This window comes from Oncorhynchus clarkii, chromosome 31 (assembly GCF_045791955.1).
Source record: "Oncorhynchus clarkii lewisi isolate Uvic-CL-2024 chromosome 31, UVic_Ocla_1.0, whole genome shotgun sequence".
Classification (NCBI taxonomy): Eukaryota; Metazoa; Chordata; class Actinopteri; order Salmoniformes; family Salmonidae; genus Oncorhynchus; species Oncorhynchus clarkii.
In genome coordinates, this window is record NC_092177.1 from 27,911,133 (window position 1) to 28,012,488 (window position 101,356).

General features: G+C 41.1%; 5 protein-coding genes across 8 annotated transcripts; 1 reads left to right on the forward strand and 4 right to left on the reverse strand.

Annotated features, from left to right (window-relative positions):
* The first annotated feature begins 928 nt into the window (after positions 1 to 928).
* Positions 929 to 9,235, forward strand: LOC139391084 (ubiquitin-conjugating enzyme E2 D2-like). Of its 2 annotated transcripts, XM_071138594.1 has the most exons (8): positions 929 to 1,248; positions 6,814 to 6,877; positions 7,043 to 7,074; positions 7,172 to 7,249; positions 7,378 to 7,483; positions 7,602 to 7,695; positions 7,848 to 7,897; positions 8,254 to 9,235. In XM_071138594.1, the coding sequence occupies exons 1-7, from the start codon at positions 1,225 to 1,227 to the stop codon at positions 7,894 to 7,896; spliced, it is 447 nt and encodes a 148-aa protein (XP_070994695.1). In that variant the 5' UTR covers positions 929 to 1,224; the 3' UTR covers position 7,897; positions 8,254 to 9,235. The 2 variants fall into 2 exon arrangements, with proteins under 2 accessions (XP_070994695.1, XP_070994696.1); XM_071138595.1 differs by lacking the exon at positions 7,848 to 7,897.
* Positions 9,236 to 9,653: 418 nt separating this feature from the next.
* LOC139391083 (nuclear factor NF-kappa-B p105 subunit-like) lies at positions 9,654 to 40,950 on the reverse strand. Of its 2 annotated transcripts, XM_071138592.1 has the most exons (25): positions 40,781 to 40,950; positions 34,180 to 34,303; positions 33,544 to 33,584; positions 33,182 to 33,257; positions 31,812 to 31,858; positions 31,562 to 31,660; positions 24,647 to 24,795; positions 21,822 to 21,985; positions 20,104 to 20,262; positions 19,157 to 19,261; positions 17,974 to 18,065; positions 17,732 to 17,870; positions 17,442 to 17,570; positions 16,668 to 16,766; positions 16,405 to 16,572; positions 16,114 to 16,255; positions 15,797 to 15,911; positions 15,462 to 15,663; positions 15,191 to 15,360; positions 14,872 to 14,974; positions 14,592 to 14,725; positions 14,293 to 14,356; positions 13,996 to 14,162; positions 11,207 to 11,345; positions 9,654 to 11,088 (listed from the first exon to the last, which is right to left on the reverse strand). In XM_071138592.1, exons 3-25 carry the CDS (start codon positions 33,577 to 33,579, stop codon positions 11,009 to 11,011), a joined length of 2,778 nt encoding a protein of 925 aa, XP_070994693.1. In that variant the 5' UTR covers positions 33,580 to 33,584; positions 34,180 to 34,303; positions 40,781 to 40,950; the 3' UTR covers positions 9,654 to 11,008. The 2 variants fall into 2 exon arrangements, with proteins under 2 accessions (XP_070994693.1, XP_070994692.1); XM_071138591.1 differs by lacking the exon at positions 40,781 to 40,950 and having other exon boundaries at positions 34,180 to 34,511.
* A 1,710-nt stretch (positions 40,951 to 42,660) lies between these two features.
* Positions 42,661 to 74,453, reverse strand: LOC139390783 (diacylglycerol kinase theta-like). Its single transcript, XM_071138158.1, has 23 exons — positions 73,612 to 74,453; positions 71,925 to 72,004; positions 71,607 to 71,706; positions 67,303 to 67,388; positions 62,809 to 62,934; positions 62,575 to 62,728; positions 58,266 to 58,340; positions 55,235 to 55,335; positions 54,225 to 54,439; positions 53,954 to 54,044; positions 53,698 to 53,752; positions 53,484 to 53,545; positions 53,162 to 53,312; positions 52,933 to 52,971; positions 52,253 to 52,368; positions 51,969 to 52,120; positions 49,662 to 49,810; positions 49,355 to 49,533; positions 48,783 to 48,883; positions 48,335 to 48,481; positions 48,019 to 48,130; positions 46,047 to 46,199; positions 42,661 to 45,908 (listed from the first exon to the last, which is right to left on the reverse strand). The coding sequence occupies exons 1-23, from the start codon at positions 73,826 to 73,828 to the stop codon at positions 45,807 to 45,809; spliced, it is 2,763 nt and encodes a 920-aa protein (XP_070994259.1). The 5' UTR covers positions 73,829 to 74,453; the 3' UTR covers positions 42,661 to 45,806.
* A 4,084-nt stretch (positions 74,454 to 78,537) lies between these two features.
* Positions 78,538 to 81,526, reverse strand: LOC139390568 (tubulin beta-4B chain-like). Its single transcript, XM_071137773.1, has 4 exons — positions 81,356 to 81,526; positions 80,501 to 80,609; positions 80,225 to 80,335; positions 78,538 to 79,954 (listed from the first exon to the last, which is right to left on the reverse strand). Exons 1-4 carry the CDS (start codon positions 81,410 to 81,412, stop codon positions 78,891 to 78,893), a joined length of 1,341 nt encoding a protein of 446 aa, XP_070993874.1. The 5' UTR covers positions 81,413 to 81,526; the 3' UTR covers positions 78,538 to 78,890.
* Positions 81,527 to 83,871: 2,345 nt separating this feature from the next.
* On the reverse strand, positions 83,872 to 99,282 carry LOC139390637 (lipid droplet-regulating VLDL assembly factor AUP1-like). Of its 2 annotated transcripts, XM_071137893.1 has the most exons (13): positions 99,244 to 99,265; positions 99,061 to 99,114; positions 98,490 to 98,627; positions 97,863 to 98,013; positions 97,490 to 97,674; positions 93,875 to 93,947; positions 93,322 to 93,395; positions 89,030 to 89,096; positions 88,678 to 88,783; positions 88,426 to 88,563; positions 85,594 to 85,742; positions 84,830 to 84,918; positions 83,872 to 84,685 (listed from the first exon to the last, which is right to left on the reverse strand). In XM_071137893.1, the coding sequence occupies exons 2-13, from the start codon at positions 99,099 to 99,101 to the stop codon at positions 84,640 to 84,642; spliced, it is 1,257 nt and encodes a 418-aa protein (XP_070993994.1). In that variant the 5' UTR covers positions 99,102 to 99,114; positions 99,244 to 99,265; the 3' UTR covers positions 83,872 to 84,639. The 2 variants fall into 2 exon arrangements, with proteins under 2 accessions (XP_070993994.1, XP_070993993.1); XM_071137892.1 differs by having other exon boundaries at positions 84,203 to 84,685; positions 99,061 to 99,282.
* Positions 99,283 to 101,356: the final 2,074 nt, after the last annotated feature.

Consider the following 101,356-nt stretch of genomic DNA (forward strand, 5'->3'; position numbering starts at 1 on the left):
ATCCTCAGTGGTCTAGTAGTCAAAGAGCCTCAGTGGTCTAGGGCACTGCATTGCAGTGCTAGCTGTGCCACCAGAGACTCTGGGTTCGCACCCAGGCTCTGTCGCAGTCGACCGGGAGGTCCGTGGGGCAACACATAATTTGCCAAGCGTCGTCCGGGTTGGGGAGGGTTTGGCCGGTAGGGATATCCTTGTCTCATCGCGCACCAGCGACTCCTGTGGCGGGCCGGGCGCAGTGCACGCTAACCAGGTCGCCAGGTGCACGGTGTTTCTTCCGATACATTGGTGCGGCTGTCTTCCGGGTTGAATGCGCGCTTTGTTAAAGAAGCTGTGCGGCTTGGTTGGGTTGTGTTTCGGAGGATGCATGGCTTTCGACCTTCGTCTCTCCCGAGCCCATACGGGAGTTGTTGGATACCACGAAATTGGGGAGAAATAAGGGGTAAAATAAAAATTAAATAAAAAGTTAGGAAAGTAATGCCCTCAACCCTTGTTTCCCCCTGTTGTTTGAGTATTCTCTATAGTAGACATGCCATCTCTGATACCCAACAAAACGCACACAGCAATCTTAATTTTAAACTCACTACATGGCATAGGATTGAACAGAAAATGCAGTCTGAATTGGGTTTATCATATCTGGTCACAGGGAAAAATTTAGTGAAACCACTCTCCTTCAGATTTTATACATTTATCAACTTTCTCTTTGCGTTCTCTTCTCTCGACTAATGCTGGTGGTCATATATATGTTCTAGCAATTTATTATATCATTTGTATGCACACAAATAACACCAGTGCATAATTTATTATTTGACTTCTGTATATACTTCTGTGATTTGTTTTGTTTGGGTTTAGTCCAATTGTGGCATGATTAGACTATTTGTATACAGTTTCAATGCATAACTTTTATTATGAAGGCGAACCGCTGATTCAACTCATCGGTAATATCGCTCACTTCATAGTCGTGACCAGAAGAACGAGCCGAGCTAACGTATCGGAAACGTTATAATACCAGTGCAGTCAAAGCAGCCAACGGCTGTCGACCAAGGAAAAGCGAAAATACCAGTATATCTATTGATACCCGTTTATCAACTATAAAAGTAATATTGTGAGTTGATGTAAAGCTAGCCAGGGTAGATCGCCGTACACTACAGCTAATTGCTATATGCTAGTTAGCATCACGTAGCTAGCCTTTGCTCTATCTTCGACAACCGGTCCCTACGCACTAGCAGAATGGCCTTAAAACGAATTCACAAGGTAAATTGATTGTTGTTTGAGTCTTTGCCGTAAACACAGCTAAATAAGTTAGTGATGTTATAGGTCATGTGGTAGAATGTATATATGTTTTTGTCGTTTTAGTTAGCTATGTAACGCGTCGTACAGTGAGCAGTTCCAAGTTCGCTATAACAAGCGTGCTTATTTGGTTGTTAGCCAGCTTGGCTTGCAGTAGCATGGCCTAGTAGCTTAGCTAGCTAAGTAGTTAAGCTAACGTTGGCTAGTTTAAAGTGAGTGAGCTAAATATTAGTTCAGAATCTAGCTAGCAGTAACGTTAGCTCAGAATCCGAATTATATTAATCGTCTCACGTTAGCTTAGTCGGTGTCATTGTTAGCTAGTAACGTTATCCCCTAAACTTTCTGGTGCTTGTTAACTAATTAACAAGTCATGGTGAAACCTGATGAGATTGAGGATATGGTTGTTATTACATACCACTACCACCAACTCGTGGCAGGTTTCGGTTTGGTGTATCTTGCTGGAAATATAAACCTTGTCATTCAAGCTGGCCAAGTCTAGTGTCATCCTCGTGTTGGTATTTTCTGGTATCTATTCCGAAACTCTAGCATAAAAATATACATAGCTGCTGTGGTAATTATTACTAAAGTAAAATAGTGTAATTGCTGTGTCCCCAAACAAAGTAATGCATTCAACACTTCTCCTAATATTGGTTTAAAGCGATGTCATGATTGCACTGACACTTGACTGTGACGCCCGAAGTCGAGATAGAAATGCAAGAGAAGGTAGTCAGTCACTCGTTAAGAAAACACCCTATTACAGTGCCTTGCAAAACTATTAAATCCCTCTTGGCGTTTTTCCTATTTTGTTGCATTACACCCTGTAATTTAAATGGATTTCATGTAATGGACATACAGAAAATAGTACAAATTGGTGAAATGAAAAAACGGAAAAGTGGTGGGTGCATATGTATTTGCTATGAAGCCCCTAAATAAGCTCTGGTGCAACCAATTACCTTTTAGAAGTCACATAATTGGTTAAATAAAGTCCACTTATGTGCAATCTAAGTGTCACATGATCCGTCACCTGATCTCAGTATATATACACCTGTTCTGAAAGGCCCCAGAGTCTGCAACACCACTAAGCAAGGGGCACCACCAAGCAAGCAGCACCATGAAGACCAAGGAGCTCTCCAAACAGGTCAGGGACAAAGTAGTGGAGAAGTACAGATCAGGGTTGAGTTATAAAAAAATATCCGAAACTTTGAACATCCCACGGCGCACCATTAAATCCATTATTAAAAAATGGAAAGAATATGGAACCACAACAAACCTGCCAAGAGAGGGCCTCCCACCAAAACTCACGTACCAGGCAAGGAGGGCATTAATCAGATAGGCAGCAAAGAGACCCTGAAGGAGCTCCACAGCGGAGATTGGAGTGTCTGTCCATAAGACCACTTTAAGCTGTACACCCCACAGGGCTGGGCTTTACGGAAGAGTGGCCAGAAAAAAATAAGCAAACACGTATTGGTGTTCACCAAAAGGCATGTGGGAGACTCCCCAAACATATGGAAGAAGGTGCTCTGGTCAGATGAGACTAAAATGTAGCTTTTTGGCCATCAAGGAAAACGCTATGTCTGGCGCAAACCCAACACCTCATCATCCGAGAACAACATCTCCATGGTGGTGGCAGCATCATGCTGTGGGTATGTTTTTCATCGGCAGAGACTGGGTAACTGGTCACAATTGAAGGAATGGTGGATGGCGCTAAATACAGGGAAATTCTTGAGGGAAATCTGTTTCAGTCTTCCAGAGATTTGAGACTGGGAAGGAGGTTCACCTTCCAGCAGGACAATGACACTAAGCATACTGCTAAAGCAACACTCGAGTGGTTTAAGGGGAAACATTTAAATGTCTTGGAATGGCCTAGTCAAGTCCCAGACCTCAATCCAATTGAGAATCTGTGGTATGACTTAAAGATTGCTGTACACCAGCAGAACCCATCCAACCTGAAGGCGCTGGAGCAGTTTTGCCTTGAAGAATAGGCAAAAATCACAGCGGCTAGATGTGCCAAGCTTATAGAGACATACCCCAAGAGACTTGCAGCTGTAATTGCTGCAAAAGGTGCCTCTACAAAGTATTGACTTTGGGGGGGTGATGAGTTATGCACACTCAAGCTGTCTGTTTTTTGTCTTATTTCTTGTTTGTTTCACAATAAAAAAATATTTAGCATTTTCTAAGTGGTAGGCACGTTGTGTAAATCAAATGACACAAACCCCCCCCCCCCCCCAAAGATCAATTTGAATTCCAGGTTGTAAGGCAACAAAATAGGAAAAATACCAAGGGGGGTGAATACTTTCGCAAACCACTGTAGCTACTCTGCTTTTAATGTTACAGGGCCATGGCATTACTCTAAAATAATGCATATTCGATTGTAATTGGCAAACATTCAAACTAAAACATCATGGATGAAGTCCCCAACATTACATTGCTGTAGTAGCCTGTACCCTTGAAACATGAGCAAATTGGGCGTCATTGTTGATTTTACATTATGCCTAGCTTACAAACATTCAGTTTGAATAGGTGTAAACAAATGTAGGCCTATGCTTCCAGATAGCTTTATATTCACATTGAGTGGGACAGGCCCTGTGCCTAAAAATAAGTTGTTAGTAGCCCTGGATGTTGCTTCAAAGCCCTTTGAGGCCTGCCTGAAAAATAAAGTGGAAACATTGGTTGTTACTGTACAAATAAGGTATAGCCTAATAACCAACCTATTAGAATGGGATGTTCCTGTTTTAAACTTACTGACACAATTGAACTGAATTGAACCCAACAGTTTATTAAACCAGCAACAAAATGTAGGCCTAAACATGCAGGACGATGCATGTAAACTCTGGGCGATATGGGCAAAATATTATATCACAGTATTTAAAAAGAAAAGAAGAAGACAGTATTTAGTTTTTTAATAGTAAAAGTTATACATTTGCTTAATGAGTAGTGCATGACCCTAGGGTGGCAACACAATTAAAAAAAATGTGATTTCAATGGGTCTTTCTCCATTCTGATTGTTTTATACTGTTCAATTCAACTTCAACACCAAAATAAGTCATAATTTTCATCAATGTTGATGTAAATTTACAGTTATGCGATGCTATGTTGTGTGGTCCTCCCATTGCGACTTGAAAAGCATGCACAGGGTGGTGAAAGTGGACAGTGATGAGCATGAGGCTCCTTTCCAATAAATATCGAGGGTCTTAATTTTACCCCAAGCTGTGTCCTGGGAGCATGTGTAAACCTGGGATGTAAAACAGCTCTTTGCTGTTTTTGTTGTCTCTCTAGTCATGGTTTTGAAATCTCACAATATCAACTTTGCTGTGTGTTCAAGGTTTTTTATAGTCTATGGTTTGATTCCTGTGCATACACAGTGATTTGAGCTATCTGATTGGCCAGCGGTAGGCCTATGGGTGCACTTGATTTGCTCGCTGGGCCTGCCGTGTAGGTGTAGATCTACCTTTTTAGACCCATGAAATGGTTCAAATGGGAACACTTTTACCTTCCCGGTGCTATGGCTACTGAATCAAGTGCATCTACCAACAGCAGCGCGAAACAAATTGGAACTCGACGCTTTATCGTTGGTTGTTTTTACAGAAATGTTTTATTGACTGGGAATGCTTTGGAGATCAACCAGTCGATCACAATCCAAGCTCATCGCTACGGTTTACTGAGAATGGTGTGGCAAACAAAACATCCAGTCAGCGGTAGTCCTGTGGGCGTAAACAGCTTTGACGAGAGGTCGAAGGAGAATGGCAAGAATCATGCAAGCTAACAGGCGGGCCACAAACAGACATGCTAACCTCTAACCATCACAATAACAGGAGGTTTGCGTTTTTGGGGGTATGATATTTGTGCGTCTAACTTCCTCGCTGATCATTATTCACGATTCATTCAGGACTATCTCTAATAGTGGTAGTGTTTTGGGAACATTTTATTCTGATTTACAATGACAGGGACTGCCTCTCATGACACAATACATTATTTACCATTCATTTATATTGGGCACAAAATCATCTGAAACACGGCAAATGCACCCCCCAAAAATTGCAGTCACAAGCTTGATGTAGTCATTGCGTGCTATGAATATGGGACCAAATGCTAAACTTTTGACTACTTTAACACACAATTGAATTGTCCCAATACCCTTGGTTCCCTAAAATGGAGGCACTATGTACAAAAAGTGCTGTCATTTTTCTTAGTGGTTCACCTGATTTTATAGATGGAGAATTACCTCATGTTTACGACAAATAAATGCTGATTAAATTTGCATGCTAGTGACACGATGATCGATGCTTAGCTGCCAATTAACAAGTAAAAAAGATCTTGCTCTTATCCATGTCATAACCTACCCTGTCAAGTATCCACTTTTGGAGCAAATTGTTGTCTTGAGAACGTGCGTGAAAACCAGATTGGCCAAGTTTGCCATTTATTGCCACAGTTTGTGACAACACTATCGGTGGTGTAAAATGGAATGGATACACAAACAAGTTATTTAATTGTTTTTTTCAGTACACAAAAACTTAAGCACAAACGTGTTTTTATGTACCCTGTCATCACACACAGCCTTTTAATCCGCAACAAAGTCAGTCTGATGGAAACAACTCTGGTGGGAAATGTGCATATAAAAAAAAATGCTTATTATATAATTTTTAGCATAAATCTGTTTCAGATTTTATGGAAACCTAGCTACTGTCAGCAATGCTGCTGTCATCTTTCCCTCCAGTGTAGCACTGGTCAGGCCAATCCACATTCTGACTTGGGTGTTTGAGACATTGCCACAAGTTGTCAGGGATAGGCCTCATCCATTGTGAAAAGTTGGGACTATCACTACACTCGAGTTTAATTATTTTCCTGGACTCGCATACGCATCATTCAAGTCTATGCAGACCTATGTTTATTACTGAGATATAGCAGGTCTGTATTTACATAATAGTACAATTTTGACCTTTTCTAACCCATGTCAACACAGGCTGTTACAGGTTGAGTGACGGCTGTGCGTGTCTGTACTTTAGCTCAGCTTCGCACTGACACCAACTTTGCCTGACAGCAACACAGCCCACAGCTTCCTGCCTGCTCAAGGCGTGCACCTATTTTACTGATCTATTCGATGACTAACATTCTCACCCTCATGTCACTCGGACCCACATGCAATATAGACAGTATCACTATTGGCCCAAGAAGTTCTTACCTGATCTGTTGTCCTGAAGTGCTTGCTCTGACGGGGCTCTGCAAGATACCATATGCTCAATCACTGCAATACAAGAAACTGTTTAGTCACTGCCCACTTTCATTATGGCCAAGACTAATCATTAAGCTACAGTCGTTATAAAATGGATTCCTCTTTTCATCAGTCTCTAATTCAACTTTAAAAGTACTTCCTGTGCAGTGCACATTGCAACGCCAGCAATGTAAATGCAAAGCAAATGCTCTTCCAAGTACGGCTGTGAGGTCTGCAGTAGCAATGATGAGTTAACAGTGTTGGTACATGGAAGGGGAACCGTGGGCTGATGGTGTCCTGGTTTGGTTTCTCTGTTTCAGGAGCTGAACGACCTGGGCAGGGACCCTCCTGCACAGTGTTCCGCTGGCCCGGTTGGAGACGACAGTAAGGCCAAACTGAGCACTTGTATTAAACCTAACATTATAATAATTCTTAATTTATTACATTTGTTAAGCGCTTTTCATTATACAGAATAATATGTGCATAAATAAATGATCAACAGCAAGGCATCTGAAACATTCCTCAACTGTCTCCCTTTCTGTTTGGCAGTGTTTCATTGGCAAGCTACAATTATGGGGCCTGTGAGTATCATTATAAAGTGTTTCTCCATTTGATGAATTTGAAGTTGCTTTGGCTGCTCAGTGTGACCGTTGAGATGTAATTCTGTTTTCCTTTCAGAATGACAGCCCATACCAAGGTGGTGTTTTTTTCCTGACTATTCACTTCCCCACAGACTATCCCTTCAAACCACCTAAGGTAATTATTTCCGCTCTTGTTCCTCTGTTCTTTTACAATTGAAGTTGTCTTGATGCATGTGGAAGATTGAGGAATGAGGTTTCCGTGGATCAATGTGTTTGATTGCTCCTCCAACCTTTTCATTGCAGCTTGCGTTCACCACAAGAATTTATCACCCAAATATTAACAGTAACGGCAGCATCTGCCTGGATATTTTGAGATCACAGTGGTCTCCAGCATTAACTATCTCTAAAGGTAGGGTGTCGTTTTTCCATTCTTTGTGCCCTTCGTGTTACTCATTTTTACCTTGACTTCATTTCGATTCACATGCCTAAGATCCACTCCTAATCCTTCTTTTTAATCTCCCTTTCAGTACTTTTGTCCATTTGTTCACTCTTATGTGACCCCAACCCTGACGACCCGTTAGTGCCAGAGATCGCCCGTATCTACAAAACAGATACGGAAAAGTTAGTATATTGTACTCTAATCATTTTGTGAAAAATATTATTATTATTAACTTTTTGATCCAAAGGCTTGAACAAGATCGGTGCAAAGTGAGTTATACCCTATAATATTAGATCTAGATACTTATAATATAGGACTTTTCCTTCTGCATCAGGTATAATAGACTAGCGAGAGAATGGACAGAAAAGTACGCTATGCTTTAGGGTAAGACTGCCCTGCATCGTCGAGGGAGAGGACATTGTTGTGGGTTCTGACATTTATACTGTTGACAGCACTTCAACTAACTCAATGAGGCTGACATATTTTGCCACTAAGTAAATTTGCCTTGGTGGATGGTGGCTTTGCTCTGACCTGTATTCCCACTGTCTGATTGTCTGTCTTGGACTGTTTGACATGAATGCCATTTTGGTGGGACTATGGGATGAGAGTATTCTATGTGTGAACATCATGCATCTCAGGTTTATCTTGGGTAGTTGCTGTGTTGTAAGGCATGGCGTTGTTCTTGAAGCTCCACCCCTAGTCTATTGTGGATTGATTTATGTTCTGTTACTTTTTCACAGGTACAACAGAATAGCCCGGGAATGGACTCAGAAGTACGCCATGTGATAATCGGTCATGGTCGTATCAACTTGCATTATAGCTGGGAAAAAAAACTTTAAATTACTGTTGTTTTTTTTTGCCCATTCGGCCGCAACCCCTTACCATCAGCAAATAACAGTAATTGATTCTTTGTTTTGCCCCCTAAATGTATTCACATCCTCTTAACAAGGACAAATGTCTCCAATACCCCTTTTTTCCCTTTACAAAATATGCCAATTGCTCTGAACTCTCAGTGAAGCATGTCTGTATAAAGCCAACCACAGCCGCTTTGTGAAGAGCTCTTGATTGCTCTGAATTCACGCAGGAGGTGCCAACTAAAAATAAAGATTCTCAATGCCACCATTTCTGTATTGAGAGAATCAACATGGTTCAATCACACTTTTCCAATAGCATTAGAGAACTGATGTCTGTGAATATCATACACTTTAATCTTAAAGTTAAGATTCACCTATTTTGAATGTTCTAATGATTCCCGGGTCATTCCATGTGTATCTGAGCTACCGTTCCATCAGGCAGAAATACAGCCGGTGCAAAACTTGTCATACCGGCCTGATTGAACAGCAAAAGCTCAGATACACATGGAATGACGCAGGAATCGATAGATCAGAGATGCACAAAAACTTAAACATTCAAAATGGGTGAATCTTAACTGTTTTGAATGGAGAATTGCTGAAGTAAATAAGAAATATTTTATGCATGTTAATAAGATAAATAATTGGTTTGTGCTGCTGAGAATGGATTGAGAGCAAATGTGTTCACTTTGATATTTTGTTACTTTTTGTTCTTAGAATGTGGAGCCATTAGTTAATCATCATCCATAACACTGTTCTCTTTTGCACTGAATACGTTATTCAAAGTTCTCAATGGCTGATCGATCAACTAATAGCTCTGCTATTTAATGGTTACTTTTTTTTTCTCAATAAAGTTGAACAAATAACTCTTGTTTTGTAGCAGGACTACTTTTAAATATATGGAGATGCATTGGGGCTGTTGATCGCATTACAAGTAGCAAACGATATGCCTCTGGGAATGCTGAGAAGCCCACAACTGTGGGGTTATTTATAGGCCCCCCATGACTGACTAGAGCAGCTATGGACCTTACGATGTAGTAGCCATGTATTTTCCTAGACTCCAGAATCTTCAGACTAAGACGGGTCAAGTCCACTTCGGTAGTGATGCACCTGGGATGCTGAATACCTGCATTTGAATCAGAAATGGTTGACATTTACATTAAGTACACTTTATCCAGATACTTGCCGTGTTGTGCAAGTGTGGATATGTTTTTTCAGGCCTGTGTCCCAACTAGATAACATTAACCTCACCCAATATGTAGCTTCTAAAATATGGGACATAAATTGCACACCATTAACAATTTTATTAAAAAAGTATTACAATAAAACCCATTAAAAAGCAAACATTGACTGTACAAAGCTGTTTCACATGGTACAGGTATAAATATTGAAGCCCCACACAGTGATGCAGTGCCAATCCAAACTTTTGCTTGGGACAGATACACATTTTAATGTCTAAAAATGCCAGTGTTGTCAGGAAGATGTTGGAATGGCTTCAAACTTGTATGAAACAAATGTCTTTCAATCTGCTGTTGATAACATGAAATATCAATAGGGACGCTGAATACTTCATTACAAAATTGGGAAGAAAATAAGGCACCGTTCTCCAAAATCTTCACGCAGAACTCAACATGTGATTTTAAAAAATGGACCTGCAAATTACACACAACCAGAAACAAATGGCTTTAAACTGAGTTTACCCCCCAACTCAATACAGATACATGGAGAAAAGCATGTCTACACAGGAATTAACTAAAGGATATCCAAAAGTGGTTTCTGTACTGTAGTCCAGGATGAGGATTGTGCTCTAACAGACATGCATAGTGGAGGATAATCCATTATACTTATAAATGACTGGTAGCACCACTTCCATAGGAAATTCAATTTGACTTTGTACACGATACAAAAAAATTGCAGGAGGGAGGTGTTAATGGTTGCTTGGTTCCAATACAAACCATTTTATCCATGTTTAGCATTTCCACAGGTACGGAATCACTTTTTATGAGTGGGAGATTCATAACAATGAGCTATCCCTTTGGCAGCATACTACTGCTGTATAGGGGCAATTTTAATTTCATATAATTAATCCAAAGCGGTTTACAGTTAAAATCCATTCTGTATGGGGTCCCTGCCCTATAAATCAGGTGTTGGAAATCATTTTGCCCCGGGGCCAGATGGACTTTGCAAAGTCCGGAGGGCCATACAAAAAATGTGTTATTAGAATTGGCTGCTTGTTTGACTATGACTAAATTAACTAGTGGGAGGAGAAAATATCAGATCATATTTTGTTTCTAATTGTCAATTAATCTTTCATAAATTATTAGTTTCAAGGATTTATACTACATGCTGTTACCTTGGAAACACCTTTTCCCCCGAATAAAACCCATTCATGATGTTTATACAAACATCACATTTCAAATAGATTACTTATTATGCAAACTTTTTCCAAACATAACCTGCATATTATATTTACGTATACAAAACCACTTTCAAAATGTTACTGGGCCAAATAGAAAAGTGAGGATATTTAGCGTGAGGTGTGCTTGTAGAATTCATCCCTTTCAGAGGGAAATAGTCTATAGCCTGCTTTTAGGAAGCAGAAGCTTCATGACATGGGCAGGGCCGTGATGGACCAATCTGGCGGTCACGCTGTGGAGAGCTCCACCCCACTGTCACACACTCCGCTGTCCTCCCATCCGTCCAGCTTCAGATCACACACACGTTCTGAGACACCCAGCAACACAAAGAGAGCGATAAGGGGGATTAAGAGCAGGGGACTTCTTATCCAAGATGATTCTATTGAAATCACATAAGGTATAATGGCTGTTGTTTTTGAGCTTACCTAAGAGTTTTGTGGTGCTTTGGGGGGCTGGTGGAGCCTGTTCTGTTTCACGCAGTGCCCCCTCCAGTACTGTCAAAGCAGAGCAGTTCCCTACAGTCCTGAGTCCCTCCAAAAGGTCCTTGACCTTTCCTCCAGACACCTACAGACGGTGGCATAGAAGTGTAACATATCAAGTTGTCACGTGCACAACTACAGTTAAATGCCTTTCTTGCAAGAGCTTATCCCAACAATGGAGTAATCAATATCAGTAGTACTAAAAAATAAAGTACAACAAACGAGAAATAGAGAGCAAGAAAGTAAGTAAGGTATATACAGGGCCAGTTCCAACACCAATTAAATACATATACACATATACATATATATACACACACACACATATATATATATATATATATATATATATATATATATAGGTAGATATGTATAGGGGTAAGGTGACTAGGCATCAGGATATATGACAGACAGATTAACAGCAGTGTAAGTTATGATTGTGAGTGTGTAGAGTCAGTATAAATGTGTGTGTGAGAAAATGGATAGTGTGCGTGTGTTGGTGTGTCAGTGCGTGAGTGTGTAAAAATTGTAATAAAAGGATTAACTCAGATAGTTAAAAGTGGCTACATGGACTATGTAGCAATTTTATGGCTTGGGGATAGAAGCTGTTCAGAAGCCTGTTAGTGTCAGACTTCATGCACCGGTACCGCTTGCCGTGTAGAAGCAGAGAGAACATTATGGCTTGGGTGGCTGGATTCTAACGATTTTCTGGGCCTTCCTTTCACACTGCCTGATACCGAGGTCCTGTACGGCAGGGAGCTGAGCCCCAGTGATGTACTGGGCTGTCCGCTGTATCACAACAGGCCGAGATTGAGAGTCCCATAGGGCGGCGCACAATTAGCCCAGCGTTGTTAGGGTTTGGCCGGGGTAGGCCGTCATTGTAAGTAGGAATTTGTTCTTAACTGACTTGCGTAATTAAATAAAAGGTTAAATAAATACAAAAGATTTTTCAAAGATTTGGACACCGAGGAACTTGAAGCTCTCGACCGGCTCAACTGCAGCCATGTGGATGGGGGGATGCTCACAGCGTGGCAGAGGTGATGTTGCCTACCCTCACCACCCACAAGGGTGGTGGTTTAAAATGCTAGTAAAACTAAGTGCATGCTCTTCAACCGATTGCTGCCCGCACCCTCCCGACTAGCATCACTACTCTGGACGGTTCTGACTTAGAATATGTGGACAATTACAAATACCTAGGTGTCCGGTTAGACTGTAAACTCTCCTTCCAGACTCACATTAAGCATCGCCAATTCAAAATTAAATCTAGAATCGGCTTCCTATTTCGCAACAAAGCATCCTTCACTCACGCTGCCAAACATACCCTCGTAAAACGGACTATACTACCGATCCTCGACTTCGGCGATGTCATTTACAAAATAGCCTCCAACACTCTACTCAGCAAACTGGATGTAGCCTATCACAGTGCCATCCGTTTTGTCACCAAAGCCCCATTTACTACCCACCACTGCAACCTATATGCTCTCGTTGGCTGGCCCTCACTACATATTTGTCGCCAAACCCACTGGCTCCAGGTCATCTATAAGTCTCTGCTAGGTAAAGCCCCGTCTTATCTCAGCTCACTGGTCACCATTGCAACACCCACCCGTAGCACGCGCTCCAGCAGGTATATTTCACTGGTCTTCTTTTGGCTGCCTTTCCTTCCAGTTCTCTGCTGCCAATGACTGGAACGAATTGCAAAAATCACTGAAGCTGGAGTCTTATATCTCCCCCTCTAACTAAGCATCAGCTGTCAGAGCAGCTTACCGATCACTGTACCTGTACACAGCCAATCTGTAAATAGCACACCCAACTACCTCATCCCCAAATTATTACTTACCCTCTTGTTATTTTGCACCCCAGTATCTCTACTTGCACATCATCTGCACATCCATCACTCCAGTGTTAATGCTAGATTGTAATTATTTCAATTTATTGCCTTACCTCTTTATTCTTCTACATTTCCACACACTGTGCATAGATTTTATATTGTGTTATTGACTGTATGTTTGTTTGTGTGTAACTCAGTGTTATTGTTTTTGTCGCACTGCTTTGCTTTTTCTTGGCCAGGTTGCAGTTGTAAATGGGAACTTGTTCTCAACTGGCCTACCTGCTTAAATAACGGTGAAATAAATCTAAATAAAAGGGAGTCCAGGATCCAGCTGCAGAGGAAGGTGCTCAGTCCCAGGGTTCTATGCTTGGTGATGAGCTTGGATGGGACTATGGTGTTGAATGCTGAACTGTAGTGTATGAAAAGCATTTCCACATTTCCACACATCTTATTTAGGTGGGTGAGGGCAGTGTGGAATGGAATTGAGGTCTCCTGAGACGTGGGGAATAAAGGCGGGGTCAAGGAGAGGTAGGACATGACCGTGAATATGCCTGCCAGCTGCTGGAATAACGTCCGGCCCCGCGACCTTAAGTGTTGACCGGATTAAAGATCACGTCGGCCCCGGAGAGCGAGATCACCTAGTTCCCTGGCTCGGTGGGGGCCCTGACGCACGTCATCATTCAGCAATTGAGTCAAAATTCAATTGAAGTGTTGAAAAAAGTCCCCAAGATTCCATGAGAACATATTCATTCACTCTCTGTTCTGATTTTAATTTAAGGTGGGAGAAATCTGACCAAGAAAGAGGACAGACTATGAAAGTGAAATTTCAATCTTACAATGGCTGTGTGACTCACAAGCCCTATATTTCCCCCTCATGTCTTTGCTTTAGGTTGGGATAGTGGGTGTGTACCTCGTAGCTGTCCAGCAGCGTGCTTGCGGGGGAGGAGCTGAGTCTGAAGGCACTGTTGAGGATGCCCAGGCCCAGTATGTGTGCCAGCATCTCCCAGCCATCCTCCGGGCACTCCAGAGCCTGGCATAGTGCCCTCTTTGTGTCTGAGCCCAGGCTCTGCATGTCACCTACAGAAATATGACATCGTTGTACTTCACAATGGACAAGAACCAAGATGAGACAGCAGGAGAACCCCATGGCTTAAGCTGTAGAGATTACAATGAAGGGGCTTGTTTAAACTGAAGTGCGTGAGCCAACCTTGAGGGGGGACGAAGACGAAGGTCTCGGGCTTGTACTCTTTTCCATTCAAGATTTCCAACACCTAGAAGCACAAGGAAGAGAGAGAATATTTAGCGAATGTTCCAGTTGATCAAAGGTCAATTCTCAGAAATGCTTTCAACTCTTGAATTCACACACCAGTAGTTTCAAACAGTCATAAAATTACTTTCATAGTAAAAAAAAGTAAGTGTGAGAAAGGACTGTAGCAATATTAGTCAGCTGAGTGACATGTGACCATAGAAGAACATTGAGGTTAATGACAAACACACGGAACCCACCTCAGGAGTGGCAGCCATGTTGAGAGGAGTTGTCCCTGGGATGTAGCCTTCGTCCTCCTCCTCTTCCTCATCCATACAGCAGTCATGCTCTCTGAAGAACAGGGGCTCAAAGTTTTCTTTGTGAGGATCGGCACCTAGACATGAAAAGATTGATAAAGTCCTTTCTGTCTTTGAGCTAGGACTATATTATAAAAAGGGGCAGTTACAGAGCAAACATCAAGACGGTCATCAAATTGAGACATTTGCACAAAGGGGACAGTTTGAAGAAACGTAGTCCCACCTGCAGCCATGAGGAGAGCGGTCAGCTTGACAGAGCCCCGCCCTGTGGCTGTATGGAGAGGGCTGGAACCGTTGTAGGTGCAGCAGTCCACATCAGCATTTCCCTAGGGAGAAAGAGAACACTGTCAACACACACATCTTACGCCCACGACCATCACAAGGAAAGGGCTACTTGGGTTGTGTTAGTTTGACTATACTAAACATACTCTAGGTCTCCCATCCAGGTATTGACCAGCCCCAACTCTGCTTAGTCTCAAGATGCCAGCAGAAAGATGCAGGGTGGTAGGTATGGATGTAAGCAAGGACTCTACAATATATACCTCCAGTAGCAGGCAGCCTGCCAGGGAGACGTTGTCCAGCTCAGTGGCCAGATGGAGCGCCGTGCGGCCGCAGCTCCTCTCCTGGACCTCCACACTGCCCCCGTTCACCAGGAGGTCCCTGAGGGAACACAGGCTGTTGGCAAGCACAGCCAGGTGGAGGGAGCACAGTCCTGGAGGATAAAATCAATGTCATACTCCAGTGGACTCTTCAAAATGTACTGTGTGTGTGTGTGTGTGTGTGTGTGTGTGTGTGTGTGTGTCTGTGTTGTACCTGCTGTGTTGGGGAGGTCCACTAGTTCCACTATCTCTCTGTGTCTCAGTAGAAATCCCACCATACCTCCCTCCTTCTGCTGGGCGGCCAGGTGAAGAGCTGTGTTTCCGTGGCGATCACACAGAGTGACATCAGCCCCAGCCAATAAGAGGGCCTCAGCTTCCGCCTTCTGCTGTGTTATCACCGCTATGTGCAAAGGAGTCTGGTATAGAGGGATAAATATGGGGTTCTGATTTTACTACCTCACATCACCACAGAATATTTTATTTTATTTGACCTTTATTTAACTAGGCAAGTCAGTTAAGAACCAATTCTTGTCCGTGTGTGTTTGTTACCTGGTAGAGGTTGTTTCTCATGTTAAGGACCTCCTCTCCAGGCAGGGCAGAGAGGACCTGGGCTAGACTCCTGACTGCGTCTGTCTGGCTGTGGATCACCCCCAGATGGAGACCACTGGAGAAACAGAGGACAGGCACAGATTGGCATGTGCTACTGGAGAAATTATGCCACATTTCAGGGCTATATATCCTATTGGCATCAATGCAGATGGACACAAAATGGAGGCAAATGAATGCAGATAGAAAAGTTTTAAAAATGCAGGGACGGTTATATTTCCATTAAAATTAGGTCTGAAGTGATGGGAGAGGGGACGTACGTGTCACCGTTCTCGTCCTGAGCAGTCATGAGCTGGCGCTGTGGAGCCAGCAGGTAGCTGACGTCACCAGTGACGGCGTACTGGAAGAGGGCTTCAGCCTGCCTCTCAGCAACATCCACCAGCCTGGCCACCAGCACACACTCTGTACACAAATATAAAAACACTGTCATTGACTGGATACACAACACCCTGGCTTCCAACACACACGGTCACACACCCTGCAGTGGTCTGCACCCTGAGGCACTGACTCACTCTGGCTAATCACTTTACAAATGTCTCGGTTGACCTCACCTCCAGTCCTGTCCCCTGGTCCTAGCTCCACACCGGCCCCGCTCTCCTCACTCGTCTCCCCAGCAGAGGCATCCTCTGACTTGGCTCGGACCCCCACCACTGCCCCTGAGGCCGGGTCATCATTCATGTCACTGTCATCACCACTGTCCTCCGCTCTGCCTTGTGGAGCTGTGTTGAGAGGGAACATGGGTTGAGCTTCATTCCTATCCTGAACTGAAACAGAATTGATCTCTAAACCCTGGAAAACAGACAGACACACTCACCATGTTTAATTCCTGCCCCGCCACCACTCATGCCAGGGGAAAAGCCAGAGTTGTAGCTGGTGCCATAATTATTGTAGGTGGAATAGCCCTGGAAGAAACCTAAAATATAATCAAAAGTTGTTAAAGCTTTTGAAATGCTTTTGAAATGGTACTTCATCTTGTGTTTAGGACTTTAAATTATTTTTTTTTGTTGAATTTTACCCCTTTTTCTCCCCAATTTTGTGGTGTCCAATTGTTGTAGTAGCTACTGTCTTGTCTCATTGCTACAACTCCCGTACGGGCTCGGGAGAGACGAAGGCTGAATGTCATGCGTCCTCCGATACACAACCCAACCAGCCGTACTGCTTCTTAACTCAGCGCGTATCCAACCCGGAAGCCAGCCGCACCAATGTGTCGGAGGAAACACCGTGCACCTGGCAACCTTGGTTAGCGCGCACTGCGCCCGGCCCGCCACAGGAGTCGCTGGTGCGCGATGAGACAAGGACATCCCTAACCCGGACGACGCTAGGCCAATTGTGCGTCGCCCCACGGACCTCCCGGTCGCGGCCGGTTACGACAGAGCCTGGGCGCGAACCCAGGGACTCTGATGGCACAGCTGGCGCTGCAGTACAGCGCCCTTAACCACTGCGCCACCCGGGAGGCCGTGTTTAGGACTTTTATGAGACATTACCCATTTGAAGTTGACATGGCTTGTCTCGTTCACCTTAAATCACATTTCACTACATTTATTCATTTTTGTAAAAATTAATGACATAAGAAAGATGTTTGTTGTACCTCCTCCTCCCCCTGTAGCGGGACCCCCCCCCCCTGGTCCCCGGTACAGGCCCCCTGCTCCACCGTGGCCGCTGTAGTCCTGGAAGTTAGGCAGGGTCTTCTGTCTCTTCCTCTGCACTTCTTCCTTATCTGAGGATGAAGACCAGGGGCAAGACGAGCGGATTGACTTGACAGAATAATGGGTTATGTTCAATTTGAAGAATGGCACAAACTACAGTGGGTTGGGATGGAGGCCAGCATGCACAAGGGCTCTCCAGAAAGTGGTCTGGGGGTGTTTCAGACTGGCTCACCTATGATCTGCGGATGGTAGGTGAAGGGCTTGGGCTCGCTCGTCTCATTGTCCGATTTACGCTTCAGCTGCACAAACACCGAGGTGGGTTTCTGGAGGTTCAGGTCTCTGTATTTGGGGGTCTTGAAAACAATGGCAAACTGTGGAGGGGGAAGAGGGTGGAGATTTTACTCATGGTTAGGTTATAGTACTGTTGTTACAGGGGAGGAAATGGACTTCATCGGCAACTTCTGTGTCACTGACCTGTCGGTGGACATCGGTGGGGGAGAAGTCCCCAAAGGCCTCCCATGTCAGCCCTGTCTCGTCATCCTCATAGAAGCGCACCTGGATGTCATCTGTCGCGACAGAGGGAAGATACACGGTCACAACTCCACCTTCAAACTAGGAGTAAAGTAATAAACTGGCGATGTGAAAGATATTGGAGGATAATACAAGTTCACTAGGGAAAAAAAACACTTCTTCATTATCCAAACCAACAAGTATGTGCATAAAGCCTTCAAGTGTTGCAAGGTATCTTTCATGTGTCATCGGTCATGGAACAAAAAGGAAATGTCAACATCTTTCCAAGGAAACGGTGCCCCACATCTCCAGACAGGAGTATTTGAATATCTCAGAGAAATGTTTTGACTGCACTGTACACTTCCTCGACAAGGAAACTCCGGTCTTAGGAAAGCTACTGTGTGCGCAGGCATCTGTTCCAACCCAACACTAATACACCTATTTCAAAGAATAATTGAAAATCGTGGTCTTCAGTATGGATTGTTTGAATCAAGTGTGTTAGTGCTGGGCTGGAAGAAAGGCCTGTAGGACAGGGATAGGAGATCACTGATACTCAGTGAGGTAGAATTACTGGAGACTGGAGATGAGGCTCTTTGTTTGGAAGTCAAACAGCAGAGCCAAACAGAGACTTGAACTTCTGTCCCAAGAGAGGATCTTTCATTCCAGGGTTGTTGATGTTCTGCCAACCGACCAATGCAGATTTTTTAAAATGAAAACATAGCGAGAAGGACAATAGGCCACTACAACTCTCTTCCTCTTCCCACATTTGCATAACAGATGGGGAATTCCCTGAGGTTGGAAAAGCAGGCCGAAGTACTTCCTTCATGAGTAGTACAGTGTGATAAATGATGATGTCACAGAGACATGTCCTGGGTTGATTTTAAGAGCCAGCTAGATAACGCTTCAGACAACACGTTGACAGATCTTCATGATAAAGTTGTCTTGATAAATCACACTTGGGAGAATAGATGGTACAACCATGGCGCCTGCATCTTACACCGGTTTCACACTATCGTGATGACCCAAATGGTACCGGCTCTGATATTTTCCTTTCCAGCAACTATGGTGGATGCGTAACCATGCCAGCGCAGTACAGCTCAGCTCAAGGTTGACTCAGCTGTGGAGTGTGAAAAAGTAACTAGTGTACCTTTCTGAACCTTGTCACAGAGCAGGTAGACCTCCTCTCCTCCCGTCACACAGCCAGCTGTTCGGTCCATCCGCACTATCTTCAGGTTAGATGCATTTGGAGCTTCTGCAGACAAGACAAGGGAATAGAGAGATGGTCAAAAGGGTCAACTCAGATCTTCTGTTTAGTGCAAGCAGAATGACATTTATATTTATTGACAGCTAATATGTTAGAAAAAAAGGTATTCTTTGTGGTGCATCATCCCTATTGGATGCCTTGCAAATCCTTGAAATTGCCCTTTGTTATCAAATTTCAAACCACCATATTGTTTGTTTCTCTTCAAAATCTTTTCTAATTTCAAGAAACCCCAGACACCCCAAATGTGAAGAAGAAAGGAAGTGACATCCACAAACTGTGTGGATGCTTTCACGCAGTAAAGGGCTGGCATCATGAAATGAAAAGTGGATGCCTAGTTTCAGCATTGGAGAGGAAGCCGAGTGACAAATGTGATGTAGAGGAAGATAAACGCACAGAGCTACGCAAATGAAACCGGGGCACACAGATATGGTTTAATTTCAATACATCTGTATAACTCTGAATAAAAACGTGAATTCAGTGATACACTGCATAAAGGCACGAGAGCGGTTCTATTCATTTGTTCAAACAATAGTCCCTTCCGGAGTTTCATTAAGCTGAGGCACTTGGTCTTATAGCTACTGGGTTGCATGTAGCCTGATATGGTGTGTTTCTATGGTGAGGTGAGGGACCTTTGTCATAAGATGGACTTAGAGAAGGGTAATAGACCACCCTTCACTGGTAATGTAAAGAATAAACAACGGTGGACAACAGAGACTTCTTATTGGGTCATGGCTAGCTAGTTAGCTAGCTAGTCATTATTCTGTTGGGGTCAGAGTGCACTGGAAAGCGCAGCACAAACGGCCGAGTGGCTGTGGCTGTTAGTGACTTACTGCTGTCGAAGATGGGGTCTGATATGACGGGGTCCAGTCTACGGGTGAAGCCCCCGTCACTGTCTGGGAGGAAGGCTGTGAACATGAGGCGCACCACGCTCAGGTCCATCTCTTTAGCCTGGTAGGACGCTGCGCTGCTGATCAGATTTCTCTGGTGATCTGAAAACACACACACTCACAAAGGTGGAATGAAGCAGGCAACGCATAAGTTCACATACAGTTCCTTCAGTAAGTATTCACACCCCTTGACTTTTTCTACATTTTTTTTTGTTACAAAGTAGGGTTGAAATGGATGCCAACAATGTACACAAAATACTCTGTAATGTCAAAGTGGAAGGATTTATTTATTTTTTAAACAAATAAAAAATAAGACACTAAGATATCTTGATTAGATAAGTATTCACACCACTGGGTCAATACAGGTTAGAAACACCTTTGGAAGTGATTACAGCAGAGTGTATTTTTGGGTAAGTCTCGAAAAGCTTTCCACACCTGGATTGTGCAACATTTGCCCATTATTCTTTTTAAAATTCTTCAAGCTCTGTCAAGTTGTTTGTTGATCATTGCTAGACAGACATCTTCAGGTATTGCCATAGATTTTCAAGCAGATAAGTCAAAACTGTAACTTGGCCACTCAGGAACATTCAATGTCGTCTTGGTAAGTAACTGTAGATTTGGCTTTGTGTTTTAGGTTAGTGAAAAACTCCCCAGTCCTTGCCGACGACAAGCATATCCATAACATTATGCAGCCACCACCATGTTTGGAAATATGAAGAGTGGTATTCATAGATGTGTTGTGTTGGATTTGCCCAAAATATAACACTTTGTATTCAGGACAAAAAGTTTAATTCCTTTGCCACATTTTTTACAGTATTACTTTAGTGCCGTGTTGCAAACAGGATGCATGTTTTGGAATATTTGTTTTATTCTGTATAGGCTTCCTTCTTTTCACTGTAATTTAGGTTAGTATTTTGGAGTAACTACAATGTTGGTGATTGATCCTCAGTTTTCTCCTATCACAGCCTCTAACTGTTTTAAAGTCACCATTGGCCTCAGTGAAATCCCTGAACGGTTTCCTTGCTCTCCGGCAACTGAGTTAGGAAGGGAGCCTGTATCTTTGTAGTGACTAGATGTATTGATACACCATCCAAAGCCTAATTAACAGCTTCACCGTGCGCAAAGGGATATTCAGTGTCAGCTTTCTTATTTATTTATTTATTATTATTTTATTTTTTACCAATGCCCATCTTTGTGATAACTTCCCTGGTCTTTGTGGTTGAATCTGTGCTTGAAATTCACTACTCGACTGAGAGACCTTACAGATAATGATATGTGTGGGGTACAGATATGGGGTAGTCACAAAAAAAAAGATTGCACACAGAGTCCATGCAACTTATTATGTGATTTGTTAAGCAACTATTTTAGGCTTGCCATAACAAAGAGGTTATATACGTTTAACTCAAGACATTACAGCTTTTCATTTTGAATTAATTTGTAAACATTTCTAAAATCACAATTCCAATGACATTATAGGGTGTGGATCAGTGACACAAAAATCACAATTTAATGAATTTTCTATTCAGGCTGTCACACAACTAAATGTGTAAGAAGTCAGGGGGTGTGAATACTTTCTGAAAGCACTGTATGCAAAACAAAAAATATTCTTTGTGCTCTGCAGAAATATAGTCATTCAGTCCATCGTCTTAAAGGTGACTGACCAGTGAGCTCTCGGGGGATGCGGAACTCTCCCTGGAAGGCGTCCATCTCGGGATGGATGACGATACCGCAGTTGTAGCCCATCCTGTAGGCTTCAGACATACGGTCCTCCAGTGTCTTACTCACGTTCTTCTTGGTCACGTGGAGGATGCCCAAGTTGGGGAAACTGTCACATGGAGATATTGATTTATATGTGGTACGTTTTTAACCCTGTACGCTTGTGGAAATAGGCCTATATGGATACCACCAAATGGAAATGTTTCAAATAGAAGAACTATGAAAAAGCATATTCATGACCGTGGAAGCAATTGAAAGAGAACAATTTGGAGATTATGGGGAAAATATTAGACCAAAGGTGAGGACACAACAATTTACCTGACAAGACAAAATCAACAGTGTAATGTTTGGATTCAATGTGCATTTTACATTTACTCTACTTTTCACAGCATTTGTCAATGATTACAAGGATTTGAGTGAGAGGTCTAACTGGTGTCTCTAAGCTGTTCACAGTTCCCAAGTCATTTCAAAGCACTTTTATGACTCAAGGAAAGAGCCTTCAACTATAAGGTGCTTTTTCCCCTTCTTTTTTTGCTCTCCTAGCGTTGCCATTGAGGAACTGAAGCGAGCACACTTGTAGTTTTTTATTTGGAACACAGTCGTGTCCCCACCATCACAAAATTACTGTTGTTGTTTACGCAATCCAAAAACATTCCAATATAAAAATCACAATTTGGGTCAGGTGGCCATCTTTTGAAAGCGTATTATATTGCCAACATGGCTAGCTAAATTATAAAATAGGATCTTACAGTGTTAGGCTTTCAAAAGGCATTTCAAGAACATTGCAACTTTGGTGCGCATAGAAAGGACAAGACAAACATAGGCTCGTTCTCTTCAGGACAACCGAGGCTATACGGCATGTCATCTTTCTAAATGTGGATGAAACATCATTATAAACCTTGATACTGTAAATGGCATGACTTTTCTTGATTTAAAGCATTTCCCTCAGTCAGAACACAAATGTGCAAAAGTTGCCCAATTTGCGGGAGGGACGGGGGCATCTTCTTGTCACGCGCGGTGTTCAAGTTTATAATGGCTGTCAGTCAAAAGCTCTGACATCATGTATAGCATGTTACTGTACAGCCACTGCATTCTAATTTAGGCGCTTACCAATGACAAAATCTGCCATTTCAACTAGAGGTCGACCGATTATGATTTTTCACCGCCGATACCGATTATAGGAGGACCTAAAAAGTCGAAACCGATTAATCGGACGATTTTTAATTTGTATTTTATTTGTAATAATGACAATTACAACAATAGTGAATGAACACTTATTTTAACTTAATATAATACATCATTAAATTCAATTTAGCCTCAAATAAATAATGAAACGTTCAATTTGGTTTAAATAATGCAAAAACAAAGTGTTGGAGAAGAAAGTAAAAGTGCAATATGTGCTATGTAAGAAAGCTAATGTTTAAGTTCCTTGCTCAGAACATGAGAACATATGAAAGTTGGTGGTTCCTTCTAACATGAGTCTTCAATATTCCCAGGTAAGAAGTTTTAGGTTGTCGTTATTATTGTAATTATAGGACTATTTTCCTTCTATACCATTTGTATTTCATTAACCTTTGACTATTGGATGTTCTTATAGGCACTTTAGTATTGCCAGTGTAACAGTATAGCTTCCGTCCCTCTCCTCGCTCCTCCCTGGGCTCGAACCAGGAACACAACGTCAACTGCAACCTTCGAAGCAGCGTTACCCATGCAGAGCAAGGGAAACAACCACAGGCTTAGAGAGAGTGACGCTTGAAACGCTATTAGCGCGCGCTAACTAGCTGGCCATTTCACTTTGGTTACACCAGCCTCATCTCGGGAGTTGATAGGCTTGAAGTCATAAACAGCGCAATGCTTGACGCACAACAAAGAGCTGCTGGCAAAACGCCCGAAAGTGCTGTTTGAATGAATGTTTACGCGCCTGCTTCTGCCTACCACCGCTCAGTCAGATACTTAGATACTTGTATGCTCAGTCAGATACTTAGATACTTGTATGCTCAGTCAGATTATATGCAACGCCGGACACGCTAGATAATATCTATTAATATCATCAACCATGTGTAGTTAACTAGTGATTATGATTGACTGATTGTTTTTTATAAGATAAGTTTAATGCTAGCTAGCAACTTACCTTGGCTTACTGCATTCGCACTCCTTGTGGAGTGCAACGAGAGAGAGGCAGGTCGTTATTGCGTTGGACTAGTTAACTGTAAGATTGTATCCCCCGAGCTGACAAGGTGAAAATCTGTCGTTCTGCCCCTGAACGAGGCAGTTAACCCACCGTTCCTAGGCCGTCATTGAAAATAAGAATGTGTTCTTAACTGACTTGCCTAGTTAAATAAAGATTAAATAAATGTGTTAAAAAAATTAAAATTAAAATAAATAAAAAATTGGCAAAATCGGTGTCCAAAAATACAGATTTCCGATTGTTATGAAAACTTGAAATCGGCCCTAATTAATCGGCCATTCCAATTAATCGGTCGACCTCTAATTTCAACCTATATACAGGGTGATACAGGCTGTTAATGGGAAGGGCTACGTAAACATGCAAGATATAACACCACAACGACGTACGTTCAGGTTAGATGGGGAAACCCTAAGTCAGAAATCTCATCACTATATCTCAAAGGAAGGGCCTATAATCATATTATAAAAAGTCCTGACATGTCTGCAATGTTGTCAATAAGTAAGCATATTAAAACCTGTTGAATGCACCAGTAAGCTAGCTGGTATGTGTGTCAGCTAGAGAGAGAATGGTGGAAACAAACACCTGATGCTGGAGTCTTTTGGCTGTAGGTCTGCGATGCAGATGCCCTTGTCACACTGCTTGCCCACCAAACTGTGGGCATGGAGGTGGGCATCTTTAGAGTTGGTCACCAGCTGTACCACCACACGTGCCAACCCCTGATAGTTACAGATCTGCAAAGAGGGAGACAAACACTTTTTAGACTAGATATTAGAACTACAGCTCCGGGAGCCAGACTGATAGTGACTCATTCATTCATTCATTCATTCATACATACATACACAACAAGCATTGAAAAAAACAGTTGAATATGCCAGTCCAAATGGTAAACAATATCTGAGTGATGAATCGACCAAATGAAAACATGAAGGAAAGGATGGATGAAAACAGTGTTCCACATGGCTCATGTTGACACTCAGGGTTAGGGTAGGTTGGGAACCTGTCTTCGCACACTTTTTAAATAAGTGACCAGAGTTATTTTTTATTAAACAACAGTGAAAGGTCGTGTTTTCAGTTCCTTTTAACATGAGTCTTCAATATTCCCAGGTAAGAAGTTTTAGGTTGTCGTTATTATTGTAATTATAGGACTATTTTCCTTCTATACCATTTGTATTTCATTAACCTTTGACTATTGGATGTTCTTATAGGCACTTTAGTATTGCCAGTGTAACAGTATAGCTTCTGCCCCTCTCCTCGCTCCTCCCTGGGCTCGAACCAGCAACACAACGACAACAGCCACCCTCGAAGCAGCGTTACCCATGCAGAGCAAGGGGAACAACTACTAGAAGGCTCAGAGCGAGTGACGTTTGAAACGCTATTAGCGCGCTAACTAGCTAGCCATTTCACTTCGGTTACACCAGCCTCATCTCGGGAGTTGATAGACTTGAAGTCATAAACAGCGCAATGCTTGATGCACAACGAAGAGCTGCTGGCAAAACGCACGAAAGTGCTGTTTGAATGAATGTTTACGCGCCTGTTTCTGCCTACCACCGCTCAGTCAGATACTTAGATACTTGTATGCTCAGTCAGATTATATGCAACGCAGGACACGCTAGATAATATCTATTAATATCATCAACCATGTGTAGTTAACTAGTGATTATGATTGATTGATTGTTTTTTATAAGATAAGTTTAATGCTAGCTAGCAACATACCTTGGGTAACTGTATTCGCGTAACAGGCAGCCTCCTTGTGGAGTGCAACGAGAGAGAGGCAGGTCGTTATTTATTGCGTTGGACTAGTTAACTGTAAGCTGACAAGGTGAAAATCTGTCGTTCTGCCCCTGAACGAGGCAGTTAACCCACCGTTCCTAGGCCGTCATTGAAAATAAGAATGTGTTCTTAACTGACCTGCCTAGTTAAATAAAAAGGTATAAAAAATAAAAAAATATATTTTTTTAAATCGGCACCCAAAAATACAGATTTCTGATTGTTATGAAAACTTGAAATCTGCCTTAATTAATCGGCCATTCCGATTAATCGGTCGACCTCTACATCCATTCCGAAACGCCTTGGCATACCCGTCACGGAAAACTCCTCAGCAAATTGGTTAATAAGCCTTACTTTGCACAAAAGGTCCCATAAAAATCTATTTTGTATTTTCCCAAATTCTGTTTTAAGATTTTATTTTCGTGGTTTGTGATTTTTTTCAGTTACTGCTGAAGCACATGTCATGACAGAGTTAGTAAAACAATCCGCACCCAATTGATAGAAATAATCCTGGATTAACATTTAATTGAGAATGTTTTTGGGGAAAGTCTGTCTACCCACAAGACGGTTATCATTATCGTCGCTAACTGGCTACATAAAGATTGGTAGACAAACGCGCAACCAAACAGACAGAGGGGGGGCAATATTGCTGAAATTAATTGGCAGATGGTTTAAAAAGCCACATTTAACACTAACCGTGGCTAACCAGGGGTGGGATAATGTCAATGTGGCTTTGATTGGATAGTAGCCAATGATAGCGTGAGCTTTGTTTGACATTTTGCGATGGAACATGTGAAAAAAATGCATGTATTTCAGAATTGATTTGCGAGCTACTCGTAGGTGGGCTGCGAGCTACTGGTAGCTCTACCTGTTGGGAGAACCCTGCTGTAGACGAATGCCACTGAACTTGGCCTTCACTTCGCCTCTTTCTGGTTCCCCGAGACAAAATGAGCTTACATACAAAACCAACCCAGTTCCTAGAAACAGCACGTGTTGTTAGACGCAGTAGCCAGCGGGTGAACCTGAAGAACACATTTAGAATTTGCCTAGGCCTACCTAGAAAAGTCTCTAGCCTGCACTTGAACTCAAATGTCTCTTTCCTCAACCCTGTCCTTAACCACAGCATATACTACTGTTCAAAAGTTTGTGGTCACTTGAAAAACATTTTTTTTTGTCCATTAAAATAACATCAAATTGATCAGAAATACAGCGTAGACATTGTTATTATTATTTTTTTTTTATTTTACCCCTTTTTCTCCCCAATTTTGTGGTATCCAATCGTTGTAGTAGCTACTATCTTGTCTCATTGCTACAACTCCCGTACGGGCTCGGGAGAGACGAAGGCTGAATGTCATGCGTCCTCCGATACACAACCCAACCAGCCGTACTGCTTCTTAACACAGCGCGCATCCAACCCGGAAGCCAGCCGCACCAATGTGTCGGAGGCTACACCATGCACCTGGCAACCTTGGCTCGCCACAGGAGTCGCTGGTGCGCAATGAGATCCCTACCGGCCAATCCCTCCCTAACCCGGACGACGCTAGGCCAATTGTGCGTCGCCACACGGACCTCCCGGTCGCGGCCGGTTACGACAGAGCCTGGGCGCGAACCCAGGGACTCTGATGGCACAGCTGGCGCTGCAGTACAGCGCCCTTAACCACTGCGCCACCCAGTGTAGACATTGTTAGTGTTGTAAATAACTATTGTAGCTGGAAACGGCTGATTTTTTATGGAATATCTACATAGGCCCATTATCAGCAACCATCAATCCTGGTTTCCAACGGCATGTTGTTAGCTAATCCAAGTTTATCATTTTAAAAGGCTAATTGATCATTAGAAAACCCTTTTGCAATTATGTTAGCACAGCTGAAAACTATCGTTCTGATTAAAGAATCAATAAAACTGGCCTTCTTCAGACTAGTTGAGTATCTGGAGCATCAGCATTTGTGGTTATGGACTTTCTTCTGAAACTCGTCAGTTTATTCTTGTTCTGAGAAATGAAGGCTATTCCATGCAAGAAATTGCCAAGAAACTGAAGATCTCGTACAACGCTGTGTCCTATTCCCTTCACAGCGCAAACTAGCTCTAATCAGAAAAGAAAGAGGAGTGGGAGGCCCCAGTGCACAACTGAGCAAGAGGACAAGTACATTAGAGTGTCTAGTTTGAGAAACTGACGCCTCACAAGTCGTCAACTGGCAGCTTCATTAAATAGTACCCGTAAAACACCAGTCTCAACGTCAACAGTGAAGAGGCAACTCTGGGATGCTGGCCTTCTAGGCTTAGTTCATCTGTCCAGTGTCTGTGTTTTTTTGCCCATCTTAATCTTATTTTTATTGGCCAGTCTGAGATATGGCTTTTTCTTTGCAACTCTGCCTAGAAGGCCAGCATCCCGGAGTCGCCTCCTTACTGTTAACGTTGAGACCGGTGTTTAAAAGGCTAATTGATCATTAGAGGACATTTCTAAGTCACCCCAAACTTTTGAAAGGTAGAGTACATATAAGGTTTTCTAGAATATAAGGACTAGAATACAACTCCTCCCTTGGTTACCTATTTGGGTTATAGCCAGACTGCTACGCGCTCTCCTGCTTACATAGCATGGTAGTGTGGTTTTTTGTGTAAGGAAATACAATTTAGAAAAATCTAAAATGTACTCTCAGGGTTATTGGCTCTTAGCCTGTGCAGCTAGTTAATTCATAACGACTTAATGACTAAATTACTGAAATGTAATGGCTGGCTGAGTGAGGCTCAGTTAGGAGCTGCAGTGTGATGGTCACTGTGTTGTGTGTATCATGTGGTTATTCAGACACTTTCTCTACGGGGAAAATTAGTCTCTCTTGCATCAACAAAACACACGCATACAATCACACGCAACAAGCATTCAAAATGGTTGAAAATGCCAGTCCAAATGGTAAACAATATCTGAGTGATGAATCGACCAAATGAAAACATGAAGGAAAGGATGGATGAAAACAGTGTTCCACATGGCTCAAGTTGACACTCAGGGTTAGGGTAGGTTGGGTACCTCAGTCTTTGCACACTTATTCATACGCCACCAGATCTATTTTCAAACAACGGTAAAAGGTCAAGTTCAACTAAAGATTCCCAGCCAATCCAAAACTCCTCGGTTTACCCGTCACGGGGAACCCCTCAGCTTACCCGTCACAAATTCTTCACAGAAAAGAGAATGTGCATTTCTCTTCAGTGATCAGATATGTATTTCATGCAGTTGAATCACTTTCTATGACACACAGACCAACGTCTCAGAGTTCTGTTCTGACTAAAAGGAAGCCGACATAGATAGTCTAGATCTAACAATAGAATGTAAACAACATTCTTGATCTGTCAAAGGCTGATAACATTAATTCAATACAGCAACAATGACGCATCAAATAAATGATTAACTCTGGGAGTGACTTATGTATGCTATGAGCTTATGGATAACAACATATGTAATGGACACAGGGGGAGGTAAAGGTATGCCATCTAACCACTTTGAAATCTTACACATGCTTCCTGGTCAAAATTAATACCACACTGTAGACCAGGGTTTCCAAACTCAGTCCTGGGCCCCCTCCCCCCAGGTGCACATTTTGGTTTTTGCCTTAGCAACTACAGAGATGATTCAAATAATGAACGTTTGATGAGGAGTTGGTTATTTGAATCAACGGTGTAGTGCTAGGGAGAAAAACAAAACGTGTACCGGGGGGGCCCAGGACCGAGTTTGGGAAACCCTGCTGTAGACAAATGCCACTGAACTAGGCCTTCATTTCGCCTCTTTCTGGTTCCCCGAGACAAAATTGGCCTACATACAAAACCAACCCAGTTCCTAAAAACAGCCTGTGTCGTTAGGTGCAGTAGCCAGAGGGTGAGACTGAAAACACATTTTGAAGTTGTCTACCTAGAAAACAATCTCTAGCCTGCTCTTGCGCTCAAATGTATTTTTCCTCAACCCAGTCTATAGCCACAGCATATACATATCCGGCTTTCTAGAATATACGGACTAGAATATAATTCCTCCCTTGGTTACCTATTTGGGTTATCTTACAAGGTGAAAAGTGAGGATGCAGTGAGAATGCTATTTTGTTGTCCTTGTCTTGCAGATCAGATTCAATTTAAATTGCCCCTCCAGGGATGGATGCAAGCACTGACTTGTGGAGAACTCAGACATTCTGTACTGTCGCCGCATATGAAACATTTGATCTCAATCCCAAAGGCTAGAGTATAGAGTCATATTAAAAGCTTTAGCTTCACCGTCCAAATAAATACATAGGGGAGCATGTATGTGGCACAGAAACAGAACTCATATATCAATGCACTGTGTGTCTTCTTTGTACAGATGCACAACATAGGCAGTGGGCTACATGTGCCTGCACAACCTCTAGAACAGGTTTGAGAGACAATACTTTCTTCGCTCTGAGGCAGTCGTTTCATGTCTGAGTCTGTCTGAGATCGTGGGGGCGAGCTGAAAATACTGTTTCCTGTCGGAGACGCCACTCAACAGTTCCTAGTAATTACCCCTATGACACAGGAGGAAAATCCCAAAAGGCTTGAAACAAAGTAAATGGCAGGTCAGGTTTATATACCTGTTTTCAAACACCTAATTTTCAAAAATGTGCTCTCAGGGTTATTGGCTCTTAGCCTGTGCAGCTAGGTCATTCATAACGACTTAATGACTAAATTACTGAATCGTAAGGTCTTGCTTGACTGGCTGGCTGACTGGCTGAGTGACAGGCTCAGTTAGGAGCTTGAGTGTTACTGTCACAAAGGTTCAAATCTATTTTTTTAAAAGCACTCTATGCAAATGAGAGGTTGGAGAAAGTGACAACACCTACTCCTACTACTTGAAGAAAATATGTGGCGACACGAGAAGAGGGGATTTCCCAGAGTTTATTCAGAACATAGTTCAAATTGTCTAAGATAAATTAATATTTGTGGTGTGTGAGTGAGACTGGATATATTTGTATGCCATGAATGGATTTCTGTCAGGGTGGGCCTGTAAATGTTAGTTTGAAATACAAGCGGAACTGATCATAACTTTTTCAGTTTATGCATGAAAAAAACTATTAAATCTCAAACACATAAATTCCTAGGAATCGCAAGCAGAATTCCTACTTCTGCTTGTTCAGTTGGAGGATCAAAGGCAGGGGGCCTCTCGAGTGGCGCAGGAACTACATCACAGTGCTAGCTACGTTACTACAGATCCTTGTTCGATCCCTGGCTGTGTTGCATCCAGCCGTGACCGGGAGCCCATGAGGCAGCACGCAATTGGCCGGTTGGGTTGTCTAGAAACTCCTGTGGCGGGCCGGGCGTAATGCACTCTGACACGGTCGCCAGGTGGACGGAGTTTCATCCGACACGTTGGTGCGGCTGGCTTCCGGGCTAAGCAAGCATTGTGTCAAGAAGCAGTGTGGCTGGTTGTGTTTCGGAGGACGCACAGCTCTCGACCTTCGCCTCTCCTGAGTCTGTAAGGGAGTTGCAGCGATGGAACAAGACTAACTACCAATTGGATACCATGAAATTTGGGAGAAAAAGGGGTAAAAAACATGATAATAAAGGATGGAAGGAAGGAGTGAAGGACAGACAGCAGGCAATAAGAGAACAGAACGAAGAAAGTAAAGGAGGGGAGAAGGGAAATAACTAAGGAAAGAAAGGACGAAGGAAGGATGGAAAGCATGAAGGAAAAAAGGAAGGAAATTATGACATAAGGAAGGACATGTTGGTGGATCTTACCTTGATATTGGGATAGGACTTTCTGTTCTTCTCACTAGAGGCCCCTGGTAGCCCGCCGTGAGAAGGTCCCTCACAGCCATAACGAAACCTGAAGCCCCGCTAGAATAGACATAGAATACCTTTAATGACACTCAACTGAACACTTTTCAATACCACTTTGAAATGTGATTAAATTCGATTTTGGAGTCTAGCTTGTTTACGTAGCCTGTGGTGTAACTGAAAGAAGGAGCACAATGATGAAAAGGGTTACCTGTTTAGGCTGTTCAATGATTTGGAGGTAGGGCCCATCTGCTGTAACTAAGAACAAATAAACAATGGTTTACGTTAGTTTTACAGCAGGACTGGCCAACCCTCCTCCTGGAGAGCTTCTGTACTGGGTGTGCATACAGGCTTTTGTTCCAGCCCTGCTCTAGCACAGACAATTTTGTGAACTAATGAGCTGCCAGTGAGGACATTGACTAGCGGAATCAGGTGTTAGAGTGGCGCTGGAACAAAATCCTGCACAGCCAGTAGCCTAGCTCTCCAGGACCTTCCCTCTACTAAACAAGCATATTACTTTTCCCCAGGTGCTGTGGTAGAGGATGTATTTAAAGTCAGATAAGAAGCAACACTGACAAAGGGTGTGAACCTTTTAGGAATGAAGGCCAGGGCTATCGTCCGTGTCAACAAAACATCTTCTGCTCTCTGTCTCAGAACATCTTCCTCCTCAAACAACTTAGCTGAGCGAGCCTCTTCCCCTTCCTGCCTAATGTAGGGCCCGCTGCCTAAGCCACATCCTCCCACTGACATAACCTCAATCAAGAACCTCATCTGCCAAATGATGTTCGGCTTCAGATCTCTATAGAACAGACAACCTTCATCCAGACATTCAAATGTGACATTTTCCTTCAGCTCTAAAAATGGAGCATTGCACTGTCACAAGATGTCTTGATCCATACTTGTAAGATTAATGAAGTAGCTTATCGGGTATGTCCATTCATCTAGACTGCTCTTGAATATGCCAGTTCTGGGTACAGAGATGGGTATCCCCCAAGAAAGTAGTAATAAAATAGATGTATTTTATATAGCTCTTTTCATTACAAACAACAATCTCAATGTCGCTTTGAACACAAAAACAACTGTAGAGATCTTGCTGTTCACAGTTGATGGTCTTTCACAGCTTCATGTCTGGGCAGTTCATAAAGGCAGACAGCAGCAGTACCTTGAACCCTATTGGCCCATTCCCACAACCACTCTTGCATAAACATCCACTACTAGTCTCACTTAAACCTTGGTTTTAAAACAGCCCTCTTGAGACCAAAGGAGAAGTGAAAGCACAGAGAAGGAGAAGTACACTTTATGTCTACATTACAACTCTGCAATATCATGACATCATGAAACTGAGTTCAGAAAAACAGCTTTTTCCATAAAAGAACAGAGGTGGCAAGGAAGAGCTTACTCTCTACAGTGAAAGTACTCTCCAATTTTAGGCTTTCATTAAATTACATCTTTAGTTAGGCCCATTTCATCTCTATTTGGGTTATAAAGGCCTAAACATGGGGCATATCTGAAGGGGATAGATGGGTGCAGGTAATCAATATAGCTCATAATGGGTTTATAAAGGGGGTCATGACTTCTTACCTGTCCGGAGTGAGTTGGAGTGTGACATGGGAGGGAAATTCAGGGGATCCCATAGTGGATCTATGTCAAAGTTGTACTACAAGAAAAGACAAGAGAGAATCTAATTTCAATGACAAATGTAGAAATGTATGACTAATATCTATGAAAGAGACACTGGCAAACCTATGTCAGATGAAGAGACATCTTTAGCCACCGTGTTAACCTCTCCTTTAATATGGGCTGTTGTTCTGATGTGCTATATGTTCATAGGTTAATCGATTTCTTCTTAAAACTCAGTGACAAAAGATAAAGTCTACAATGCATATATGACAAATACAGAGATTCAGTGTCGACATTGCGTGGACATGAAACACCTAGCTTACCGGTTGGTGAGGTAGGTAAGGCTCCTCTTCTGCCATTGTATCTGAGAGAGAAGAAAGACAAAGACCTTGAGAAAAGTAATGGCTTATAAAGCAATAGTACACATATGGATATTACATACAGTTATATCAAATTACTTACCGGAATTAAAGATACCCTTGATTTCCTGCATCTGACCCAATCTCAAATACGGCCTGATTAAACAGTTCTCGTTACATTTGGATTTGCTACTGGTAATGCTCTGTGCATAAACCACTTAGCTAACTAGCCAGTTCAAGTTTAATAGCTAACTAAAACCAGTGTCAAGATAAGAGAGGGTGTTGCTTTAGCTAATTTAAGTACATTTTCCAATAGCCCAATAATGACTAAATAAAGAAGAGCAAACTGGCTTTATTGGCTTTACTTAGCTAACTAGCTAACTACATTGTTTGATTGTGGCTAGCAAACATGCTAGTCGATTATACTATTTTAGTTGGCTAGCATACATGCTAACTGGCTAATAAAGAGGAAGTGGACAAGGCTAGCTACCTAACTGACTTGCTAGCAAAGTTATACCAGCTAACGGTAGCTAAGCTAACTATCAATAAACTTTCTAACTTAGTTACTCATTTAATTGAAACATTGTAGCCAATGCTTACCTTCGGTCACAAATGTGATTCCTACATCAACATGAAAGTCCAAGGCAATGGCAGTCCCAATCCAATCAGTTGAGTCGAGTTTTGCACATTATTGCGCCATGCTTGCGACCTGAACTCATTTGACCTAATCAAACATGGACAGTATCTATGGTAAATTGTTCATATTACACACAACTAAATATGTCAGTACTAGCTAACAAAGGACATCGACTTATACAGTTGTTCAGACACTTGACTTCCCCACTAGAAATTTCACTGCGGTCAAGTGAGCCGACACTCGCAAATCGCAGCTAAGCCATCTGCGTTTGACTTTACTCCTGAATTTCGATGCGCGAATACACAACACTTTAGGGTATCACGTGTTTTCTGAAACTGAGTAGGATGCACTTTCATGCACAGATGGAGACGATAGCTACAAATCATCCCAAGCAAACCGTTTGAAGCACACGTATTTAATCTTCCATAATCAAAATTATAAAATTTCTCGCTTTATCAAAACTTTCTTTGATATTCCGGGTAGAGTATGGCTGCAGAAGCTGCAGTAGCCTAGCGTGTGTGCTGTTTAATTAACAAATGTTAAATTGTGAAAGCAAGATGTGTTTACAGTCATGACATACAAACACAGTACACACACACACACACACACATAGTTTCACAGCAAAATCTAAGTGAGCGTGATGTTTTTCTTCATTTTTCTTTGTATTTCATTAAAGAGAGTTTAGAATTGTGTTTAAAGTGTTAAATAACTACATGTGTTTGATCTATCCTCAACAAAATGGTATCTTTATAAACCATACAAGGCCCATACTATGCCAGCTACAAGATTGGAAAAATACATTTACTCTATATTACAGTGACATTTTTTAACACAGTAAATATGGATGGTAAACATTTTGTGACGAGTGTCACTAGTATATCAGTAATACAGTGTGATTAACATGGCGCACCATTGCTTCCTTGTGATGTCGGGGGAGAATTTGAAGAAGGTGAGAAGAAAGGAGGATGTACACCATTGAAGCCAATTAACAGAAGAGGAGCAGAAGAGACTCCAACCTGACCGCTGGAAGAGAGAACCAACTCACTGTACAGGCTTAGATTTGTTTTCAAGCTATAACATATATAATTTCATTAAATTTATAAAAAATCGTTAAAATGATTTAAATTAAGTAGCACACGTGACAACATTTTTACCATCCATTTTTACTGTGTTACAGTTGAATTAGAATCCCTCAAAGTTCACGATAATAGGACAAAGCAAGTATTTTCCCATCTTGGAACTGGCATAATATGAGCATGTTATGCTTTGCGATATTGATGACAATGGATGATTGATCCATTAGTGGCTCACATGTGACAAAACATCTTTAAACGGGCATAATATGGACATCGTATGGTATGCAACAGTCATCACACTGGATTAATTATCTACTAGTGGCTCACATCTCAAAATATGTTTATCAGACATTTTGTCTGTGGAAAACTTGAGTTACATACCCTCAAAAGTTCACTTTAATATACTGAGTATACAAAACATTTCCATGACATAGACTGACCAGGTGAATCCAGGTGAAAACTATGATCCCTTATTGATGTCACATGTTAAATCCACTTCACTCAGTGTAGATGAAGGGCAGGAGACAGGTTAAAGAAGGATTTTTGTGTATGTGTGCGGGGTGAATGGGCAAGACAAAAGATGTAAGTGCCTTTGAAAGGGATATGGTAGTAGATGCCAGGCTCACCGGTTTGTGTCAAGAACTGCAACGCTGTTGGGTTTTTCACTCTCAACAGTTTCCCGTGTGTATCAAGAATGGTCCACCACCCAAAGGACATCCAGCCAACTTGACACAACCGTGGGAAGCATTGGAGTCAACATTGGTCAGCATCCCTGTGTTACGCTTTCAACACCTTGTAGAGTCCATGCCACGACGAATGATTCTGAGGGCAAATGTGGGTGCATCAATATTAGGAAGGTGTTCCTAATGTTTTGTACACTCAGTGTAGAATAACCAATTATTTAACCAATATTTTAAACTGGCATAAAATGGTCATCACACTGGATTAATGATCTACTAGTGTCACGCATAAAAAAGAAAAAAAAAGTATAACAGCCATTTTTACAGCTATTTTATATAGATTTTTTACATAGGCGTCATCAAAGTTCACTGTAATATAACAATACTGAGCAAAAATATAAACACAACATGTAAAGTGTTGGTCCCATGTTTCATGAGCTGAAATAAAAGTTCCCAGAAATGTTCCAGACCTACAAAAATATTATTTATCTCAAATTAAGTGAAATGTATTTACATCCCTGTTAGTGAGCATTTCTCCACATCCCTGTTAGTGAGCATTTCTCCACATCCCTGTTAGTGAGCATTTTTCCACATCCCTGTTAGTGAGCATTTCTCCTTTGCCAAGATGATCCATCCACCTGACAGGTGGAGCATATCAAGAAGCTGATAAAACAGCATGATCATTACACAGGTGCACCTTGTGCTGGGGACAATAAAAGGCCACTCTAAAAATCTGCAGTTGTGTCACACAACACAATGTCACAGCTGTCTCAAGTTTTGAGGGAGCGTGCAATCGTCTGAGTCAAGCCACCCGGACAGCTGATGAAACTGAGAAGTATTTCTGTCTGTAATAAAGCTCTTTTGTGGGGAAAAACTAATTCTGATTGGCTGGACATGGCTGCTACGTTTTATTTAATTGTATTTAACCTTTATTTAACTAGGCAAATCAGTTAAGAACCAATTTTAAGTGGGTGGGCCTGTACCCTCCCAGGCCCACCCATGGCTGCACCCCTGCCCAGTCATGTTAAATCCATTGATTAGGTCCTAATACATTTATTCCAATTGACTGATTTCCTTATATGAACTGTAACTCAGTAAAATCGTTGAAAATGCTGCATGTTGCATTTATATTTTTGTTCAATACTTTAAAAAAAGATAAAGATAAAGAATGTGGGACAGATCAACTAAATGTAGTTAGTTAACACTAACAATAATTATATAATGTATCAAAAATGAAATACAAAGAAAACATATTAAGCTCAAATATATCTTGCTCTGTGTGTGTGCGTGTTAGTGTGTGTGTGTGTATATTATGTCATGACTGTAAACACGTCTTGCTTTCACAATTGAACATTTGCTAAACAGCACCCTTGTTAGGCTACTGCAGCCTCTCGCTACCCGTGATATCAAAGTACATTTTCAAAAGGAGCCAAAATGAAATAAACGATTTGGTATAATTTCGATTATGGACGATTGAATATACCTGTGCTTCAAACTGTTTGATTGGAATGATTTGTAGCTATTGTCTATCTGCTCTATCCTTACAAGAAAATACGCGATGCCGTAAAGTGTTGTGTATTCACGCACCAAATTCAGGAGGAAGCTAAGCGCATATAGCTTGACTGCTGCCGCGTTCAAAAAAACTTGGAGCTCGGAATTCAAGATAACTGAAACGTGAAAAAAAAACGAGCTCCGACTGGGGCAATTCGGTTTGAACGGTCATCCAACTCGAAATTCCAAGTCGGGAACTCGGGCCTCTTTCTAGAGCTCAGACTTTCCGACGTTAAGATCACTGACGTCATGATTTGTCCTCGGTTTTCTTTCGAGTTCCCACTTGTGTTGAACGCACCATGCGTTTTTCGCGTGTCGGCTCACTTGACCGCAGTGAAATACCCAGTGACGTAGCAGTATATTCAACTTCTTCTTTGCAATCTATAATCATCAGTCCAAAACAGTTGCAACTAGAGTTTCCCTCCCGTTTCATTCTGTTTAAGAAAGTTTTTGCAAAATAATCGGCGTAATGAATGGAATGTCCTATAAGGGTTGTGTATCAGAGGACGCAAGACCTCGCAAGACCACGCAAGACTCTCCTGAGCCCGTACGTACGGGAGTTGTAGCAATGAGACAAGAAAAAACAATTGGATACCACGAAGTTGGGGAGAAAAAGGGGTAAAATTCAACAACAAAAAAAAGAAAGCCAGTCAGTTGATTATTGACAAGTTTTTCCAACACTTGATCAACAGGGCAAAATTGAAATCCCTGTTGATCAAGTGTTGGAAAAACTTGTCAATAATCAACTGACTGGCTTTCTTTTTTGTTGTTGTTGAATTTTACCCCTTTTTCTCCCCAACTTCGTGGTATCCAATTGTTTTTTCTTGTCTCATTGCTACAACTCCCGTACGGGCTACGGAGAGTCTTGCGTGGTCTTGCGAGGTCTTGCGTCCTCTGATACACAACCCGCACTGCTTCTTAACACAGCGCACATCCAACCCAGAAGCCAGCCGCACCAATGTGTCGAAGGAAACACTGTGCACCTGGCAACCTTGGTTAGCGCACACTGCGCCCGGCCCGCCACAGGAGTCACTGGTACGCAATGAGACAAGGACATCCCTACCGGCCAAGCCCTCCCTAACCCGGACAACGCTAGGCCAATTGTGCCCCACAGACCTTCCGGTCGCGGCCGGTTACGACAGAGCCTGGGCGCGAACCCAGAGTCTCTGATGGCACAGCTGGCGCTGCAGTACAGCGCCCTTAACCACTGCGCCACCCAGGAGGCCCCTGACTGGCTTTCTTGATGTCTATAGTATTCTCTCGGGTATGCAATCTGGTTTCCGCTCAGGTTATGAATGTGTCACTGCAACCTTAAAGGTCCTCAATGATGTCACCATTGCCCTTGATTCTAAGCAATGTTGTGCTGCTATTTTTATTGACTTGGCCAAAGCTTTTGATATGGTAGACCATTCCATTCTTGTGGGCCGCTAAGGAGTATTGGTGTCTCTGAGGGGTCTTTGGCTTGGTTTTCTAAGTACCTCTCTTAAATAGTGCAGTGTATAAAGTCAGAAAATCTGCTGTCTCAGCCACCTCCTGTCACCAAGGGAGTACCCCAAGGCTCAATCCTAGGCCCCACGCCAAACATAACGTTTTGCATTGTTGCCAAAAAGTTCAATTTTGGTTTCATCTGACCAGAGCACCTTCTTCCACACATTTGGTGTCTCCCAGGTGGCTTGTGGCAAACTTTAAACAACACTTTTTATGGATATCTTTAAGAAATGGCTTTCTTCTTGCCACTCTTCCATAAAGGCCAGATTTGTGCAATATACGACTGATTGTTGACCTATGGACAGAGTCTCCCACCTCAGCTGTAGATCTCTGCAGTTCATCCAGAGTGATCATGGGCCTCTTGGCTGCATCTCTGATCAGTCTTCTCCTTGTATGAGCTGAAAGTTTAGAGGGACGGCCAGGTCTTGGTAGATTTGCAGTGGTCTGATACTCCTTCCATTTCAATATTATCGCTTGCACAGTGCTCCTTAGGATGTTTAAAGCTTGGGAAATCTTATTGTATCCAAATCCGGCTTTAAACTTCTTCACAGCAGTATCTCGAACCTGCCTGGTGTGTTCCTTGTTCTTCATGATGCTCTCTGCGCTTTTAACGGACCTCTGAGACTATCACAGTGCAGGTGCATTTTTACGGAGACCTGATTACACACATGTGGATTGTATTTATCATCATAGTCATTTAGGTCAACATTGGATCATTCAGAGATCCTCACTGAACTTCTGGAGAGAGTTTGCTGCACTGAAAGTAAAGGGGCTGAATAATTTTGCACGCCCAATTTTTCAGTTTTTGATTTGTTAAAAAAGTTTGAAATATCCAATAAATGTCGTTCCACTTCATGATTGTGTCCCACTTGTTGTTGATTCTTCACAAAAAAATACAGTCATTTAGGTCAACATTGGATCATTCAGAGATCCTCACTGAACTTCTGGAGAGAGTTTGCTGCACTGAAAGTAAAGGGGCTGAATAATTTTGCACGCCCAATTTTTCAGTTTTTGATTTGTTAAAAAAGTTTGAAATATCCAATAAATGTCGTTCCACTTCATGATTGTGTCCCACTTGTTGTTGATTCTTCACAAAAAAATACAGTTTTATATCTTTATGTTTGAAGCCTGAAATGTGGCAAAAGGTCGCAAAGTTCAAGGGGGCCGAATACTTTCGCAAGGCACTGTATATGCAGATGATAGTCTTATACTCAGCTGGCACCTCCCCGGATGTTGTGTTAAATGCTCTACAACAAAGCTTTCTTAGTGTCCAACAAGCTCTCTACCCTTAAACTTGTTCTGAACAAAACAAAGGTAATGTGGTTTGGTAAGAAGAATGCCCCTCTCCCCACAGGTGTTTTTACTACCTCTGAGGGTTTAGAACTTGAGGTAGTCACCTCGTACAAGTACTTGAGTGTATGTGTAACCGATGTGAAATGGCTAGCTAGTTAGCGGTGGTGCGCACTAATAGCGTTTCAATCGGTGACGTCACTTGCTCTGAGACCTTGAAGTAGTGGTTCCCCTTGCTCTGCTTTTGTGGAGCGATGGGTAACGATACTTTGTGGGTGACTGTTGTTGATGTGTGCAGAGGGTCCCTGGTTCGCGCCCGGGTATGGGCGAGGAGATGGTCTAAAGTTATACTGTTACATATGGCTAGACGTTACACTGTCCTTCTCTCAGCACATATCAAAGCTGCAGGCTAAAGTTAAATCTAGACTTGGTTTCCTCTATCATAATCACTCCTCTTTCACCCCAGCTGCCATACTAACCCTGATTCAGATGACCGTCCTTCCCATGCTAGATTACAGAGACATAATTTATAGATCGGCAGGTAAGGGTGCTCCCGAGCGGCTAGATGTTCTTTACCATTCGGCCATCAGATTTGCCACCAATGCTCCTTTTAGGACACATCACTGCACTCTATACTCCTCTGTAAAATGGTCATCTTTTTATACCTGTCACAAGACCCACTGGTTGATGCTTATTTATAAACCCCTCTTAGGCCTCACTCCCCCCTATCTGAGATATCTACTACAGCCCTCATCCTCCACATACAACACTTGTTCTGCCAGTCACATTCTGTTAAAGGTCACCGAAGCACACACATCCCTGGGTTGCTCCTCTTTTCAGTTCACTGCAGCTAGCGACTGGAACGAGCTGCAACAAACACTCAAACTGGACAGTTTTATCTCAATCTCTTCATTCAAAGACTCAATCATGGACACTCTGACTGACAGTTGTGGCTGCTTTGTGTGATGTATTATTGTCTCTACCTTCTTTCCCTTTGTGCTGTTTGTACCATGTTTTGTGCTACTATGTTGTTTCTACCATGTTGTTATTGTTATGTTGTGTTGCTACCATGCTGTGTTGTCATGTGTTGCTGCCTTGCTATGTTGTTGTCTTAGGTCTCTCTTTATGTAATGTTGTGTTGTTCATTGTTGTGATGTGTGTTTTGTCCTATATTTATATTTTATTTATTTTTAATCCCAGCCCCCGTAGGAGGCCTTTTGCCTTTTGGTAGGCCGTCATTGTAAATAAGAATTTGTTCTTAACTGACTTGCCTAGTTAAATTAAGGTTAAATAAAACATGTAATACATATATCTATAGTAGCACCTGCCCCCTGGTGACCATTAAGTAGTATGGTAAAGCTGGGATTCTTAACTAACAACATTTTACATTACATTTTAGTCATTTATCAGACGCTCTTATCCAGAGCGACTTCCAGTAAGTAGTAAATACTTATTCTCCACCATCATTTGCAAATAAATTCATGAAAAATCCTACAATGTAATTTTCTGGATTTTTTTTCTCATTTTGTCTGTCATAGTTGAAGTGTACCTATGATGAAAATTACAGGCCTCTGTCATCTTTTTAAGTGGGAGAACTTGCCCAATTGGTGGCTGACTAAATACTTTTTTGCCCCACTGTACATAAGTGACAGAAGAGAAAAAATACATTTTAGAATTCATTTCCTGCAATTCTACACATTTTGCCATGGGACTTAGAGAATTTATTTTGCAATTTTGAAAACAAATTTCAGGCAATTCTACTTATTTTGCCATGGGATGGAGAGAAATGTTTGCCATTTTTAATATATGAGTGAGAGTGACTAACAAAATCAATGGGGGCCCCCGGTTGGTAATTGAAACATGATTACTACACATGTAGATAGATTGATAAAGTGGTCAAGCCAGCTAAACATTTCTAGCTGACCTGGCTAATTGAGTGACTGTCAGTGACTGACATAACAAGAAACTAACTGCTGATGCGCAACCACATTTTGAAATTGCACCTTGTGTACTGTTCTAACTCTCAAAGTTGAGACCCCGACTGAGTTTGAGTTTTATGGGGGCTAATTGATCTGCGCGCCTAGAAAAGGGGGCCTCGCCAGGCAGCCAGTTGCCCAACAAAGCCTGAGCCACACCACAAAGAAATGGCATTCACTTTCTAGCACTTATACGTTTGCTACTGTCTGGTACCAAATTATTTTCTACTTGATGCAATGTAAAATACCTGGTGACTTCAGTACCGTAAAAAAGTGCAACCCGTTTCTCCCTTGTAGTATTCGACACGGACAAGACTTCCCAGACTTCCCGTATCCCAGATATGACTTCCCAACTACAATAAAAACTCAGGTACAATAATACATAAGATGTCCCATTTCTTGATTTTATTTTAACTGGACACAATTGTTACACAGAATATTTTCATATATCTTTAGTTATTTTCACATATATCTTTAGATTTAGTTTTTTAAACATCAGAGTAACCAAACTTAACACCTAAAAGCATCTGTAAAACAATACCGTCAATACCGTCACCCTGTAGTGCAATTTACAGTTCAAACTAAAAACAGCTTTTGTCTGCAAAAATATACATATTTATTCATTTAGCTTTTAACTGCTATTTAGACTTGGTAAAAACGTAAAATATCTTTATTACGGCAAATCAAATAAAAACACAGAATTGACAACATAAGTCATCTATAGGCACATTAGCTCAAAATGGTCTAAAAATGCCTAGATGAAGATATTCAATCACTGCACCAGCAGGAGTGGACCACACATCATGTTAAACACTTTGACACACAGGTAATACCACCAAGGTTCTAGAAGCACTTGAATGAGGCACCACGTGGAGGTTAGGTCTAATGACAACACAGAACGACACTTTGGCCTGAAGGTTCATCGCACAGCAACAGGCACAAATGATGCAGAAGCTGTAAACTTACTACGATATACACATAAGCGACATTCAACACAAAACAGTACCTTGGGCATTGACGCAATGCTGTTATGGAGTTTTCAGTGCGGCAACATTGAGGAGAAATAAAAAAAAATATGAAAAATAATGGCACCTTTTAGGGCAAACACAAAAATGTTATGATTGATAGCCATCAAACTGTGTGCTGATGCATTTGCCAGCAATCAGTCATCACTTCTTCCATGTATATTCAAATCATCCCTTGGTGTGGACTTTCTTCCGTCTTATGAGAGGGGTGAAAGGGGCATTCCTATTGGAGTATTATCTTTGGAGTGGATTGCTTTTGGTGATGGAGTTATGGTGTGACAAAACCTCACAGCAATGGTTGTAAAAGACGGACTATCCCAATGAGCACTGCAGAATAGAGCTGACCACTGACACCAAAGACAGATACCAAAGATACTTATTGATCTAAAACCAATCCTTGTCTTCACATACTGTATACACAGAAACACTTTATGCTTCTAAATGGAATACACATGGACATTCTCATATTAGAGCTAAACAGCTAAAAACATCACCATGTTTACTCCCGTTTTTCTTTTACACAGGCTGTTGACTGTACATGCATTTCACAACACAATAGCTGTGTCCCCTCAGTCTAAAATGGGTTCATGTCCTTGTCATAAGTCTCTATGGTGTATGGTGAGTACCTATCCAAGCCCTTCATTTACTAGTGTTCAGGAAGGAGAAGAGACAAGGAAAGAAAGTAATTACGATGATTGGAACACAGCCAATGAGGAACCACAGGTGAAATCACCACAGTGGGTGTGTTTACTGGGCCATGAGGACCCAACTGTCTAGGACCCTATTCATTCAAGCCCAGTTAGCTGTCAATGCAACTTGGAAATACTGTGCTTTCACAAATACTTTCAGACCGCATAAAAGGACTACAGATTCTGACTCAACCACAACACCTGCTTACCAGTTTTGATTGAATAGGGCCCGAAGCTGTTAGTGGAGTGAATGATTCAAACGGTTTGCTACACACTAGCACCAAGTCACAAAAGTGAGTCAACTTAGAATCAATCAAATACTGTTCCAGCGACATCACATGAGCTGGAGTGTAAAATATGAGATCCTCCTTCAAATGAAGGAGTCATTTCATGACTGCATTTCTTATAAATTCTACATCACCAGGAATGCGGACGAAGTGCTGACAACAAGAGAACAGGTACTCAGGCGTACCATCTCTACTATGGATGAAACATGACCTCCAGGCCAAGCAAATGACTGGAGAAATACAACACAAGTCTCTCTAGTTTATAATGCCTATTTAGGATTGGCTGGTGGTCTCCTCCCTGCATTAATTCCATCAGCTACAAAAAAATGAGCAGCAACAAAGATATGTAGGACAACAAATGGAGTGCAACATTCAAGTTATGATTCCATTCAAACACAATGATACTTATGTCTGGAATACATTTGTGAGGCATTAAGTGAGGTGAGTACTTATTCTGCAGCGAGGGTGACTGCTACAGAGACAGATTATAAACAATAGGAGGAACTTGGCAACAGACTTGAGTATGCACTAACTGAATATTAAGATGGGAGTGTGTTTGTCTGTGTGGATGTGCATATTTCTGAGGCTACTGTCGTAAGTCTCCACTTGGAATATCGATTTTCCTCAAAGTTTTACAACTGAATGAAACATGTACGTATCAAATAACATGCAATGTCTCACATGCACTTCCTAGAATTGTTATTGAATGGCTAGTGGGGTTTTAGGCAAATAGTGAGTTTTTTTCACTCCAATATACTACACGTAAGCATTTTTACTTTGGTAAGTTGTTGTTTTACATTAATTCTAGTACTTTGTCAAATCAAATACTAAACTATTTGTCAAGTACTAAACTATTTGTCAAGTAGTAAGAGACTATTTGTCAAGTAGTAGAATATTTGCGAAGTACTAGCCTATTTGTCAAGTAGTAGCCTATTTGTCAAGTAGTAGGTCATTTGTCAAGTAGTAGACTATTTGACGTTAATCCAGCAAGCAGCTTGATGTCTGAACTTTAAAAAAGCAACAATGACACTTTATTTTACCGTCTGGTATTTACTTTGATATTACACGGTAACACAGTAATTACATGTTGTCCATAAACACCTCTTGGTTTCTTGGGGACTCATTGTAACCACCTGGTACCAAATGCTATAGTACCAGATAATACCACGGCCAATTGTTACAATGTATTTGTCTTCGATAAATGCCAGGCCATACCAACTCTGAAGGACTGCAAAAATAAAACAAACTAACAAATCAGACAGGAAGCTAATCTGAATGATCTTAACTGGGGCAACCGAACCCAACAGAGGTGAAATTGATCAGCAGTAAGATGAGAATGAGAGGGACTGCTAAATGCTTGTGATATCTCCTCCTTTATCAATGTAACACTCCAGGAGATGACAGTGCTAGCTACGCAAACCATCTGAGAGCCTATGGGGCACACGGGCCCCTGCCACAGCTGTTTAGAGCAGCCAACAGGCCACCATGCTCACATGGTGACACCAAGGAGCAGGTGTTGGGGGGGGCATCAGTGTCCCCCATCGCTGGACGAAGGGCTTTCGGATCGCCTCTCTTTCAGGCTGGCAGGCTGCTTCTTCTGTTTGTGTTTGGACTTCCTCAGCATCCGTACCTGAACACAGCATCAAGGACACGATAGCTTAACAGCGCTTTACTTTATAGATAGCTATGGGAGATTTGCATCCATGGTGAAGGACACCACAGTAAAGTTGTAACTATTTGCCCCATTATAGTAGGAAAAAGCTGTTACCTTTGGGCCTGCTGCAGATATGATGATATTTCCAGGGGCCTGGATCCAGGGCTCTCCATCCACCTGCACAGGGATGGGCTTGGTCACTGTGATACGCACGTAGTTGCCCTGGGCGAGACGGATCCCAGAACGCATGCCGCCCTGCACCTGGCCCTGGACCACACAACACAGATATATCTGTATACAAACCTCATTCGTGGTATCCTGATTTTAACGCTGTACACTGGAGAAAACGTTCTGAAACACTGGGATAATTTTTAGCACTGATGTCTCTCTTCTCTGTGGTATCAGGACATACAGTGCCTTGCAAAAGTATTCGGCCCCCTTGAACTTTGCGACCTTTTGCCACATTTCAGGCTTCAAACATAAAGATATAAAATTGTATTTTTCTGTGAAGAATCAACAACAAGTGGGACACAATCATGAAGTGGAACGACATTTATTGGATATTTCAAACTTTTTTAACAAATCAAAAACTGAAAAATTGGGCGTGCAAAATTATTCAGCCCCCTTAAGTTAATACTTTGTAGCGCCACCTTTTGCTGCGATTACAGCTGTAAGTCGCTTGGGGTATGTCTCTATCAGTTTTGCACATCGAGAGACTGACATTTTTTCCCATTCCTCCTTGCTAAACAGCTCGAGCTCAGTGAGGTTGGATGGAGAGCATTTGTGAACAGCAGTTTTCAGTTCTTTCCACAGATTCTCGATTGGATTCAGGTCTGGACTTTGACTTGGCCATTCTAACACCTGGATATGTTTATTTTTGAACCATTCCATTGTAGATTTTGCTTTATGTTTTGGATCATTGTCTTGTTGGAAGACAAATCTCCGTCCCAGTCTCAGGTCTTTTGCAGACTCCATCAGGTTTTCTTCCAGAATGGTCCTGTATTTGGCTCCATCCATCTTCCCATCAATTTTAACCATCTTCCCTGTCCCTGCTGAAGAAAAGCAAGCCCAAACCATGATGCTGCCACCACCATGTTTGACAGTGAGGATGGTGTGTTCAGTGTGATGAGCTGTGTTGCTTTTACGCCAAACATAACGTTTTGCATTGTTGCCAAAAAGTTAAATTTTGGTTTCATCTGACCAGAGCACCTTCTTCCACATGTTTGGTGTGTCTCCCCAGGTGGCTTGTGGCAAACTTTAAACAACACTTTTTATGGATATATTTAAGAAATGGCTTTCTTCTTGCCACTCTTCCATAAAGGCCAGATTTGTGCAATATACGACTGATTGTTGTCCTATGGACAGTGTCTCCCACCTCAGCTGTAGATCTCTGCAGTTCATCCAGAGTGATCATGGGCCTCTTGGCTGCATCTCTGATCAGTCTTCTCCTTGTATGAGCTGAAAGTTTAGAGGGACGGCCAGGTCTTGGTAGATTTGCAGTGGTCTGATACTCCTTCCATTTCAATATTATCGCTTGCACAGTGCTCCTTGGGATGTTTAAAGCTTGGGAAATCTTTTTGTATCCAAATCCGGCTTTAAACTTCTTCACAACAGTATCTCGGACCTGCCTGGTGTGTTCCTTGTTCTTCATGATGCTCTCTGCGCTTTTAACGGACCTCTGAGACTATCACAGTGCAGGTGCATTTATACGGAGACTTGATTACACACAGGTGGATTGTATTTATCATCATTAGTCATTTAGGTCAACATTGGATCATTCAGAGATCCTCACTGAACTTCTGGAGAGAGTTTGCTGCACTGAAAGTAAAGGGGCTGAATAATTTTGCACGCCCAATTTTTCAGTTTTTGATTTGTTAAAAAAGTTTGAAATATCCAATAAATGTCGTTCCACTTCATGATTGTGTCCCACTTGTTGTTGATTCTTCACAAAAAAATACAGTTTTATATCTTTATGTTTGAAGCCTGAAATGTGGCAAAAGGTCGCAAAGTTCAAGGGGGCCGAATACTTTCGCAAGGCACTGTACATGGTACTCAACAGAGTAAGGGCAGTAGGTGATGAACTCACCATGTGCACTACCCCGGTCACCCCCACCACCTCCAGCATGCCATCGTCAATGCGTGGTTTCCCGTAGCGCGAGTCACCCTCTGATCCCCACAGGTCTGCCCCAGAGCCCCAGCTGAACACACACACACGCAGTTGTAAGTACTGACTGTGTTACAGATCGTTATGTACTTTTAGGTTTGTGTGAGTAAGGGGACCGTGTGTGAGGCCATTTCTCTTCATGAGCATGCATCTTGAAGTGAATGTCATACGTCATGAGTGTCTGACTCTCAGCCGTGTGTAGAGTTTAACCCTGTGTGTTTTTGTGTGTATTTCCTACCTGGGGATGTTTAGGAAGATGAGGCCTTCTATGCTGGGCAGTTCCACTTCTTGTTTGTCCACCTGCAGTTTAAGGTCCTTGTGAAGGTTCCGTGTGTGGCTCAGCTTCTGCAGACCCGCCTTCAGGTACACACCTTTGTTATGGAACCTACATACCACAGGAGGTTGGTCGCATCTTAATTGGGGAGGATGGGCTAGTGGTAATGGCTGGAGCAGTATTAGTGGAATGGTATCAAATACATCAAACATGGTTCCCATGTGTTTAATGCCATTCCATTAGCTTCGTTCCAGTAATTATTATAAACTGTCCTCCCTCAGCAGCCTCCACTGCTACACACACACACACACACACACACACACACACACACACAACAAGGATAAGTTGTTTTGGGGATGTTCTCTTTTTTGAGACATTTTAAAGCAGCTTCTTACTGGAGGTGGTCTCCTACCTGCTGTTGAACTTTCCTGGTTCTTCTTCACGGGCATGGTGGAAGTCCAAACTGAGCTCAGCATCGATGCCCAGACCAAAATAATTGTTCATCTGCACTATCTGCAACAAGGGAGACCACCAGTAAATGAATGACCAGGACGACCAGCGTGCCCATGCATCAACTGAATAGATTGAGTTGAGTTTTATTTTTACAGGGACAGTGCACATTAATCAACGTTTCAGTAAAAGTGTTGGTTTTAGCCAGCCGGCTAATTTTCAACCGCAGTCCCTGGGCAGGTTATTAAAAACAATTACAATATAGACAATAGCAACATAGGACAAGCAAGACATAGCATACAGACAGAGCAACATAGGACAAGCAAGATGTAGCATACAGACAGAGCAACATAGAACAAAAAGCAGCAAGACAAAATTCAGAAAAGCAACAAAGTGTTTCCACACCTCACAAGTTACAGACAACAGACATGGAAAGTGGTAACACACAGCTAGGGACCAAGATCTCTTGGCATTATAGTTATGATTCAAATTATAACTATTGCCATTGTTATATCTGCATTCATCTGATTGTACCTTTGGTGGTTCCAGGAAGCCGTTCTCCTTGCCGTCCTCTGTGACTTCCTGTGCATCCAGCAGGATGGTCCAGCGGTCCATCTGCACCTCATCCGCCTCGTCTACAGACACAAGGATGTGGTGGGGGTCCTCTCCGCTGTAGCCCGCCCCCCAGCGCAGGATCCGCGCCAGGTCATTACCTGATGGAAGGCATTGGGGGGAGAAGATATTGGGGGGGGGGGGGGGATAGTTCAACTACTGATATATGCTGATTAAAGCTAACTTACGCACACTACAGTGATCAGAAGAGAAGGGTGTGTCCTCTCACCTGTGCCCAGTGGAACAATACCAATGGGGGGCTCAGGACAGACCAGCTTGTGTCGGATGGCCTCCAGGACCCCCAGGACCCAGCCCACCGTCCCATCTCCCCCACACACCAAAACCCGGAAGCGGGGTACCTCTCTAAACGTGTGCAGTCTGTGGAGGACAGAAAAAAAGAACATAAAAAAGAGATAAGGTGCTTATTTCATTGGTTAAGAATTATAGCCTAGTAAGCTAGTTAGATATATCTATCTATTTCATTGGTTTGAATTATAGCCTAGTAAGCTAGTTAGATATATCTATCTCTTTCATTGGTTAGAATTATAGCCTAGTAAGCTAGTTAGATATATCTATCTATTTCATTGGTTAGAATTATAGCCTAGTAATCTAGTTAGATATATCTATCTATTTCATTGGTTAGAATTATAGCCTAGTAAGCTAGTTAGATATATATATCTCTTTCATTGGTTAGAATTATAGCCTAGTAAGCTAGTTAGATATATCTATCTATTTCATTGGTTAGAATTATAGCCTAGTAAGCTAGTTAGATATATCTATCTATTTCATTGGTTAGAATTATAGCCTAGTAAGCTAGTTAGATATATCTATCTATTTCATTGGTTAGAATTATAGCCTAGTAAGCTAGTTAGATATATCTATCTCTTTCATTGGTTAGAATTATAGCCTAGTAAGCTAGTTAGATATATCTATCTATTTCATTGGTTAGAATTATAGCCCAGTAAGCTAGTTAGATATATCTATCTCTTTCATTGGTTAGAATTATAGCCTAGTAAGCTAGTTAGATATATCTATCTCTTTCATTGGTTAGAATTATAGCCTAGTAAGCTAGTTAGATATATCTATCTCTTTCATTGGTTAGAATTATAGCCTAGTAAGCTAGTTAGATATATCTATTTCATTGGTTAGAATTATAGCCTAGTAAGCTAGTTAGATATATCTATCTATTTCATTGGTTAGAATTATAGCCTAGTAAGCTAGTTAGATATATCTATCTATTTCATTGGTTAGAATTATAGCCTAGTAAGCTAGTTAGATATATCTATCTATTTCATTGGTTAGAATTATAGCCTAGTAAGCTAGTTAGATATATCTATCTCTTTCATTGGTTAGAATTATAGCCTAGTAAGCTAGTTAGATATATCTATCTATTTCATTGGTTAGAATTATAGCCTAGTAAGCTAGTTAGATATATCTATCTATTTCATTGGTTAGAATTATAGCCTAGTAAGCTAGTTAGATATATCTATATATTTCATTGGTTAGAATTATAGCCTAGTAAGCTAGTTAGATATATCTATCTATTTCATTGGTTAGAATTATAGCCTAGTAAGCTAGTTAGATATATCTATCTATTTCATTGGTTAGAATTATAGCCTAGTAAGCTAGTTAGATATATCTATCTCTTTCATTGGTTAGAATTATAGCCTAGTAAGCTAGTTAGATATATATATCTATTTCATTGGTTAGAATTATAGCCTAGTAAGCTAGTTAGATATATTTATCTCTTTCATTGGTTAGAATTATAGCCTAGTAAGCTAGTTAGATATATCTATCTATTTCATTGGTTAGAATTATAGCCTAGTAAGCTAGTTAGATATATCTATCTCTTTCATTGGTTAGAATTATAGCCTAGTAAGCTAGTTAGATATATCTATTTCATTGGTTAGAATTATAGCCTAGTAAGCTAGTTAGATATATCTATCTATTTCATTGGTTAGAATTATAGCCTAGTAAGCTAGTTAGATATATCTATATATTTCATTGGTTAGAATTATAGCCTAGTAAGCTAGTTAGATATATCTATCTATTTCATTGGTTAGAATTATAGCCTAGTAAGCTAGTTAGATATATCTATCTATTTCATTGGTTAGAATTATAGCCTAGTAAGCTAGTTAGATATATCTATCTCTTTCATTGGTTAGAATTATAGCCTAGTAAGCTAGTTAGATATATCTATTTCATTGGTTAGAATTATAGCCTAGTAAGCTAGTTAGATATATATATCTATTTCATTGGTTAGAATTATAGCCTAGTAAGCTAGTTAGATATATCTCTTACATAAATAATAATGTTTCTATTATTTTCTACAACATATATATTTAAAGTCAATCATGTATTCGCTGGATGGTTAATTTATTTGTGTCCGTGTCATGGCTAACAAACATACATAGTAGAAAAAAACTCCTTCCAAAGACCTTGTGGAAAAAACATTGCACAATACAGACCCCTTTTCTACAAACACAACAGCTCTCACATCACACTGCTGAATGAGGCTAACCACCACTTGTCTCACCCAGGCAACGGTCCCCCGTTGGTCATGTCAAACACTTGGTGGGGGTTGAGAAGCTTCCGGAAGCCATAAAGAAGCTCTTGGCCCTTCAGCCCGCCGCTCTTGGGGTTGACAAACACCAGTAGGGGCGAGCCACCTTTGGGCAACTTGTTGTGCTGCAGGGGAGTTACAACAGCAGCACAGTCAATGGAGTAAAGCAAGCCAGCTTCTTTAAAAAGGTCTGGTCATGTAAATTACACATTCAATTGGGATCTGGGATTGTTTACTTCACATTGACGCAGCATTACCATGATCTCTGGTATGACTAGGGAGGTCAGCTGCTGGTTGCTGACAGACGTGTCTTTGGCTAACATGTAGATCCTCTCAGCCTCAGAGAAGCACGTTATCTGCACCACTACTGCACCTACAACTCAGACAGACAAGCAAACCTCAGGATGTGATGTTGCATAACAAGCACTGTAAATATGACCTCTCATATAGCCCAGACTGGCACACATTCAATGTTATAATGACATTTAGTACTTTGGATGTATTGCACCAAACATTCTCCACAAATAAATAGTTTATTATAATAAAGACATCGCAAGATAAATGGCTGTGGGCCATACAGCAGGCTTGATATAAATGGCCCATTTAGCTCTAGGGAAGTGGCAGCTGCAGTGGGACACTCACAGTCAGTAAGAAAGAGGCTTATGTAACACTGAATGGGACAGGACCCTGCTGCAGTGGCCTGCGGCAACAGAGGAGCGACTTGAGCAGTGTCAAGCAGGGACACACAGCCCAGAACAGACCGTCTGTTTCAGAGCCAACTAAAGCCTGTGTGTCCTGACTGGGGATGATGTGGAATGAGGGCACAGGGAGGGGGACAGGGAGGGGATTGTGGGGAGAAAAGAGTGGGATGAGGAGGAGGGGGGGTGGAAAAGGGAAGGTGGTGCTCCACTGGCTGTTTCCATGGCGACATACCCACCTTGGCTCCCGTAAACATGTGTGATGGTGACCAAGTGACCTAAGGAGCAGATTCAAATCTAGTTAGTTAACAACAGTCTTAATCACATTTCAATCAACTATAGTCTATTTCAAGGGAAATGTTCAGGAGGATTTCTGGGTAAAGTGGAACAACACTGAATACCGTGGGATTCCATCCGTTTTAATTCTAGAAAAGGAGCAGCATGGTGATGCGATGTGTGTAGACTCACTCTTGATAGCTAAGTGCTCCTGTAGCAGGTTGGTATATTCCTCCTTGCTCAGTTGTACAGGCAGTCCCTCCAGAAGCAGGTTGACCTGCACAACTTGCTTCCTGCTCTCCACTATGTAGAAACGTGTCTGGTTCATCTGCCTTAGGGAGATCTGTCAGAAACAAAAAGACAAAGATAAACACGCACGCCTGTTCATAAACACCTACACACACATACAGTGCATTAGGAAAGTATTCAGACCCCTTGACCTTTTCCACATTTTGTTACGTTATGCACACCCAATCGCCCATAAACTTAAATGTCAGGTTGAAGTTCCTCATACCTTCCTTATCTCCTGCAGTTTGTACAGTAGCAGCTCCTGGCCTGTCAGCCCTTGTCTCTGAACTGAATGTAGAGAGAGAAATAACACACCCCGTCAGTGAACTTTGATAAGATACAGTAATGAAGGCATATAATAAACAGAGTATGACACTTGCTATGTAAAAACCCAGCCTTGGTGTATAGGTCTGCCACCTTCCTGTTTCCTGTTTCCTGACCTTGCTTACTGCCCATGTAAACCTCCACAAGGCTGAAGCTTGATGGGTCTTCGTCCTGGAGAAAAGAGCATCACCAAACAAGAGTATTGAACGAGGATTGTCATTAACAGATACGTTTATACAGTCAGAGCAATGGAGTCTCTAGTACAACCATTAATTGCAATTTCTGTGAACAATACTAGTGCCAAGGTATGTGCCAAGCTGCAGTTAAGGTGGACTGGGTGTGTTATGTTGGAGACCTGCTGGTAAGCTGTACCTGTCTTCCCAGTTGAGTGAGGACCTCCTTAATGACAGAATCCACTGTGCTGTTCTTGGAGATGGAGATGGATATGTACGCCACACCAACCCTGTAAACAAAGCCAGGCAGTAGAGATGGGAGATAGAGGTATGGTACATAAGGGCAACTTTTACCATGGGAACAACTCATTAGGCATCAGCAAAGGATTGTTCAAAAAGGAATGCACTTTTAGGGAATAGTCATTTGAGATTTGCCCAATGACTAAGTATTGTCCCCCTGCAGTACTCACTTGAGCCAGCCAGCATAAACCTTGAGGACCTCTGTGTCCTGGGGTTTGGCCCTTAGAAGCCATGCCTCAGGCACATTCTCCTTAAAGATGGCCTTTTCGTCAGGGGTGCCATTACGGTTGAGGATGTCATTGCTGTGTAGAGCCTGCTGGCCGTTGTCTTGGAGCTCGTAGTCCAGCGAGTCATCTGGGATGTAGAAGGTCCTCAACGCTGACTCCTGCAGACAGGGATTAGATCAGTGATCATCCTCCTGGAGAGACCTACTGGGAGTGCAGACGTTTGACACACCTGACCTGATTCTAACGACCAGTAGTACTTAAACACTTTGCATAGTCAGTGGTGGAAAAAGTACCCAATTGTCAGTAAAGTAAAGATACCTTAATAGAAAACAACTCAAGTAAAAGTGAAAGTCACCCATTAAAATACTACTTGAGTAAAAGTCTAAAAGTATTTGGTATATACTTAAGTATCGAAAGCTAATTGCTAAAATATACTTAAGTATCAAAAGTAAAAGTATAAATCATTTCAAATTAAGAAAACCAGAGAACATAATTTTCTTGTTTTTTAAAAATGTACAGATAGCCAGGGGCACATTCCAATACTCAGACCTCATTTACAAATGAAGATTTAGTGAGTCCGCCAGTTAAGAGGCCGTGGGGAAGACCAGGGATGTTCTCTTGATACAGGCGTGAAAAGTACATTATTTTCATTTGGATTGTAGTGAAGTAAATGTTGTCAAAATTATAAATAGTAAAGTACAGATATGAAGAAAAAAACTACTTAAGTAATACTTGAATGTATTTTTACTTAACACCACTGCTGACCAGCTGAACATCAGGACCTTGAATCAGGTGTGACAGAGCAAGGCTAAAGGCTACATACACAGCAGATATCCAGGAAGGAGTGGTGGGAGAAAATAAATGCACTCTAAAAATAATGAATCACTTGGTGCCAGAAAAAAGTGGAAATAATCCCGTGTTAATCCAGTTTTAGGGAATGGGGAGAATCTCACCACCACTTCCTCATTCTTGGTTATCCGAGGAATGGAGACCAAGCGGAAGTGGCTGCGCTTGACTGCATCGTCCCCATCAAACACCTTGAGAACCTGCTTCCCTGAAGTTTGCAAAAAAACACTCTTTAGACAAACGTGGGAAATTCTACATGTATGGACCTGTATAATTAGGATAGATTACTAAACATTAGCAAATGCTGAACATTGGGAGCGTTAGGACCCGTTAGCTCAGTGTCATGCTCCAAATAGCACACACAGTTAAAGTGACACAAAATACAGTACCAGTCAAACATTTGGACTCATTCAAGGGTTTTTCTTTATTTGTACTATCTTTTACATTGTAGAATAATAGTGAAGACATTAAATACTATGAAATAATACATATGGAATCATGTAGTAAGCAAATCAGAATAGATTTTAGATTCTTCAAAGTAGCCACCCTTTACCTTGATGACAGCTTTGCACACTCTTGGCATTCTCTCAACCAGCTTCACCTGGAATGCTTTTACAACAGACTTGAAGGACTTCCCACATATGCTGAGCACTTGTTAGCTGTTTTTCCTTCGCTCTGCGGTCCAACTCATCCCAAACCATCTCAATTGGGTTGAGGTCGGCTGATTGTGGAGACCAGGTCATCTGATGCAGCACTCCATCACTCTCCTTCTTGGTCAAATAGCCCTTACACAGCGGTTGGAACCAAAAATCTCAAATTTGGATTCATCAGACCAAAGGACAGATTTTTACTGGTCTAATGTCCATTGCTTGTGTTTCTTGGCCCAAGCAAGTCTCTTCTTATTATTGGTGTCCTTTAGTAGTGGTTTCTTTGCAGCAATTCGACCATGAAGGTCTGATGCACGCAGTCTCCTCTGAACAGTTGATGTTGAGATGTGTCTGCTACTTGAACTGTGTGTAGCATTTATTTGGACTGCAATTTCTGAGGTTGGTAACTCTAATGAACGTCTCCTCTGCAGCAGAGGTAACTCTGGGTCTTCCTTTCCTGTGGCGGTCCTCATGAGAGCCAGTTTCATCATAGCGCTTGATGGTTTTTGCGACTGCACTTGAAGAAACGTTCAAAGTTCTTGAGATTTTCCGGATTGACTGAACTTCATGTCTTAAAGTAATGATGGACTGTCATTTCTCTTTGCTTATTTGAGCTGAGCTGTTCTTGCCATAAAATAGACTTGGTCTTTTACCAAATATAGCTATCTTCTGTATACCATCCCTACCTTGTCACAACACAACTGATTGGCTCAAACGCATTAAGAAGGAAAGGAATTCCACAAATTAACTTCTAACAAGGCACACATGTTTATTGAAATACATTCCAGGTGAATACCTCATGAAGCTGGTTGAGAGAATGCCAAGAGTGTGCAAAGATGTTACCAAGGCAAAGGGTGGCAACTTCCAAGAATCTAAAATATATTTAGATTTGTTTAACACTTTTTTGCTTACTACATGTTTCCATATGTGTTATTTCATAGTTTTGATGTCTTCACTATTATTCTGCAATGTAGAAAACAGTAAAAATATAGAAAAAAAACGGAATGAGTACAGTTGAAGTCAGAAGTTTACATACACTTAGGTTGGAGTCATGGAATCTCGTTTTTCAACCACTCTACAAATGTCTTGTTAACAAACTATAGCTTTGGCAAGTCGGTTAGGACATCTAATTTGTGCATGACACAAGTAATTTTTCCAACAATTGTATACAGACAGATTATTTCACTTATAATTCACTGTATCACAATTCCAGTGGGTCAGAAGTACACTAAGTTTACTGTGCCTTTAAACAGCTTGTAAAATTCAAGAAAATTATGTCATGGCTTTAGAAGCTTCTGATAGGCTAATTGACATCATTTGAGTCAATTGGAGGTGTACCTGTGGATGCATTTCAAGGCCCACCTTCAAACTCAGTGCCTCTTTGCTTGACATCATGGAAAAATCAAAAGAAATCAGCCAAGACCTCAGAAAACAAATTGAAGACCTCCACAGGTCTGGTTCATCCATAAAAAAGCCAGACTACGGTTTGCAACTGCACATGGGGACAAAGATCGTACTTTTTTGAGAAATGTCCTCTGGTCTGATGAAACAAAAGTAGAACTGTTTGGCCATAATGACCATCATTATGTTTGGAGGAAAAAGGGGGAGGCTTGCAAGCCGAAGAACATCTTCCCAACCTTGAAGCACGGGGGTGGCAGCATCATGTTGTGGGGGTCCTTTGTTGCAGGAGGGACTGGTGCACTTCACAAAATAGATGGCCTCATGAGGGAGGAAAATTATGTGGATATATTGAAGCAACATATCAAGACATCAGTCAGGAAGTTAAAGCTTGGGTCTTCCAAATGGACAATGACCCCAAGCATACTTCCAAAAGTTGTGGCAAAATGGCCTAAGGACAACAAAGTTGAGGTATTGGAGTGGCCATCACAAAGCTCTGACCTCAATCCTATAGACAATTAGTGGGCAGAACTGAAAAAGCATGTGCGAGCAAGGGGGCCTACAAACCTGACTCAGTTACACCAGCTGTTAGGAGGAACGGGCCAAAATTCACCCAACCTATTGTGGGAAGCTTGTGGAAGGCTACCCGAAACGTTTGACCCAAGTTAAACAATTTAAAGGCAATGCTACCAAATACTAATTGAGTGTATGTAAACTTCTGACCCACTGGGAATGTGATGAAAGAAATAAAAGCTGAAAGAAATCATTCTCTCCACTATTATTCTGACATTTCACATTCTTAAAATAAACTGGTGATCCTAACTGACCTAAGAGAGGGAATTTTTACTAGGATTAAATGTCAGGAATTGTGAAAAATTGAGTTTAAATGTATTTGGCTCAGGTGTATGTAAACTTACGACTTCAACTGTAGGTTTGTCCAAACTGTTGACTGGTACTGTAACTTCTTACAGAAACGTTAGGGACTCTTATATAGTTAAAACATGGGAATAATTGTATCGGTTTTGATGTGACTTCACTGATCACAGGGAAACATTACTGGCCAAATACACGTGACAACTTATCCTGTCTCTACCTGAATCCGCTGTGGTTGCCGGCTGGCTCTCCTTTGTAGTTGCTGGAATCTGGGTGTCAACTTCGTCCAGGTTATCTGATGAAGCAAAAGTGTTAGGTATAGGTACGTGAAGGCAAACAATGAGGAAATAGAATGAACGTTGCATTTGCTTTCCCACATAGTTTACACACGTGTGAAACATGGAATGCTTTTTTAATTTCAAAGTCAAGCACAGTTTATCGTTGCTCATCTTGCTTGACAAATGACATCTTGTCTGACCTAGAACAAGAGACAACGACAAGTTGACACTTGCTCAAAGACAGACGTCATTCCTAACAGCCTAGAAGTAAGAATGTTTATAAAGGGACTGAAAAGTTGACTGTGTGGTATTGTCAGAGAATGAATTAGGCCTAGGTCTCACATTTTCAGAACGGAAACTCAGCCATTCAGTTACAGTGCCTTTGGAAAGTATTCAGACACCTTGACTTTTTCTACATTGTTACATTACAGCCTTATTCTAAAATGGATTAAATTGTTTTTATCTCCCCTCATCAATCTACACACACTACCCCATAATGACAAAGCAAACACAGAAATGGTTGCAAATTTACAAAAAAAAATTACAACTGAAATAGTACATTTACATAAGAGATCAGACCCTTTACTCAGATATATTTATTGAAGCACTTTTGGCAGAGATTACAGCCTCAGTCGAGTCTTGTTGGGTATGACGCTACAAGCTTGGCACACCTGTATTTGGAGATTCTTCTCTGCAGATCCTCTCAAGCTCTGTCAGGTTGGATGGCGATCGTCGCTGCACAGCTATTTTCAGGTCTCTCCAGAAATCGGGTTCAAGTCCGGGCTCTGGCTGGGCCTCTCAAACACATTCAGAGACTTGTTCCAAAGCCACTCCTACGTCATCTTGGCTTTGTTCTTAGGGTTGCTGTCCTGTTGGAAGGTGAACCGTAACCTGCTCAGACTGGGGATCAGTCTGTGCTTTGCTCTGTTCATCTTTCGCTCGATCCTGACTATTCTCCCAGTCCCTGCCGTGAAAAAAACATCCCCACAGCATGATGCTGCCACCACCATGCTTCACTGTAGGGATGGTGCCAGGTTTACTCCAGACGTGATTCTTGGCATTCAGGCCAAAGAGTTCAAGCTTGGTTTTATCAGACCAGAGAATCTTGTTTTGCATGGTCTGGGAGTCTTTAGGTGCCAACCGAAAGGTTGCTGGATCGAATCCCAGAGCTGACAAGGTAAGAATCCGTCGTTCTGCCCCTGAGCAAGGCAGTTAACCCACTGTTCCCCGGGCTCCGAAGACGTGGATGTCGATTATGGCAGGCCCCCGCACCTCTCTGATTCAAGAAGAAGCATTCAGTTGTACAACTGACTAGGTATCCCTTTGCACTTTTATTGATGCGTGGCTTCCGTCTGGCCACTCTACCATAAAGGCCTGATTGGTGGAGTGCTGCAGAGATGGTTATCCTTCTGTAAGGTTTTCCCATCTCCAAAGAGGAACTCTGGAGCTCAGTCAGAGTGACCATCAGTTTCTTGGTGACCTCCCTGACCAAGGCCCTTCTCCCTCGATTGCTCAGTTTGGCCGGGCAGCCAGCTCTTGGAAGAGTCTTGGGGATTCCAAACTTCTTTAATTTAAGAATGACGGAGGCCTATGTGTTCTTGGGGACCTTCAATGCTGCAGAAATGTTTTGGTACCCTTTGCCAGGTCTATGCCTCAACACAATCCTGTCTCGGAGTTCTACAGATAATTCCTTCGACCTCATGGCTTGGTTTTTGCTCTGACATGCACTGTCAACTGTGGGACCTTATATAGACAAGTGTGTGCCTTTCCAAATCATGTCCAATCAATTGAATATACCACAGGTGGAATCCAAGTTGTAGAAACATCTCAAGGATGATCAATGGAAACAGGATTCCATTTTGAGTCTCATAGCAAATGGTCTGGATACTTATTTAAATAAGGTACCTGTTTTTATTTTAAATTAATTTTCAAAACTTTCGAAATACCAGTTTTTGCTTTGTTGTTATTGGGTATTGTGTGTAGATTGATGAGGATATGTTTATTTATTTAAGCCATTTTAGAATAAGGCTGTAATGTAAAAACATGTGGAAAAAGTCAAGGGGTCTTAATACTTTCCAAATGCACTGTATATCTTATTACTTTCTTAATTTATTTTCCAATGTGTATATTTTGTGTGCACACTGTCTATATTTGTTTGAATGGTAATGTCGGAGTGTGAAACAGTTGCTTAGAGGATGTGGCTTTGGGTATGGGGGTGGGGAGGGTTAATGGACGGTGGAGACCAATGTTCCCTCAAAAAAAATTCAGCACTGAGCAAATTTCAGGTCTGCTGAGCGCAAAGTTGAATGTTGTGAAAATTCTGTGCAACTTCCAGCGCGCGTTTACTGTTAACACTGAGGCTGTACCTGCTTTAAGTTTCAGTTTTAACAGTGGTTCAGTAGGCTACTGTGGCTATTTGGTCATAATGTAGGCCAACCAGAGTGGCCTACTATCAAAACAATAGAGAAAATGAGATGACTGAACATTTTGTTGTGTTGTGTGATGCAAGAAACCACTTTACAAAATAAAATGCATCATTATTCCCATACAATTATTACAGAGAATCTGACAAATGATGCAACCCTCTGCCTATTAGCTCCTTTGCTTATTCAAGCCTGTCTGTCTTAAAAATACAACACTACCCCTTTAAGACAAACAAAAATCTCTTTACCTGACTTGCTTTCAAAGATGTCTAGAAATGTACACATTTTGTGCTCTTGTAGAACTATGCAAAATGTCTTCCATAGTTTGTTTTGTTTCGGTATGTTGCATTGAAAGCTGCTAATATTGCGTTGAGTCGATCACAATTGCCACAATAAAGGAAAACGCTGATAGTGTCAGCAGGGAAAACTCTAGAACAGTGGCCACCAACCTTTTATGAGTCAAAACGCAAGCCGAGATCGACCACTCAGATTGTTTTTTAACATGACTTAAAAAAATGTAAGCCTACGCAACATTAACCAATCAAAAACAGTACTGTAGCAACGAGGTTTGTGCAGTAAGCTATAGGCCCAATACATTAACACCACATATTGGCTTTGCCAATGCATTGTTTTTTAAAATGTATATTAAACAATTTGAGGTAGGCTGTATGATCACACCGGTAATAGATCAGTTCTTGCATTACTTGTGAAGCACAGCTGAGTGAGCATACATTTAAATAATTTGCTTTTTATTTTACTGGGCTGATGGTGCCTGCATCTGATAGTCACTCTCAGTGGAAGGAGAGAACAGCAGACTGAGGTTCCTCCACTGACACTGACCAAAAAGGGACACCGAAACTCGAGTCGGACCGCATTATTTCTGCTTCATGCACAAATTCATGTTGTTGCTCTTATGAACAGAGAAAGTGAAATATTCCTTGATATTAAAAAACACCCAAGCCGCTAATAATAATAACAATGCAAGCCACTTTCCTCCTCATTCATTACTGCTGCAGTGCTTGTTGTAGCGCTGAGTGGAAATAGGAAGAACGGGCATTTTATGGGTTATAAAAGTGTTGAATACAAAGTGTTGACAGTGCTGAGTAAGAACTTAAACATGAACTCACTCATAAAACCAGCAGCTCTTTGCTGTATTCATTGACACATTTGATTTGATTTGACAGTCTCTCTCTAGTCATGGTTTTAAACATTTTGAAATCTCACAGTATGAACTTTGCTGTAGCTTTTTAATTTTTAATTTATTTATTTAACTAGGCAAGTAAGTTAAGAACAAATTATTATTTACAATGACGGCCTACCAGGGAACAGTGGGTTAACTGTCTTGTTCAGGGGCAAAACAACAGATTTTTACCTAATCGGCTCAGGGATTTGATCCAGCAACCTTTTGGCCCAACGCGCTAACCACTAGGCTACCTGCCACCCCAGCTATGCCTGCTACGTTACTGCAGACACAGTAATCTGAGCCATCCGATTGTCTAGCGGTAGGCCTGTAGTGTACTTGATTTGCTCTTCAGGCACGTCGGGAAGGCAGAATTTGTACCTTGAGACACATGAAAAAGTTAAAAATGGCAACAGTTCGCCTACCCGGCGCCCAGTGTAGCTGAATCACATGCACCTACCGCCAACAGCCTGAGACGAAAAAAAAAAAAAAAGGAACAAGGCTTTATCGTTGTTTTTTTTCTTCCACAGAAATGTTTGCCGATTAACTAGGAAGGCCTTGGAGATGGACCGGTTGGTGACCACTGCTCTACAAAGTTGAGTGAAGTTCGCAGCTTAGAGGGAACATTGGTGGAGACCACCAGCTTACCCAGGTCATTCTGGCAGCTCTCAGAGATGCGGTAGCAGTGCATCTTGCTGAAGTTCCGCGAGCATATTCGCACGCAAGCGGGGTGAAGGAGCATGCTACGTAGACGTCCTAGGCCACACTCTGGAGGCACAATGACATAACAGGCAGCGTGTGTCTGCAAAGGATGAAACAAACGCATTATTAACTATAGTTGTTCTTTAGTGGCGGTACATTTGGTGTCGTTTTGAGGCTTACCGTCATACCACACCACTCGCACCGCATCCCCGCCAGGACGTCCGAGGAGCCACAGGTGCGTCGGCAGACCTCACAGCGTGCACCTGAGGGGATGTTTCCCTCTCGCCAGTGGTGGTGAAGCGTATCCTAGGACAATAAGAGAGAAAAGGAGACGGAGAGAGAGGTGGTTCAAAAAGCAATAAGTGAATTAGTCACCACATCGGAATACACTCATTATCCTGCTGGATTTGCTTTAATGTAGATCTGGCTGGACCAAACATTTGATATTGCTCAGCACAGCAATAATTTCTCTCACATCGTTTCAGTGTGCTTGCTCATGGAACTCTTTGGCTCAAAATGATCCCTCCCCTGAACGAGGCAGGTTATCAGTGTTAAAGCTACAATCTGTAACTTAAATTCCGTCTCAAAAGTGCTACCCTTGCACTAGTCTTCTGTTTTGCCTCTTTGCCTACTGAGAATACTGTACCTTTCCAGCAAACTGTGAACATTCCCAGAACATTCCCTAAGTTTCCCATTAAGTTTTTTCGAACATTAGAATGATAACATTCCCAAATATTTTTGCGAAGAAAATGCTTGAAATGAAATATCCTTGGAATGTTCTTCTAACATTCATTAAAATGTGTATTAATTACCATATAACATTCACCGAAGGTTGTCATTAGGTTGCCAGGGATTGTATTAACACAATGTTCCGGTGAAAGCAATAGAAAAGGTTCTAAGAAAACATTACAGGAATGTTCTGCTAATGTTGATGGAGATGTTATTAAAAACAAGCAAGGAACGCTCTCATGAAATTAGTGTGACGTTATGACATGATTGTTCCAATAATGTTTTCTAAACATTCTTCAGCAATGAGGCCTGGATTCAATTAAATTGGTTCTGAGAAAACATTACTGGAATGTACTGCTAACATTAATGGAGATGTCATCCGATACACCTACCAAGGTATAGGGTCTTAATTTGACCAGTTTCTCACAGCAGGAAAATAATCCTGCAGCACCAGGAAATTTGAGTTGAAATGTTGATGATAAGTAAGGGACATTTTTGTATGGGTTAATACGTTTTTCGTTAGAACAAATCAAATCTGACATTTTTAAGTGGAAATTACCAACTTTAAAAGCCTCGAATACACTACAAGTTGTCATTTCCTGCAACAGGGTGGTCAAATTAAGATCCTGTATAGGCCTAACAATTAATGATGCGTATTGATAACAACAAACCACCCAGCAAACCGGAAACATTCCCAGAACATAAGCTAACATTTCCATTCTAAGTTCTAGTTAGAGTTTGAGCTAACATTAGGATGATAACATCCCACAAACATTCAAAGAAGGTTTTTTGATCACCACAACCTTTTTCTTAATAAAATGTTATAAATTAAATGTTGGAATGTTCTCCTAACATTCACTAAAATGTTGTTCACAACATCTGTAAAAACTACCACAGAACATTCCGGTAAGGTTCTCATTAGGTTGCCAGGGAATGTATTAACACAATGTTCCGGTAATGTTCTTAGAACATACTGCCGCAAACAAAATATGGGCGCAACAGAAGTGGTTCTAAGGAAACAGTACAGGAATGTTCTGCTAATGTTGATGGATGTTATTTAAAACACCTATACACAACAAGCAAGGAATATTCCTAAAATGGTCTCAAAAAGGTAGTGTGATGTTATGACATGATGGTTCAAATAACGTTCCCTGAACATACTTTAAAATGTTGGAGCAATAGAATTTGTAAAAAAAAGATGAAAAAAAGGTGTCCTGGTATAGTCAGCGAATATGGATGGAGACATTACTACTAACACCTAGAACAAAAAAGAAACAGTCCTCGAAGACTCTTATAAAGTTATTACTTAAAGGTTAAGACATGATGACACAAAATTGTTCTAAAAACCTACTTCAACAATAACGGAAGTAGTTCTGAAAACATTGCTGCAATGTTCTGCCTATATTGATGTGTAATGTGACATTATTATATGATGTTGCTAAACTTTTAAACAAATGGCATTTTAATATTCTTACATCATTATATTTTATTAAGGTATTGTCCAAACATAGTGCCTTCAGAAAGTATTCATACCCTTTGACTTATTCCACATTTTGTTGTGTCACAGCCGGAATTCAAAATGGATTAAATATATATTTTTCCCCCTCACCCATCTACACACAATCCCCCATAATGACAAAGTGAAAATTTGTTTTTAGACATTTTGGCAAATCTATTGAAAAGGAAATACAGAAATATCTAATTAACATACGTTTTCACACCTGGGTCTATACTTTGTAGAAGAGTGATTACAGCTGTAAGTCTTTCTGGGTAAGTCTCTAAGAGCTTTCCACTCCTGGATTGTGCAACGTTTGTCAAGCTCTGTCAAATTGGTTGTGATCATTGCTAGACAGCCATTTTCAGGTCTTGCCATAGATTTTCAATTAGATTTAAGTCAAAACTATAACTCGGCCACTCAGGAACATTTACTGTCTTTTTGGTAAGCAACTCCAGTGTAGATTTGGCCTTGTGATTTAGGTTATTGTCCTGCTGAAAGGTGGATTCATCTCCCAGAGTCAAGAGGAAAGCAGACTGAACCTGGTGTTCCTATTGGATTTTGCAGTATTACTTTAGTACCTTGTTGCAAACACGATGCACGTTTTGGAATATATAACAGTCATTGAACATTAAACTGTTAATGTGTAGCCTCATGGTGAAATCCCTGAGTGGTTTCCTTCCTCTCTGGCAACGGAGTTAGGAAGGACGCCTGTATCTTTGCAGTGACTGGGTGTATTAATACACCATCCAAAGTGTAATTATTAACTTCAGCACGCTCAAAGGGATATTCAATGTATGCTTTTTTAACATTTGGAAAGTATTCAGACCCCTTGACTTTTGTTACATTACAGCATTATTCTAAAGTGGATTAAATTGTTTTTTTCCTCAATCTACACACAATACCCATAATGTAAAAGCAAAAACAGATTTTTGGCAAATTTACATAAGTATATCCTTTACTCTGTTCTTTGTTGAAGCACCTTAAGCAGCGATTACAGCCTTGAGTCTTCTTGGGTATGACGCTAGAGAGCTTGGCACCCCTGTATTTGGGGAGTTTCTCCTATTCTTCTCTGCAGATCCTCTCAACCTCTGTCAGGTTGGATGGGGGAGCGTTGCTGCACAGCTATTTTCAGGTCTCTCCAGAGATGCTTGATCAGGTTCAAGTCCGGGCTCTGACTGGGCCACTCAAGGACATTCAGAGACTTGTCCCGAAACCACTCCTGCGTTGTCTTGGCTGTGTGCTTAGTGTCCTTGTCCTGTTGGAAGGTGAACCTTCACCCCAGCCTATTGTCCTGAGCGCTATGGAGCAGGTTTTCATCAAGAATCGCTCTGTACTTTGCTCCGTTTATCTTTCCCTTGATCCTGGTCTCCCAGTCCTTGCCGCTGAAAAACATTCACACAGAATGATGCTGCCACCACCATGCTTCACCGTAGGGATGGTACCAGGATTCCTCCAGACGTGACGCTTTCAGGCCAAAGAGTTCAATCTTGGTTTCATCAGACCAGAGAATATTGTTTTTCTTGGTCTGAGAGTCCTTTAGGCAATCTCCAAGTGGGATATCTTGTGCCTTTTACAGAGGAGTGTCTTCCGTCTGGCCACTCTACCATAAAAGCTTGATTGGTGGAGTGCTGCAGAGATGGTGGTCCTTCTGAAAGGTTCTCCCATCTCCACAGAGGAACTCTGGAGCTCTGTCAGAATGACCATAGGGTTCTTGGTCACCTCCCTGACCAAGGCCCTTCTCCCTCGATTGCTCAGTTTGGCTGGGCGGCCAGCTCTAAGAAGAGTCTTGGTGGTTCCAAACTTCTTCCATTTAAGAATGTTCTTGGGGACCTTTAAAGAACTGAAAACGGCTGATCTGTTAACCTTCTTGCAACATCAAAGGATGTTTTGTGCACCCTGACACAAATATTATATGAATGTCAGCACAACTGATCAGTTTTAGTGTTTTGGGAACCTCTCTCTTGTCATATCCCCATAATGTTCCCACAACCTAAAGACAATTGTAAACATACAAATGTATTTCTGGGAACATTCTTGCAACATCAGGCAAATGTTTTTTTTTTTTTTTACCTATTAGTAACATTGTAATCATCAGCACAACTGGATAGCTGTTTGTGTTTTTGGAACATATATTTTGTGATGGACCCACAATGTTCCCACCAGACTGCTCCTACAACCTAATGAAACATTCTGGGAACATTTAAAGAATAGACAACATGTGTTCTGGGAATGCTCTTGCAACGTCAGGCAAATGTTTTATACAAACATTGTATAATCATCAGCACAACTGGACCGTTTTTGTGTTATGAGAACATTTGCCCCAACTTAATAAATGTTCTGGGAACTTTCAAAAGAAGAAAATAACCAATTTTGGTTTGCTGGATTAACTTTAAATGAAAAGGGTGTGAACATAATGCACCTTTAAGACAGAGGCGTGGAATACTTACAAAGTCCTGACTCCCATCCTGATGGCAGAGACGACAGTCTCCACAGCTGAATGCAGCACATTCCGAGTGGGCATGCAGCTCACAAACTGAAACCGAAAACAGAGGTTATATTACTTTTGTCAAAGTCACTACTATGACTGATGGACCAGTTAGAGTTCCCCCAAGGAAGTTTAAATACAGTGTGAATCTCATTATTCAAAAATGTATGTACTCACTACTGTAAGTTGAAGAGTGTCTGCTAAATGACTAAAATGTAAAAGTACATTCCCCTACTACTGCAGTTTCGATTTGAGATAACAAGTTTCATATGAGGTGACAGTAGAGAATGTTACCTTTTATTTTAGGGTCTTTTCATACATATCTGATTTACTGTTTAGAAATGAAAGCACTTTCTATATCTTTATAGACAAATTCACTTAATGTATTAAAGTAATCAAAAGTTGAGTATTTAGTCCCATATTCCTAGCATGCAATGACTACATCAAGCTTGTGACTTTACAAACTCGTTGGATGCATTTGCAGTTTGTTTTGGATGTATTTTGGGTTATGTTTTGCCCCATAGGAACGGAATGGTGAATGATGGCTGGAGTCATTTTCTTTCTAAGTGGGTAGATAAGATGTTTCTGAACACTTCTAAATCAATTCTGATATTGCCATGATTAAGAAAAATCATGAATAATGACGAGTTAGAAAGTTACAGAGGCTACAACAAAGCATGCTAACCTCTCACCATTATCAATGATGGGGGAGATAAAACATTTTTGGGAGTTATATGATCTTCGTCCCTCTAACTTTCTCACTCAGGCCTTCCGAGTGGCGCAGTGGTCTAAGGCACTGATTCGTAGTGCTTGAGGTGTCACAGCCCCGGGTTTGATCCCAGGCTGTGTTTACAGCCGACCGTGATTTGGAGACCCATGCTGCGGCGCACAATTGGCCCAGTGTCGCTCGGGTTAGGGGAGGGTTTGGCCGGCGGGGATTTCCTCGTCTCATCACGCTCTAGCGACTCCTTGTGGCGGGCCGGGCGCCTGAAAGCTGACTCCGATCGCCAGGTGAACGGTGTTTCCTCCAACACATTGGTGCGGCTGGCTTCTGGGTTAAGCAAACAGTGTGTCAAGAAGCAGTGCGGTTTGGCAGGGTCGTGTTTTGGAGGACGCATGGCTCTCGACCTTCGCCTGTTGTGGAGTTGCAGCAATGGGACAAGACTGTAACTACCAATTTGATATCATGAGAATGGGTTTTGAGCCCAACCGGTTCAGTTTAGTATTTTTTTGTTGCCTGTTTTGCATTTTATTTTGGCATTCATTGATGTAACATATCAGCTTGCAAATAATGTAAAAATAAATAATAATAGACTTAATAAAGCATACATACATACAAACACGGTCTCTTTCTTGAGTAAGGCAGCTCCAAAATGTAGGTGTTTCAGCCCAGCTCAATGCTTTCTGTGGTGGTGGGGCAGCCAGCGGAAATACAGAGCGTAGGGGTTGGTAATCTTCTCTAATTGCGGCGTGATTAGCTCAGTGTTCTGTCACTCATGAGGACACTACTTCATCGGAGAATCTACAGGTAGAGCTAGGCAGTTCAAGCCCCCTTGGGTGCTGCCATAGATTTACATTAGAAGTCCCTGTCCAAGAAGGCTTAAGGCCATTAGCCAGAGATTAAATGACGTCAAATCACATTATATCTACCATAGCTTTGATTGTACTGATCATGTCAACATCATACTTTCACAATCTTACCTAGCTAGCTAGACAACCAGTCATCATCATGAATCACATTGACAATTTACAGGCAAATCCTTTTCAATACTTGTCATATGAAGAGAAATTATAGATAAATCGTATCGGTGCTCATTGGCCATAAACATTACACAACAAGTTGGAAATCAGAAATTCAACAATGAGTGGTTTGGAAGGAATCAAAGGCAAGCATTGCAAAACAATCACTATTTTGCTTCCCCTGACAGCTATTTGGTGGAGAGGATGTGTGGTCCAAGTCTGGGTTTGAGGATTTAAAACATCTCTCTGAAAGGGTCTCTTTTCCAAGCTTAAAATGATAAACATTCACATTGGTCATGCTGTCAGTCCAGCATGACTTATGCCGCGTTCAAAACAACTGGAAACTTGGAAATCTCATACTCCATTGCTTCACTCTGAAAAAAAACAAGCTCTGACTGGGAAAACACATTTTGAACGGTCATCCAACTCTGAATTCCATGTAGGGAACTCGGGCCTCTTTGTAGACCTCCGACCTGAAAAATCACTGATGTCATGATTCAACCTTGTTTTTTTTTCAGAGTTCTCAGTTGTCTTGAAAGCACCATAAATCCAGAAAATGCCAGACTGTGACAAAGTTTGATAACAAAGTTTGCCCACAAGAAGGACAGCCGCACCACGTTCAAGTGAGCACAGCACAACAACGGTGAGTCCAAAAATGTCTTGTATGCTGCTGCATAAATTATGTAAAATGCCAGGGAGATATGTATACTGTAGATAAGAAAGTAATACTCATGACCAATGATACATGCTGACCAGACCGGGCACGTCGCATGCGCGAGCGTCGCAAAATAAATGTAGAAATTCATGTTATTCAATTATTGCACCCACACTGCTCGCACGCGCCAACGAGCGTCAGCGATGCCAAGAGCTAAAATAGAACTCCTTTCTATTTCTGACGCAGATCGCGCTGAAAGTCCTGCCTCTCCCATCTCCTCATTGGTTTATAGAAGCAGGTACCCACGTGCCATTTCCTCATTGGTTATACCCACGTGGGTGATTGAAAGACTAAATGTCAGCCGGTTTGGGTTGCGTGTAAGTGTATGTTGTGTAGTAAGCTGTTAGTAGCGCATGTGCCTCAGCCTAATAATTTGGTCCCTTTTCCCCTCATAATTTAGCCTACTGTTCTGATTTGGTGATGCACCTGTAGCCTATAGCCTGTTTTAGAGAAATGTCACCATCAAATATGGTAAGAGCTTTCTTTGTCTGCTTATATGCCCCCGTTATTTATCCTGTGTTCTTAGGGTGCACAGGGAGAATGCTGTAAGACCGGCCCATGTTCTGAATTCTGTCGCGAAATGTGCTGAACAAATAGTTATATCGACTACTCGCTCATTAATGTCTTAATCGAAATGACGGCTTGCCTCTTATCCGGTCATCGTGCCCTTATGCCATAGTTTGTACATCTCAATTGTTTTATTGCTTATATAGGTCTATCTCATTAGTATCTTATTCATCATTTTAGGCCATGTTGGAATTATTTCATTGTTTTGCTTACTTTGTGTATTATAATTATCTCATGTGCTTTTCTTAAGGAGGAGGGGATACTATATAATGTTGTTGGGTCTGTAACCATGTTTGCCAGTGACAGTCTCTTCCCATTCAAATATCGTTTTTTCAACAAAAAGTTCAGTAATATACTCATGTAATTCCAGTTGATTTTGCGAGGGTTGTTTTGTTTGCGCAATGTGCTGTCATTGCGTCAGTATATTGTCTATAAATGTGGATCCTCATGATTGTATTTTCCTTCCTTTTTAAACCACATAGGCCTATTCAAATAATACAATGTTGTGTAGTGGCTTTGTTGGCATGCATCAAAAAAAAAAAGAAGAAGGTTGAATTTGCCCCACCAAGATTTACATGCTAAAATCACCACTGGGTAGCATCCACATTCATGTAGATGTGTTCACAAACATCTATTCTTACTAGCAATAAAAAGGACACAATACATTATTCTCCATTCACTTCCTATTGGACCAAACAATGCGAAACACAACCAAACAAGCTGTAAATGCATTCAACCAGTGTATAGCGTTACAAGCTTGATACAGACATTGTGTGCAAGGTACATGTGACCAAATACTAAACCTTTGACTACTTTAAATACACTATAAGTGAAATGTGTCCAAATATATATGACATCTTCAAATAGTGGACTAAATATATTAAGTGCTTTAATTTCTAAACTGTAAATCAGATATGTATGAAGGGGACATTCTGTACTGTCGCCTCATATGAAACATTTGATTTCAAATCCAAAATGCTGGAGTATAGAGCCATATGTAATATTTTAGCATCACTCTCTAAATACATATGGAGGGGAGTGTATAGAAAATCTACTTTGGGTGTGTACACGTGTGTTTACTGTCCAATGTGGCCTATGTACCTTGAGGTTTAGCTTCCATATGCAGCATCATGACCTGCACACTTCTACTAAGTAAACATGCAACACTTTGGCCATACGTTGCAAGTACATTGTGCCATTGGTCGCATAAACACTGTCTGTTGTGAAAGCTCTTGAAAACGAACCTTCACAGCGAATGGCTGTGTTTCCCTCCAGATGTTTTCGACACACACAGCAGAATCTCTTTTTCTGCCCTGCTGGACCAAAGCAATGGGCCACAGGGATCTGGAGTTCACAAATGGACAAAAAAGGAATATGCACACTTCTACGAAGTAAACATGCAACACTTTGGCCATACGTTGCAAGTACATTGTGCCATTGGTGGCATATACACTGTCTGTTGTGAAAGCTCTTGAAACCATGCCGAAGAATTGTCGGGCTAGCATGCACTAACCACAATCACAAGCAGCGATAGAGCAGTTTAACTTTGTGCTGTCACTCACCCGCACCAGCGTCGGGGCCATACATGAACACGCAGTCCTCACAGTCTTCAGGCACTTCTCATGGCACATAAAGTTACATACTAGGGGTGGGAGGAGACACCAGAGTCAGTCAACTAGTCAATTCATCCTTGGAGCATCAGTAACAAGGCTATCTAAAGTCCTATTAATTTCTTGTAATGAGATTTTGGTGTTACACTGTCTATAAACTACCTTTGTATTGGCTAATGTCTTGTAAATGCTTTAGTAATGCCTTTACCCAATAATGCATTATAATATTTGCTAAGCATTCGTAATAATCTTTATAGATTGGCAATTCTACGGTAACCAAGTGACACTGAGACTCAGATGTTTTACTTTAAATTGTATGCCAAACAAAAACCAATAATTGCTCAATTTAAAAAAATAAGTAAATGTGTTTTTGTATAGTGTTCTATGAAAATTGTTAAAAGTGGTCCTTGTGTATAGAGTTGTATTCTTTGTTTAACTTTGCAATCATTGTTGTTGTTTTTAAGTGAAAATCTGATTCTCGGTGTCACCCAGATGCACACAGTTGTGGCAGTCACGATGCATTAGAATAGACCTACTCTAGAAAGTGCTACTGAAACTGGTTCCTGACAAGGTTACGGCTCAGGGTCTATATGTTGAAAGGAGCAGTGGTTCGTCACAACCCACTGGGCACACACTGCTTGAGCCAGGCCATAAGCAGCCCTATAGACCTACTGAGATATTATGGGCTTCTGCTAGATGGCACAGTAACAAGTGTTCTAATAAGACAAGCTGTCTAACAACAAGAGTGCATGATCGCATCCACCTTCACGGAGGCGACATACAGTCTATGCTTCACATTTGACACATTAGCAAATAGGCTGTCACAGCATATAAGAAGGCACATTAAGTCTAAAATCTAGCACCACTGTAGCATTATAAACATTTATTATGCCATGTCTAGGGTGTTTAGTTTTTTGTTGTTGCTCTCGAGCATCCAGTCCCCCGTTGCCATGCCGACCAGTTAAAGTGTATCACGATTTGACTGCAGCTAATTGCGCACCAGAGACTTTGCATTTCCCCTCGTTCGCTCTGCCTGGTAACACTGGGTGCTGTCCATCAGTCTTATGCTGTTATGCAGTGCTGCTGTGCTGTCCCCATGCTTCAGTGTAAGGCTAGGCATTGCTTTATTTCCTATATGTTTTTACACATGTTCATGGGAGGAGGTACATTTTCAGATGGAGTAAAGGAGAGGGAGGGACTTTACTGAATTTACATTAATCGATAGCATCATAATGTCAGTCTGTGCATGATAATGGCATTGGTCTACAGGCTGCAGTTTAACATTTTTACACACACAAATGTATTGGACACAACGACAAGGCCTCTTTCACACACACATACACAATGTTACTACACACATACAGCGCTTCCTCTCGCCTACGACACGCACACAAACTGCCATCTGGGTAAGTACTGCTCTAGGAACATGCCATACTGTACACGGCGACAATATCTACACAAGTTTAGAACCTATACGCATTACGTCAACCAAAATGCTTCAGTTTGAGAATTCAACAATTCAAAGAAAATTCCTCAACGTCAAGCACATTTTACATTTCAGTTGAGCCGTTTCAACTCAACTGGTCTGGTCAAGTGAAGAAACAAAAACAAATGTCACGTCTCATGTAAACCAACCTACCTTCACAAATGAATCCGATAAGACCCCATATGAAATCACTGCAGTTGTGGCAGAACGTTGGCTTGGTGAGAGTCACTTTCCTAAAACAATGTCCGGGTGCACTGACATGGTACCTTGAGCGAGACCCAGGGGATTGTTGTGCCTTTTTCCTCCCGGACAGGGGGCTTGCGCTTTCCATGATGGAATTCTCATTCTTCGTTCGAGTGCTGTTTGCCATCGTATCTGTGCACCACAAGAGTCGTGTATAATGAAAACGTAGCTAGGGTGTTTGAGTGAAAATATGTTTCCGCTGCCAAGCGGCAAAACCAGCGAGCTCCAGCTACGTTATGCCCAACCGCCGTGTCATTACACTTTGGAGCCAGTGGTGCCAGCTGCTGCTGGAGCTATAGCAGTCATGAAGTTAGCTAACAACAATAGACAAGGCAGTTAGCTACCAGCATTGCAAAAAATAAAAAACATAAGTCTTGAATGATCCAGAAATATGGTTAATTGACAAAACACTCAGTCTTGTGGCTCGTCACCAGGAAACATGAAAAAGAAGCTTACTGGCTAACTTAACGTTAGCAAAACGCTACATTTACTCGCAAAAAAATTAAAGGCAAGCAAGTTCAAAGAAAATCCATCAAAGCAACAAGTGACAATCTAACTAATTAACGACTTAAATTGCTAACTAAATTGGTTGTTTTTATCCTGCTCCGTTTTTCTTTTGCAGCTTTTACACATCAGCTGCTAGCTACTTCCGCCCGCAGTTTTCATAGTTGTGCAGCGGTTTTCATCCGCCCTGACATGGTTGGCCCTCACAGCGCCTAGACATGAGTGAGTGACCAGCATCACATAATTTTCTAAGCAAATGAAGCACAGCACAAACAGATAAGTCCTTGCGGGGCTCCAGCAGCCATCTCGACCATAACGCGCAAGCGACCCTATTGCCCTAACAACTCATTGTGCAGAGTTCTCTAGATCGTAAAAATGTTGTTTTTTTTACAATGCAACAAACTCTTGGTTTTTATTCACTAGCCTACTTGTATTTCCCATAATCTTTTGGCATGCGGCATTTCACCTACCACCGGTCACCAGTATTGTAATGACCTGACTAGATTAAAAAGGATCAATACCCGGCATCAGAACATTCCAGGCATTCCCATGATTGGAAAGATAGCAGGTTGATTGGCATGTCGGACCCCGCGAACACTGGGTAATGGTAAGTACAAAACAACCAACTAATAGCATAACACATAACACACAGCTGTCAGTGCGGGTTGTTATAGTATTATACTTATCCGTGGTCAAACGAATTGGTGGAAACCTGACAATACTTATAACCTATCAACTCAAAAGTAAAGTGATAAACCCCATTGGGCCTCTTTCTGCCTTTCTTATCGTCCCTGGCATTCAATTCATCAGTCAACCAACTCTTGGATACAGGCCGGTTATTTTTATTTTTTAAAATCTTTATTTAACTAGACAGTTTAACAGTTAAAAACAAATTCTTATTTTCAATGACGGCCTATGAACAGTGGATGAACTGCCTTGTTCAGGGGCAGAACGACAGATTTTACCTTGTCAGCTCGGGGATTCGACCTTTCGGTTACAAGTCCAACGCTCTAACCACTAGGCTACCTGCTGCCACCTAGTGGTATTTAGGTGAAAATACATGTGACAACTCACATTACATGAACACAGTGAAATGTATTAACCTTGGCCTGAAATTTATGTCACAGTGGATAGCTAAGAGCATGCAGATCAAGAAGTAGAAATCCAGGGCCCAGATTTTCAAAACATTTAATGCAGATCAAAATTATCATGTGGTGTTAGATTCTGCTCCTTTAGATGTAGTCCCTCATTTTTGGATGTCGTTTTTAGAGAACTGAATCAAATCTCTTAATATATAACATATGCTACAACAAATACACGTTTATATGATCCCAAGACATTTGGGATAAAAAAAATATGTATTTCTAAAGTGAAGGGTAACACAATTTAATGAGGGCTCAGGATTAAGACCAAGCCGTTCTGCCAGTCACATTCTGTTAAAGGTCACCGAGGCACACACATCCCTGGGTCGCTCCTCTTTTCAGTTTGTTGCAGCTAGCGACTGGAACGAGCTGCAACAAACACTCAATCTCTTCATTCAAAGACTCAATCATGGACACTCTTACTGACAGTTGTGGCTGCTTTGTGTGATGTATTGTTTTGTCGTCTCTACCTTCTTGACCTTTGTGCTGTTGACTTTGCCCAATAATGTTTGTACCATGTCTTTGTGCTGCTACTATATTTATATTGTATTTATTTTTTAAATCCCAGGCCCCCATCCCCACAGGCCTTTTGGTAGGCCGCCATTGTAAATAAGAATTTGTTCTTAACTGGCTTGCCCAGTTAAATAAAGGCTAAATAAAATAAATAAAAAAGACAACACATGGTCATTTTAATCTGGATTAAATGGGCCCTGGTGACCAGCTTTGAGAGGAATATGAAAACATGTGTATTCTATTGTAGGCCTACCTGTACTAAGCAAAACTATAAACACAACATGTAAAGTGTTGGTCCCATGTTTCATGAGCTGAAATAAAACGTCCCAGAAATGTTCTATATACGCACAAAAATATTTTGTGCACAAAATGTATTTACATCCCTGTTAGTGAGCATTTCTCCTTTGCAAAAATAATCCATCCACCTGACAGGTGTGGCATTTCAAGAAGCTGATTAAACAGCATGATCATTACACAGGTGCACCTTGTGCTGTGGACAATAAAAGGCCACTCTGAAATGTGCAGTTTTATCACACAACACATTGCCACAGATGTCTCATGTTTTGAGGGAGCATGCAATTGGCATGCTGACTGCAGGAATGTCCACCAAAGCTGTTGCCAGAGAATTTGTTTATTTCTCTACCACAAACTGCCTACGTTGTTTTAGAGAATTTGGCAGTACATCCAACTGGCCTCACAACCACAGACCACGTGTAACCACACCAGTCCTGGACCTCCGCATCCGGCTTCTTCACCTGTGGAATTGTCTGAGACCAGCCACCCGGACAGCTGACGAAACTGAGATGTATTTGTGTCTGTAATAAAGCCATTCTGTGGGGAAAAACACATGGGTGGCTCAGGCCCACGCATGACTGCGCCTCTGCCCAGTCGTGAAATCCATAGAGTAGTGCCTAATGAATTTATTTCCTTATATGAACTGTAATTCAGTAAAATCGTTGAAATTGTTGCAGGTTTTTGTCCAGTATACATACGGTTTATACCAAACTGAGAAAATAGGTGAGGCACAGACCCAACAGGTCTCGACCAATGATTTATACTGTATACACAGTGCATTTGGAAAGTATTCAGACCCCTTCCATCCACATTGTTACATTACAGCCTTTTTCTAAAATTGATTAAAATATTCCCCCCACATCTACACACAATACCCCATAACGATGAAGCAAAAACAGGTTGACATTTTTGCAATTTAAAAAAACCAAAACAGAAATACCTTAATTACTTAAGTATTCAGTCCCTTTACTATAAAACTCAAAATTGAGCTCAGGTGCATCCTGTTTCCATTGATCATCCTTTATGTTTCTACAACTTGGGACTCCACCTGTGGTAAATTTAATTGATCGGACATTATTTGGAAAGGCACACAGGTGTCTATATAAAGTCCCACAGTTGACAGTGCATGTCAGAGCAGAAACCAAGCCATGAGGTCAAAGGAATTGTCTGTAGAGCGCAGACAGGATTTTGTCGAGGCACAGATCTAGGGAAGGGTACCCAAACAATTTCTGTAGCATTTAAGGTCCCCAACAAGTGGCATCCATCGTTCTTAAATGGAAGTTTGGAACCACCAAGACTCTTCGTAGAGCTGTCTGCCAGGAACATTATTGCAATCAGGGGAGAAGGGCCTTGTTCAGGGAGGTGACCAAGAACCTGATGGTCACCAACAGAGCTTCTCTGTGGATATGGGAAAATCGTCAATAAGGACAACCATCTCTGCAGCACTCCACCAATCAGGCCTTTATGGTATAGTGGCCAGACGGAAGCCACTCCTCAGTAAAAGGCATGAACAGCCTGTTTGAAGTTTGCTAAAAGGCACCTAAAGGCCTCTCAGAACATGAAACAAGATTCTCTGGTCTGACAAAACCAAGATTGAACTCCTTGCTCTGAATGCCAAGTGTCACATCTGGAGGAAACCTGGCACCCTACAGTGAAGCATGGTGGCAGGATCATGCTGTGGGGATGTTTTTCAGCAGCAGGGATTGGAAAACTAGTCAAGATCAAAGGAATAATGAATAGAGCAAAGTACAGAGATATCCTTGATAATCTGTTTGAGCGCTCAAGACTGGGGACAAAAGGTCACCTTCCAACAGAACAAACCTAAGCACACAGACAAGACAGGAGTGGCTTTGGGACAAGTCAACGTCCTTGAGTGGCCCAACTAGAGCCCAAGCTCCCCAGCCAATCTGACAGCATGGGAGAAACTCCCCAAACACAGCTGTGCCAAGCTTGTAGCGTCATAATCTATGCTCAAGGCTGTAATCATTGCCAAAGGTGCGTTAAAGTACTCAGTCAAGGGTCTGAATACGTAAATGTTCCTGAAAGACATCTAAACCCGTTTTTGCTTTGGGATATTGTGCATTTTTTTCAATTCTAGAACAAGGCTGTAAAGCAAGATGTAAATAGTCAAGGGGTCTGAATACTTGTGCACATACCATTTGACCTCTAATCACAATTTTTAGTGATCAAAGCTTGGACTTGTGCTTAAAGGTAATAATTGAACACCTCTTATTTGGATCCATTGTGCTATATCTTGCATTTAACTTAATGCAGTCACATTTAAATAATTATCCATTGAACAAGCTTATTTCACCTTAAACTCCCCCACAAAATTAAATGTTAATGAAATTAAACATCTCCATTAAAATACTAATTGCTTCACTTAAATCCCATATATTTTTTATTCAACTATGCAAGTCAGTCAAAAACTCATTCTTAATTACAGTGACGGCCTACCTGGGAACAATGGGTTAACTGCCTTGTTCAGGGGCATAAGGACCGATTTTTACCTTGTCAGCTCAGGGGTTCGATCTAGCAACCCTATGGTTACTGGCCCAATGCTCTAACCACTAGGCTACCTGCCACCCTGTTTACATTATCCATTTCACACAAGAAATAGGTTTCTCTACTTTTTTTTATTGCAAGTGAACCAAACAAACAAACAAAAAAAAAGGTACAGCTGAAGGTTGCCAGAGACAGGAAATGTGAAGTCAATGTTTTAAAAAGAAAAACAATTTAAGCCAACTCCTCTTCGCCCTCCTCCTCTTCAAACTCTCCCTCCTCCTCTGCAGTAGCATCTTGGTACTGCTGGTACTCAGACACCAGATCATTCATGTTGCTCTCTGCCTCGGTGAACTCCATCTCATCCATGCCCTCTCCAGTGTACCAATGGAGGAAAGCTTTACGGCGGAACATAGCTGTGAACTGCTCAGAGATGCGCTTGAACAGCTCCTGGATGGCAGTGCTGTTGCCGATGAAGGTGGCGGCCATCTTGAGGCCACGGGGAGGAATGTCACAGACTGCAGTCTTGACGTTGTTTGGGATCCATTCAACGAAGTAACTGCTGTTCTTGTTCTGTACGTTCAGCATCTGCTCGTCCACCTCTTTCATGGACATGCGCCCGCGGAAGACTGCGGCCACGGTGAGATAGCGTCCGTGGCGGGGATCACAGGCTGCCATCATGTTCTTAGAGTCAAACATTTGCTGAGTGAGCTCTGGAACCGTCAGGGCTCTGTACTGCTGGCTTCCCCTGCTGGTAAGAGGTGCAAAGCCAGGCATGAAGAAGTGGAGACGGGGGAAAGGCACCATGTTGACTGCCAGTTTGCGCAGGTCGGCGTTGAGCTGGCCAGGGAAGCGGAGACAGGTGGTGACCCCACTCATGGTGGCAGACACCAGGTGGTTGAGGTCGCCGTAGGTGGGTGTGGTGAGTTTAAGGGTACGGAAGCAGATGTCATAGAGAGCCTCGTTGTCGATGCAGTAGGTCTCGTCTGTGTTCTCTACCAGCTGGTGGACTGAGAGGGTGGCGTTGTAGGGCTCCACCACAGTGTCTGACACTTTAGGGGAGGGCACCACACTGAAAGTGTTCATGATGCGGTCGGGATATTCTTCACGGATCTTGCTGATAAGCAGGGTGCCCATGCCAGAGCCAGTTCCACCTCCCAGGGAGTGGGTGAGCTGGAAGCCCTGGAGGCAGTCACAGCTCTCAGCTTCCTTCCTCACTACATCCAAGACGGAGTCAACTAGCTCTGCACCCTCGGTGTAGTGGCCCTTGGCCCAGTTGTTACCAGCGCCACTCTGACCTGGAATGGACAAAAGTAGGACATCAATGCAAAGATAGAGATGTTATGGAAAAACTGGGCCCTGGTGATTGATTGTGCAAACACTAAAGTCAGGGATGACAAAGCAAATTAAGCAACATGGAAACCCTTTGTTTTACGTAACCAATACCAACAGTTTGTCTCTGGTGACTGTAGTCAGGTAATTAAGGTGTACTGTAGTAACATGCAACGAATCCAGGCACAGACAACTTCCAAGTTAATATAGTCAAACTGCCAAAGACAGTTTCTTACCAAAGACAAAGTTGTCAGGCCTGAAGATCTGACCAAATGGTCCAGATCTCACAGAGTCCATGGTGCCAGGCTCCAAGTCCACAAGTACTGCACGTGGCACATACTTTCCACCTGAAATAACACAAGAGCACTTAAAATAAATTAACATCCTTTCAAAACCCATTCTACCACACTTATAATATAGTAACTAGGACATCGATTTTGTGTAGCCAGAGCTGGACAAAGTCCAGATTAAAAGACCAAATGTGGATCATGACATCACACAACCTAACTCACCTGAAGCTTCATTGTAGTATACATTAATCCTTTCCAACTGAAGATCACTGTCCCCATGGTAACTTCCAGTGGGGTCAATGCCATGCTCGTCACTGATCACCTCCCAGAACTAAAGACAAAGAATGCATTTTGATAAGTCTGAAAATGTATTATAAATGTATAGACAATTCAGTTAAGATGTTTACAATCGAATTAAATAAAAAGCAAACAAGACATTTGAATTAAGAGTAATCGGCTTTTTTGCGTCATTCAAGTGCTACATCTAAAAACAAAATGGTTTCCAAAGTTGGCACCATTTTAAAATAGTATAATTTTTGCGTTGTCCTTGGTTAAAATGGACAAATAACAGGGGAAATTGTGCTCGATGTATTAGGACAGACAAATATGCATATGTAAACTGAAACATAAGACTATAATAGTTGCAGTGAGCAGGTTTTGGCGCAACCGGCTGAACAAGACAACCAGCCATATTACAACTGCGCGCGCTGAATCAACGCGGGGCGGCCAACACCCTTGAATTAGACTCGTTGCGTCTATCATCTGAAGGTTTGCCCCGTTAAAAACAAGTTGATGCCTCTTCAAAAATCATTGAACTTGTTGGAACAAACGGGAAGGAAAATAATCAAGGGGATGTGATATATTCCGCCAAACAAAAATTGAACCAACTAAGAACGGGGTCACATTGTTTTCAATCCAATACATAACATTTTTAAATTTCCCAAAAGTTATTTTCTCGGGCACAATTTGAAATATAATTAAATGCAATATAGCGTTGTCGCAGATTTTATGTTTAAACAAATCATACTGCTAAACCTAATCAAAAGTCAAGGATTTAAAAGCCTAAAGTGTACCAACCTTAGCGCCAATTTGATTACCGCACTGACCAGCTTGTAAATGAACAATCTCCCTCATTTTGTTAGTAGAGCAAATTTAGTCTAGTTTCAATGAGTTCCTTCTTTGAGCGGCTACAATCGTCAAGCTGTTGCGCCAAAGTAAATTTGTTAAGTCACGCTCCAAAATCGCGTCAATTTATAGCAATCCTATTGGTTCATTTGGTCGCAGTACCCGCATTGTAAGCGACGTGATTGGTGTAATTCTGATCAGAAACGCTACGATATCACGTGTCGTAATAGGATGAATAATATAGGACCATAAAGAATGAAGTGGGAATAAAAACACTGGCTACAGTAGCCTACATCTCGGCCTCCAGATTGTACATCGAATTAAGTTGAGCATGTTATCAAAAGTCTAGCATGTCTTCTCGACAAAATTCATTCGTTCAAGTTTGTAGCATTCAATGCCTTCAATCTGAATTTTTGCATCACGAAACATATCTCCACTAATAAGGGAGAAATAATCAATAGCCATATTTATATAATTTCACCTTTGATTTGGTCAATTTTCGTGGAGGCATAACGCAGGGAACGAGTTAAGGTTATTTTATATTTTTGGACTCTTGCTGAAGTCTTTACATGCAATCTTCAAGACAGTCTTCTAATTTATAAGAGTTATACATCACTTGTCATTGTTCACGTTAAAAGGTTCCACATCATGTCAGTTATTTTTTAACGTCTGCAACATTAACCTAACCATTGTCATGTTGAAATCTCAGATAGACCAACTTGAATAACACTTTTATTTGTATCATGAAATCCTCCCTTCTCTCTACCTTGATTATGAGATACATACAGTACCAGTGAAAAGATTGGACACCTACTCATTCAAAGGTCTTTCTTTATTTGTACTGTTTTCTACATAGAACAATAGTGAAGACATCAAAACTATGAAATAACACATACAAAAATGTTAAACAAAATATATTTTATATTCATGAAAGTTGCCACTCTTTGCCTTGACAGCTTTGCACACTCCTGGCATTCTCTCAACCAGCTTCGCCTGGAATGCTTTTCCAACAGTCTTGAAGAGTTCCAACAAATGCTGAGCACTTATTGGATGCTTTTCCTTCACTTTGCATCCAACTCATCGCAAACCATCTCAATTGGGTTGAGGTCAGGTGATCATGGAGGCCAGGTCATCTGATGCAGCACTCCATCACTCTCCTTCTTGGTCAAATAGCCTTTACACAGCCTGGAGGTGTGTTGGGTCATTGTCCTGTTGAAAATCAAATTATAGTCCCACTAAGTGCAAACCAGATGGGATGGCGTATCTCTGCAGAATGCTGTGGTAGCCATGCTGGTTAAGTGTGCTGACTGTCACCAGCAAAGCAACCCCACACCTCCTCCTCCATTCTTCACGGTGGGAACTACACATGTGGAGATCCTCCGTTCACCTACTCTGAGTCTCACAAAGACACGGCAGTTGGAACTAAAAATCTCAAATTTGGACTCATCAGACCAAAGGACAGATTTCCACCGGTCTAATGTCCATTGCTCGTGTTTCGTGGCTCAAACAAATCTTTTCTTCTTATTGGTGTCCTAGTAGTGGTTTCTTTGCAGCAAATCGACCATGAAAGCCTGATTCACGCAGTCTCCTCTGAACAGTTGATTTTGAGATGTGTCTGTTACTTGAACTCTCTGAAGCATTAATTTGGGCTGCAATTTCTGAGGCTGGTAACTCTTATGAACTTCTCCTCTGCAGCAAGGGTAACTCTGGGTCTTCTTTTCCTGTGGCGGTCCTCATGAGAGCCAGTTTCATCATAGCGCTTGATGGTTTTTGCGACTGCACTTTCAAAGTTACTGACATTTTCCGCATTGACTGACCTTCATGTCTTAAAGTAATGGACTGTCATTTCTCTTTGCTTATTTGAGCTGTTCTTGCCATAATATGGACTTGGTCTTTTACCAAATAGGGCTATCTTCTGTTTCCCACCCCTACCTTGACACAACACAACAGCTACTTTAAATCTCAAATATATTTTGATTTGTTTAACACTTTTTTGGTTACTACACGATTCCAAATGTGTTATTTCATAGTTTTGACATCTTCACAATTATTCTACAACACAGAAAAAATAAAGAAAATCCTTTGAATGATTAGGTGTGTCCAAACTTTTGACTGGTACTGTACATATGACATGATACTGCCGCGGTGCCAGGCCCATAACGGAGCAGATGGGCTTGTTTTTGGCTTGTTTATGGTGTACTCCATGTGTAACTCTGTGTTGTTGTCTGTGTCACACTGCTTTGCTTTATCTTGGCCAGGTCGCAGTTGCAAATGAGAACTTGTTCTCAACTAGCCTACCTGGTTAAATAAAGGTGAAATAAAAAAGACATTAAAAAGATGTGTCGGTGACTTATTGTGTTAGTGGCCTACTTCCCAAAGAACTGTAGGAAAGCAACAGCTGAAGGGGGTCTCGGCCCTATGATCCTGCTGTATAGATGCTAATAACTCCTCATTTTCATCATCTCTTATCGTTTCATCTGACTATTAAACATTTGTCAGCAACCCTTTATTTGTAGATGCTCTACAGACTATGAGTAACATTTCAACTATTCACTTACCCTAGCTCTAATCTTAACCCTTATTCTAAACCTTACCCTAAGCTTAGCAAGCAGTTGCTTAACAACAGATAGTTTGTTATAGTTGGGTTTCTGACTTGACAATCCCCAACAGTTATACACATGTATTTACTATCTCGTAGGATTTGATTTTATGACTTAATGCTGCTTAGCACTAATTGAGTCATGCCAGAGTAAATCCAAAGAGGAATAGTGGAATTGTGATTCTAGCCAAGACAATCTCTTGCATTTATAAATTATGAACTTTATTAACTTTAAAAGGTTCATACTGCAGAAACAAGTACTGTCAAATTATAATGAACCTAAGAGCTGATGTGGCTTCTCTGAAAGCAGAGCAAGATGGACTTTGTTTCATCATAACCTCTGCCATTATAAAAAATAATGAGATGTTTTATGGTCACTGGATCTTAATACAAATTATTATCAAAATAATATTTTTGCTGGGAGAAAGAATTAAAAATACACATGCATGATTTCCATGCAAGCAAATAAAAAATAAAAAAAATCCATTGAAGTCTTCAGAAGGTTTTCCTCCAGTACGTGTCTCAACAAAAACCCTCTGTTCAACTCTCCATACACTCCTGTACAATTACTGTCTGTACAATTATTTGATTTTAACAACCATCATTCCTAACACATTTCCCAGCGATCAGATCTTGTTCAGAGGTTGTCGTCCTGCTCCAGTCCATGCTTCTCGATGTAGCGTCTAGAGGAAAGGAAGGTGGGAACAACTAACAGAGTTGACAGGTGGACAACAACGCCGAGTGTAAAACGTAGGGCCAAATGTGTCAATTCTATGGGTGGGTGAAATTAAAATCAATCCAAGACTGAATTGCAGCTTTGATCTCACCTTCTTGCAAACTCATACAAGGCCTCCTTCCTCTCTTGTAGGGACATGTGTCGGTCTACTGGCGATTTCCCAAAAGACTTGGCAGCAGGCTATGGGTCAAAATCAACAAAATCTGACTATACAGCAAGCTCCTGATAAATAGAATAGTGTAGCAAGATGGTACCTCAATTACTTTGCTGCCAAGGTAATATACACTGAATGTACAAAAACATTACGAACACCTTCTCAATATTGAGTTGCACCCCCTTTTGTCCTCAGAACAGCCTCAATTCATCAGGGCATGGACTCTACTTGGTGTTGAAAGTGTTCCACAGGGATGCTGGCCCATGTTGACTCCAATGCTTCCCACAGTTGTGTCAAGTTGGCTGGATGTCCTTTGGGTGGTGGACCATTCTTGATACACACAGGAAACTGTTGAGCGTGAAAAACCCAGGAGTGTTGCAGTTCTTGACACACTCAAACCGGTGCGCCTGGCACCTACAACCATACCCCATTTAAATGCACTTAAATATTTTGTCTTGCCCATTCACCCTCTAAATGGCACAAATACACAATCGACGTCTCAAGGATTAAAAATCCTTCTTTAACCTGTCTCCTTCCCTTCATCTACACTGATTGAAGTGGATTTTAACAGGGGACATCAATAAGGGATCATAGCTTTCACCTGTTCAGTCTGTCATGGAAAGAGCAGGTGTTCCTAATGTTTTATACACTCAGTATAGACTACCAGTAGACTTAAGACATAATTTAGATGATTGGCAAACCTTAATGGTGGGAGCAGGTGCAGCTGAAAAGGAGAGGGACCTCCAGGATGGGCCTGGTGCAGATGTGGAGCCGCCTGTGGCCTCCAATGGAAACTCCTCAGTGCTCTCCAGCAGGTTAGTGATAGTCGTGTCCACGCAGTTGGTTTGCACTGTAAAAAGGGTAAGGGAAAAGGTTTGGGAAACGCTGCATGCTACTGTGCCTTTTTCTCCCATTGATCCTAATGCAAACTCCATTGGTAACACTTTACTTGAAACCCAGTGTCATAATACGTTACGACAGTAATAACTGTCATAACAGCTGACAACCTGTCAATATGATCATAACACTGTCATAACCCATTTATTTACACCCTTTGTGACATATATTGCACTATTTTATCTAGTTATGACACCTACATAAGAATGTTACATTTGAATAAAGCTTTCGGTTGAAAGTTTGTTTCTTAAATCCTTTGATGTAATGAACTATTTACAGTCATGTTTTTTCATTTGATTTTAAATAACTTGTAGGAAACACACTTTGACACTGTCAAGAAGCATTATGACCATCATAACTATATAAGCCAGATAGGCCTATCACATACATGCCCTTATATCAGTCATCAGTCAAAAAGAGGATGTCTTGTCCTGCTCCTGAAATATGCTCCTGTATTCGTCCCAGGCATCAGCAACAGAGCATTGGGGTAGGCGCATGTCTGACATCAACGTGTGCACAGTTACAATGATAATTTAATATGGTAATTTTTTTTAAGCATATAACATAAACATAATGTTGAAAGGAGGCTATAGTGTAATGGAATGTTTTGCCTTCTGTAGGTTTTTACACACTTATGTACTGACTTGCCAAGTTAAAGGTTAAATAAAAAATCATAAAATGTAGGTGTCATAACCAGCCATAAAATAACTAGTGGTAGGTTTTGTGGGTATTTACACTCTGATTTAGGTGTCATAACCAGCCATAAAATAACTAGTGGTAGGTTTTGTGGGTATTTACACTCTGATTTAGGTGTCATAACCAGCCATAAAATAACTAGTGGTAGGTTTTGTGGGTATTTACACTCTGATTTAGGTGTCATAACCAGCCATAAAATAACTAGTGGTAGGTTTTGTGGGTATTTACACTCTGATTTAGGTGTCATAACCAGCCATAAAATAACTAGTGGTAGGTTTTGTGGGTATTTACACTCTGATTTAGGTGTCATAACCAGCCATAAAATAACTAGTGGTAGGTTGTGTGGGTATTTACACTCTGATTTAGGTGTCATAACCAGCCATAAAATAACTAGTGGTAGGTTTTGTGGGTATTTACACTCTGATTTAGGTGTCATAACCAGCCATAAAATAACTAGTGGTAGGTTTTGTGGGTATTTACACTCTGATTTAGGTGTCATAACCAGCCATAAAATAACTAGTGGTAGGTTTTGTGGGTATTTACACTCTGATTTAGGTGTCATAACCAGCCATAAAATAACTAGTGGTAGGTTTTGTGGGTATTTACACTCTGATTTAGGTGTCATAACCAGCCATAAAATAACTAGTGGTAGGTTTTGTGGGTATTTACACTCTGATTTAGGTGTCATAACCAGCCATAAAATAACTAGTGGTAGGTTTTGTGGGTATTTACACTCTGATTTAGGTGTCATAACCAGCCATAAAATAACTAGTGGTAGGTTTTGTGGGTATTTACACTCTGATTTAGGTGTCATAACCAGCCATAAAATAACTAGTGGTAGGTTTTGTGGGTATTTACACTCTGATTTAGGTGTCATAACCAGCCATAAAATAACTAGTGGTAGGTTTTGTGGGTATTTACACTCTGATTTAGGTGTCATAACCAGCCATAAAATAACTAGTGGTAGGTTTTGTGGGTATTTACACTCTGATTTAGGTGTCATAACCAGCCATAAAATAACTAGTGGTAGGTTGTGTGGGTATTTACACTCTGATTTAGGTGTCATAACCAGCCATAAAATAACTAGTGGTAGGTTTTGTGGGTATTTACACTCTGATTTAGGTGTCATAACCAGCCATAAAATAACTAGTGGTAGGTTTTGTGGGTATTTACACTCTGATTTAGGTGTCATAACCAGCCATAAAATAACTAGTGGTAGGTTTTGTGGGTATTTACACTCTGATTTAGGTGTCATAACCAGCCATAAAATAACTAGTGGTAGGTTTTGTGGGTATTTACACTCTGATTTAGGTGTCATAACCAGCCATAAAATAACTAGTGGTAGGTTTTGTGGGTATTTACACTCTGATTTAGGTGTCATAACCAGCCATAAAATAACTAGTGGTAGGTTTTGTGGGTATTTACACTCTGATTTAGGTGTCATAACCAGCCATAAAATAACTAGTGGTAGGTTTTGTGGGTATTTACACTCTGATTTAGGTGTCATAACCAGCCATAAAATAACTAGTGGTAGGTTTTGTGGGTATTTACACTCTGATTTAGGTGTCATAACCAGCCATAAAATAACTAGTGGTAGGTTTTGTGGGTATTTACACTCTGATTTAGGTGTCATAACCAGCCATAAAATAACTAGTGGTAGGTTTTGTGGGTATTTACACTCTGATTTAGGTGTCATAACCAGCCATAAAATAATACAATATATGTCACAACAGGTCTAAATATGCATCCTGATAGTGTTATGATCATATTTTAAACAGGTTGACCTTGTCTTAATGTGTTATGGCACTGGTTTCATGTCAAGTATTACCACCATTTCAATGAAATGCACAAGCGACTTGAATTGGTGCACTGCTCATCACCGTTTCAAATTCAGTGTCACTGCACTGGAAATGCAAAGCGGAAATGAAGGATTGGCGTACCCAGGTCTCTGGTGATGATGCCGAGGGGGATGTCAGGCAGAACCTCCTTCACCTGCTGGGCCATCCTGCTGATCCTGAGCTCCTCCACCCCAGAGCTGCGAACCATGAAGCCCAGAGGACGTGGTCTGGCACCCAAATCTGGACACAGACAGCAGCAAATACACACCATCACTGACGGTCCCAACCACCACCAAGACCATGCTGTAAGAGAGGCTTTGTCAGGGAAGGTTTCTCCAGGGCTCTCTTACTTACTTGAGGTTGTGGTGTGCGGTGCAACGTGCAGTTTCCTTTTCACGTGCTCGGCTTTGTCTGCTTTGGTAATCTGTGTTGAGACCACGCCGAGCTCGGTGGCTAGGAGCTGAAAATGTACGGCACAAAGACCAATCAGAGGACAATTGAATAACCACTCGCTCAGGTGTTCCATATCATTTAGAATTTTGTAATATCACAAGCTCAGAGCCTGGAATTGAGTGCTTTACAACAGTCAATGTGATAACTTGCAATATGCACCATTTTTCAATAAGATACATACGGGTTTTGTTTGAGACAATGTGGGCATTAGGGAACAGAAGGCGTTGCAGAACAAGTGTGTAAGGTTTAATACCCCTTGGATTTTGTTGGCAAACTCTTGAAGGGATTCTTCATCTTGCCTCGACACAGGGGGGAGCCAACTGTGAAAGTAAACGAAACAGGATCTCTACAAGCTTTGTGAGCAGTGATAGTAAACTTAAACTTGCCTCTTGATGTAAACTTGCTTCTAGCTCTAATCAAGCTGGTTGAAAAGTTATGACAACAGTCGCTAGTGAAAGTCTACATACCGCTTGCATATTCTTCACCTTTTGTTGACTTAAAATTAAATAAGAGTCAATTGGATTTCTTTCCTACGATCTACACAACCTACTCCACGTTTTTAAAGTGAAAGAAAAATTATAGAAAATGTTCCTAATTAATAATAAAAAATAAAAAATGTATTGATTGCGTTCATCTTCACCCGCTCCAGAGTTAATACTTGGTGGAAGCACCTTCGGCAGCCATTACAGCTGTGAATCATTTTGAAACAGGTTCTACCAACCTTGCACCACCTTTGGGCAACATAAAGCCATTGTTTTTGTCAAAATAACTCAAGCTAAGTAAATAAGGTTGGGAATCATTGACGGACAGTAATATTCTAACCTTGTCTCTGACTTTCAAGCAGATTTAAGTCAGGACTGAGAATGGACCATTCAGGAACACTGAACACATATTGGTTTATACCAGGGTTATGTTTTCAGAAGACTAAGAAAGGGTTTCCTTTAACTTTTTATTTGGCCTTTGTTCATTTCATATTTATTTTGATCCTGACAAACTCCACAGTTCCCTGCCGGTGACAAGCATACCCATAACATGATGCTGCCAATACGTTAAAATACAGAAGATTGCATTCACCCCACATTAGTGGCCTTTAAAAAAAATCCACTCCAAATCATCCATTCTGTTTGCAACACGGCCATTAAGTAATACTGCAAGACAACACGGCAAAGAAATTGGCCATTTAGGGACTGGGGAGTTTGTCAGGATCTAAATAAATATGAAAGAGCATACCCAGGAGCAAAGCAGTTTTATTTTTCAGTGGGACAATTACATATTAATGCCAAAGACGCACCAGAATGGCTTCAAGAGATGTTGAGTGTTCCTGAGTGGTCAAATCTCAGTCCTGTCTTAAATGTGCATGCAAATCAGAGACAAGGTTTGAAAATTGCTTTCTATCAAAGACTCCCAACCAAACTGAGCTCGAGACATTTTGACCAAAGTTTTCATACCCCTTGACTTATTCCACATTTTGTTGTGTTACAGCCTGAATTCAAAATGGATACATTTATTTTTCTCTCTCAACCATCTACACACAATACCCCATGACAGTGAAAGCATGTTTTCAGAAATGTTAGCGAATTTATTGAAAATTAAATACAGGAATTCACACCTCTGAGTCAATACATGTTAGAATCACCTTTGGCAGCGATTCCAGCTGCGAGTCTTTCTGGGTAAGTCTCTAAGAGCTTTGCACACCTGGATTGTATAATATTGGCACATTATTATTATTTCTGTCAAATTGGTTATTGATCATTGCTGGACAACCATATTCAGGTCTTGCCATAGCTTTTCAAGGTGATTTAAGTCAAAACTATCACTGTCTTCTTGGTAAGCAACTCCAGTGTAGATTTGGAGTTGTGTTTTAGGTTATTGTCCTGCGGAAAGGTAAATTAAATATCCCAGTGTCTGGTGGAAAGCAGACTGAAGTAGGTTTTCATCTAGGATTTTGCCTGTGCTTAGCTCCATTCCGTTTCTTTTTTTAACCAGAAAAACTACCTAGTCCATTACGATTACAAGCATACCCATAACATACCATTATGCTTAAATATGGAGAGTGGTACTTGTTTTATTGGATTTTTCCCAAACATAACACTTTGAATTCCAGACAGAAAGTTACTTGCTTTGCCACATTTTAAGGCAAAATTAGTTTAGTGCCGTGTTGCAAACAGGATGCATGTTTTGGAATATTTTTATTCTGCACAGGCTTCCTTCTTTTCACTCTGTCAATTAGGCAAGTATTGTAGAGTAACTACAATGTTGTTGATCCATCCTCAGTTCTCCTATCAAAGCTTAAAGTGTGTAACCGTTTAGTTACCATCGGCCTCCCTGAGGGATTTCCTTCGTCTCCGGAAACTGAGTTAGGAAGGACGCCTGTATCTTTGTAGTGACTGGGTGTACAGATCAATAAGAATTTGTTCTTTATTTAACTAGGCAAGTCAGTTAAGGTTAAAAAATATGTTTTATTTTGTTAAATACACCATCCAAAGTGTAATTAATAACTTCACAATGGTCAAAGGGATATTCAATGTGTGCTTTTTTAAATTGTACCCATCTACCAATACATGCTCTTCTTAGCGAGGCCTCCCTGATCTTTGTGGTCGAATCTGTGTTTGAAATTCACTTCTTAACTGAGGGACCTTACAGATAATTGTATGTGTAGGGTACAGAGATGAGGCACTCATTCAAAAATGAAGTTAAAATACATTTATTGCACACAGAATGAGTCCATGCAACTTATGTGACTTGTTATTCACAGTTTTACTCCTGAACGTATGTAGGCTTACTATAACAAAGGGGTTGAATTCTTATTGACGTAAGCTAATTTTCTTTTATACCCATCTACCAATAGGTGCCCTTCTTTGCGAGGCACACCTTGGTGTTTGTGGTTGAATCCGTGTTTGAAATTCACCGTTTGTCTGAGAGACCTTACAGATAATTGTATGTGTGTGGGTACAGAGATGAGGTAGTCATTCAAAAACTGTACTGTATGTTGACCTAAGGGTTGGGCAAAGTTGGTAGAATCTGATCGAATATTATTCACAGCTATAATGAATGTCCAAGGTGTTTCCACCAAGTATTAACTCTGGGGGGTAAAGACATATCCAATTGTTTTTTTATTATTCATTAGGAAAATGTTATATTATTCCATTTGGGAAATGTTCTATTATTCCATTTGGGAAATGTGGTGTGGGATGTTTAGATCTGTAGGAAAAAACAAAAAGTAATCCCTTAAAACCTTTTGTGACTAGGGGGCAGTATTTTCATTTATGGAAAAATAACGTTCCTGTAGTAAACGGGATATTTTGTCAGGACAAAATGCTAGATTATGCATATAATTGACAGCTTAGGATAGAAAACTAAAAAGTTTCCAAAACTGTAAAAATATTGTCTGTGAGTATAACAGAACTGATATTGCAGGCGAAAGCCTGAGAAAAATCCAATCTGGAAGTGACTCATCTTTTGAAAGCTCTGCGTTCCAATGCGTCCCTATTGAGCAGTGAATGGGCTATCAACCAGATTACTTTTTCTCCGTATTCCCCAAGGTGTCTACAGCATTGTGACGTAGTTTTACGCATTTATTGAAGAATACCCGTAAGAGGCTACATTGCGCAAGTGGTCACCTGATGGCTCTCAGAGTGATTCTCACGTAAAATACAGGAGCTAGCCATTATTCCAATCGGTCCTACTGAAAAACCAATTGTCCCGGTGGATATATTATCGAATAGATATTTGAAAAACACCTTGAGGATTGATTATAAACAACGTTTGCCATGTTTCTGTCGATATTATGGAGCTAATTTGGAATATATTTCGGCGTTTTCGTGACTGCAATTTCCGGTCAATTTCTCAGCCAAATGTGAAGAACAAACGGAGCTATTTCGCCTACAAAAATAATAATAAATAATAAAATAATAATAAAAAGGTACATTGGCTATCTAACTGGGAGTCTCGTGAGGGAAAACATCCGAAGCTCATCAAAAGTAAACGATTTAATTTGATTGCTTTTCTGATTTCCGTGACCAAGTTACCTGCTGCTAGCTGGACAAAATGCTATGCTAGGCTATCGATAAACTTACACAAATGCTTGTCTAGCTTTGGCTGTAAAGCATATTTTGAAAATCTGAGACGACAGGGTGATTAACAAAAGGCTAAGCTGTGTCTCAATATATTTCACTTGTGATTTTCATGAATAGGATTATTTTCTAGGAATATTTATGTCCGTTGCGTTATGCTAATTAGTGTCAGTCGATGATTACGCTCCCGGACGGGGAGTCACTAGTTAAGATTGAATTTTAAGGCAGCAAAATGTGAAGTGTGTAGACTTTCACTAGGAACTGTACTGCTGACGCTGACTAAACATTAACTCTGAAATGGCAAGAGCGTCACATATCTAGGACAAACCACTGCTAATTCTAAGGGAATTTTCCAATGAGTAATGGAGTGGACTTCAAGGACAAACAAAAGTTGTCAAATATCAATTCTATTACAAGGTCCAACCAGAACCCGGACAATGACAAATAGTAAGAGACAGTAATTATTTAGTACCTTACATGGTACACTGTACACGGGACGAAAAAGGTCCACAACAGTTCTGTCAGCCAGAAGGAGTCTGGCGTGCTCTGGAGAAAGAGGAACAAACTACATTAGCGCTTTCATTACAGGAAATCCTCTGCATGTGTCTGACAGAAATATGTTAAGACTAACAGTGACAAATCAAGTGCACAAAAACATATTTAGTCTACAAGCGGTGTGTAAAACAATTTTACAGGTCTTCCTATGGACTGTTGGACGAAATGATGGCTTGATCAACTAATATACGAGTGGTGTCTCAAAACAAACAAAGGAAATAATGTCACACTTTCTTAGAATTTCTATAAAAATGTCATGTTTAGTGTGGAACTTGCTCCTCCCATTTAAATGCACACCCACTCATCTACCATATATTACGAGTCTACTCAACAAGACTGAAGAAACAACAGTTGTTGTCCCTTGAAAGCCCAACTCTTTAAACAAAAACTTTCACCAAATGTATATTGCTAAATATACCACATTGCTTTTAAAATATGAGAAAGAGGCAGTTTAGTTTTGATCGTATTACCAGAGCTAGAAATGGTCTCTTCACTTGCAAGGCCACAGGTTGAATGGAATCAGTCAAGGAGAAAGGCCAGGAGCTGAGGGAGAGAAAACGGGTTGAACACCAGCTCTTAGCACCAGTAATACATGGGCAGTACAGGGGCAGCCTATAGCAGTGTTGGCATTCTGCTCAGGACAGATTCTCCTCTAATCACCTGCTAATAAATCACTAACCATGTAAGTTGCTAATAGCAATAGTTCTCTGTCCTACTGGTGAAAACTAGAAAATGTATTTGTGAAGGCGAGAGTGGGGTAAGTAATATATATATATATATATATATATATATATATTACATTCATCATCACTATGTCAAGGGAAATGTAGTATTCTTTGTAACAAAGATATCTACACATATTTCAGGATGTGGTATCCCTGGAAATAATCAGAATTAATGTAAACATAAGTTTTAAAAAAAAGTTATTCTCTTGGCACAACTTAGGGTAAGCTGAGCATATGGACAGGGTATGTTGAGCCGCCTTGGGGTAAGTGGGTGATTGTGTCCAGTGACAATGGGTGATGGTGCTGGTTGGTCAAAGTTGAATTCATGGAATGGGGGTGTGGTATATTGTATATCTTAAATGTATGCCTACATTCAGATATAGAGCTCTCTGTTCAATATCACTTACCCTTAAATTTCTTGACCAGTTGCCTGGGACAGGTATGTTGTTTCGATGTGCCAATTTGTAGGCTAGTTCTTTGCATTTGAAGCTACCAAGACCATGAAACTGATCTGCAAGATTATTGATATGTTTATCAAGCTGACTCCATGTCATCAGATAAGACCTTGTGTTCCTCTGCTACTCTGTCATAGCCTCTCTTTCACACAGGTACATGTTTGTTTTCTTTTTTGTCAATGCATCCCTTTACTGTCAATTCAGTCTATTTGTTCATCCTTTGCTGCTGCTTGAATGGACTTCTTCCCTTCTCTCACTTCCTTGGCTGCTCTCTCAAGAACCTCAAGAGGGGCTAGACTCCTGCTTGTTTTACATTTGTATACACGGGGCATGATGATGTCTGCTCTGTAACAATAAAAATACAATATCTTGAGTTCATATGCATGACACATTGCAAAAATATTATGCATAAAACTGACAAAACGTAATCATAATTTTTATGGGGTATGGTAGCCATTGGCAAAAATGTTGACTATATTAGCCCACAAAAAGGTACAAGGATGTATTTTCATGCTAGGTTTAAGACCTCATATTGTAGCTTATAGAGACCCTAGGCCTTGATGATGACTCTCAGTTCTATTACATAACACACATAAGAAATTGTACGAAGGCGTCTTCTGCACGGGGATTTTTGTTAAGAGCCCCGGCGCTCGGTCTGAACACGCATTGCTTGTGGTACGGTTTAAAAAGCATAAGGACCATATCTTTCATATAAGCGAGAACTCGTTTTCTAAAAACAAAAAGGTTAAAATTGATACACACCTTTTTGGGTTAGTGTTTCCGCAAGGCCATATCTCCATGTTACAGTGCTTGTTTACGGAAAACAGAGGAGACCACCTGTGTTAATTAGCTATCTAGCGTTCTCCAAATGCCTGTGTGTAAGCATAACTCTGGAAGTGTAGTGGAAGTGTAGTTGTCTGATGGAGGAACCCATAGCTGTATGGATCAGTGCAAAACTGCTACAGTAAGTGTATATTTCTTATTTGAAGGATCCTTCCTCACTGATGAAAGATAAGGGTCATATGTTAAGAAAGCCGTTTAGCAAGCGATGATTATTGACATTTCTAAAAGTTAAAACACAGCGTGGGGATTGTAGTTTACATGAGTCAGTCGTGGGCGAAGCTAACCGCTGAGAACTGAAGGGAGAAGGCAGAATGCAGAAGGCCACCTAGAGTTTGAATGCTAGTAGAGACCCCAACTGATGTATAAATCAATCTTAAAACGATCTACTTTGGTTTAGATTAGAAAATATCTGTCAATTTTGCTGCCGACTATCCGACCCTCATTAACCGGCCAAATAACAGTAAATAAAAATTCCTAAACAGTAAAATTGCGTGACCAACAGAAATGATTATGTATGCATACAAGGAATTAACATGTTTCATTAAGAGCACACCTAATGCGAGTGGTTCCATGTGACAGAGATTAAAATCTTGGCTACAAATTTAGAAAGAAGGGGAATCTAATAGCAACAACAAGGATGAGTTGCTAATATGACTAGGACTGTTCCTTTGGTTCCGGAGAATGAAGGAAAGTTGATAAGAAAATCAACAGTAGAGAAATGCTGGTTAATGGCATGAGGAATTCTATTAAATAATTGCCTCCACGTTTCTATGGTTGGATTTTCACTAGGCTAATTTGAAGCAAGGTAAGACATACCTCATTTACAGTAAAGTAAAAAGTTCAGTAAAACGTTTTAAACAATTGTACTGCCTCAAGCTCACAATACACTGTACTGCCTCAAGCTCACAATACACTGTACTGCCTCAAGCTCACAATACAAAGTGGTGGCTGACGCGCTGATAGCCTGCCTACTGTTGACTATAGCCTTTGCACTCGAATGGCAATGGGAGACATGCTTTTAATTACGAGTTGAGATTGAGAAATAAAAAAATCTCTTTAAAATCGTGACCATCAAAACAGTTAACATGCGATTGCGTTTAGAATAGTTATTTGTTGCACAATGACTGGGCTTCTAAAAGCACGTCTCACTCCAGTAGTTTACAGGTTTTATGAGGAGCTACTCTCGTGCTGTCTGACAGATGGTAGGCTATCCCACTCTTCAAACTAGGCTTTGTACGCGTGATAAATAACATACATGACGACTAATGAAAACACACACGCCAATTTAATTCCACCAATGAAAATACACACGCCCATTTAATTCCACTAAATAATGCAAATGAACCTATAGACCGATAAGCATGACCGGTCAAATGTATTTTCGGCGGCTAACCAATTAACACAGCGTTTCCCAAACTTGATCTTTGAGACCCCATGGGGTTCATGTTTAGTTGTTTGTGCTAACACTACACAGCTGATTCACATCATCAAAGCTTGATGATTGGTTGATTATTTGAATCAGCTGTGTAGTGGTAGGGCAAAAAACAAAATGTGCACCCCTTGGGGTCCAGAGGACCGAGTTTGGGAAACCCTGAATTAACAGTTAACATCAATCACAAACACAAGCATCATGAAACGTATAACTTAAATTAATTGGGCTTTATGAAAATCTGTTTTTTTTAGAACAAACTTGCTTACCACTTTTCCCATGTGGCTTCATCCTTCAGACTCAATGAAATGATGACCTCTTCCCAAATATTTTGGTAACATTATTCATTTTGTGTATGGTTTCCTAGAAACAAAGGGTGGCTCAACTAACCCTTAGGCTCAACTTACCCCACTCTCCCTTATACAAAGAGGGCAGATATAATCAAATACAAAACATCTGTATTTATGCATAGGATAAACCCCATAGAAAGCACTGATATGCACATGATGCTTTAAGCAGTGTGTGGGGCAGTGATACTCTTGGTTTGAAGAAACCAACTTCAAAAACAAATAGAGTGACAGACAGAACTCAATACTCTTGAGGACAGGAAAAATGCAGTGTATTGTGGCTCACCTGAACTTAAGCAGGCCAGCGCGCCCATTGGTTGTGTCCTCCTCAGGGAAGAGGAGAAGGGGCAGAGTTCCTGGAGAGGAGCAGTATCTCCTGAGGGACTCCATCTCATCCTGGCCCGATATGGCACCCAGCTCCATGAAGCCTCTGGCCCAACACACGAAGCCCGCAGAGTCCTCCAGCATGGGCTGAGCAGAGGAGCAGACAGGTCACATGACATGGTCAAAATAAATAAACACTGGCTGATGGCCAACGGTTGAGTCAATGCAGCTGTATCTCTAAACAAAGAGATCTTTGTTCAGTTGGGCAAGCACAACTCCAGGAGCTCAAAATGCAACACTATAAAGAGCTTCACTTAATCAACCAAAATACTCACTGTATTGCACGAGGTCAGAAGATTGACAATGTTGTGGTCAAACTGGGTCACGTGATTGCAAATGTACAGTTTTGTGCTTTTGTCTCTTAAACGTGGGCTGTTCTGTCTCACGTGCATACCAAGGACTGAGGACATTACTCTCACAATGAATCTGGAACAGGAAGAAAGCTTTGAGTTAGATTCTGTAAGCACAAAACAGGAGAATATGTTTTGAAACTGAGAAATACTACATGAACTCTAGCGTGGCAGGTGGTTAGAGTGTTGGACCAGCAACTAAAGGCTGCTGGATTGAATCCCCGAGCTGACATCTGTTGTTCTGCCCCTGAACAAGGCAGTTAACCCACTGTTTCCCGGTAGGCCCGTCATTGTAAATAAAGATTTTTTCTTAACTGACTTGCCTAGCTAAATAAAGGTTACATTTAAAAAACTATTCCAAATCTGCCAAGACTTCCCACAATTGGCTATTCCAAATTTTCACTCTTCTTCCCATATTGGGAGAAGCCAATTGTTGCAGTCTAGTCAGATGTTGGTTTTATTATAAGGAGGAAGTCAGCCCAAGGTGTATGATGACGTTATATTGCTGAGTCAACCTTCAACTGCTAGTCAATAATGCAAAACTACCCTTACCTTCTAGCAAGACTGTCTGGGAGTGCACAGCTCACCAAAAACACATGTGCACCTACGAAGATTCGTAGTAACATCAAACACAGGCCAACTGGAGAGTAAAGCAATACCAGCAACAGGACCAGTCCATCGTTTGGCAACCTGTTTAAGACACAGATTTTCAGTGTGGTCATGGTCAGGCAAAATATTCCGAGTCCAACCGGACAGATTAAAAATTAGCAAGATTATAAAACTGCTAACGTTAGTTGGCTAAACGTGTTAAGAATAACAGCATAATGTTGCTTAGATGGCTACTAGCTAGTAAACAAACGAATGTTACTTATTGATACTAATCAAGATAATAGCTAACTAGTTAGCTAACGTCGTTCATAACAATACTGATATATTTTGCTACCTAACAAGCTAAATAGAAGGCAAGAAGACTGTGACCTAGCTAGCTACTAGCCAGAGCCGATTATGATCAACCAAGACTATGGATAATGTTTGCTATGGGAGTACTGATAAGCTAATTTAGCAAGCTGCTAGTTAGCTAACGTTAGATACTTGTCTTGACAACAACACATCTTGTTCTTACCGCTGGAAGTCAAACATCTGTTCTATTCCTTGAGTTTCCATTATTTCACCTTATCTGTCGGTTGGGTAAGTTATTTACACGGGTTACATTCCTGCATAATAGCTTGCTAATCAAACGTAAACACTAATTTCAAACGATAAAAAGGTAAAACTGGCAACAGCTCGTTAGCTCATGTTAGTCTACCTTGGGCGCCATGTTGAACAGTAGAACGAGCAGAAGAGTGACGTTTTCCTACCACTTCCGGTTCCTTCTTTTTATTTTATTTTTTTATTTTTATTAATTTCAAATCAATACATAAAGCACATGAGAGAACACAAGCATACATAGATTACAAACAATAGACAATCGAGCTAGGGGGTACAATATCACATTACAATTACACAAGGACCTTAAGGGACATGCATATACTTACAATTCTAACAGCTTTTTTGTTAGTAGAGCATTTAACTGTCTTAAAATACAGTTCAATTTATTTTTGTAGGGTACGAAAATGTGGTTTTCTGTTTGTAAATTTACATTTGTGTATATGAAATTTGGCCAAAAGAATAATGAAATTAATTACATAAAAATTATTCCGCTTATTTCTATTGTATGTAAATAATCCAAACAGTACATCTCTCCACAATAGTGAAAAAATCTTCATAAATGTGTTCAATGATAAACCTACTGATGTCTTGCCACAGTTTTCTTACATGCATACAATGCCAAAAAAGATGCACAACTGTTTCTGGGTGGTCATTACAAAAGGAGCAATTTGAGTTGATGTTTTCCTTAAACTTCTTCATATAGTGGTTGGCAGGATAATATTTATGAATAATTTTAAAGGAAACTTCCTTAATTTTGTTAACAAGTAGGTATGTGTGTGGAACATCCAAACTTTTTTCCAACAGATATTATCAATAAATCCATTCCAATAAGGCATGACATAAGGTATAGATAGATACAACATCCTGCTGAAACAAGGATCGTATCGCTCTGTTGTTGAATGGACCAAAAGAGAAACAAATCTTTCCTACTGATGAGTCAACAGGGTCAACAGAAGGTAGGCTCTGAGGGTCAGGTCTTGACACGTTCCTGAATAACATAGCAACACCTGAGGGAATGGCATCTAAAACAATTGCAAAATCTTTAGGTGTTACAGGGACCTTGTAAAGTGATAAGAATTCTTTATAACTGAGTAAAAGACCCTCTGCATTTACCAGTTGGCTCACCAATAGGATATTATTTCGGAACCAATATTCTAAAAACAGAGAGGTATTTTTATACAATATATCCCGATTATTCCATATATAATATCTGTGTGGAGAAAAATTGTGTTTTTAAATTAAGGACCATGACAAGAAAATCTGCCGATGAAAAGCAGAAAGTTTCACTGGAACTTTGTCAATATTATAATTGCAAAACAACATGAAGTTAAGGCCACCAAAAGTAGAGAAGACATGATGAGGAATAAAATTCCAGATAGAAGTGGGTCTTCTTAGGAATTGTTTTATCCAATTGATCTTAAAAGTATTATTTAAAGTAGTAAAATCCAGAAAATTCAGTCCTCCATTCTCATAAGTGTTCATTACAACGGTTCCTTCTTTTTCGTTAGCGTTTGACACTCCAAAAATGGTCACCACAAGCTGGAAAGGGCTAAGGAAAACAGTCACCATATTCAACTTGCTCCTCCATCGTTATTTTCATGTTTTGTGATATCTCTGGGGAGAATTTGAAATTATAATATTTTACTTTTGAGACTTAAGTATATTTTAGCAATTACAGTTACTTTTGATACTTAAGTGTATTTATAACCAAACATTTTAAAGACTTTTACACAAGTAGTATTTTACTGGGTGACTCACTTTTACTTGAGTCATTTTCTATTAAGGTATCTGAACTTTTACTCAAGTATGAGAATTGGGTACTTTTTTCACCACTGACCATCTCTGAGGGTGCTACAACGTCATGCACAACAGTGCAGTTAGCTACCTAGCTATTCCCAATTTCTGGAAGCTAGTTAGCTAGCCTACTTTTTATTTGCATGTCTTGACTGGATGGCTTGTTTTTCTGTCTCTTCTGTTGCTAACTATGTATTTCCTTTGTAATGACCTTTACAAAGGAAACATTTGCAGGCACAAGGTGTTCTGAACCTTAGGTTCTGCATGCAAAAACACTCTGCTAGGACAGTGACCCTGCCAATCATACCATTCTACCTACCCCAGCTTGATCTCCAAAACAGAGTGTACCACTGGCAGCACATGGGAAACTGTGAGGATCCAGGTAATGGCAGCTATGAGGAGGATGCACAATGTCA

Coding starts and splice junctions, on each gene's coding strand:
- LOC139391084 (XM_071138594.1), top strand. CDS start 1,225: ATGGCCTTAAAACGAATTCACAAG. Junction 7,250..7,377: donor ATCCCTTCAAACCACCTAAG/GTAATTATTTCC, acceptor TTTTCATTGCAG/CTTGCGTTCACCACAAGAAT. Junction 7,696..7,847: donor TACAAAACAGATACGGAAAA/GTTAGTATATTG, acceptor CTTCTGCATCAG/GTATAATAGACTAGCGAGAG.
- LOC139391083 (XM_071138592.1), bottom strand. CDS start 33,579: ATGGCAGAAGAGGAGCCTTACCTACCTCACCAACCG. Junction 16,573..16,667: donor CGGGGCAGGAATTAAACATG/GTGAGTGTGTCT, acceptor CTCTCAACACAG/CTCCACAAGGCAGAGCGGAG. Junction 15,664..15,796: donor TGAGAAACAACCTCTACCAG/GTAACAAACACA, acceptor CCTCTATACCAG/ACTCCTTTGCACATAGCGGT.
- LOC139390783 (XM_071138158.1), bottom strand. CDS start 73,828: ATGGCAAACAGCACTCGAACGAAGAATGAGAATTCCATCATGGAAAGC. Junction 55,336..58,265: donor GGCAACCACAGCGGATTCAG/GTAGAGACAGGA, acceptor TGCAAACTTCAG/GGAAGCAGGTTCTCAAGGTG. Junction 49,811..51,968: donor AACGGGGGACCGTTGCCTGG/GTGAGACAAGTG, acceptor TGTCCTCCACAG/ACTGCACACGTTTAGAGAGG.
- LOC139390568 (XM_071137773.1), bottom strand. CDS start 81,412: ATGAGGGAGATTGTTCATTTACAAGCTGGTCAGTGCGGTAATCAAATT. Junction 80,336..80,500: donor ATACTACAATGAAGCTTCAG/GTGAGTTAGGTT, acceptor GTGTTATTTCAG/GTGGAAAGTATGTGCCACGT. Junction 79,955..80,224: donor GCCTGACAACTTTGTCTTTG/GTAAGAAACTGT, acceptor TGTCCATTCCAG/GTCAGAGTGGCGCTGGTAAC.
- LOC139390637 (XM_071137893.1), bottom strand. CDS start 99,101: ATGGAAACTCAAGGAATAGAACAGATGTTTGACTTCCAGCG. Junction 98,014..98,489: donor CCAGACAGTCTTGCTAGAAG/GTAAGGGTAGTT, acceptor TTCCTGTTCCAG/ATTCATTGTGAGAGTAATGT. Junction 89,097..93,321: donor TGTACAGTGTACCATGTAAG/GTACTAAATAAT, acceptor TTACTTTCACAG/TTGGCTCCCCCCTGTGTCGA.